This window comes from Ambystoma mexicanum, chromosome 10 (genome assembly GCF_040938575.1).
Source record: "Ambystoma mexicanum isolate Mex_15411 chromosome 10, UKY_AmexF1_1, whole genome shotgun sequence".
NCBI classification, from domain to species: domain Eukaryota; kingdom Metazoa; phylum Chordata; class Amphibia; order Caudata; family Ambystomatidae; genus Ambystoma; species Ambystoma mexicanum.
The window spans coordinates 806,317,386-806,461,564 of NC_090932.1; the positions used below are offsets into that span (position 1 = coordinate 806,317,386).

At 45.5% G+C, this 144,179-nt stretch overlaps 1 protein-coding gene across 1 annotated transcript; it reads right to left on the reverse strand.

The window, feature by feature from the left end:
• Positions 1 to 24,199: 24,199 nt before the first annotated feature.
• ARL14 (ARF like GTPase 14) lies at positions 24,200 to 24,832 on the reverse strand. Its single transcript, XM_069620226.1, has one exon. The coding sequence runs from the start codon at positions 24,830 to 24,832 to the stop codon at positions 24,200 to 24,202; it is 633 nt and encodes a 210-aa protein (XP_069476327.1).
• Between the last annotated feature and the right edge of the window lie 119,347 nt (positions 24,833 to 144,179).

Sequence of the window (144,179 nt, forward strand, 5' to 3'; positions counted from 1 at the left end):
GAACGTTTGTGTTGGAGTTACACCTTTCCTTTTTTAACTTGAACATTTATGCCAAAGACATTACCCTTTTCACCTTAGAGTTACCTTTAGAATGTGGGGGCCAGAATAGTATTTCAGACACAGGACCTTTTTGCTTTGGACATCTTGACAACAAATAGACCCTTACTTTTGGTTGAGGTAGGGAAACACCTCCTAGAATAGGGACAGCAAGGCATTTTCCAAACCCCTTTTATTTTTAATAAAGGTTTATAGTCAAAACTATGAGCACCCCTCATCATCATCAGGCCTAAATGTTACAAGAGGATGGTACTAGAGATTGCTCACTATCATTTAACAGGTGGTCATTTTGGAACAGCCAAGACACAGGCACAAGCATTAAGCTGTTTCTATTGGCCCGGAATGTATGCCGATGTGAAAAACTTTGTGCTTTCTTGTGTCCTATGTCTAAAGACTGGCTCCCAAATACCCCCTCCAGCTCCACACTACAGCCTTTACCTATCATTGATGTGCCCTTTTCCTGCATAGGCATGGACATAGTTGGACTCCTTGAGACATCTAAATTGGGGAATTGTTATATATTGGTAATCGCTCTTTCAGGCTACCCTCGGCCTCTTCCTCCTCTTCGCTCATTCCTGACTGTCCGCAATTCATTCCTGGTGTGCTGCAGATGATCTCTGCCTTAATGCCAATAAGATAGAGATTGTCCTTATTGGGACCCCTGTTTCCGCTTTCCCACTTTCACTCTGGCCAGCCTTCCTTGGTCCTGCGCCCTCATCCACCAGTGAGGCAAAAAATCTGGGGGTCATCTTCGACTCTACTCTCTCCTTTTCTTCTCACATCTCGGACATTTCCACAAAGTCTCACTACCAGCTGCATCTCCTCAGAGGTATCCTACCCTTTCTCACATTCCCCAGGGGTTCATCCTCACCAGATCCCTGGTTCTCACCAGACTGGACTACTGTAACAGTCTTCCTACTTCTACTCTCCAATCTCCAACAAATCCAGAAGAGAACCACAAGACATATCCTTGGCCTCAAGCCCAGGGACCACATCTCTCCGGCGCTGAAATCCCTCCACTGGCTCCCCATGGCTGCATGGTTCAAGTTCAAGTCCCTCTGCATAGTCCACAAGGCTTTCTGGGGCCAGGGCCCTTACTATCTACAACACTCTCTTCCTAAATACTCTCCTGCTAGAGCCCTCTGCTCGGCCTCCTCCTACTCTCTGTGGGTGAGCCGTTTTTGCAAACACAGATTTGGGGGTAGATCATTATCCTCTATAGGTGCCTCCCTCTGGAACAGCCTCCCTGCCTGTCTCTGTCTTGAGTCGGACCTCCTTAAGTTATGGAAATTCCTCAAGACCTTCCTCTTCTCTTCCTCTTTCTCTCTCCCTCTCCCCTGTTAACCTCCTTTTTCCTCTCTCCTGCTTCCTTCCTTATTTCTCTTCACCAACTTGCACCTCCAGAGCCTTACAAGTCCCAGGCTCCCCCGCCAGTCCTGCACTTGCCTACGGGCCTTTGCACTCTGCTTGGAACTACTGCACTCGGAATACGTTCCATGAGGCGGGCAACCACTCTGTACTTAACCAGGGGCCCCTGCTGGACTGGGCGCACTTTTCCCCCACCCTCGCACTTCCTGTCTGTGCACTTGTATGACCTTGCATGTACCAGGCCTAGCAGGTCTGTGTGTCCTGTCCTCCCTCTGTCTATTCCCTCCACAGCTTTGCTGTGTGAGAAATACTCATGAATCAGACCACCAACCACCAATCAATCTGAAACTTCTCCAGGCCTAGTATGGTAGTTTATTGTTCTGTATGTCCCCACCCCCCCTCTCTCCCCACTCTCTGTCAAACACTTACACTAGTAGAAATGCCTCTGTCCTAGTATGCTAGTTATTGTTGTTAGATCATACAGAATCTTCAAGGCCTAAGAATGACTCTGTATTCCCTTGTTCACTTCCAGCCTTCAAGTGCTTTGAAGCACTTCACTTGTGTAAGCGCTTTGCAAATATACAATTACAATTACAATTGTGGATTATGCAACTCGATACTCAGAAGCCTTCCCATTACGCAAAAATAAGTCCCAAAAATGTTTTAAGCACCTGACCCCATTTTTTCACAAGTTGCTTTCCCAAAGGAGATCCTAACGGATCAAGAAACTACCTTCAGGAGTCAGTTAATGGCAGAGATGAAGGTGATCCTACACATAAACACTCTCAGGACATGTGTTTATCACCCGCAAACCAATGGATTAGTGGAACTTTTCAATAAAACCCTTAAACATGTAATTCGTAAATTGGTCTAAGCTGACGGCAAAAATTGGAATAGTATGACAACCGGGGCCCTTTTTGCCATCCAAAAAACACCACAATCCTCAATTGGGTTTTCACCATTTGAGTTACTGCATGGTAGGGAGCCACAGGATGTCTTGGCATGTTAAGGGAGACCTGGGAGGAAAGGGAGGAAGCCCTCTTGCCATTCTCACAAACAGCCCAGCGCTTAAAAGAACACATGGCTACTGTGAGAGCAATAATTCAGGTTGACATGATTAAAGCACAAGAAAATCAAAAGACCTCTCATGACAAGAAGGCTTTACTTAGATCTTTTTCTATTGGACAGAAGGTTCTTGTTCTCCTGCCAAAATCTGAGAACAAGGTGTTGTCCAAATGGCATGGTCCCTATGAGGTGATTGAACAAACAGGGCCATACCACTATTGAGTGTTACAACCCGATAGGCAAATTAAGACCCATATCTATCACATAAACCTACTTAAGGAGTGGAGATAGCATCCCGCAGAAGCCACAACAATGGTACTAACAAGCCTCTTAACAGAATAATCAGAAACAAAATACCTTGATTCCTTCCCACCTATCACAGACTTCGAAAAACGATCTACTAGACCTATTGGAACAGTTTTCAGATGTATTTACAAGTGAATCAGAAAAGTTAAAGGGGTTTTTCATTACATCCTTACACCCCCAGGGAAGGTGGTACATTTAAAACCATACTGGATCCCTGAAGCAAGAAAAGCAATAGTCATAGAGGAAGTGGCGAAGATGTTAGACTCTGATATTTTTTAATCCTTCCAGAGTCCTTGGTCCTCTCCAATAATGCTTGTTGCCAAGCCAGATCGATTGTGGAGGTTCTGTATTGACTTCAGAAAGGTAAACGCAGTATCCCAATTTAGCAGTTATTCTGTGCCATGGATAGACAATTTGATTGATCGATTGGGAGCTGCCGTTTCCTCTCCACGATTGATCTGACAAAATGATACTGGCAAGTGCCCGTTAATACAGAGGACAATGAGAAAACAGCTTTCTCTACCCCTATTGGACTATTCCAGTTCAATGTATTACCTTTTGGACTTAACGAGGCTCCATATACATTTCAAAAGTTAATGGACCAAGTCCTTCAGCCATGCTCATCTTTCTGTGGTGCTTATAATGATGATGTGCCAAAATACTGTGAGGATTAGCTGCAAAAGCAGCTCTTAATACCGAATTGTCACCATATTAAGTAAGAAAGAATTTCAGTGCACCAACAAATTCGAGTGCCATATTAACTGCATAATCAAGGACAGGATTACACAAATTATTTCCACAATACCTTGAGCGTCTTTTAGGAACAATCCTAAAGCTAAAAGTTCATAGCAAAACAATTATCAATTGCAACCCTCCTGGTGAACCGTCATGAACAAATAGACCAGGAAACATGTGTCGAGGGACATTAAGAGTAATTCACCTCTATATTTGGATGAGGGACATAATGATCAACTTACTTTTATTGCCAACACAAGATTATCTCTTTGCCAAAATATTCCACAAGTTAAGCTAAATAAATGTACTTTGGTGCAACACAATTGGATCCAACTCTTTATTCTTATAATGGTGATTTAATCATTCATAGTTTAGGTTGCATAGGGTATAACTGTTGATTGGTGCGCTATGGTCGTTCAATTCATTCCGTTGGCTAGCTGCGTCCCCGGCACTGAGAGGTATTACCCTAACCTCTCATAGCAACAGTTGAGCTAAAGGTGTTCTTCTGGTAATTCACGATTTGCTAATAATATATATATTCTCTCCTTGATACAATACAATGGTTTCAAATGCTCATTAAGTTGTGCTCACAATGTATATTTCCTTATAGTCAGTTGGCACAAGTTTCGACACTTGGTCATTCTCAAGGCTGTACATTTCTATCGGTATTCCAAAAGAATTATAATATGTGATTCCAAAAATCAGTAACAAAAGAATTTTTCATCAAATCAAAATAGTAAAGCAAATGTTACATACCAATGGGGGCAGGTGGTTGGCACATAGGAGAAAATACACAAACATGAATATGGTTTCATTTGAAAACCACAGTAAGTACTGATATTCATTCCATCATTCACATTATCCAGAGTGCTTGGTTCTTAATGTTCAGTATTTATGTCATCATCATCCTTATAATTGATGTTTTCTGTTCCTATACTGGTGATTCGGTTGCGTGCGGCACCCTATAGCCCATGCCAGGTAGGTGAATACATGGATTACCAGCCATATTTGGGGATTAGTGTGGTAACCTAGCCATTGTTCATTTAGCAGATAATTCAAACAAGCAGCAATTAGGATCAGGCTCCAAGAAGCATCTAGGGAAATGATAAGTAACAATCTGGTAGTAAACCTATCAGATAGGCCGTTCACAAAGGAAGTGGAGAAAGTATTGAATGAAGGACTATCATTTGCTCCCACTACAGGGACTGGCTACACCAATTTCCAGATAGTCATTTTCAAGTGTGTTAGGAAATTAAAGCTGAAATAGGTTTTGCTTCTCAGGTTAAAACATATGTGCCGAAACCAAAACAAGATCCTTTAAGCTCACTATCAATAGCGGACATAGAAAATGCACATTTACTGACGTCTCTAGAATCATAGACAGACATTTTGCACAAAGACATCTGGACAGACTTAGAGGTATACACAAGAAACTTGAAAGTGCAAGAAGCCAAACCAAAATCCTAATTTACTCCACAGCTGTTAACTGAGAGTATGATTGAGACATTTCAGCAAGCTCTCACCAATGATATATACCTACACCTCAACAAACGTCACACAAAAGAACAGAGAACTACGGGCAATCTTAGTAAAGAAGAACAAATAGCACTAGCAAGTCTTGCAGGAGATAAAGATCTAGTGATCAAGGAAGCGGACAAGGGTGGAAATGTTGTAGTGATGAACACACAAGACTATATTAGTATGGGTATGACACACCTGGGCACTACAGGATGCTATAGTAAGCTGACCAAGACGCCGATGCAAGCCATTTTCCAGAACCTTCACTCATTGACTTCCTTTCCTGTTTCCCAATAGATGCTGAGAGAACCAGCAGCATTAGGAGAAGGGTATGTGATGAATCTGAGGGTGTCATCACTCCTTTCCCGGCATAACCTCTCCCCTTGTGGCTAGGGGACGGCAGCTGCTACCTGATCCTGACCCTATGGGGGGTGGGGTGGCTATATTTATTTATTTTTTATTTTCTTTTGTTAGGTGCTTATAAAGCAAGTACATTCTGTTTCAAAGTACCCACAGGGCAATCGGGTGGGTGGAGGGGGGGGGGGCAAACATGGTAGTGAAACACATTAATAAACATAAAGATATTAAATACAGTGGAGGGGAAAATAAATGACAAACCTATTATGCCTTGTGAATATTTAGAACGTGCAAGTGCAGAAGGGGCAGGTGCTGGGGTGCCCATGCTCGTGGCTGAGCAACAAATGAAGTGCATGGTAAAATAAGTGCGAGCCTCCAGGACGGTGGGTGTGCCGAGGCAAGTGCTGAGGATAGACAAAAGCTGGGGGCGACTGAGTGTGGGAGGTCAGGCCCCCGAAGATGCATACAGGCCCTGGTAGCCAATCAAAGCAACTGTGAGATTAGCAAAGGAGAGAAGGGGGAGGTAAAGAGGAAAATCTTGCAGAGTTTACAGAATTTAAGGATGTCCTGCTCAAGACACAGAGTGAGCAGGAGGCTGTTCCATAAAAGGAAGCCAGCTGAGGAAAGCGACCGACCCACCTGCCCTCTGTTTAGCGAAACTCTTTACATGCAAAGAGTTGGTGCCAGAGGAGCACAGAGGTCTAGAAGGGGAATATTTAGTAACAGAGAGTTGCAGATAGTGTGGTCCCAGGCCGCAAAAAGCCTTGTGGATGATACAGGGGATTTGAATTTCATCTGTGAAGCATCCAGGAGCCAGTGAAAACATTTTAGGGCAGGAGAGATGCAGTCCCTGGGCTTGAGGCCTAGGATAAATCTTGTTGCCCTATGCTGGATTGGCTGGAGGGGTCGCAGAGTGGAAGAAGGTACATTAAGGAGGAGGCTATTGCAATAGTCAAGCCTGGAGAGAACCACGGCTTGGGTAACATAGAGTTTCTGAGGGAAAGTGAAAAAAGGTAGAATTCCTTTGAGAAAGAAGAGCTGAAAGTGGGACTTCTTGGCAATGTCCTTAGTGTAAGGGAGGAAGGAAAGAGGGAAGGCGAAGATGACTCCAGGTTTTCTGGCTTCAGAAGAAGGAGCAGAGGGAGAGCCCCTGGAGGAAGGCCAGAGTAATGGGAAGAATGCAGGGGCACAGGTCCCAATGGGAAGGATCTCAGTTTTGCTGGCATTGAGGCAGATATCATTGGAAGTGCATCAGGCCTGGATGGCAGATAGGCAGTCAGGGATGATGGAAGATGCAAGAGGGTCAGCAGGAAGTTTGAAAAAGAGTTGTGTGTCATCTGCGTAACACTGGAAGTTGGGGGAGAAGGAGGAAACGAGGAGTGCCTTCTGTGTGACATAGATGTTAAAGAGCCAAGGGTACAGGATAGAACCCTGGGGGACACCACAGGTGGAGAAGGAAGTAGGAGAGGAGAAGGTGTCCAAGGTGACTTCAGAAGAGCAGTCGGATATGAAAGAGGTCAGCCGGTCCAGTGCCCCTTCCGAGATACCAAGGGTTTGTGGAGCCTTTGTATGATGGAGGGTGTTGAAGGCATAGGAGAGACCAAGCATGATGAGGACAGCTGGGGAGTTGGAATCCAGAGATGCAAACAGTTCTTCACGGGTGTTCAGAAGAACAGTTTCCGTGCCTCTGGATGCTCAGAATCCAGATTGATGGACATGGAGACCACTAACAAGTTCAGTGTGACAGTTGAGTTGGGGCAAGGCCAACTTCTCCAGAGGTTTCCTCAGGAAGGGGGTGATGGAAATAGGGTGGTATTGTCTGAAGTTGGCTGGGCAGGTAGGGTCTGCTGATGGTTTTTTAAGGAGAGGGCGCACAAGGGATTGCTTTAGGGAGGAGGGGAAAGATCTGGTTGCAAAAGAGTGGTTGCAGAGATCAGAGAGTGCAGGGGAAAGAGAGCCAATGTTGTCCTTGATGGCTCTGGATGAGCAAGAGGATACCTGTTAGGAAGAGGCCTTCATGGAGCAAACAACTCCGGTGACTTCTTCAGGTGTGACAAGGACGAAGGAGGAAAAGGGTGAAGGAGGCGGGTGACGGGCGAAGGGAAGCAAGGAGTTGTGGGATGGGTTGGGAGGGTGAGTAATAAGGCTGTTCGGGATGTCCTGAGCTCTGGTGGCAAAGTGAGTGGCCAGTGCATTGCAGAAGCCTTGATTAGGTAGAGGGGAGGATGAGACTGTGGTAGGGTTGGCTAGTTCCTGGCAGATTTTGAAAACTTCAGCCGTGTTGCTGGATGCACCAGATACCGATGTGGGCCCTTTTCTTGGCACAGATGGAGAGTCTGTATTGCCTTTGGAGCAGGTGGCAGGCCAGTTTGTCAGACGGTGCGCCTGAAGTTTGTCACTTCCGTTCTGCCGCTTTGCACTTTCGTTTCAGGGCTGCAAGTTTGGAGTCGTTTCCAATGGCCATTTCCACCCACTACTTGCCCCTCCACACCCAAAGCAGTTGCCACTGGGAAGCATTGAGCTAGCTTCCTCTATCAAGCAGCAATAGCAGACTTGTTCTGTGAAGGGTCAGCCAGTGTTATGTGGTTAGTTTTTGCATGCCTGAGGCCTGGCAGTCTTGGTTTGACATAGCTATATAAAAAACACCACTGCCCTATAAGACGAGCACAATTCACTTTCATATGAAACAATGGTACTAAGTGGAAAAATCGAATTTTAAAAATGAATTAATAAAAGACCAGTCTTTCTAAATCCAACTGTCACGCCTTGTGGTGCACATGAGTGCGCGCAGGGGCTGACAGGCATGGCAGGGTCGGAAGAGGGAAGTCTATGTGGTGTGTGTGTCTATGTGTCTGTGAGCAATGTTTGTGGCGGGGAAGGGAGGGAGCGAGTAAATGTGAGTGTGTGTGTTTGTGTGACTGTTAGTGTGTCTGTGGTGGGGTGGGTAGAAGAGGAGGGCTCTCGGCGAGGAAGGGAGGGAGTGGGGGAGGAAAATTGGCTTGTGGGTGAAACACCCGATTTTCAAGAAATCCTGCCAGTGCGGGAGGGGGTGGCGGTGGGCCGGTGATAGGATTTAGGAGCGGGTTGAGGGGTCATGGAAGTGTCATATGTCCGCATATTGATGACCGCTCGAAATCAATATGTGCAAATATCACATAGAACCAAACAATACACACGTTTTTAAACTTATTTGCATACCTATAGTGCTTTGATATGTGTCTCTCACCTGGAGATGAAAGTCCAGTGGTGGCTTCTAGGGGGCACTGTGCATGTGTGGCATTTTAGCTGAAATTGCCTATTCTACTATCACTTTGTATATACAAGGGTTTTTTCAAGCCCCCATAATATTGACAGTGAGGCCCACACTCTAGGCTTTCCAATGCTTGTTCCACATTATTATTAGTGTATGTCTCACTTTGTGATCGCCTCTGACAATACGCCACCAGTGCCCTCTATAGTAGGCCTCGGAGGCGGGAGACAAAAGACAGAATTGAGGTTTGATAATGTAAAATGTACTTTTTGCTTATAAATGTTCATACCACGCCTAACGTAAGTATGATTTCCGTGCAGTACGGTGCAGTAATTCTTCATTCAGGCACTCATTTGAAAACATGTTTTCATCCAGCAGTTCTGATACACTGTACATCAATGATTTATTGTTGTGTTTCTCTTCCATTAACATGTTGACCCTTTCACTGCCCATAGGACATACATATACATCCTAACCCCCGTAGGAAATCCTTGAGGTTCAGGCTGTGAAAGCTTTAATATTCAGGAATGGCAGAGACTGAAAGCAACTCCTCATGAAGATACTCATTGGGCCTCATTACGAGTCCGCCGGTCTGGAATCCGGTGATTCCGTGACGACGGTGACATTATTTCTGCGACTACAAGGTTGCGGAATGAACGGCCGATTGCGGCTTGAGGGTCGCACGCAACACAACAAGGTGGAAGTGGTGTCACTGTCGCCACGTAAACACCCATGCATACGGACATACTGCCACAAAAAGCGGTGCAAAACCTGTGTCTGCCACTGCCGTCACGGACACAGAAACACTGGAAGCGGAAATACCGTGACCGCGAAAAAAACAGAAACAGAGAGGCAGCCAGTATTTAAAGCACAATCCACTGCCATGCTCAGACACCACAGGTCAGATCACCTCCCTGAGACTGAGAATACATCTACCACCATGACATCCAGGATTCCAGCACGTAGACAGCGAAAGCAGAGCTTCAATGAGGCCGAGCTGACAGTACTGGTCGATCACATTGTGGAGCATGCATAAATGCTCTTCAGCGCAGACTAGCGGCCCTCTACCCAGCAACGCTGCAAGGAGGTGTGGGCCAAAGCAGCTCGCAAGTGCACAGCGGTCGGGTGACAACACACACTGTGAAGGACTGCCATAAGAGGTGGGATGATCTCAGGCTCAGGGTTCGCAACCCCTTCGCTGCTCACCATCAGCACTGGCACCGGTGGAGGCCCTGCATCCCCTTTCAAGTTTCAGTCGTGGGTGGGGCGCTGCAGCAGTGTCCTGCACCTCGAGGGCATACACGGCATCGGAGAAGCAGAGGCAGGAGTGAGCCCACGTGTAGATGCCGGTAAGTGCACAAAGTACAAAGCCATAAGTGTGAATGCACCCCAGGAGTAACCCAATTGTCCCACTGACAACCCCCCCCCAACCAGGGCAGGAGTAGCCCAATGGACCCACTGAACCCCCACCCCTCGCAGACAGGGCAGGAGTAACCCAATGGATCCACTGACAACCCCCCACCCAGCCAGCGCAGGATTAACCCAATGGACCCACTGACAACCCCCCCCAGCCAGGGCAGGAGTAACCCAATGGACCCACTGACAACCCAGTAACACACCCCCATTGCACACAGTGCGTGCCTGAGTAAAAGCAGAGATACACACACCTGAGTGCATCATCAGTCATGTGTGTGTACATGCAAGTGGTCACGGATCGTTCAGTTTGATGCATGTGATGGACACATCAAGTAACACCACACAACTAACAGCATGCCCCTTGTATCCCCACTGCCATGTGAAGTGATAGCGACGACGGCCAACAGGCAACGCAGCGTCCACCTGCACATGCCCAACACAGCACTCCTGCCCAGGAGGATGATGCTAGCTGCTCTGGCACACAAGCACCAGCTGCATCGGGCACAGATACACCAGCGGATTCCACCATTCCCATGCAGGCACCCACCATGGCCCCGGATGCCATCCTGCAGCCCATCTGCACTGCTGAGGACGCTGCATCCAGTGATGACAGTGCCCCGGCCATGCAGGCCGAAGTTGTACAACAGGGTGAGGGGGACAACACGGCTGAGCTGTCATCCATCCAGTTCAGCCCCCAAACAATGCACAGCCCCATGTGCTCACCAACGCCCTCCATGGCTGAGCTCAGTACCCGCATGCAGCGGATTGAGGAACAACAGGCCACCCTGATGCAGCTTGTGGAAAGGCAACTGGAGGAGGCCAGGCTGCAGCGTGAAGAGGCCATGCGGCAGCGGGAGGAGGCGAGGCTGCAGCGTGAGAGCAATGCAACGTCGGTGCATCGGCTCTCCAGGGCCATTGGACGTTTTGCCAGGACCATCGTCACCCTGGCACGCTATGTCAGGGAAGGCAACAGTATGCAATCCAGCATAGCGGAGTCAATGTTGGTTGCCTAGCAGGCGATTCATGGACGTGTGCCCTCAGTCACACCAGCAGTCCCCTCAACCAGCACCACCCCATCAAGCTCTGCCACTGCCAGCCCATGGAGGTGCTCTAGTCGGCTGAGTGGACCTGCTGGCAAGGACACTCCTGCGCATAAGCGCCCCCGGGAATAGTGCCATGTGGGGATGGCGACAGACATGACATTCCGGGACACGATGGGTGTATGGGGTTGGGTATGTTTGGGTGGTGGGGGAGGTCCATTAGGGGGTTAGTAGTTTGGGGCCTGGTTGGGGGTGGGTACGTTTGGGTGGTGGGGGAGGTCCATTAGGGGGTTATTAGTTTGGGGCCTGGTTGGGGGTGGGTATGTTTGGGTGGTGGGTGGGCACGGGTGTACAGCTTCCCTACCCAATGCACATTCTTTCCTGTTTTGTTTACAATATATCACCTTTGAAAAAGTCTATAATGAGTGGACATCCGTCATTTCATTTGCAGTCAATCCATTTATTACCGGCATCGTCATATCCATGCAATGCTGTCAATTTGCAGTCTCTCAAAAGTAAATGCAAATGAGTGTATCCCGTGTTTGTTGGCCATCTTGTGCAACCTTGGGCGGGAGTGGAGCCATCCCATCCCCATCCCTGTCACCATCTTCATCATCCACTCCATCATCATCCTCTGTGTCTGGGGGCAGCGGAATGTTCCTGTGTATGCACAGATTGTGCAGCATGGCACACACAAGCACAATTTTACCTGTCTTCACTGGGTTGTAGAGCAGTGATCCGCCAGATCTGCTCAAGCAGCAGAACCTGGCCTTCAGTAGGCCAAATGTCCTCCCAATCATGCCACGCGTGCGGACGTGTGCCCCGTTGTTCGCCTCCTCATGCCTGTTCCTTGGCTCCCGTACAGGCGTCATCAGCCATGGTGTGAGTGCATACCCTGCATCACCTACATGGGATGTAAATGTGGGGGACATGTCAGTATGTCAGTGTGTGTGGTATCATGTCTTGATCAGATGCAGTGCAATCTTGTGTCATCATTCATTCATCCATATGGGCCAAGCAGTGGTCGGACCGGTGGGTGATTACCATTCCTGGGTCATTGTTGTCGACGTTGGCATTTGGACATTGCCCAACGACTTGCTGCGCATATGTAGTTGCCCTTGCTGACAATAGTGGTTGGTAAGCATGGCATTGTGCAGTGATGTACACACATGGAGGAGTCAATCAATAGACTGTGATGATGTGGTCGATGCAGGATGTCGCATGTGCAGGTATTATGTGCAATGGGGGGCAGTGGAACATAGTGTAGGTGGCTATATTGAGTGGCTCAAGTTGTATGGGCTTGTGGTAGTATTGGTTGTGTGTCTCATTTGGCAGGGTGCGTACGGGCACACTGTGGCAACCTGTAATGTGTAGCTTTGTGATGTGTGGGTTGTGTTGACTGTCCATTACATGGGCCGGGGGTGATGCATGTGCAGTTATAGCAGCCCACTCACACAGGTCATTTCCCTGGACACACACCCCCCTTCCACAGGGCCTGTGCATTGGCAGTTGTACTCACCCAATAGCCATGTGCTTTGTCCAGCGTAGTGTTCCATGTACCGTGGCAATGTCGAATTCCGCAGGACCAATGAGTCATGTTTTGACCCTGGGAAACATGCGCAGCAATGTGTTACCACTTGCCCGGCGTCACATACCATCTGTACATTCAATGAGTGGTACTGTTTCCTATTGCGGTACACCATCTCCATTGCACGTGGTACTGTCAGCTCTATGTGGGTGCAGTCTACTGCACCTATGCAATTTGCCATGGCCGCAATGGCATGGAAGGCCAACTTGGTGGCAATGACCTGGGCAAGGGTACACGGTAGGGCGATGTGTTCCGACACATGGCGCAGCAGGGCATCCAGTACCTGTTCCAATATTTTTGAAAAACAGAGTTGTGAGAGCATGTGCAGCTCACCAACAGTGTGCTGATAAGTTCCGGTGCCAAGAAAATGCAGTACCGACACCACCTTCAGGAGGGGGGATTGCAGTCGAAATGCCAATGTGGCTGCTGATGTCGTCCTCAATCATGGTGGTGATGTACATGATTGTTGGACGGTCCAGCCAGTATAATGTGTGGATCTGTCCTGGGGTCAGGTTCCAGGGTGAGGCCCTGATGCGGGGTATTGCAGGCTGCCTGCGGGGTCATGCCAGCTGCACAATTGGCTTTGGCATGGGTTCAGGGCTGGCTAACTGCCACCTGCACCTCCTCCGCCTCATCCTCCTCTGCACCATTACTGCCACCATGTGCAGTGCTGCCTGTAGGTTCAATAGCCCCAGTCCCAATGCTGCTACAGCGGCTGCCTGCATAGTTGTGTTTGGAGTTGGCCTGGGTGTGGGCCTTTTGTAGGCTTCCAGTGGCCTGATGGGTCCAGCTGGGCTCATTTGGTGCACCTGTGGCTTGATTCAGCTCACCAGGAACTGTTTAACATCATGTTCGTGGTGGCGGTGATACCGCCACCATGTACACGGTGTTTCTGCCATTTTTGTGGCGGTTTTTCCATGTCCGTGATACTCGTAATTCGCACTGTGTTACGTAATGCCGGTAACTGGGGGGTTTTCATGCTGATGCAGTTTACGGGTGCATTAACTGTGCGGTGGCGGTTTATGGTGGTGGTATTTCCGGGACCGTAGGTTGGAATTTGCCGATCACGGAACGGTGCCGGTATGGTTATACCGGCAATGTTAAGTCCGGACCGGCAGACTCGTAATGAGGCCCATTGTCAAGTTGAAGCAAGGAGCAGTGGAAGATCAGCTACAAATTGTCCTTAGAAATTACAGATGGGCAGTTCTAGAGCAGAATGTACTTGACAATGAGTATCTTCTGGAGGTTATTTAGAGTAGGGAGCAAGATCATCTTGTTAGGAAGATGAGTAAAAGAGAGAGAGAAGACGTTTTTAAGTGATATGTAGTTTCACAGGCACCCCTAGGTTCAATGCATTCCATGCTACATCAACAACCAGAGCACAGTAAGGATGTCATAGCTAATGAAAAAGGGGACCCTTGGCCCATTTTGTATCCCAAGCCAGGAGCATGGGAAGACCCATCAGTACCGTATCTGAAATGTTGGCTAGCAAGATTGGAAGACTAATGCTTTTTGTGTGGGGAGATTCCAAAAAGCTCACCAGGAGTGTCATTGCTTTCCTGCATGTTTTGCTATAAGACAGTTTTTCCAAGTTTGTCTGTCTTTCAACTCCATGAACCCAGGAAATGATGTATCCATTGATCTTCACTATATAAGTCCAAATAGACCACATGATTTTCTCCATTGCATGGTTGACAGTGATCAGGGGCGTCTACCTCAGAAGAAAGGCTGCGTGGGAGCAGACTAGTCTTGTCACTGTGCTGCAATGGATCAGTAGACAAAGAACAGGCAGATGAAATGTATACATTGAATAATAAGAGCAATACTTCTTGGGGGACCAATAGCCAATGACTCTCGGTTTACGGGGCATCACCAGAAAATTAAGAGGATTGAAAGATTATCACTGGAAATACTGCCACTAAATATATAGTATAAATACCTCCTCAATTGAGATTGATGGAGCATCAATTTACAATGGGGAGGAAGGTGGATTGGGGCCTCTAGACATGGGCTATAGGCAACATGACGGCAAAAACATGCCACCCATCAATATCTGGTGCTCCATTCACAGATCCACCCTGGCATGCAATAAAATATTGCTACTGTTCCTTCTTCATCTCTCTTTTTCATAGCGCCATGATACCTTGGTGAACGTGTGCTCAATAAGTTACATTAACATACCATTGACATGCAAAGAGGTGTGTTGGACTGGCAAGGGGATAAACTAAACTTTGCAAGAGCTGGGCACAGTATGCTCTTCCTCTCAGATATCATGTGTGCATACACAAAAACTTGGGGGCGCGGGGGATTGGGGGGTTGGTACAAATGAAGTAACTTTAAATGCTGTTGCTTCCCACCATCTTTGAGGAACGATGGACAGACGTAGTAGATACAATTCTTCACTCATGGTTATGTGCTTTGAACAATCACATGAGGATATCAGTCAGAGATTCTTAAGTTATCTTGTCACAGAGTCAATTCTGAAATATATGGCTGTTTTGGCAAATCTCCTTTGTGCGTTCAGGTAGTAGAAACAGCTCCGACTAGATGCAACCAATATCCTGGACACGCTAAGGATGTCAGTGGCGGTCAGATATAAGATCAGTGCTCCCTCAGATAAACCTATTCTGATGGGAAGAAGTATGAAATGGAAAAGAAAAAACACTGAAAGGAATTACCCTAATTATGATGATGCCACAGAGGTGTCAATGATACCAGATATGTAAAAGGAACTTGTGAGGAGGTGTGTGAGTCTCTCGGCAACTTTCCTGAATAAAGGCTCTGCATTGACAAACATCCCCTTAGTGTTGTCAAACAATGCTCTACCCTCTGCCCAGACATAGATCTGATCTCAGAAACGTGTTTAACACGTTGGTTACAAACCTTAATCTCACTGACTTTGGTATGGATTATGGCGAGATATTGGGAGTCAAGCATATTGATGGAGTGCATGCTGTGACATTAAAGAACAACATTTCTTAATATGCTCAACAAATTAAAAGAAATGTGCTTCATTCCTTAACCGCATATCCCTTCCTGACCCGCATACTCGCTGCGAAACCCCATAGTGCCGATGTTGTGAGACTCAACTTCTACACATTGATTCCTAGGACCTGTGACCAGCTGGCTTTCAATGTCTTCAGAGGAATGCAAATAGGTTGCTAGATACCCTAAGGCAAAGAACATGGGTAGTCTACGGTACATACAATGATGCAAAAACGTGTTATCTGCCTAATGTGAAGGTGAAGATTAGGTTATGGGCAAAACAAATAAGTTGTTTAAATATAGTTTTGGCAAATTTCTTCAAGTATGGTGACTGAATAGATTCTAGCCTTAGCAAATTTGTGTTACATGTATTTCTAAAAGAGACATGTGGAAATAGAGATAGATGTACCATTACCCACATCCATTAAAAATAAATCCAAATGTACTCACGATTGGAAAATTTAGCCATATTGACACTTTTTCATTGATCTGTTACGCTTGATCTAAGAGATTTGGGGAATAGCTCCAGAAAGGCCATGCACAACTTTTCCCCACACACAGTGAGGCATTCACAACTCTTCATCAAGAACTTCCCATAGTCATTAAAGATACCGCCAACGGGAAGGGTTTGTGGGGATAGTCACGTTCGATTATGAGCTTAAGGTTGAGCGTCAACTGAACGTCGGACGTTGTTATCTGAACCTTTCTTCCAAGCATATTTGTGACATTGCCGAGAGATTCAGAACAGTTTTCCTACAGGTTTATGTAAAATGTATATCCTCAGAAACCATTTCTGTACCCATTGCCCAAGGTTCACAAGCGGGCGGTACTCCACCAGCGGGAAGAGAACTTTCAGCAAGTGTAAACAAGCATCGGCATATCCCGATTTTTCCTCATGCCCCTTTGTGATTAGGTTGGGTACTCATTTCTGTGACACTAAACATGTGCCCAATGTATGGTCATCAGAATGGCATTGGACTATTAGACATTTCCTCAGCCAATATTCTGTTTCCAGTTACCAGCATTAATTGTTGGCATAGTTCACATTATATTAAAATAATAACATATTTTTATATAAGAGGCCCGTATAGCAACAAATGCAGAGGTAGGCATTGTACCTAAGTCTTTGCACACCCCATGCTGAAGAAAACCTTCACCATGAATGACTTTGTGACATTCATGTCTGCCTGTGCAGTTTACGTGATTGTGTCCCTATAATAGACAATGGGCCTCATTCCGAGTATGGCGGTAAGGGATAGTGGCCACCGCTAACGAGACCGGTGGCGGTAATCCCTTACCGCCATACTCCGAAGTTCCCTTTGCGCCCTCGCCCTTAACGCCTGCTTTGAGCAGGTGTTAAAGTCGAGGGCGCAAAGGGGCCTCCAAGCCAATAACGGTGACCGTAATGAACGGTCACCGTTATTTGCATCTTCCCCATTCCCATTGAGCCCTATGGGGGCTCATTTGGGAATGGGGAAGAGCCTTGGTGAATGGGGAATTACCGCCCCGCCAACCTTGGAATGGGGCGGTAATTCCGCCATCCACCAAGGCGCTGCCGGTCCAGGTACGGCGTCAACCAAGGCGTTAATAGCGCCATTGGTTAGCGCCGTACTCGAAATGAGGCCCAATATGTGTGCTCTATGATTGGGTAGTTCAAACCCCACATTTTGGACAAACCTGAGTGATTAAAAATAAGTACACAAAATAGCCACTAATCACCCATTTTGGGGATTTCCATGGAGGGTCCATTGCAGGTTTTCCATTTCATGATATTGACAGAATTAAAGCAGATATCCGGGAAGCAACAAGGAGCTGAAACTGAGACAGGCAGACAGCAGTTGTATTATTGGACTTCATAGTGAATGTCCTATAGGATTAAATATTGGTGAAGCAATGCAAGACCTTCTGCAGCAATAGTGTCGACTTTTTGTGTCTGGTGTCTTTGGCCAACATTGTATTCTAAACTAGACTTGAACTGTGTCTCTGTTGCTTGCATTCTTTGTGTTTCACCTGATTCTATGTCTCTGTTGCTTGCAATCTTTGTGTTTGACCTGATTCTATGTCTTTGTTGCTTGCAATCTATGTGTTTGCCAATCCTGGACATTATGATGTAGCGTTTCCACGGCATCAGCGCCATAACACAGTTATATATAATTGGAATTCTTTCGCCAACATATTATCGTTCTAAAATGATGATTTGGGCCCTCTCATGGGTGAAACAATAGAATTGATTGTATAAGACTAATAAATGACAGGGAACACATAATATATGTTTTGAACTCGTGTATTCCTTTATGAGCCGGAGGCCAAATTGTGGTTTTAATGGGAGGGCAACAATCATTAACGGTATTATCTTGCAATTTCTTTTTCTATTAAAGAAATGTACATTTGTTATAACAAGTTTTAAGGGATTATCCTAAAAAACGACCAAATGTTGCATGATGGACTATTGCAACGAACTAGAGGATCAAAGGGAGTACTCAGTGAGGCAGCTGCATCTGCTGTCTTTTCCCAGCCTTGACAAAGCATGGCTACTGTCGGACACCATTTGGTTTAGTGTTGGCTGAGCCGATTTGAATGTTTTTCATTCAGGATTAAGGACCTAATTCACAGAAGTGTTTTATAATGGTGCAATCCCATAGGAAAACGCTCTGTGAAACCAGCCCTGAGTCATTCTCAGCCTTGGGGTATCAGGATCACGTGTGCCATCCATCAGGAGATTCTGTGCAGCATTGGGTTTGGCTGTGGAAATATGCCAAAATATGTCTATATGAACTATATATTCTGGTGTTGTGTTTGCATACTCTACACCCACATTCAGAATTTCTGTATTACGCATCTTAGTCCCTCATGGATACTGTCTGCCTCGCAACTAGGTAATGTTTGCCTGCAACCCCTACCAAAACATTTGAGGGATGTGCCTTACAAGTCAATTTATCATTAAAAAAAAGGACTTTGAGGGTGGTGGGACTGACCCCCATTGTATAAGGATAATGGCCTGAGGCTGTCGGGCGAGTTGGTGCGTTATTAAAATATTAAAATAAATAAATAATGATACCTACACCTCCATGCAAAAAGGATATGTAAGTCACGTGAACATTTTAAGACGCCAACCTATTCCTCTTTATGGTCACAGGTTTCTGCTGCGACTTGCAACAGCCGAACATCTTAGGGTATGTGGACGCCCACAATACTCACAGAAATGCCCGAAGAGACTCTTCTCGTTACAGTCTATTTGCGCCATCACCACTCAGCTGTAATGAAAAAAATGACATTGCTAACCTACTGTAATAACTTTGATACCAGAATATTGGCTGCCAGCAGACTGTGTGGAAGGCAATTCCCTGAACAGAGGAACAGATGTCTGTCACTGACATAATTATTTAAAAGAGGTACCATCTTTGCTAATTCCTTTACAGCCACTATTTGATAAGATGAATGCACAGCTGCATAGCCGCATATTAGTGAATGGAGTCCTATGAGTGCGATTCTATATGCATTCTAATTTTCAACTGGAAGATGCATTGAATCAGAGGGAGTAGGGGCCCAAATATTAAAGGGGTGATGCTATGAGCTTGTATTTCAAAGACTAAAATACCCCAAACTGTTTGACAATAGGAATCCGGAAAGTCACTTTGGAGTTCGGTTATCTCATAAAAGCACTCAAACTGCGGCCTTGTGGACAAGGAACTCCTCAGCGATTTGCAGTATGCTTGTAATGCACAGTTGGGGGCACTCTATACTGTGTACTGCATTCTCACGGGCAGAGGGGCAAAGCAGAATCTCAAATCACGTGCAGTCCAATGTGCCCACATTACAAACATTAGATATAAACATGCTTTTGCTAACAACCAGGGGCGCAACAAAACCTTTATTTCAGAAGGCGGTGGGGGCTAACCCTTCAAATGTTCAGAGAGGCACTAACTTCAGGGACGGAGGGGAGGTGCAAGCCTATTTGTGTGGGTGCCCCTAACTTCTTTATACATTCTAATGAGACTATTCCAGTGCAGCTTCAATGTTACAAGCAGTTAACTCTCTCCTTTAAGTCGGAAAGCACCCACTTAAGGACTGCTATGAGAGAATGAGTGCTCTCCTATCCCCTTCTACCCTTCTAATCACTCCCCTAGCATGCAAGTACTAGCCCCACATCACAATTTCAATTGCCTAAAAATGTATGCCTATGAAAGCAGGTTCAAACAGGGAACTGCTTTACGTTAGTAATCGCAGGGGTGACACCCAGACGCCTTTAACATATGTGTCCTGTTCTGTCCGCCCACGGCTCTGTAGGTCAGCCAAGTCGAGTCAACATAGCCCAGAATTTCGTGGGAGTGGGGGGCTGAAGCCCGATCAGCTGAGTGGTGGTGGCCACTGCTAACAACCCGCTTTGCATTCTATACACAAGTCAAGTTTCTTCACAAATCGCACAATTCAGACATACCTTGAATCTCAAAATGTGGCTTTGCTCAATTCCGCTCATATCAATTGTCTCAACTTTCTAGGGACGAGTTTGAACAGTACAAAGAGGGTACTTTAAAAAAAAAACAGGGAGAAAACAATCCCTAGCAACAAAGAAATGCACTTTTTGGATTGTTTTGGGATTGCTTCAGGCTTGTTTTAAAGCTGCAGATTTGTTTTGCATTTATTTTGGATTTTGTGTGGATTTCTCCAAGCAAGGATTTATTTGTCTAGGGTTGGAGGATTTATTTTGGATTTTTACTGACTTGTTTCTCAGTAGAAACAATCCACTAACACTAATTGGCAGGCACACATTTTTACAGGATTTATTTTGGATTTTTTGACAAGCAGGGATTGTTTGGTCTTAAAGTGGAGGATTTATTTTGGATTTATTTCAACTTGTTTCTCAATAAAAGCAATCCAGCAACACTACACATTTTTACTGCATTTACTTTGGATTCTGTTACAAGCAAGGATACATTGGAAGATTTATTTTGGTTTTTCCCAACTTTTATCTCTGTAAAAACAATCCAGCAACATATGCAAACATTTGTACTGCATTTAAGTGTTGGAAAAATAATGTCAAACTAGTTTCAATGTTGGTTGCAGGTATTTAGTTTTTTAATCTGATTAAACATTTCGCAGAATTTAGGTTTTTATTTATTTTGCATTTTATTGGTGCAAATTATAGTCCAACTGCACTTAACTAATTTCTCCAGTAAATAATGACTAGTCGCTAACATTCAAGGTATACTAATTTTCAGCAATGGGTAGAAGAAATGGCTAACACCTCGGCCATCCCATCTCCCATCACGCCTCCTGTCGTTGGACAGTGGCTGCCTGTCTCCTGCCTGCCACCCGGTACAGCTGTACCCCTCCTCTGTGCCCCTCTGTAACCACCCCCGGCTGTATATCTGTTCTGTTGTTACCTCTGAAAAGTGCTCTGTTATACATCTGTATTGTTGTATACCTCTGTAAAGCGCTCTGCTGTTTCTAGAAGCTCAGTCAGCGCTTAATAAATGTAATCATAATGAAATCGGCTGTAGTCAGACTGCATACTGTTCAATCGAAAATTGGTATGCATTAAATTTGAAAGGATGTTTTGATTTAAAAAAATAAGACTATACGAATCTCGTATAACACAGTTACAGTTCTTTTAATTTAATAACACATATTTGGCAGAAGTTAGCATTTCTTTTACTTAACATCCTGGGTACTTTAGATACATTAATATCACCGTTTTGTGGGGTGCATACATTATAATCGAGAGAAAGAAATACAGCCAGGCGTTAATAGCCACTGCACGTTCCAAATGCAACGTGCCTGAAGATCCTCTGTTCTCCCTTGTCTTCTCCCCTTAATTGCACTGGTAAAACTGCAGAATCGCTGCTGTGTCTCAACTGTTAAATGTATCTTACGAACTTACTCTGCCTGTGCAGACTATTATCGTCTCAGAATTTCAAGGGCTCTGAGCGACTGTTGTTTTTTTTCCTATGTTCTCACCCTCCTTGAGTATTTTGAAACTGTTTCCTCTGTATAGGGACTATATAAATAAACAATACAATACAGATGGGGAGCAGGTGCAAGTGGGTGTTGGTCGCCTGGCCCGGGCCCCGCCCACCTGGTGCCTTCCTGGTTGCTGCTCTTTTTCACCACTTGGCACATCCCACCCACTTGGTGCCTTCCTTCCTGGTTGCCACTCCTTTTCCCCACTTATAAAGCCCCGCCCACCTGGTGCCTTACTGGTTGCCGCTCTTTTTCCCTACTCAAGGAGCCATCCAGCCTCTTTTCCTTTGCAGATGGGAATCAGGTGCAAGTGGGTGTCTAGGTCACCAGACCTAAGCCCTGCCCACCTTCTTAGCTCTGCTTCTTCCTTTTTGCTCTTAACTCTTAGATCAAGGTCGTCTCTCACCCGGGCGCCTGAAGCGAAGGGGATATGAAGAAAAGGGCAATTCATGTTCGGACCAGGAGGACAGAGGGCCCAAACCCCTTCTCAGACAGCAGGTAAGCATGCACCAACATGTGTTTACTCCCTCTGTCCCCACAGGCCGTCCCCACTCCTTCTGGTCCCCCTGTGATGATCCCTTGTGCCCCCCCTTCTCTCACACAGGTGTTGCCTGTGTTGCTTGATTCTTCTATCCTGCCCTCCCTCCCGCATCTCCAGCCTACTTCTGCAGGAGTCTTTCATGAAACAGTCTGCTTTCACCATCACCTTCTTGTGGCCAATGCTGGATTTGACTTTTCCAATGAAATACACACACTGCCCACAAATTCACTTTATTGAGGGAGCTCCCCCCAAATTAAGGCAGGGGCCTGGGCACAGTCACTCTCACCAAGAAGCACCCAATTTGTGGGTTTTCAAAGACCAAGCAAAAGCTCCGAATCTCGCCGCAGGCAGAGCCGGTAATACATTGGAACACATTCAACAATTTTGAAATGGAAACAAATGGCATAGGAACATCATGGAAGTAACATTAGGACATATGTTTCACATTGAAGGCGATAGATCCACAGAACAACTTCCCAGCACATATGATGGAAACAACACTGGTAAATTAATTACATAAAAGACCCCAGAGCCGGGTGGTATTACAGAACTCTAGCCCCTGGTACAACCTATAAGAATGCATGTACTTCCGCTGTGCCAGATGCTACAGGTGCTGCTTATGCGCGCATGCGCAAACGAAGGTGCAGCAATCCCACCACCGGTTAATGGCGGCCATGCCTGTATCTCAGTGTAGCGGACACACGTCCATAGGAGATTCTTACGATATCGTTGAGTCAGCCACAATCATTATACAATACGTTCCCAGGTGCAGCCACAGGGGAGCAATCCTACTGGGTATTGCACAGTAAAGCTGAAGTGCAAAGAAGGTGCTCGTGGGCCTCATCTGGTGTCAGATGCAGTGATTCTATGAAGTTATGAATAAAGAAAAAGGGAAATGACATTGACACTAGCGGAGGATAAAACAAGGTGCAGCAGAGACACAAAAGAGCTAAGGAGAATCGAAAGCAAAGGATGGAATTTTCTTTTTCACAGATATATTTTCCAGTAGAAATAACGTCATGCTCTTTTTCCAAGGCTAGGAATCATATATTGCACTTTCGGAAAAAACAAGCAGGAAATGTATGGCTATAAAGAATGCATGACGCATCCACAGCTGCAGCTGGAGTAGAAGGCTTGAGAAGGAAAGAGGCCCAACGGTGCAGGTGCTGCTGGGGAATATGCAACAGAAGTAAAACGCACTTCCGGTCCTGACATGCTATGGCTTGCAAGCCCGTGCGTAAAACGGGGAAAAACAACACTATACATCCCAAAATACAAAGTGCTGTTGGATGAAAAACCAGGGCTCCCTGAAGGAAAAAAAACCTGACAAGGAGGGTACAGTTTCCCTGATTTGCCATACGTAGTGGAGCGGCTGTAATAAGCACAGGGGCTGTTTTAAAGTGCAGGAACAGTGCAAGCGTGGACACTAGAGCAGTTGTGCGAAGAGTATGCCTGCCCTGGACAAGTGCTGGAGAGACTAGCGTGCTGACATACTAGCAGTCTAAAAATACACATCAACTAACCAGTCAAAGCTTCTGCCAGAGGCAACCGCCTTTCCGCACAACACGACGTATCCTAAATACGTGGGAAGGCAGAAGCAGCTTTTTTGAATATGGATAGCACGACATTTTATACAATATCCAAGTCTGCACAGTTAACAGCAGCTCTGCTACAACATGGCGGCATTTCCAAGCATTTCGTTTCCTCTTCCTATCGAAACCGTTTGGATAATAGTTTTGTCAAAAAGAGGCTGTTGTCCGAGGACTAGTAAATAATGCATGGGTTTATGTGGCTACAAGGTCATGATACACAACAGCTGCACATTTCTTTGCATTCACAGTGCCTTAATATTTACCTCTAATATCGTTAGCATGAATTGCCTCTGATGAAACTGTTCATTCTCACATTCAAAGCATGCCACATTTTAAAAGTGCAATGCAGGTATTGTTGGTCTATTGGTTAAATAACCCAGTGCTATTTCAGCCGAGTGCGCTTTGCTCTCACTGGTCAGATCAATGCCAATGTTCCTTCTTTTGGTGATGAACCGCAGCTGATTTCTGCAACTTTTGACTGCGTTTCAAAGACACCATTGCAGATTCTTCTGACTTCATGCAGTTTTTCACGAACTCTGTCACTTTGGCGATTCCTTCTGCCAAGCCTTGTCCGGTGACAGCACAGCAGGGCTGCACGAACCAGTCCCGGTCGCTGCAATGCTTCTTCATATTGAAGGTCCGAGTAAGTTCCTCGGCATTCAGTGCTCCTGGAAGGTCCTGCTTGTTGGCCATCACAACCACTGGAACCTTTTTGACAAGTTCGTTTTTTAGGACAAGCTCAAATTCCCTCTTCGATTCATCCAAGTGTACCTTATTTGCACTGTCGACGACGTAAACCAACCCATCAGTGTTTTCAAAGTAATAGTACCAAAGCTTCCTCATGTTCTGCTGCCCTCCAACATCCCACATGGTCAAAGCAAAGCCTTTGTCAGCTTGGATCATCTCAACGTTGAATCCTATGGTTGGGATTGTCGTGAAGGGCTCATTAAACTTCAATTTGTATAGCAGCGTGGATTTCCCCGCTGCGTCAAGCCCAAGCATCAGAATCCGTGCCTGCTTGACTTTGGAGTGTTTTGAGCCTGCCAAGCCCATTTAAGCTTCCCAAGCCTACGCCGTGGTGAAGACGCGCTCCTGTATCCCTTGGGATATCCCTGCTTCTGCAGCAAAGATAGGAGAAGCGGAGGAAGAGGAGAGAATGTGGACTGTACCCGCCCCCGCTGTGTACTTACATGCAGCCTTATCAGCTTTTATGAGGTGTAACGTTCACTGTCAGTCCACAGGGTGGAACTGATATGAGTCATAAAAAATCAATCATAAAGTCCAAAGGTTGCAGCAGCAGCTCTGAAAAATATCAATAGCAAATTCCAATTGAATAGAGTATCAGAGAACTTCAAACTTGAGTGTACATGGCCACATGTGCAAATGTATGCCAGGCCTCCAGAATATAAGGAATACTATCATATGTTACGGATTAAATATTCACCATAAACATCCAACAACAATGATTCTATGCATCTTTACCGATTCATGTTGTAAGTTGATCATTTTGGTCATGCCCTTTAGTTCGACTAGAATTCAAGCAGTGTTTTCTTTAGTATAGGAGAAGCCCCCCACCCCGTCCCCCCGTATTCCCATCTCACTACATGCCCCCAGATCCCCTTAACATTGCCCCACTTTTCTACTTCTCTAGCCCTATATACATACCCATAAATAAACACGAGTCAAATTGTGGTCGTACAAAAGTGGTACGTAAAAGTGAACACTTTAGAAAAGGAGTTGGCAAAAACACGAGATACCCACATGAATATGATATAGTTGGCATGATCATGATGGAGCAACGAGTGATTATTTCCGTGGACGGACCCCTAATCTGGATGCGCATGTTCTTTGATGAAGACGACTGCCGCTTGGTAATGGGGTGGCAGTTGTGAACACTAGAGCGGAAATCAGAAGATGGAAGCATTGGCCATGCCATGGCACCATTCGCTTGTTCATAAGAATGGTCACTTATGGCGGATTTACGTAGCTACGCAGTGGACCTTGAGCAGAAGTCAAAAGTAAACCCTGAAGACGATCAATTATCAGAGTATTCAGGAGATGCGGGAAAAGAACAGTGGCAAACGCAGGCACACATGTACATTACGCACTCATAGAGGGAAGAGGGGGCACACGGAGAACCACGTCTGTCGAGAGAACAGTTTTTGGGCAATTTGGCTTTGAAGCATACGAAATACATGCCACTGATACACTGTTGTTGAAAATCCACCTTACTGCATAGTCTGTCTGCGCATGCAGAGCCACTGACCAGTAAGACAATGGACGATAAGACACAGGCGGCCATTTGACGCCATTTCGACGGTGGGCCCCAGAAGAGCAAATTCACCAATTTTTGCTACCTTTTCAGTTTCCACTGCAAACCATTATTTCAGATATGTACACGTTTTGTAATATTACTAGACATACTTTGCTGATCCATTGCAAGGGGGTATTCACAGATTTGCATAGGGGTTCGCTATGAATATTAGTCAATTTCCATTGGATGAGCTCATGCTCTTAAAAAGGAACCTGCATTGGTCCAGCCGATTTCTCCCGAGGCGATGCCACGTTTGTTGACGCTTGTAAAGTGCTAGCACCCGAAATGTTATTAGAAGGTCATTTGCATCTTTTCTTGCATCCATTGCAGCTGGTCCACCAAACAGGCTCAATCATAACTACATTAGATCTTTATTTGCAGTATTACAGGCAAGCAATCCCTTTGCAAACTCTTGCTTTTTCAAGCACAGGTGGGCCCACTGATGAAGCAGCAATTGATACCTCTCAGAGAAACTGTCGTGCTTTGAGGATTTTAAGGATTTTATGCAAAAAGGGAGCAATATAGTGCATTCTTAAAGGATCATACATATTTTTTTGGAACACACCAAAAACCAACATTTCAGAATAAAATTACCCTTGTAGCAGAGTTACAATGCACATAAACTAAACGCAAACTATCCCCTAAAATTTCGAACATTCAATATATTTTCATGCAATGTGCTAAAATACAGGCATCACATTTCCCCAGAAATGCACTGATTCTCACAGCACAGACACCACACACATTTGCTGTTTGGGACTTAAATAGTATGCACTACTATTACCCAATGCAAATGGTACACATGTATCGACCTCGAATCTAGGAAAGTTTGAGGTTGAGATGTAGGGCCCCTTAACAGACCACAACTCACAGTACTGCGCTACTGTTACAAGATGTCAGCCCACACGCTGGCTACTCACACCCTGTTCCACACTCCGCTGCTCTTGAGCTAGGTCTGTGCTTTCAACAAGAACATTAAAATAAAATATCTCCAGCAGGTGCACTAACCCACTGACTTACTTTACAAAAATGCCAGCAGAAGGTGGGGGTAATAGGCCTCCAAGGCCACTTTCAGATCTCTGCTGACAGGCAAGTTCTCTGATGCTGAAAAGGTGAAGTCATGCACCCGTTGGTTTCACAAACGTGCAGAAACACACATAACCTAGGCCCCTAATTTAGAAATGGCCATTCTGACACGGACCCCTGTTCATCTTCTGTTCACGTTCCTGCATCTCATTATTCCTCCTAAACACAAAATCCTGTTTTGCAGGCACTGTCTTTGAAGGAGGAGGCGCTAGTGAAAAGCTCAGCAGCCCACGCTCCCTGCTACTACGTCACTTCCTCCTGGCTGAGGGCTGCCCAGGAGGAAAAGCTATTTCCAAGCATATGCAACACATATCAGGGCTGTAAAATGTATTCAGGAGGGTTCCATGTGTTAATATCCCTGCAAACATATTGCCATACAAAGATATCGCCATTTTTTTTGCGGCGATATTAAGGCATGGAACCTGCGGGGGACACCCCAGCAACCCCCATATTGTTTTAAAGGGGGCAGGGGAGACCCCGGCAACCCCTGCTCCAAATAACCCCAAATATTATCCCCACTAAAAATATCGCCTATGGCTGCTCCTGACGTCCATATATATGGCGATATTTTTGGTGGAGGTAATATTACCTGATACCTTCAGGAGCCGAGATGCAGACATCACACCACCCACAAGATCTAAATGTGGGCTTCCCATTGTGGGGGACGTTAGGAATAGGCACCAATGGACAAGGGGTGTGGCTCATTCCCAGAGGCAGGGCAGCAGTTCCCTAGCACACAGCCAGACAATGCAGACAGAGCAGCCTACCTCATGCCCAACCCATGGACATAGAAAGCAGCCTTGGATGAGGTCAAAGTGACATTAGATCTACCACTTTTAGTAGAAACACATTGGCCAGTTGTCTGTCTTGTGAGATCTTGAAAGGGCCGAGTTGTTGAGTTGTTGCTTGACTAGAATTGATGCATAGTCTTTCCATGTTCATAATGAGGAGTCTTGCTCTTTTTACAGCACCATGGGAGAGGGGTAGTTGTGACAGCACTAACATGCTGTTAGAATGCTTTCGACTGTTTTAGATGTTTTTTGTTTCATAGGTGAAAAACAACACCTTTTACGGATGGCGACTGGCCTTACACGTATCAGCCCTATCCATAAAATGCCAGCATTGAGCCTTACCATGGGTGCAAGAAGTTACCAGCGTGAGATGCCGAGAGCCAGCGCCATCCCTTATCAATGACACGTCTCTGATGAGGGACGCAGTAGTGGACGTAACCGCCCCTTCTGTACAAGGGGGTAGTTGGATCAGGGTGAGCTCGCTGCCCTCACAGGCCATACCATGGTGAAATCAGTTACAGTGGCAGAAGGAGGGCGGCAAGCAACATCTTTGGGCCCTCATGACCCAAACTAGATAGTTATCCTTTTATTTATTTATTATTTTTTTTCTTTTTATATCGTGCCCAATACCGTACTTGAGTTCGGTTTCTAAGCGCCAATCCGGGATTCGAACCTCTGTTCCTTCCAAGACAAGCGTGTTGCCCCTGTGCTATCCTCTGTTCACATTGTATTAGTTCAAATTAATAAAAACGTGTTCCTTAAATATCAAAGAAATGTCAGTGGAAATACACAGCACTTACCCCTCGACGGCGATGTGTCAAATAAGTACATTCGAAACTCAATCTAAATCAATAAAAATACTTTTGTTGCATCTCTGATTTCTATCTATTATTCAAAATTCGAAACCAAATCACTAACATCCACAGAAGACAAAGAAAAACAACAGTAACATGAAGGTTCCCACTGAATTAGAGGGTCACAGGTACACAGTCAACCCAAGGCCAACCTTATTGGCAGAATGGGGCCCTATAAGACCACTTACTTTACCATTCAATGCCATTAAGAATCTCACATGGTCATGCATGCAAACACAAGTACTCTGTGCAGATATTATTCAAGTAGTCATCTTTTGCCCTGGCTCTTTTGGTTATGGCAAGTTAGAGGAGTTCTTCAATCAAGCCTTCAACTTTTATTCTTTAGCTGTCCTTCCAGTTCCTCAAAATGATTGTCTTACCAAATGTGAATGCGTTCTTTACCCACAGCGCATCATTTAAAGCAAAAGTGTAAATTACACTGGAGGAGACCGTGATCGTTTGTACTAAGGTGCAATTTTTTACATTTTCAAAATGAAGTGGAAATGTAACAAACTGCTTTTACGCTTCACTTTTTCACTCCGTTTTGGAAAAAGTGTAAATGCCTCCTGAAATTCACGATTGTGAGAGGTATTTACAATGGATTCCTATGGACTCTGCCTGCTTTCACCAGGTGGTAAATTCAGACGGATTCTATGAAAACGTAAGAATCCATTGCATTACCGCCAGGATTAAAGTTACATGCTGCTGGCAATGCTGCCAGATTTGCAAGGTGGATCGGTAAAGGTGAAGGCCATGCTAAATCCGCTCTGTCTTGACAATCCACCTTAAAACCCTGAATCAGTAAGAGTGGCACTTACTGCCACTCACTACAGATCTTGGGAATTAAAAATAACCCATTTAGTTTCGCAATTGTGGATTCCATCTCCTTCAATGGCGATCAGTGGGACGAGTTGAACAGAAACGTTTAGGCTAGTTCTCAATATAGACTAGTTTTGACATGCCTTGCTCGCAATGTAGCACACTATTAAATTCCAATACAACAAACGAACTAAATAAGTAAATAAATAAATAAATAAACACAATGGGAAATTCATTCTCTCTAAAAACAGATAATTACAAACGGATGATCCTTTCATGGCTTCTGCTTTTACATTCGGAGCAGTCTCAACCCAGAGGCATATGTCTGGCTGGCATAGGTTTGGGGGCTGGAGGATTAATTGAAGTGCTGCGAGGGGCAAGCATTGGCTCACAGGGATGAGGTGCCCAGAGAAACCACTGCTTTGCTTCTAAATGTAGAAGCTGATGGTGCCAACTGCATTCACTTACCTATGGATACATACCTTTAAAGTTATGTTTTAGACGGTATGGTCTTCGGGCAACAAAGCATTACGTCTTCTTTATCCATATCATCAAAATGAGTGTACATTCAACTGTAATCTCTCGCTAAAATTCTGCAGTTTGTTTTCTTATTAGACGTTGTGATGTCAAAAGTCATTTGAAATAAGAAAACCAATGACTAATTCAGTAATAGGTTATTGCAGTCACATAGTGACATAACAAGACCCATTGCCATCTCCAACAGCAGCACTTGGCATCTCTCACTGATTGATTGCGAGAGAAAGTGCTACTGAGAGTTGTGCATTTTAAAAGGATAACATTCTCCTTCAAGCATCGTGATTACATGACTACGGGTCTGCAGGAGTAAACAGAGTAAACAGATGACCAGTGGTTTTTAAACTCCTACTCACACCCACACTACTACTAAACCACCAGTGATCTCAATCCTACAAGTGAAACAGGCACAGCATGAATGGTACTCCTTCTCCGCCTCTTCAGGCTCGCATGGACCAAGGGCAGGCTACATTCCTTAAGAGTCCAAAGATGATTCAACTAAGGCAGGGTCTCACCACAGTGGACGGGTCCATTTCAAGCCATCTCTAAGGGGCCAATCTCAGCTTTTGCAACAGGAGTTTTTGCCTTCTGATGTCAGCGCCTCGACTGCTTTGTCTGCAGGAAGCTGGGAGGGAGCACAGAAAGGAGTGGGAATGAAACGTTCCCAGGATGACAGGACCCCTTCTCTGGGGACAGCTCCTCTTCTAAACTATTCTATTATATTCTAAACTACACTACTTCCACTGTCTCATGTCTGCCTAAATTCAGAGACTCCACCTATTATCTCCCTGGTTTGACATCCCCATTTTGCTGGCAAGGCTGATTTTGAAGCACTGGCCCCTCTCTGCCCTCTGGGAGTATGTCTTGATCTTCTGGGAAGGTGACAAGCTGTTAGGGAGAATGTTCAGTTTCTGTACTAATTCCCTTTAACCTTAGAGACCCCCAGCTCGTTTGCTGGAATCTGGGATCTTTTGAATTTGAAGCTCCTGCGTGAATGGTGCTTTTTGACACTCACTCATGTGTTTTTCTCTGCGTTGGATTTATAACTGTTTAATGGAGTCTGGTAAACTCCATAGGCATCTGTTTTTTTATAGTGACACACAGCAACCTCTGTGCAGTGCCACTGAGAAGTCCCTTGGAATTCTCTTATTGTTTAAATACATTTTCTTGTGTGAAATACAGTTCCCAAGAATAGTGAGATAACTTTTACCATACTTTTTTTTGTGGGTCCAGCACACACTGCCTTATGTGGAGTGCTGGGGGTTACATAGTAGCTCCTTATCCTACTTCTCATGTAATGTTTTCTTGCACTTACTTGAATGGCTGGTGGCAATGGTTACTTTTTGCTCCCTTTTGTGCAGGGTACTTGCAGACTGATTTCTCAGCTACAGTACAGCACCCATGGGTGACCATTTTTCCCAAAATGGCTGTCTTCTTTTTTTGCCATTTCTTGTTCGGAAGTTCCTTCTGGGATTTTACTCTGTTGTTTAAACTAGGGCTGAGTCCTTTGTGTGTTTGGCCTTTGGCGGGCTTCAGCCCTGAAGCCCGCCCAGACTCCAGTGTGTCCGGAAAGGCAGGGAGAGAGGGAGGGTCACAGAACTTTGCTGTCCTTTGTCACTAGGTGTGCCTGACTGAAATCATTTCTGAATGACTTGCTAGCAGCCAACCCCCAGGTGATTGATAGCCACAGGGCTGTGAATGAATGGGATTTCACATAAAAGGCAGGGCCTTTGGGATTACAGGCAGAGTCGACCACTGGAACAAGACATCTGACAAAGAGGATGAGCAGGGACGCCAGCATCACCTTCCAGGACCGCAGAAGCGCTGGTGGAGTCTTGCAGCTGTCCTGACCCCGTTTATGTTTCGACAGGGAAGATCCGTGCAGGATGACTTTCTCCCTTGGGCTGTTGGGGCCAAATAGACTCGAGACCTGCTTCATTTTGGCGCAGCCCCCAACATGCTGTTGCAACTTTCCTAGGCTGCAGAATCCTAATGCCCAGGGACCCCTGACCATCATGGAGTGTAACGTCTTCCAGAGAACAAATCTGGACAAAACTTCTTGGGCATCCTTGGGGATCTACAAAAACAGGAAATGTTTTCCGGAGTCCCCTCACCAGAGTCCAGGACTGAGGGACAGAGGAAAATCTAACCAGAGCTTTTTTTTCTTTCTTGGTGCTGAGAAAAAGGCGCCAAAACCAAAAAGAGCCATTGAATTGCATAGAATGCATTGTTGCTGAGTCCCTCTCCAGAGTGCTGCTGCAGAAGCCCGCCAGATGTCCTCCCTTTCGTCACCACGACCAAGGACCAGGAACAAGAGTCTGCATCACTGCATCAGGAAGGAATCCAGCTGTAACATCTTCTTCAATTCTAAGGTACTGTGGGGCTTGGTGTATAACTGCCATTGGCCATTTGTGATGCTTCCTGGCTTGGAAAGTACTATTTTCACCCATCTAGAGTTGACCTCAACTCACCTGTGCAGGCCCCCCAGCTTATACTCCAACAGTTAGTGTCCTCATGAGCTCCTGTGATTTTTCAAAGAACTCTTGACTGTTTGATTAACATTTTCTAACAAAAGCTTCTGAACGCTGCTGGCATTGGCAGTGCTTGTTCACTTACAGGTTTTAATTGTTGACACTATTATTGCTGGGATAAAAGACTGCCTACATCCCTCTTGGAGAGTCCATCTTTTGAACCAGTTGCTAACGTGTGCTCTACTTTGACTCTGACCATTTTCCCTCCCCATCTCAATTTTGTAATGGTGAACAAAAATAAGTGCTAATACTGAACATGATTGATGACAGTGTGCTGGAACATGTTTAGCATAGAAAGAAATGATTCACCTGCATTATAGGTTCTTGTTTAAAATAATTCTATCTTCCATTGAATGTTACTAGTAATTGCTACGTTCTTAAAGAAGGCTTAATTTGCCTTGTGCATATACAAATACATAATTTAATATAACTTTGTGTTTGCTTGGTGCTTTGTATTTACTGATTTCCTTGTGCTACTCTGTGAAAACAAGGAAATAATATGAGGCAGGGTAACCAAAAAGGAAACACACCAAACACAGGTTACAAAGGAACATACAAGTACTTTATTTTATACTGAATCCAGTTACAAAAGAACAGAACAAAATTCAGATAGCTATCGACCCTCAGTACAACACAGCAAACTCCGGCGTGGTTCGGTGTGCTCAGTGAGTGCAAATATTCATTGAAACAGTCAGGCTTTTATACATTTCAAGCCTGCTGTTCAGCCCTCCTTTGGGTTAACCATTCCATAAATAAGTTACTGCTCTAGGGTCCCTTGCCAGGTCAAATCTAGTTCATCTGCTCATCTATATGTATATTAGTGTATGATCTAGGCCTAACATTACAATGCGGGACTTAATTTATACAATATAGTTAAGCAGGTGTTTTCATTCAATTATAGATCAGTTTCGGTGATACAGGTAATCCATTGCACACAGGTCAGCAGAAGGACAAGGTCTCAGCTCATAACCCTAACAAGTGGCCTGCAGGCAAGTTATACATTAGCTGTACAGAGGTCATGACAATCAAGTTCTGTTCTGAATAACATAGGCTACCATTTTAGCTCACATGGTGACTTTATAGAGCAAGAAAACCTAAAATGGCGGCTTGACCCAAAATGACAGTTTACATGGTTTCTAAGGTCAGGACCTTGCAATGCAAGTTTATTCACATGTAGTTTATAAGCAGCTTGTTAGCAGCTTGGCATAGGCCAATATACATATATTCATAGCAATAGGAGGCACAATATAATTTCTAGTTTGACAAACCCTCCTTTTGGCCTATGCAAAGTGCTAAACTACTTCTGATCTCCCTGCAAATAACTCCATGTGTCATCGTCCATACACCCTGAATAGCTGTCAGAAATATCTATCGCCATTAGATCTTTTACTAAGATCTCTTTCAGTACATACTCCTTAGAGGTTTTATCCGGGGCATACACTTTATGTCCTATTGTACCTATCGCCTGAGCGCAATATCCCCCTAGCATTGAACATATACTTGGTAGACATTGAATACAACAACAAAGAAATAGCAGAATTCCCAAAATAATCAGCAAGACTGAAAGCACTTTCCAACCCCAAGACCGCAAGAAGTCCCAGAACCAAGCGCTAAGATCCCAATTTCCCTCGGGAACATGCACTTCTGAACTAAGAATGTGCAGATTCTGTATTGCCTTAAAAATAGTTGGGGAGGAATCCGGTACAAAAACACAGCAAGCGGACCCCACTAGTTTACATACTCCACCACGTTCAGCCAGAATGACATCTAATGCCATCCGGTTCTGAAGTGCTACCAATCTGATCGCTTTCTGCTCTAAAGTCATATTATAGAGTATATCTGTGGTCCGGTTGATGGTTCTCTCCAGTACTCTCGCTAGTTTCCTGATATCCTCGGAATTCGCTATCTGCCCAAAGAATGGAAGGAATGATTTCGCTACATCTCCTAAAACCTGTGCTGGAGTGTCGCCATTCTCGTCCCGCCGTGGACGAGCCTTCGAAACCTCTACAGTAATTGCTATAAACACCCCAGGTAACAGGATTCCTAGATAACAAGTTCCCTGCCAATCCCTAGGCAACCATGGAAATGCTACATTACCGCAAACAAAATAGATAGGTTCACCTACATACAAAGGTCTGTCTTCCCCAGTCAAATTTGCAACGTTGGCACAACCTTTAAAATCTCCCATTGACCGGGTGCCATTCCTCTGTATGCAGAAAGAAACTGAATCGGGGCTATGGTTAACAGTATAAGAAGGAGGCACGGCATCCTTATTGCCTATCGAAGCCATTTTAAAGGAAATCAAAGATTGGAAAGGACGAGACAGTCTATCAGAAGGCCTAATAAAAGCAATATTGAGCTTACTCCTATTTGCGAAAAGCGAGCATCCCAGGGGAGTCAGAACACGTTTCTCAAAACTATTCAAATTAGTGCCATCAAAGTTCCCCGAGATGCTATCGTTCCATCGGCCAAAGAACAGTGCTCTAAGTGAAGCATAACAAGCAGTTGTCAAAGGTAAAGGGTGAATATACCAACCTAGCCCCTTAACCCCATGTTGCGGTAAATGCGAGCAGATCCAACAATTGGTTCTGTTAAAGATTGCATGGGTAGCATTCATAATTAGAAGTAGAGTGTTATTTTGATAATTCCGTCTATGCAAAAGATCTCTAGGTGACAAGGTATGTAGTTGCACAGAAGGAGTGGGAACAACAGTTATATTTTCAGCAGGTAGGAAATCATTCAAAGGGTACATTCTCTCCAAATACCAAAACCCACAACCAAAAGTTACTAAAAGTCCCGTGATTATCACCAGTAGACAACAAAACGTTTTCGGGGCCCCCATACATATCTGCTCATTGTCTCTCCTAGTCACATTTTTGTCCAAAAGTTCAGTACGAACGGTAGCGGATGCGGGCATTGTCGTCTTCAATCGAGAAACACCAATTGTTCGTTTGCTGGCGACTCCGGTCGCGCGTCTTCTTAATGTCTTTTCCCACAACCCTTAGCCAGCAGAACCCTTTATGCAATTGGGCCAAAAAAAAAAGGCAAGCCCTCAAATTCTTTCAATTGTACAGCAAGAGCCGTATTGCAAACCTATCTCCTTGGGCGGAGATTATACTTCACAGTTTCCGGTGCAAAAGAATCAGCAGACAGGATGTCGTCACTTCCCACAGGAGGTGGCGAGTGAACGGAAGTTGGATCAGAAGATGGATGATCCACAAACGATGCAGTGGGAGAGCAAGGAGGCAAGATGGCCATTTCGTCGGGCCTTACAACTTCCGGAACGGCCTCCGATACTCTCTCTCCACCGTCTGCCGTTTCGGGTACTTTGGTTTCGATGTTGGAAAGGGGTTCTGCGTCTTCTGTATCGTATGGCACTGGGTGTGGGATCCGTTTGGTGTGGCTGCCGTGGATCCAGTGGCGACGTCCTCCTACCCGCACCAGTCTGAGTGACCAGGAGCACCTGGTAGGGGCCTCTCCAACGTGGTGCGAGGCAAGACGCTCTATCGAAGGATTTAACGAGGATCCAATCCCCTGGTCGTAGACTGTAACCGGGGCCCTCGTACCTCACCGGCAATGCCTCTCGCACCTGGTGATAAATTGAAAACAGGTTTTTAGTCAATTGGTTACAATAGTCAGAGAGAAGTACATTTTCTACATCGCGCAATGCGCAGCTTTTAGACAAACCCCAAATATTAGCAGGTCTCCCCATTACCACCTCAAAGGGAGAGAGCCCAGTCTTAGTTTGAGGGGTTGTCCGCATTGAAAGTAACACGATCGGTAAGGCGTCCGGCCGTTTAAGTTTGGTGCCGGCACACGTCTTAGCGAGCTTGTTGTTTATGATACCATTGTGTCTTTCCACTAATCCGGCGCTCTGAGCATGTCTGGCCGAATGGAATCATTTGTCAATTTGCAATGCCGTACATATCTGTAAAATTACAGCAGCGATAAAATGCGAACCATTATCCGACCAGATAACACTTGGCAAACCGAACCGTGGGAAGAATTCCTTTAACATGGTCTTTGCAGTGGTCATGGCTGTAGCGTCTTTAACAGGGAAAGCCTCGACCCACTTACTAAAGGCGCAAATTACCACAAGGACATATTTAAGATTGTTACATCGCTCCATTTCAATAAAGTCAAAGTGGATCACTTCAAATGGGACAGAAGGAGGCCCAAAGCTACCTCTTGGAGTTGCTGTCCCCTTTCCCACATTGTGTTGTAGGCAAATCATGCAATTTTGGACATAATGCTGGGCAATTTTTGAAATCTTATCATTTACCCAGACTTTCTCTAACATTCTAGTGATCTGTTGAGCGCACACATGTGTGGGACCGTGTGCCATGGTAACCATCATTACTATATAGGCATTAGGAAGCAACCATTTCCCTTCAACCATGTCCACCCAACACCCATCATCTTCGAGTTTCACCAAGCCCTCAGCCCACCTCTTGGATTCTTCTAATGTGGCATCGGCTTGGATATCCCGTACAGACCCGACACCCTCATCCATTGCATAGGCATCTACAGTCTCCCTTGAAACATACATCTCCGTGAAGAGATCAGAGGCAGTTTGTCTAGCTATTTGATCAGCGAAAGCATTCCCTTTCCCTACATCATCTGTAATCTTGTGATGTGCTGCGCACTTAATGATTGCTAACTGACTAGGAAGCGCAAGCGCTGAAAGCAATTGTACTATCAGGGAGCCATGTTGGATCTTGGTGCCATGCGAAGTTAAAAACCCTCTCTCTGACCAAAGTCTCCCAAAGTTGTGAGCCACCCCAAAGGCATACTGGCTATCAGTATATATGTTTACTGTTAGCCCTTCGGAAAGCTCACAAGCTCGAGTCAATGCTATAATCTCTGCGGCCTGCGCAGAGTTATGCGTAATTCTCTTGGTCTCCACAACCATACTCAATGTAGTGACTGCATAAGCAGCTGTGGATGTACCATCCAGTAGTTTGAAGCAGGAGCCATCACAAAACAGCTCCCCTTGTGGGTTATCCAAAGGAGTGTCCCTCAAATCAGCTCTGCCTTTTGTATCTTGTTCAGTAGTATACAGGCAGTCATGTGACTCTTCGTCACCGCAAACAGTATTTTGCGGGAAAGGTAGGAGTTCAGCCGGATTAAGAACGCAGCACCTCCTAATTTGAATGTGAGGAGAAAACAAGATTAATTCATATCTTGTCAGTTGTGCGGAAGTGAGGTGTTGCGTTTGGGTTTTGTTCAATAGAATATCTACAGAGTGAGGCACCATCAGGGTTAAATCATGGCCTAGGACCATTCCCTCACTCTGTTTTACAGACGCAGCAGCAGCAGCGACATCGCGCAAACATCTTGGCAAAGCGTTTGCAACAGGATCAAGGGCGGAAGAGTAGTAACCGCATGGCCTTTTCTTCCCTCCATGTTCCTGCGTTAATACAGCCAAAGCACATCCATCACATTCATGCACAAACAACACAAAGGCCTTCTCATAGTTCGGTGTGCCCAAAACTGGCGCCGAACATAATGCAGTCTTGAGCAACTCAAATGAATGTTGATGCTCCGTATTCCAATGCAACGGCGAAGAAATACCCTTCTTCGTCAAGGCCAACATCGGTTTTATCACTAGTGAGAAGTTTGGGATCCATGACCTACAGTAAGAAGCCATACCTATCAAGGCTCTAACTTCCTTTTGTGTATTTGGGACAGACATGCCAGAAATGTGTTTTATTCTTTCAGGTGTCAATCTTCTTCCCTCCTTTGACAGGAGATAGCCTAAATAGGCGACCTCCTGGCAACAATATTGAAACTTTTTAAGCGAAGCTTTGTGACCATGCTTAGCTAGATGGATGAGCAACAACACAGTGCCCTCTTTACAAGAGCTCTCAGAGTCAGCGGCTAAAAGCAAATCATCAACATATTGAAGCAACGTACAAGTAGGGGGCAATCCAAGGGTATCAAGCTGCTCTTTCAAAGCCCTACTATAAATACTAGGACTCTCAGTATAACCTTGAGGTGCACGGGTAAATGTGAATGAGCGTCCCCCTAAGGTGAACGCGAACAAGTATCTACTATTCTCATGTATAGGAATACTGAAGAAAGCATTCTTTAGGTCCACAACACTGAAGTGAGTAGCCGTAGCTGGAATCATGGTTAATATTGTCGTCACATCAGGCACAATTGGAAATTGCGGAGCGACGACTTTATTAATGGCACGTAAATCAATTATAAAACAAAATGGAATTGCATTATCACCTTTTTTGTACACGGGTAAAATCGGACTATTGCACAAACTTCCTGCAATCTCCTCAATCACCCCACGATGCACAAAATCTGAAGCAATGCTCTTCAAAGCTCGCTCGACTTCAACTGAGATCTTATACTGTGGAATACGGGGCAGCTTAATTCCATGTTTCAAAACTATTTTAACAGCTCAATCTGCAAAACACCGATATCATTGTCATCAACTGCCCACAAACACTCTGGTACATTACTGAATTCTGGCGGCAAAGGTCTAGTCAAGAATTGCGAAACAGAACATTGCTGTGGTGAAATCGTAAAAAAACGCACTCCATCAGAAGAACAATGAATTACCGCATTTAATTCCTTCAACAGATTCAACCCCAGCAAATTCTCTCCACAATTCGAAGTCAAGAGAAATGGACAGTGGTCCGTAAAGGGACCCAAAGAAATAGGTACCGGTGAAGAAACCGGACACACAACTGGTGTGGCAGAAAACCCTACAGAAACATTGGTTTGCCCTGACAGTGGAATGTTTGTAACCCGAGAATGATCAATGGAGCACTTCTGTGCTCCAGTGCCTATCAAAAATTGATGTTTCCTATTTCCCACTACAATTTCAACGTAGGGACCTTTCTGATTAACGGGAATAGGTGTAGGTTCCAAACCCTGCTTCGAGCAATCCTAATGAAACAAAATATCATCAAAAGGAAGCTCTTCAGATAGATATGCAGCAGAAGGATGATCAAATATGTTTCTAGTATCCACACTCGAAGTCTGATTATCCTGTGAAAAAGGTTGTTGGGGATCCTGCGAAAACTGGCCTCTACCAGGGCCCCCTACACCCAGGTGACCTCTGGATCGTCTACCCATATTTCCAAATGTGTTATTCGACCTCTGTCGAAGGACGGGGCATTGTGCACGCCAATGACCCTCCAGGCGACAATAGGCACACTGGTTAATATTCATAGGACCCAAGGGCACATTCCCTTGTGGAACATACTGACCTCTAATCTGCGAACTACCCCCTCTGGGGCCTCTAACAATTTGCTGTAACAATACTTTAGTCTTCAAATCACCTTTTCTCTTCTCGACTCTATCTTTTTCATTATTGACACGGTTCTCGTAGTACTGAGCCATGTGCAGTACTTCTGATTGGGATTTCGCCTGCCAAGCGCTGTCAGAAGACATAATTTGTGACTGGATGTCAGGCAGCAATCCACGTACAAATTCGTCCACAAATAATCTTTTCCCAGACTCTGTGCCTAAGTCTTGTCCACTGAAATCCGAGAATACCTGTTCGAACCTATTAAAGAACTCGGTAGCACCCTCAGATTTTCCTTGGACACAGGCCGTAAGCTTGTCCCAAATAATTCTCTTTTCGGGGATTATAGTTTTCAGTTTTGCAATGATTCTGTCAGGCAAAGTTAGTATCACCTGAGGTGGTCTCTCACCAGCTGGCCTTTCCCCATCAAGCCTAACTATGTTAGCCCATGTATCTCCCAACCCTGGTACATCGTCGAGTTCTAACTTGTTTCCACAAATCTACAGGCAGGAGTACAGGGAATAGCAAATCAATGTCACCTAGGGTAAACACTGAGGACTGCAAAACGGACTCTATCTCTTTATAGAACCCTGTCGGATTTTTCCTAATGTCAGGAATAGTTTGTCTAATAGTATTCACTTCCTGTCGTGAAAACGGGACGTGAACAAACTGCGATACATAATGTGCAGGAATGTCCACAGCAGGTGTACCTGCTGCAGCATTAGCAGGAATCTCAACCTTTGGGACAAATGTCGGAGGAACCTCTCTCATAGGCAACTGAGATGTAGGCAACTCCGAACGCTTACTAAGCAACAGAGCTAAGTCGAGCACTAAAGCAGTTGAAGAAGTGTCAAGTGAAAAAGCTCTCTTATAAATGCTCAATAACTCTGTGGGACAACTAACCTTTCTCTTTAAACATTCATCCTGCAGGTACTCTACCATTACCTGTATCACTTTCCTCTGCATTTCTAGCGTATATTGACTGTATGTGTCATATACCTCAACTGGAGTTATCGATATGTCTGAAATCCATCTAATCGCATCTTTTGTACAAATTCGCGCCTCCTCAGATGTCGATTTACGACACGGAAGAAATAGTTTCTGTACATACATACTTTCTTCTTCGTCATCCTCATTCCGTAACCTTTCCAACTCCTTTCTATACTCAAATATCCTCTCAACATGCTCATGTACCTTCTCCACAGTGTCTCATGAAAACGCTAAAGTATTCAGGTCCCTCAACCCTTGTGGGAGGTCTGCATTATTTAATTTACCCCACATTACACATAAATGAATCCCTAAACCTTCAATGAAAACATTTTTCTCAGGAAAATTATCCATATTAGAAAGTGTGGCAAGAACATTAGCTCGATCATCTCTCTCCATACAATGCTTAGCCCATGCAAACAAATCCTGTTTCTTTTCTGTAGGAACATTATTACGAGTAACAATCCTCGACCCCGCACCCTGATTAACTACAAGCGGTACAGAACTACTTGGGAGTGAGGGTGCAGGCAAATTCAATGGAGGTACTATTACTGGTGCAATGGGAAGAGGCAGAGGAGCAGGTGGAGGAACAACAACCAGAGGAATAGGAGCAACACGTTTAGCAGGAAGAGCAGGAATAACAGCAGGAAGAGGTACAGCAGGAGGAAGAGGAACATACGGAGGTGGTGCAGAGGCACCAGGCCTTTGGTCATTTAACAATTTGTCGATAAACTCATCAGAAACATGAAGATCTTTATAAGGATAGATTTTCTGAATACCGAGTGAGAATGCCCTGTCCATATTCCTAACCGACTCAGACTGTTTGTCCTGATCATATAACAACGCCTTTTCAGCATTTGTTTTATGACGGCGCACATGTTTTTCCCTACTTTTAAGCTACTGCAACGCTTCTCTTTTCCAATTTTGCAAAACATCAAATGCTGCAGGTCTGGCCTTCTTTCTTAACAAGACTGACTCTAAATATTCAATACGAGGGATCTCAAAACTACCATTGACTAGCCACTGAAGTTCGGAGGCATGCCTGGTTTGTCTGTGCCAAATTTTATTAAATACTACACTTCCAATGCCATGCTTACAGTACAAAGTACATGCCGGTGACCCCTCCTGTGGTGCTGGACGGCTAAATTCCAAAGATTGTCTATCGCTGCGGAATAATGCCCTAAAGCAGCTAGACAATTTCCCAGGCATTTCTCAAATACTCGGTGTTACCTGGTCAATAATTGTGTCTGCAGATACAATGCGCCAAATTCAAATTGTCAGGGTTGAATTAAGAGTCGGGTAACAACTCACCTGACCAAACCTAAGGAGGACCGATCGGTTTACAAAGGACTTACCTAACGAATTTTACCTTGTGTATGGTGATTTCGGCAAATCTGCCCACCTCAAAAAATGGACCCTTGCCAAGATGCCGTCTCAGACCACACGGCTATCCTCCAGGGAACGGATCGTGCAGCGCTGTTGAGGTGTCGCGTCTCGTTCAGTCGGGCCCGTTATGTCACACCGTCCGATCCCGTTCCGATAGCATGCGTCAACCTTCAATAATCCGGCATCAATCTTGAGGGTCCCTATTCCGGGCGCCATCTGTGAAAACAAGGAAATAATATGAGGCAGGGTAACCAAAAAGGAAACACACCAAACACAGGTTACAAAGGAACATACAAAGTACTTTATTTTATACTGAATCCAGTTACAAAAGAACAGAACAAAATTCAGATAGCTATCGACCCTCAGTACAACACAGCGAACTCCGGCGTGGTTCGGTGTGCTCAGTGAGTGCAAATATTCATTGAAACAGTCAGGTTTTTATACATTTCAAGCCTGCTGTTCAGCCCTCCTTTGGGTTAACCATTCCATAAATAAGTTACTGCTCTAGGGTCCCTTGCCAGGTCAAATCTAGTTCATCTGCTCATCTATATGTATATTAGTGTATGATCTAGGCCTAACATTACAATGCAGGACTTAATTTATACAATATAGTTAAGCAGGTGTTCTCATTCAATTATAGATCAGTTTCGGTGATACAGGTAATCCATTGCACACAGGTCAGCAGAAGGACAAGGTCTCAGCTCATGACCCTAACAAGTGGCCTGCAGGCAAGTTATACATTAGCTGTACAGAGGTCATGACAATCAAGTTCTGTTCTGAATAACATAGGCTACCATTTTAGCTCACATGGTGACTTTATAGAGCAAGAAAAACTAAAATGGTGGCTGGACCCAAAATGACAGTTTACATGGTTTCTAAGGTCAGGACCTTGCAATGCGAGTTTATTCACATGTAGTTTATAAGCAGCTTGTTAGCAGCTGGGCGTAGACCAATATACATATATTCATAGCAATAGGAGGCACAATATAATTTCTAGTTTGACAACTCTACAGCTCACATTACCCCTCCTGAGAAAGGCCTGGCTGTTCAGCCACTCTACCGACTTGACTTGTGTTGTGCAGGCCTATATTAAGAGTTGGGTCCCTAATACCAAGAGATGAGGCTTGTGAAGTCCCACACCAGTTGGACGTTTATCAAATCTTACCTAGCACAAGCCTTGCCAGGCAGAGACCAAAGGGAAGCTTCAGGGCTTGGCATTGTACCTTGTTGTGGGTGAACCCCAACTCCCAGACGGTAATACACAAAGGTTCTGAGAACTGTAGGATGTCACAAAGGTCACATAAACCAGTGGATAATAAAACAACATCAGATGGTTTTGCAATAAAAACATACAACATAGGGATTATACAAGATATTACACAGAGCTCAACTCCTACAACCTGGTTTGGACTTATTTATTTAACACCCATGCGGGGGTGGGAGGCGTGGCCTCCCTGCCAGTCAGGAGGCTCAGAACAGGGGTTTTACCACATGGGGAAAACGCCACCACTGAGCCTCCTCAGAAGTGGGAAGCCAACATCTTCCCCCCGGGGTGAAAGGAAGTTCACCTGCATGCTCCCCCATGTCCCCTTCCACCCGACAACTCCCCCCCCAATTTCCACATCTCTAACCCTAACTCACCCTGCTCACTTACCTGACGCTTCCCTGTCCGTTGCCGGCGAGTGTTTTGAGTGTTCCCGGCGCATCCCTGTCGTGGCAATGGTCACCATGGAAAGGGAGAAGGGACACAGTGTAGTTCCCTTACAGTATCACCCCATTATTTAGCAGCTGAAAATCCCACGTCCGAAAATAGTGAATTTCAAACTGCGCAATTTAACGCATTTATATGTTGGGGGTGGGCTAGTATAATACATTTTGTAAGGGGTCTATAGGGAACTGCGGGGGGTCTCTCTCTCCCTGCAAATACGTGCATGGAAATGTGCAAAAACAAAACAAGACAAATTCAGTTTTTTCAGCCGCAGGATTTTATTTATGAAAAAAACACATAAAGCTATTCCCTTCTTCCATGTCCTTGGCAGCCATCATGGTTTGTAGGTTGTGGTTTTCAAGTTCAGAAACAGCAAACACACTGTTTTTCAACAAAAACGATTGGCATCCCTGAAAAAAGCATTCCAGGGGGCAAATAGCACAAAGCCCTCCAGGTTTGGTAATGCCCCAGGGCTAATGTTAAGACCCTTGATTGTCTCTTGCCTGTAACTCCGCCTCAGGACATTACCTGACTCAGTAATTCCCCCAACCATCAGGGTTTATTGCTTGAATATAGTACATATTATTTTCGTTTGAAATCTTTTTCCATAAACATTCCTTCAAAAATTCATGATTTATTGCAATTCAAGTACAAAGCTTTAAACATTTTTTTTTTTTTTTTATTGTAATTTAATCTCTTCAGATTTTTTACAAATTGAAGAAAAAGTTGAAGAAAAAGTCTACTGATCCGTTAACGTAGTAACGAGGGGCACAAGGCCCACAAAAGAGGCAGGAGTGAAGCTTGAATTAGATCAGATCTTTAGCGACGAAGGCGACAAAAGAACAGCGGTCGTCTATGCATCTAAGGGACGCTTCAAGTTTATAATGTATTGCATAATGTTTACCGTGGCTAGGGCCCAGCCTGGCTTGTCGCCTGCAATCAGCTTGTTCCAACAGTTTTCCTCGTCCAGTGATGCAAAGTCTGAGATGTTGTTCTTCAAGTAAGTACTGCAGATTTCTCGTGTCTTGGGGCAGTTCAGCAAAAGATGGCGAATCGTTTCTTTTTCTGTGGTGGATTTGCAATGACGACAACGATTAGTATCCGATAATCCTCTGATTGCCAGAATTTCGTTTGTCTCTAAAAGATTTAGTCGAATTTTCAAAAAGAAGAGACGGGCTGCTCTGCTTGGGAAAAGTTTAAGGTAGGTTTGTAGTGTGTCCTGTTTCTTGAAGAAAGGAGGAAGGTGGCTGGTGAGTTTGTATTTATTTGCTGTTTCTACGGTTTGGATCCAGTCCCACTCTTTGATTTTTTTAGAAGCTTTTACTGGGTTGGATTTCAGCTCTTCCATGCTGCTATCTGCTGAGTGTAGAAGGGTAAGCATGTTTGATTCCCATTTTGAAAGGAAGTTACAAGATTTCGATTCGAGTTCTTGGTTTATCAAACAATAAGCGTATGGCGCTCCTGGCATAATGCATTTTCTATAGAGTAGGATGCTGTTCAACGCGACCAGAGTTCCCAGTGATAGGAGGCCGAGTTCTCTCCTGAGGGGTGCCATTGGTGTGGATTTCGGGAGGCACAGAATTTTCCTCCAGAATTTTGCTTCCAGTTTTGGCCACAGCTCGGCGGGAAGGTTGGGCATGGCATCAGATCCGTAAGTGATCAATGGGATCACCTTCTTTTTATAGAAGTCTCTAACTGGAATTATGGAGTAACGACCAAATTTGAGGTCGATTGCCTTACCCTGGTTGGATAAGTTTTTAACTTTATCGAAGAGAGATTCTTGCATTGCTTTATCTTTCGCAGAGCTGTCTAGCATGACTCCCAGGTATTTGAAGCTGTTAACCGTTTCGATTTGAGTTTTGCCGAGACAAAGGTTGATCTTTTGCACTCTCTTAGATGGTTTTTGGAGGCTCATCATTTTAGTTTTGGACTCGTTAATTTCTAAGTTGTTTTCCGCCATATACCTTTGGAGGTTGCTTAGTTGTCGTTGGAGTCCTATGGGAGTATGGTCAAGCAGGATCAAGTCATCGGCGTACAGGACCCAGCTTTGGAGGGAAAGAGCGAATTTGTTTTTCGGAGACTTGAAAGTCCCCTAGATAAGTCCAAAACAGCGCCGGAGCAAGAGGGCAACCTTGCTTGACACCTCTAAGTGTTTTTATCTCGCCCGAGAGGGACCCTTGCTGGTTTAACCTCACTCTCATTGACGTGCCTGAATATAGGGCTTTAATCGGGTTCAAGATCTCAGCTGGACATTTCCAGTTTGTTAGTTTCTGCCATAGTCTGGAGCGATCCACTTTGTCGAAGGCCTGTGTTAGGTCGACGAACACAATATATAGATTGGGTTTACCTTCGAGGATCTTGTTTTTCAAAGTGTTCAGTATCAGGATATTTGCGTTGGTTCCTAAGTTCTTCTTGAATCCAGTTTGGAGGTGATCTTGACAGGGGGCATTAGTTGCCCACCTAAGGAAGTGTTGCAAGAGGAGGGATCCGAACAGTTTGCCTATTGAGTCCAGAAGGGCTATCGGGCGAAAATTTGTGGGGTCAGCTCTATTGCCCTTTTTGTAGATAGGAACTATGTTCGCCCGGGTCCATGACGGAGGTATTGATCTGGAAACTGTGCAGCGAGCAAAGATAGTGCTCAGGAGTTGGGACCACGCCTCCGGGTAAGTTTTCAGATCGACGTTTGTAATCCCGTCCGGTCCTGGTGCACGGGACGGTTTTAGTTTTCTTATCTGGTTTTGAATTTCGTCCTGATCACTGATGTTGATCCACTCTGAGGTGGATTCGGATGGTTTAACCTCGATGGACTTCGGTTCTTTGAATAAGGCTTCGAAGTGTGTCTCCCATGTAGCGGCCGCGATTCCATTTAGTTGGTCGGGTGGGGCTCCTGGGGTGGCAGAATGGATAAGCGTCCAGAAGTCTCTGGCGTGATTGCCATTTATTGCCCTGAGGATGTTTTCCGCGTCTTGTTGGAGAAGATTATATCGATGGCTTCTCAGCCAGTTTTTGTAGGTTTTAACAGCTGTTCGGGTGGCGGCTGCTACAAAGGGTTGTTCGAGTGTCAAAGCGAGTCTTTTGGATCTTCTTAGCTCTCTCTTTTTTTCTTGGACTAGTTTGTCAAATGTGTGCGTCCGCTGAGGACGATTTTCTCTGTTCTTTCCACGTGGAATTCTAAAAGCTGTCAACAGAGGAGTGTAATCAGTCGGCGGCAGCTGGTTTTGCGAAGTTAGGTCTTTATATGCTGTTGTTAACGAGTTAACAGCCTTTTCAGTCATTTTCAGTCTTGTGCCTTGCGATGCAAGATCGATGTTGTTGAGCATCGTGATTTTGGTTGGCGCTACTGAATTCCAGGTGGTTTCTAGGAGGTTATGGTCACTCTCTTCTGTTCTTATCACATTAAATGTAGTTACCAGGTTTAGTAGTGGCCGAGAGACAAATATGTGGTCTATTGAAGATTTGGAGTTAGCTCTTTCCCATGTAGGGAGCCTCGTAGGGTCGAGGAAAGTGTGATCGAGATTGTAGAATGCTCTCGATTCCATCGACTTTAACCATTTGGAAGCCCTTTGGTCGGTGGAGAGATCTTTCAGTTTAGCTGGAGGAGGATTATCATAGTTGCGACATCTGATGTTGAGGTCCCCACATATAAGAATGTGATCGACTTGATGGTTTAAATGGATCCAGTCGATGTCTCGTTCCATTTCCTTGATAAATTTTGAGGTACTTGTCGTGGTCGGGTTCCAATATGTGGTAATGATGATCATCGGCTTTATATGTACTAAGGTGTTCTCTGAGGGTAATGACCAATTTAGTTTTATCATCAGCATGTCCTGGGACTCTTTCAGCTTTTCTATATTGGTTAGGCCGCGGCCACTTCGAATCGCAACAAGCAGGCCAGCAGTCGGCCTACCTGTTAGACCTTTTTTGGCTGAGACTATATTAGTCTCAAACCCGTCGATGATCGGTGGTTGGAGAAGCCAGGTCTCTTGTAAGCAGATGATGTCATATTCGTTCCAATCAATAGAGCTCTGGATAGTTAAGTGGTGAAAGCCTCTAGTGTTCCATGAGCATCATTTTATTCTGTTGAAAGTCGGACTGTGTAAGTTGTTGGACGTGTCACAGTTATTATCGCACATTAGTGGCTATTTTTGGCGCTGGGACTTCAAGGCTTTAGGAAGCCATGACCACATTTTCTCCAGAGTGGAAGCTGGCCTGATTTTGACCACGTTTGAATAGGTCTCGTTTTGGATCTTCCTTTGGATTTTCCTTTGGTCTGTCGTTTGTCGATGTTCCTGGTTGTCTCTTTCAAGTGCTGAGAACGACGACGCTTCCTGGAAGTGGTCGCCTGATGGGCGCGAATAGCCAGTTGGTTTGGTGAGTGATGTCGGAAACTCTTTTCGGACAGTTCGAATTGTATAATCGTTCGGTTTTCCTATGTCTCTTGCGGTTTTCGTGGAGCGATGTTGGTATTTGAGGGCCTATTTTAGGTCGGTTTTACTCTTTGAGCTGTTCGTGGTAGGTTTAGTAGCCATGTTTTTAAGTGCTTTTATTTCCCTTGTCGATTCCGTTAGGTCGTAACCCATGGTTTGCAGATCTTCAACTGCTGCTCTTAAAATTGTATTCGTGGTTGAGGATGAAATGTAAAGATGGGTAGTCGCCTTGTGGTGACGATGACTTGGGTCAACTATCCGGATGTCCGCGGATTGTAGCATACACAAATTGGGTATGTAACTGAAGAGGTCCAGGACTGCTCTTCTATTTAGAGTGACTCTGTCATGGTTTTCTTGCACTTGCTCCAGCTTCAGGATCCATCTAATCTGAGGGTCTTTTTGCAGTGGGGCTCTAGTTGTTTTATTATTTGTAGGAGATGTGTTAGGAGCCCCTTGTAGACGAGGTCGTAGTCTTCTGACGTCTCGAGAGAGGTGTTTAGTTTCTTCATGATAATCATTACGGTTCCGCCGATGATAAGAGCGAGGTCGTTCTTCACGCTTTTGGGGCGCAGCTCTTTTCTTTGTGCTGTAGTTAGTATGATGGAGGTGATGTTTGCTCTCTTCATCTTGTTTCCTGGTGAAGGACCTACTTCGGTTCTTTGGGGTTAAAGATGAGGACTCCGATCCGGAGGCTTCTGGGTTGGATCTGGTTTGTTGCTGAACCTGGGTCGTGGTTCTATCAGACGTGAGCTTTTCTTTCATTGAAAGAGGTGTAGATTCCTCTGTTAGGTGCTGTGTTATGTTCATCAGCTCCTCTTGGTTTAGGAACTCCTGAACCCCTCTGGGTGAGGGGTTACCAGGATCGTTTACGTCGAGAGGCGGTCCTTGTTTAGCCTTCGGTGTTATCGAGGAGGTCGGATGGGCTGCTAGGGCTTTTATCAGCGGTGGAAGTTTCGCCCTGCTGAGTGCTTGATTTTGAAATATTGGTTCTAGGACCAGAGAACTCATCGGTTTTATAGTACTCTCAGGAGGATTTTTTGCGTTTTTTTCTGTCATTGTTTGTGAGTTTAAGGTCGTTGTTAACTCAATAAATACAGCGGTTTGAGTTGCTTTCGCTTCTCGTAGAATGTGGGGTACCCGCGTGATCATTTCTGTTTCTATGGCGTTTCCTGCGTCATTAGGTGTTATTGAATGTTGTGGTTTTTGAAGCTCCTCCTGTCTTTTTTTCAGTTCAAGGGCCATTATGTACCCTTCAAGGAAGGACAATTTAGTTGACATGGTTGACTGTATTGAAATTTGATCTTTCAGGGTGTCTCCGATGGTCTCATAAAGTTTGGTAAAAGGGGCGAGGGCGATTGTCAAGGCCGACATCAGAGTACACATATCAAGTTTTTTTGGTGGGGGATCTTTTGAGGATATTGAACCTTGAGAGAAAGGGATGTTACCCAGAGGGGTTGATGGGTGTGTGAACGTGATTCCTGTATTTGATGTTCTGGAGGGGTGATCTAATGAGTGTCTTCTTTGGTTATTGTAGGTATTGAGATTGGAATAGAAAGAGTCCGAGGGTATCTCGTTTCGAAGGTTTGGTTTGAGTGTTTGAGGAAACTTTGTTCTCTGGGAAAAACCTGGGGGGGAGTTGGTTGTTTTGGTGAGATCCTCCCTCCCCAGGGGCGAGGGCTTTTTCATTAAGACTTTTCCCGATGTTTGGTCCTCGACATGGGGGATCAAGTCGTACTTTTCTGGGCCTTCCTCTGGTAAGGTTCGATGAACCAATAGGGTTTTACCGATAATGGTTGGACTTAGGGTGGTCGTAGGATGGTTTGGAAGAGTCTCGTAGGGCTCACCTTCTGGCTGCATAAAGTCTTGTAATGTTAGGTTACTCTCTATAGGGAATGAGGGGCCAGAGTTGCCCTCAATTGACGCTGGTAATTCTGAGGTAATGTCAGTGCTGTTTAGCAGCCGGGGTGAGAGCTGTGTTGTAGTCGCGGCTCCTTCCATTGTGATGGGTCCTAAGTGTTGAGGGTCAGGTTTTAGAGTGACAAGTGTTACTGGTGGTGATGCCACGTGTAGCCCATTTTCTTTAGATGGAGGTGGCCTAGAATGTTCAACCACTATTGGTTTAGGCGAGGTAGAGATGTTAGATGAAAGGTTCAGTCTACGTTGTTTGTTTGGGGGGGTGATTTCTATGGTCGCTTCCAGTATTTCCTCGTCGGTCAAGTCTTGGCGTAGACCTTGAAAGGCCTTTGAATGCTTACGGAAAAAATCCGTCAAAAGTTTCAGTGGTTGTTGAAATTGGTTTGATCCCTTTTTCAAGTTTTTGCTTGAATTCAAGTTGGGGGTCTTGTTTACTTTCCCAAGGTTGGCGTTAGCACCATGCTTTGCTGGTGGGTTAGGTATCTTCTTTTTCTGTTTCTTTCCCTGTGTTTTTGTGTTTTTTTTAGAAGGGACGTCCGTGGGTCGTGGTCTTTTTTTCTGATTTGTTGAAGTGAGGATTTCATCAGCAGCGACGGATGGTAAAGGTGTGGGTTCGACGACGGATAGAAGTAGTGGGTCTTTGTTTACAACGTGGTTTGTAGATTGATGAATCTGGGCTAGTACCGTTAATACGGTAACAGGCGGAAGTTGTTGTGAGAAGACCTCCCTGGTGACCGGGATGCTCACCGGTTCGGGCGTCGTTGGGTTGGTTTGTTGGCCCCCTTCAGGGCCCCTCTCCTGGGCCCCTCTCCTCGATTGATTGTCGGCGGTCTTGATCGGGACAGCACCTCCACTCCGATGTCCGGCCTCCACTGCGTCAACGGACGGCCCGTCCAGAGATCTCGACGCCGTCCCCCCTCCGGGGGGCGGCGGGGCTTCGGGCGTAGCCGATACGGGGTGCAGGAGAGTGGAGGCCCCTGGGATTTCCAAGGGACGTCGCGGACTTGTTAGGCTGTCGACAAGCTTACCAGCTTCCGGTACTCCTTGACGGGGGGAGGCCCCTAACGAGGGTGTTCGCGAAATGCTGGATAGGGCTGGTGAGTCTGGTGTACATTTTCCATGGGATTGAGGAGGTTGGGGATTTAACGATGCGGAGGTTGTGTCACTTACTCTCATCGATAGGTTTTCCAGCCTGGAATCTGAAGTGAAGTAAGCCTGGGCCTGAGGCTGAGGCTGAGGCTGAACAATGTCAAATGGGAAGTTTGAAATGGGTTGCACTGTGTTTTTCCTGGCACTGGCACTAGAGTTAGTGCTTCTTAAGCGACGGCCCACGTCTTCTTGAGGCTCCGTTTGTGTCAGCGGGAGAGTGGGCGTCTTTGCAGGCTTGCCAGGCATGACTGCACGACTGCCACTCGCCGCCACTCCGCGTCCGCTCCGCGGAGGTAGTGAGTTTTTGTAGAAGAGGCTGGGAAACACGCCTCACAGTATGGTAGCCACTGAAAAAAGACTGCTGTACAATAGGGATAGCAGACTGCACGACTGCCACTCGCCGCCACTCCGCGTCCGCTCCGCGGAGGTAGTGAGTTTTTGTAGAAGAGGCTGGGAAACACGCCTCACAGTATGGCAGCCACTGAAAAAAGACTGCTGTACAATAGGGATAGCAGACTGCACGACTGCCACTCGCCGCCACTCTGAATAAATACGCTTAAATGAAAACAGAAAAGTGAAAAACAACAGTAACATTTCTTAAATTGTCAGTTTAGTACAATGGGTAATGTAGTTGCTCTAAAGGCACAAGAAGTAGTTCTACAGGATGTACTACCTTCACTGTCTACTCCAGTCTCCACAGCAAATCTGTGGGAAAGAAGGCACATTATCGCTTCGCCCAAAGCTAATTTTCCTCTTTAGGTGCTTCACTGAAGCACGAAGACTGTAGTATATGAGGCTGACAACTGTGCCTGCTGGGGCACGGTTTCCACTTTCTGGGAATCTGTAAATGGTAAATACACTGCTTCCTTCAAAGCCCTGTCCACGGCATCATTTCCAAATGCTATTGAATTAGTATGGTTAGTGTGTATAGTGCATTTCACAATACCTACTACTGCAGACAAAGCTATCACTTTGATTAGTTGGGATAGCAGTGCAGCATCCTGCACTGAGGTCCTGTCAGATTTCCTAAACCATCTTCTCTGTCTCCTTGATAATTCTGAATGCACAGTGGAGGTGACATACGCAGAGTCAGAATAAATGGTGACTGCCTTCCTGTTACTCATTTGTAGCGCCTCTATAAGTACTGACCTGGTTCCCCATCCACAAAGCCCACAACGGCTGCTCCTGTATGCCTCCCACCAGTGTCCTGATTAATCGTTGAGGGCCCATCAACAAAAGTACCTCCCCTCCCTCCAAGGCATCCTCTTTAACGTTCATCCTCTCTTCCTCTTCTCCCTCATAGGTTGCACAATAATTGACAATGTCATCTGGTTTCACTGGCTCAGCTACAAATGTTGCAGGAGTGACTAGGTGACACCGCACAGGCTATATCAATGCATTTGATAAAATAACTTCATACCCCAAAACTCTTTGAGTCGTCAATGTTCACTTGGACTTTTCCAAAATCGTAAAGACTGCATGCTCCACATACAATGTCACCGGGCAACCCATGGTAATGGTTGAAGACTTTTGAGTTGCAAGAGTTGCTGCTGCTAAAGCTTGCTCACAAGGGAACTGTCCCTGCATCACTGGGTCTAGGAGTCCACTATAATATGCAAAACGTTTGTGGCCTGGCAATGTCTGCTAGGTCAGGACTCTGTCATCACCTGTCCATTTGAGTGAGAAAACAAATAAAATGGTTTCTTGTAATTCAGGGTCGCCAAGACCGGGACATTGCTGATCACAGCTTTGAGTTCCCAAAAGCAAGTCACCATTTCGTCAGACCATTCTATCGGAACCTTCACCTTCTGTGCTTCCTTAAATCCTTGCAGTAAGGGCCTCACTTAACTAGAGTAGTCAAAGTTCCATGATCTAAAATAGTTACAGAGCCCCAAAAACGGCGGCATTTTTTTCACGTGACTGGCTGAGGCGTCTTCTGAACTGTAGTGGCTCCCTCTGGCATTACCTTCCTTCCAGCGGGCAATATCACTTTTCCCCAATATACTAACTCTGTCTGGCAGTACTTATATTTGTCTTTGTCCGCCGTGCTTTCTCTGCAAGCAGGGCGAGGAGGGTTAGTGAATCTCCTTTACACTGCTCCTCCGAAGTGCTACAGACTAGCCAATCGTCCACGTACTGGATTACTGAACTGGACACATGTACATTTCCCAAATCCATTTGAACCACCCTGCTAAAAATACTCAGAGTTTCGCAGTACCTCTGGGCCAACCACGTGTGCTCAAATCTCTGACCATGATATGTAAACGCTGTGAAGTACTGAGAATCAGGGTGTAAGGGGACCAAGAAAAAGGCATTTTTTTTAAATCAATCACTGTGTAGTGGGTCGACCCAGCAGGGTTATTACAGAGACTGGTGGCAGGATTCGGTACCACTGAAAAGTTTGCCTCAACAATATTATTGAGGGGGCACAAATCCTGGACAATCCTTCAACTGGACCCCTTTGCCTTCTTCAATGGGTAGATGCCCGTGTTACATGGGGAGACAGAAGGTTGTGTTATGCCTTCCTTCAACAACGGCATAATGGTCTTATAAATTCCCTCATCCACCTCTCTAGACATAGGGTACTGCTTAACACGTTTTAAATATCGCACTAGATTTAATTTTTATCCTCACTGCTCTAACACAATTTAGCAGTTCCACATCGTGAGGATTGCTGGTCCATAAATGGTCCAGCACCTTTTCCAAATCCTCCTTCCAGTAATAATAATACTAATAATTTAGCATTTATATAATGCTGAGAACCCTCAGGCATCTGAATGCTGCTTATTATTACCCACGGTGTGTGGTGCGCCTTTATAAACCTCGGAAGGATGAAAGGCTGAGTTTGGCCCTACCGGGTTTCGAACCTGTGTCAGCAGGATCTGCACAGATGTCAAAGCGAGCACTCTACTCGCAGTGCTATCAGACCGGCTTTATAGTGATGTATTTCTAATGATGAGCATGGTCTGTGGTACTTCCCGTTGCTCTATCGCTATCTGTCAAGGCAATGTCAAAAACCATCTCTCCTGTGTCTTCGAACAATTGCTCGTCGGACACGTCCCTTAGCGATAAGGTCAGATCGATGCACAGAACTGTGCACCACTCTCTACCTTCGTCATCATTGCTTGAGAGAACCTCCCTGTTCTTCTTGATCCCTAGTGCCTCTAGGAGATTCATAAAAATGGTGTCTGGTATTACCTCCTGTGGCACAACAGGCCGAAACAAAAACTCAGTCGGTACCAGCCATGTCTGATCTTTAATTCCTGGGACCCAACTCAACAAAACCATTACCCGATAAAGATAAAAGATAAATGTACAAGCACCCCCCTTACCATGAAGTCCCTACAATCTGCATGCAAATGAGCTGCTTCTCTTACCAGATACAAACTTTGAGCATACTATGCATACATCTGTGAAAGCAATCAACATTCAAAGTTTGCTCTGGATATCTCAGCCCAAAGGATTCAAGAGGGTATCTGTACAATACAACAAAGGAACAAATACATTTTATTTACCTACCTTGATAAGTACATCTTCAGTATAAGGAACCGACAGGATAGCCCCAGAGAATCCCTGTTTGTCCATCGTTTTGCCTGACAAGGGGAACTCTCCTTCCTTAATGCAAGATATTCTGGCCACCATATTAAAAATGAATGAGAACGTTTGATCACCTTCCCTTACACCTATCCAGGGTTCCTCTTATGGATCAGTGGTAACTGACAGGACTTGACACATCAGAGATCTGTGTGGGCTGTCCTACTCTTGGTACATATTAGCACCAGGGAGGGAAAAGGGTCAGGGATTGCATTTGCTGAGCTCCCACGTTAAAGTACTGTTATCTATCTCGACAATCTCATGACACGTGTCCCATTCTTCCACACGACCAACACTGAATCCCATAAAAAAAATTATTTCCCATTGGCCCATTAAACTGGGGCCCCATTCCTCTGAACCTGCCAAAATGACCCACTTCCTTGTGGAAATCCCCCCTAGCCCTCAGAAACCCTCTCATTTGCCTTGAACCGGGAGCATACCCGTCCATCCATCCTTGTGTCATACCTGATTCACCATATCCCTGTTGTCTCAATTGCCCCTGCTGTCCCTCCATGGAACTAGTAATTACTGCCCCTTCCAAACAAATCTTTGCTAGTGTTTTGTGAAGAAGCTTGGTCTCTGCCTTTTGGGCCTGCTCCACACTATAATTTTCCTTCTCTTGCCTCCTTTTACAAATATGTACGTGTGCCTGAATTTCTGGCCAACTCTTGGCTTCCATCCCTACTACCTTATCTAAATCATGCAGAACTTCCTTGGGGTGTTCCTCCTTTAGCATGTGGTAAAAATTCACCACATTCCTCTCTCACGTTTCTCCCACCTCTGCCCTCCACATCTCCTCTAATTAACTAGATGTTTGTGGCAGGATCATCATCCAACTTCGTGGTTTTGGCTAGAATCAAATTTATATAAGGTGTATCAGGATATATAATCCGCAGGGCCCCCCATACCTGCACCCTCCAACTGAACTCCTGGATACCCCACTCTCATCAAAAGCTCATCTGACCGCTCCATCATTAGAGCCGTGAATACACTTTTCAGGTCCCCCATGGCGAACATGACATCAGCGATATGTTTCTCTAATACATAAATCCACTTCCCCACCCCTGCAGTGAGCATAGGGAGTGTCTTCATCAAATGATCCAGGTCCATGTGTGACACGGGCCATAATACGCCTTTCTCAGACCCTTCTGGAGCAACAGAAACTGAGTTGCACCTGCTCTTACTGGGGCTTCCAGGATCTCTTCCCTGATATATGATATGATATGGCATTTATAACATGCCTATACACGTGTTTCAAGGCGTGATGAGGCAAGGGAGGGGGAACAGAGGGAAGACAGAAACAATGATCCTACTAGGCCAGGTGCCGTTCAGATCGTTCATAGGAAGGGGGAAGGGGAAAAGTGTGGGGGGGGAGAGGGAAGGGACAGTGCAGTACATGGGATAATAGAATAAATAACAGTAGGTAACAGTACGGCCAGCTGGTGGCAAGTGCAAGGGTAAGTGCAGACATCAGGTGTCCACAGGTGTCAAGTGCTGGTAGTGGGACTGTAGGGATACAGAAAACAGTCTCCAAGTGTGGGGGTTGCCAGGATGCAGTGCAGGTGTGCGACCGGCAGGGGAGGAGACCTGGTTCCTAGATCAGATGGTGGCCAGGTAACCAGTGCAGTTTCAGTTCCAGCCAGGAAATTCATCAGGGAAGAGGAGGAGAGAAAGCGAAGCAAAGAGAAAGGTTCCGAGGTGCTTCCAGAACCAGAGATGATCCTCCTCATGTTTCAGGGAGGCAGGGAGGCTGTTCCAGATGGAGGCACCAGCCGAAGAGATCTACCACCAACTTGTTGCTTGGAGAAGTGACTGACCCTGAGGGAGTTGGAGGCGGATGAGCGAAGAGTTTGAGAAGGAAGATATTTAGGAAGAGAGAGTTGAAGGTATAGAGGTCCCAGGCCCCAGGGGGCCTTGTGGCCAATGCAGAGGGTTTTGAACTTAATCCTCACAGCCACTGGGAGCCAGTGCAGAGATTTCAGTCCTGGAGAAATACGATCCCTGGACTTGAGGCCAAGGACAAGTCTTGCAGTCCTGTTCTGGATGAGTTGCAGAGGGCGGAGAGTAGTAGTAGGCAGATTTAGAAAAAGGCTGTTGCAATAGTCCAGCCTAGAGAGAACCAGAGCTCTGAAGACTGTGAGCTTCTGGGGGAAGGAGAGGAAAGGAAGAATAACTCTAAGGAGGTTTAGCTGGTAGTGTGACCTCTTAGAGACGTCAGAGATGTGAGGAGAGAAGGAGAGTGTGGAGTTGAAGATGACCCCAAGGTTTTTAGTCTCGCAGGTGGGAGTAGGAAGAGGGCCAAGAGAGGCCGGCCAGAGAGTGACAGGAAAGGAGGGAACGGGTGAGCCAATGAGGGGAATCTCAGTCTTACTGCCATTAAGGCAGAGATTATTGGCGCCAAACCCTGCTACCTACTATGGCCATGAGTACCCTGCACATCATAATACTCCATGGTGTACTCTATGTCGCTGCTACTGAAGCGGGAGGTAGTGCTGCTACACCCTGCACTCCCTGCTCGACATCTGATTCCCATTCCTCTTGGTCTCTTACTCCTGTTTTTCCTTCCCCTGACACTTCTACAGGCACAGACTCATACTCAGCACTACCATAGGGTGCCTGCTCCTGTTCTCCCTGATTGAATATTGTAGCCATGACAACATTCCTGTTCTTCATGTCCATATTGATTGACCTCTTCGATAATGGATTTATCCAACCTAACAAGAACTTGTCCATGCCTCCACCTCCCTTTCTCTACATCCATTGCATGTCTATTCACGTCTTCCTGCTCTTCATTTCTGTCATGAACTCATTTCCCAAGCACCAGTTGCACACAACAAGTGGGAACCGTTAAATACATGGACAAATCTTGTACACAAAAAACATATACGCAAAAAACATACTTAGATGGCCACCAGGTTTGCAGCAGGAAGGTTACCAAGATGGAGCTGTGGTAAGCCATTTAAGGAAAGACACTAGGGGCGGCGAAGCTCTTTCTGTGCCTATAAAAACCCCTCCCAACCTGTAGCCCATGATTAGCTTTAGTTGCAAGTTCTCCTGCTTGCCACAACGCTTACCATTCTCCATCTTCTTTTGTTTGACCGCTGGATTTCCTCTGTGCAATCTGTGAGAGAAAACAACAAAAGAATCCCTTAGCTCCTCCTGAACAATTTAGGGCCGATCCCACCAAGGATGCCATTTTTATGAATCAATGTAACTTACACTGCCTTTGTATACCCGGGTTGTTTCCCACTGACCAAACCAAGGTGGCTTTTGTTTTATCATATTGGGGGGGTCACGCAGCAAACTAGTCAATACCCTTTGTAGAACGAGATGATCCCCAACTCAGCAATTTCCAGGGATTTCAAGGGGAATTGGAGAAACTGTTTGCGAGAAAAGCACAAGCACAGACGCTAGATAATGAACTTCTATCACTAAGACAAGGCTCACAGGATCTTTTAGTATAGGTTACCACATTCAACAGATTGGTGGCTGAGACGAATTGGCCCGGAGAGAAACGAACATCATTGTTTCACAGGGGTCTTTGTGGAAAATTGAAAAACGTTCTGATCAGCTTGTAAACCCCCCAACACTTGTTTCAGAATTCACCGAACATGTGGTGCAACTAGACCACCGCCTGCAGGAAAGAAAGGCAGACCAATCCCAAGCTGAGTTTAGACCAGTATAGGTATGCCCCAAAGTCGTCCCCAGACATGTTGAAAATGCTCCTGAACTAATGCAATTGGGAAGTGTTAGGGGTCCTCTAACAAAGGAGGAAAGAAATCGATGACAATTGCAATTGTGTTTTTATTGCAGTAAGGCAGACCATTTCTGCGGGACTGCCCAGTCAAACCTGCTCACAAACTGGTAGGAACAGTAGAGTTCCCCAGCAAGACCTCAACTCTGTCAGAAAACTAGTAAGCCCAGCAGGTGTTGAGACCCAGGTGCTCGAGGACTGAGAGAATCCAACAGGTCTCACATTTCATTACTTCGAGCATCCTGGATATTTCACTTGAGCCCCAGAAGCTACACGTCTTATAAGCCTACTTAGACTGTGGAGCTATAAGCAACTATATGGACCAGACTCTGGCAACTTGTAGATGTGATCCAGCAGGAAGGTGGTCATTATTATTATTATTATTATTATTATTATTATTATTATTATTATTATTATTATTATTATTATTATGATCTTTTTTGTACTTCCACCTAGTTTAAAGCCCTGTTTATGATAGTCAAAGAGATAATTTGATTTTAAAAAATGTGTGGGTCGTCAATTTACTATACTCTCAAGCTGTTAATCTGCAAAGGCCAGTTGGGAGATGGGTTGGTAATTACCAGGTTCCAATGGGTTTAACAACTGCAGTGTTCCAAGCATTAGGAGAGGTAGCAATAGATAATGAGGCATTAAATAATTTATAGATCATGACTGAGTGTGAGATAAAAAGCTCTTTGGCAAACTTAGATTGTAAAATGTCTCAGGGTGATCCCGAGCAATGCACTGAATTCAGCAGTGAGATCACCTCTGCAGGTGCAATCATTTCATAATTCTTAAAAGCAGTCACATGTTTATAAGATATTGGGATGGTACTGAGGAGATAATCATAGGTAACTCTAATCAAATCTTCTCTATTGTGTTGACAAACATGGTAGGTTGATCATAAATTTGCATTTATGAAGGGATTGCCTGTGTGGTATATTGGGCAGAATTTTGTGTGTTGTTAATCTTGTTACCGAAGAATGTCTTTTTAGCCTTTAAGATGGTTAGTTTATAAAGATGTAGATTTCTTTTATAATTAAGGTGGTGCTCAGTCAAATGAGTACACCATCTTATTCTCTCTGCATTTCTTGTCATCTTATGCTATGAATTTACCTCCTGGATGAAGCATTCATTTGTCTAAGGTCTTATATAGTGCTGTTTCAGTAATCCAATGTGTGAGATGGTTATCTAGGTTTTTAAGATATCATGAGGTTGTTATCTTTTTTATCCTTTGCTACAATCTTAGACGAGTAAAATGAAAAAGAGTTTTTGGTGAGCGATTTCCAATCTCATGTGTTGATTGTTGTTAAGTTCGTACTATTTACTGGTGGAGCTAAGTCTTTTATTATAGTAAAGGAGATCCCGAAATTACCAGGACAAATTAATGAGCCATTAATCGCCAGAGAAAATCTGGGTGACATGTCCTGCACGGTTTGTGAGGTTGGTAATCTCGGGTTCTAGGCATAAATGGTTTAGGTCTCCCAGTATTACTAATCTTGGCTTTTCAAATAGAAAATCAGTTTCACATTCAGGATTAAGAGAAGTGACCTTTAGATGGGGGGATATTTAGATCAACTGGAGGTTTAGGGCCTCATCACAAACCGGGGGATAATCCAATGCAATTACCGGCAGGCGCTAATAGCGTTAGTGATGGGTCATACAGCGAAATTAGCGCTGCATCACAACCAGGATGTGAACACGCCACGACTCCAGCGGTAATGCTATTCGCGCCCGGCGGTAACTGCACCGAAATAAGTGCTACCATTGAGAAAGTGGTGCTAATAATGCTACTGCCACCGATCCCGGCGCTACTGGCACAGGCGGAAATTGCATCACCGTGGGAACGGGAAGCATTGCAGTGGCATTTTGAAAAACACAACCCATTAAATATCTCCACTTCCTGCAGCCGTCCGGTCCTGGAAAGCAGCAAAAACGACTCAGGAGATGATAAGGTGGCCGAAAATCACATTTCAAAACCCAAATTCACTGAGGGGGTGGTGGTGGTCCTTACAGATGAGGTAATCTCACACTGTGAGGAACTCTATGGCAGTCGCCAACGCAAGACCACTGGGCAGCTCAGGACAGCCATCTGGACTTCCCTCTCCCAGAAGGTGACAGTAGTATCCAGCGTTTCCCCATGACGGAGAGGATTACTGCAAGTGTGGAAGGACCTGAGGGTCAGGGTGCAGAGACTGCTGTCCCAACACTGCCAGGAGTCCCTGGCCACTGGAGGAGTCACTGTAGAGCCACTGGTCCTCACCGCCTGGAAGGAGAAATATAGCACAGTGCTGGAACTTGAAGGGATAGAGGGAGTCGGCAGTGTGGAGGCGGGTGCCAGCAGTCAGGACGCAGGAGGTGAGTCAAACCCCCCCAAACCCAACACAAATGGCATCCCAACATAAGATGCCCAAGTCGACAGGTACACAAGTCAGCAGACTCAGAAGCTGGTCAAGGCAACAAGGCAGAGTGACGGGGTGGCACATGAGTCACCCACCAAATCAGCCTTGGGGCAGGTCACCAAGGGCCCCCCTGAGAGTGCAGCAGCGGGAAGGTAGGGCAAGTGAACCAAACTAATGCCATGGGCACCATACCCGTCCTGGTGCAGCCCCTGCCCGCGGGATTGAGATGCGTGAGTGACTACAACACCATGCAGCATTCACACATGTTGTGGCCCCATGAAGCCTGCCCTATGTCAGCATGGCCGACAAGACACAGGGAAGTACATGTCCCATACACTGACACATGCCCAGCCTGCCAATCACTGTGCACCACAGTGCAGCCCTGCTTGCTGCACAGCAGTGCCCCATAGAGCCATGAAAGTATCATGGACAAAGCCACCCCCCACCCCCATGTGAGTGCCACCAGGGGAGGAGATGTGGGGCCATGAAGGAACACAAGCATGCATGCCAGACATATGCTTCCCCAGCATGGACACACTGGTCTACCCACACACAGGCCAAAGACCAACAGGCCATGGGTCACAAACCCATCGTTATAAGCAACCCCATGACTCTGGGCCCATATGCATCCTCCCATAATGAACCGTGCCCATTTGCCCATATGTGTGGTGTCACACTCTGTACCAGAGCAATTGTGCCTTGCATTCCAACACACGTGGTGGACCCATGCCTGACAACATTTCCTATGTCCCCTACAGGCACTTACGCATTGCCAGAAGCATCAGAGGAGGAGGAGGAGGATGCATGCCCATCAGGGAGCACTGCTTCCAGTCCATCAAGGTCTGCCACCACCACCCTGCAAAGGCCAACACAGGCTCCACCAAGGCAGATGTCTTGGCACGTAACGCCTCAGCAGAGCAGGGCCAAGGCAATGTCCACTCCACAGGCCACCAGGAGCAATGCTGGGCACGCTGCACCCACACCCACACCTGTACGCACAGACACTGAGGCCACACCTGATGGCAGGGTGACTGTGGAGCCACAGGGGGGACATCAGCCCTGTGTCACCACTTGTCGTAGGGCCATGCTGGGGTGTTGGTGGGGAGAGGGGTGAAGGGGGAGGAGGGATAGTGTAATGGGGAGTTGATGGGGGGTAGGGGGATAGTGTGATGGGAAGTTGGTGGGGGAGGGAGGATAGTGTGATGGTGTGTTGGTAGGGGGATAGTGTGATGGGCAGTTGGTGGGGGAGGTGGTAGTCTGATGGGGTGTTCGTGGTGGGGCGGCAAAGGGGGGATAGTTGGGGCACTTCAGCTCATAAAAACTATTAAAATGCATCAATGCAAGGACATTCCTGATTGTGTCATTGTCATGTTTATTCATTGGGGTGGTGTTACACAGTGGCGCATGGCTTGTGCCATGTGAAACTGTCAAAAGAAATCGTCTATCAGTCCCTGGTGTGCCATTCTCCCACCATTCACATCATCTCTGGCAATTCCTGCATTTGTCTCTGGCACAGCAACTGCATCCTCACTCTCTGTGGGTGGCAGGTCCACGCCAGGGAGTAGCAGAACATTTCTGTTCAGGGAGATATTGTGCAAAATTGCACACGCAAGCAAAATTTTGGCAACTCTTTCTAGAGTCTACATCAGCGATCCATTGGTACGGTTGAGGCAGCAGAAACATGCCTTCAGGAGGCCGAAGGTACGCTCACTGCACACACGGTCCTGCTGTGAGCGTGGCTGTAGTTATTCTCTTGTGGTGTTTGTGGATCGCGCAGAGGGGTCATTAGCCAGGGAAGCTGTGGGTATCCGGAGTCACCTGCATGGGTTGAGGCACAGGCATTAGTCACGGTGTAAGGGGTGGGGGTGGACTTAGACAATATTAGGTCAATGGACTAGTTGTGCATGCAGATGGGCCTTCATTTCATGACATGTGTCTATTCTATGTCTGTGCATGCAGTGTCACTCATGCCATGCATTGTTTGCACTTCACATGCACCCTGTTCCCTTGCAGCATCTGTTATCTAAGGTTCCTGTCGGTGAATTGTGCAGCGGGCATGGTGGCTGTCATGTGGCTGTGCATTTACACCGTACATGTGGCATTCTGGGTTACCCTTGGACCCTCCCTGGGTATCTGGTTACAGCGAGCGGGCATTGTGGGCTGGCCGCACATGGGTGTGTGACTGTGGCACTGGCAGGGATGTTGTTCTGTGTCGCAATTTGGCCATTTGTCTGCATTGCTTTGGTAGGTGCATGTTGCACTGTGGTACCTGTAGTCATGTTGGTGTGTTTGGTTGACACTGAATGTGTACTACTGCTTCTCCATGCGGGTAAGTCGGACATGTGTATGCTCCCTGGTCTGTACTGTGACGCTATTGCGGGAGGTGGTCAAGTGTGGAGTTTGCATTAGCTTGTCATGGCATCCTTTGTGTGGTCATTTGCAGCCCACCCCATTTGGACATGTGACCTGCAGGGCATGTGTGCTAGATTTTCTACTCACCCACTATCCAGCTCTGTTGTCCTCTGTGCCTCTCCATGTATCCTGGCATTCTGCTGTTCTGTGGGACTGTGGCATCGTGGGTGGAACCAGGGTAGCAGGCACAGCAGTGGGTGATGATGAGGTTTGGGTTGCAGGACACCTGCACATTCATGGCGTGGTAATGCTTGTGGTTTCAGTACACTGCTTCATGGGCCTGGGGGGCCACTAGCACACATGGGTACAGTCCAGGGTAGCTATCACATTTGGCATATGGGCAATGGCATAGAACTGAGCCTTCATTGCATTGACCTGGGCTGGCGTGGTAGGCAGTGAGGCATAGCTCCCAACCTTTTTTGTCAGCATGGCGGGTGAAAATACCCGATTTTCTTTTTGGCGGGTGAGAGGCCCATAGAAGTGAATGGGCGTATGAAGGACTTGGCGGGTGGTTCATCTGCTTTCAAGGCGGGTGACACCCGCCAAAAGCGGGTGAGTTGAGAGCTATGGTGAGGTGTGGTGCTGCACTTGCCGCAGGAGGGCTTCAAGCACCTGGGCCAGCACTGCACAGAATGTGGGCTGTGCCATGCCGTGCATCATGGCCAGAGAGTGTTGGAAGGTGCCAGTTCCAAGGAATTGTAGGATGGGCACTAGTTTCAGCAGTGGGGGCACAACTGTGCGGATATTGATCCTGCTCCCTATGTTGTCCTGTATTGTGGTGAGCAGCTCTGTTATGGTCTCCCTGTTGAGGTGGTACAGGGTGCCCAACTGGCTGTTAGTGAGGGCCCAAGGTGAGGGTCTGACCCTGCGGATCAGGGCACGCTTGCTTGGGCTCTCCTCCTCCACCTCTTCTGCCCACCCCCCTGTACTCCCTATGCCCTGGCCTGGTTGTTCAGCCTCTCTACTTCCAAGCACAGCATGAGTAGCTGCCTGTCCCAGCTCACAGTGGCTAGTGGCAGCATGGTGTTGGGAACAGTGTTTGGGGTAGAGGTGGGCCTTATTTAGCCCTCTGGGGATTGCGAATCACCCGTGGCTTCATTTCAGGCACCTTTGTTAATTTACCCACAGCTGGAGGCTGCTAATACGGCCGAACATGGACTTGTGATGCGGCTGTGTTTGCGCCTCATGTGGCCGGCTGTAATAGCACCAGCTGGGACTGCACTGCCTGTAATGTGCCGGCTGCAATAGCACCGGCTAATTTTACAGTCAACAGTATTTGCGCTGGCTCATGATTCGGTGGAGCGGTATTGGCACTGCTAATTGCATTACCGCCACTTTTAAGGCTTACCTTCAGACTTGTGATGAGGCCCTTAGTGTCTTGTTATTTTGGATTGAAATTGTGCCAAAAGAGATTCTGGCCCTCATCATAAGTATGGCAGTCCAGAAATAAGGATGCCGGTAGCAACGTACGGCATCCTTTCTGTACCGCCATGCTACAACAATGCCGGTAGGGACAACAGAACCACAGGCAATCCAACTTTCAAGGCAATAACATTTTTTTAAAAATGATTGCTTAAATAGTAATTGTGGGTCACTACAATATTACTTAACTTCAGTACAATCTGAGATTGGCAGCATGAGGACTGGCAGCAGTTCTTTATATGATTAGGACATTGCCGCTAGCAGTTTCAGACAGGTGGGGTAGAGTAGTGTGGTGGGGGTTTAGTGGGTGTAAGTAAAGGAGGTAGCATAGTGGGGTGGGGTAGGTAGAGTGATGGTTGTACAATAGCAGGATGGGGTAGTCCAACATGGTGGGGTAGAGTAGTGGGGTGAGATACTGGTGTACTGGTGTAGAGTAATGGGGTGGGGGATGTGGGGTAGGAAAGAGTGGTGGGTTACTGTTGTGGGGAAGAGTGGTGGGGTAGACTGGTGGGATGTAGAGCAGTGGTGATATAGAGGGTGAGGGTTGAGTAGGTGGGAGTAGAGTCGTTAGAGATAGGTGGGGTAGAGCAGTGTGAGGTGAGAGAGTGGGTGGTATAGGAAGGGGTGAGGTGGGTGTAGAGCCTAGTGGGGGTGGAATAGGTGGGTATATGGGATGGGGTAGAGTGGTGGGGCAGGGTGGGGTGGTGGGGTAGAGAAGTGGGTGGGTGTGGTAGAGTTGTGTCTAGGGTAGTAGGGTGGAGAAGAGTAGTGGGGTTGGAGAGGTTGGCGGGAGAATGAGTGGGTTAAAGTAGGGTGAGGTTGGAGTGCAGTGGTTAGGGTAGATGGGGTTTCTGTGGAGTTGGATGAGGTGGTGTGGGCGGGACTAGAGTGGGGTGAGGTAGAATGGGTGGCAGTAGAGTGGGATAGAAATGGGGGTAAAGGGTTGTTGGTGTAGAGCTGGGTGGGTTAGAGTAGATGAAGTTAGAAAGTGCAGGGTAGGTTACAGTAGTAGTGTGAGTAGTAGTGTGATGAAGGTAAGGCGGGGGTAGAGTGGGGTGGATGGTGGTGGAGTGGGTTAGGTGATGTAGAGTAGAGTGAAGTGCAGGGTGAAGGTGGAGTCAGGTGAGGGGGCTGTATGGAGGTAAAATAGGATGAGGTAGAGTGTGTGGCAGTAGAGCAAGGTGAGATGAGGGTAGAGTGGTTGGTATGGAGTCGTGGAGTGTAGTAGACTAGCTGGGGATGTGGGACTAGTGGGATGCAGATGAAGAGTAGTGTGGTGGGACAGAGAAGTGTGATAGATTAGCGGGTGTTGTAATTGTGCAAGTTAGAGTCATTGGGCTACTGTGGGGTGAGGTGGGTAGAGTGAGATGGGGTGTGGTAGTGTTGGTGGGGAAGAGTAGTAGAGTGGGGTAAGGTGCTGTGGTTGGGCATTGGGGTGAGGTAGACTGTGGGGTAGATTTGGGCAGGGATAGAGTTACATGGGGACAGGATGCAGTGGGTGGGGTGGATCTGGGTTGAGTGTGGTAAGGTAGCATGGGTCGGTGTGGGGAGGCATGGTGGGACAGTTGACAGCGAGACAGTGGGGGAAAAAAGCAGAGCAGGTTTTGTGTCTCTGCCTGCATCAGACCACGCTGCAGTGTTCCTAGAGTGAGTGGTAGTGTAGGCTTGAGGTGTTGTCAGGACTTAGAGAGACAGCATACAAAAAGAAAGAATGTAGCAGATCCTGCTTTGCACTACAGTGCTTCTGTGGGGCGGGTTAAGGGACGTTTAGCCTATGTTTTTGTTTCATCTGTAACTTTGTACCATATCACAGAGCTTCTGCTTTGGGGTAAGGACGGGGTGGGAAGAGGGAAATAGTTGAGAGGCCACGCCTCCATTGGGTCTGCAGCCAGGATGCTCCTTGCAATGGCAGACAAAGTCAAAAAAGTAAGATCACTCTGTGCCTGGTCACTCCCAGGGCCGGTCTTACAACAGATTGCACCCCAGGCGGAAAGCATTGTTGGTGCCCCCCTCCCCCGACCTGTGATCTCATGCATGTGTCATGGGCTGAGCAGCGGGAGTGGGGACTATGAGTTAACAAAATTGTCAATGCTGGCATCTGCTGAATTTCATGACCTCAGAAAACAGAAATAAGAGGGTCAAACCCGAACAGGCTTAGTTATGTTAGTCTGCTTTTGCTCTTCTTTTTTAGTAACAATGACCAGTTTGCTGCTGTGACTCAGGTCAGAGAATCGACAATTTCAGATCTACACTAATGTCATTCGTATGACCTCAAACATTTAGCCACTCTTAAAAGGTGATGAACTGGTCTTGAACAGTGTTACTCAAACCTCCAAGAACAAGCACCAGCAACATACCCAGCGATAGCTGTACAAGCCCGTCTATCTCAGCATTAAAACACATGCATTTATGCAATATGTATTGCATCAAATATTTCACGGGAAGTTAAATATATTTAGGAGGGACACACGTAAACAATATGCACTATATGCAGAGAGTTAACATGCATGTACAATTCAACATAGCTCCCAATGTTAATGTTGGAGAGGTGGCGTTCTAAAGTTGTGACATTACAATGTGGACTTTACATTGAAACACACTGCAGTGCATTACCGCAGAAGAGAAATGGCAGTTTGAGTATTGGGGTTTGTTTCGCTCATGCTTGTGAACTCTCCAAATTCTTAAATGTTTCCTTCGTGATTACTCATTTTAGCTCCCGACAGCACCATGAAACTGTAAGATCGCAAAGAAAAACGGCGTCTACCATCCCAACATAAAAACAAAAACAATCAAATTCTTAAAAGGTGGAAGATGACCTTTTCTTGGGACTCGTTAAGTTTACTTTTTGCAAATTACTAGTTGCGTGCTGCTTGAACACCAGTGGCCCTTGCACATTGTGCAGTGTATAGAGGAATTTAATTTCAAGGGACTTGGAGTACTGCGGATATCAGGGAAAGCATCTCCAGTGTACCCCAAGCGTAGTGCGCTTTGCCCTCTACCCTCACATCCCAGCTTTGCAGCCCTGCGCTTTTTCACATTCTCCATTATGGTAAAGAACATTGTCCCGAGTACAAAAGTACTAGGTGACATTACAGAAATCAGAGGCTCCCTCTGACCACTTTTGCCCCACTTAGGGTGGGGGCATAAGCACACCAATAAAAACACTTTAGGTCCCACTGCAGCTAAGACCAGCCCCTTTCATCACAATGCCGGCAGGAAACTGCTAATGGTGGCTCATTAGTCACTAAATGGTTTCGCTGGCATTGAGATGGGAGGGGAGGTGCAGTGTGCTGTGGGGAATGTGCCTGCCTTGCAGGGACTCACCGTGGGCCCCGACCCGTTTGGGCCCATGGGCCCGTGGTGCGTCCCTGCAAGCCCAGAAAATGGCCAAAATAATAGTTTAAAGCAGCACTATTTCTTTCATGCTGCTTCTTTTCCAAACTATATATCAATTACACTTTAAACCACTTCCATGGCACTGGTGATGAGTTACTTCACTATGCGGATTAGTTTTGACCAGTGTTGCTGAGTAAATATTCTTTAAGCTACGAACTGGTTTATTTATTTATTCATGCAATGTTTGTCGGGTACATGGAGACGGATAATTTATTTATTTATGTAATGCTTATCGGATACCTGTATCCGACACACATTGCATAAATAAATATGCAGGTACCCGACAAACATTGCATGAATAAATAAATAATCCTGGTCCATGTATCCTTACAACAGTCAAGACATTACTGTATCAAAGCATAACCCTTGATTCCCATTAAAAGAATGTTAAAGTGATTGTTTATTGGGTTCAGGGGTCTCACTGTCATTGCCCTTTTGGCTTAGGTTGCCTCCAAACCCCCTTCAGCATCCTGTGTTCTTTGTTGGTTGTATATATTGCATCCTGTGCTATATTCATGGTCTCTTGGTCGGTGTGCACAGTCCTCATTATCTGCAGCCTAAGTGGGACTGGGGTATAAAATGGTCTTGGACACCAGTGAAAAAGTGCCCACCGTTGCAAATGGCAATTCATTCCTTGTGTGACAGACTGTTTGACTTTGGGTAGGAGTTCCTTAACGGTGTAGTTTGGGAATGGCGCGCAGGGTGAAATGGTAGTGGTGCGTGGGGTGAGGTGGGAGTGGTGCGCGGGGTGCGGTGGGAGTGGAGTGCGGGGTGCGGTGGGAGTGGCGCATGGCATCGGGTGTGGGGGGCGCATTCCTAGTGTTTCGCCCTGGGCACCAAATGGACTAGAAACTGCCCTGGCAGAGGCCACAGCCTGCAGCAGTTCTAGTGGTAGAATACACGTGTAACACGTTTGTTTCCTAACATTATAAAAATGAACAGGAACATTCACTTTTATAATGTTAGGAAATGAACGTGTTACACGTGTATTCTAGCACTGCCCTGTCTGAGAGCCGAGGCCACAGCTTGCAGCAGTGCCAGTGGTAGAATACATGTGTAACACGTTAGTTTCCTAACATTATAAAAATGAACAGGCACATTCATTTTTATAATGTTAGGAAACTAACGTGTTACACGTGTATTCTAGCACTGTGGACTGCTGGTGCAGCGCCCCCTAGAGGCTGACTGATATCAGGCAGCCGCCTGGGCTGCCTGATGCAAAGACCGGCCCTGGTCACTCCTCACATGAAAGGCCATACATGAAGCTTCACATTTTGGAACTTGTGATTGTGAGAAATAGAGTCAACCAAGCCCTCATTGGATAACCTGGCAGAATGTTGCAGGTAATAACATTTAGTGGTTGAGTTAATTCAGTTGCCCTTCCAGCCAGATAGTTTGTTTCTCAAACCCCCTTTCCTCTCTCCGTTCGCCAAAACTAAAATGGTGCTTGCTGTAACAGTTTCACTGGGGAAGATAAAATGCAAGAAATGTACCTCATTGCAATGTAAGCGGTCTAGTATAGCTCCGGTTTGCCAATATTGGTGGCCTCGCTGCACTTGGCTCTGTAAAAGAAAAGGGGAGTGGGGCTCATCAGTAGGGCAGTGGGAAAGGCAGATGTGAAACATGCGGTGTGGATGGCTGCACCTTGGAAGTACACTGTCCCTGAGTGTCACTCTGCTTTCTATTGGTTTGGCGGCCATACTTGTGAATATATTATCCATAGGGAAGAGCCCAAGATCTGATACGCTACAGTCCTTTTGGTCTGATTAGCCGCTGATGTGGGAGAGTGTGACAGGGCTAAAGATGAGAGAGTAGTCACTGTACACTATAAAAGCTATAGGCATCAATGCATGGCCATTACAACAAGTGTCCATCATGCTGACATGGGTGCTTGGGGCGCACATCAGCATGTTGGACTTTAAAGGTCTTGTCATGCTGAATTGTGAGAAAGAAATGTACCCCGAGAAGGTTTGTGGACAGTCGTAGTTCATGCCGAGTCAAAACTAACAAACAGAAGAGTCAGACATTTTCAAAAAGGGCTCAAGGAAGCGCATGGCTTTAACGTATTTAAAAACAAAGGACTTGAAATATAGTTTTTGGTTATGTTGAGTTATTGTGCTGACATGATGCTGATACCAAGTGATTGAGAGTATTTTCATGCTGGCACTGGCCGGTACAAGGAGGCTGTAAAGTTGTGCATGCGATAATGAACACAGATAGGAAGGCCTGAATTGCTTTCATGACCTGTGTACTTGTGCGTGTTTGAGCCAGTATTCCAAACGAGAGTATATTATTTACGACACTCGAACCTACTTATTAAATGCAATTGTTGTTCCAGTATGAAACTCAGTGCTCTGCCTTTGTGTTTTTTACGTTTCCGCAAGGATGGACTGCACACCTCCTTGGCTGGATTTTGCCTATTGCTTTTCAGTTTAAAATTACACTGCTAGCCTGCTTAAAATGCTGGAATTTCTCGTTAAAACCATTACCTTTTTACAGCCAGTGATCACCTTAAATAACTATCCCCTTCTGGTTATTTGCAATAGTATAAACTTTTAGAATTTTTTAAAAAAACAGTTGATTCAGGATTAATGAAGGCCAATATATAGCGCATTGTATGTGCTCATATATAGTGCATTATCACTTCCTAGTAGACCAAGGCCTGGTGGATGACCAGGGAAGGCTTCCTATGACAATGCAAAGTGTTCAAGTACAAGTCCCAGTGGCCAATGAATTACACTGCTGAGCTGTTTGATTTTGATTGGTGGCAGAGCTTTAGAGGTGGGACTGTGGAAATGTTTTGTTTGTTTGACGGGAGAATCAGGTTCTCCAAATGTGTGGCCAAAGAAATGACTGAGACCAAACCAACTATCTTCTTGAACTTTCATACCCCACTTCAACAACACCCCTAGAGTCTGGAGAAGTGGTAGCTGGCCAATATGTAAAGTTGTAACAGTTTATTTAGAGGCCACCCTCAACCCAGGGAGTTCTTGTCACGACCCTCGCCCAAAACCATGAAGCATTAAATCCATGTAAATTTGGTCCTATGGGAAATTCAATGGCAAAATACATGATACATAGTCTCGTTAATTCCACAGAGAGTTTCACTTTGGCTCTGAGGAGTTCCATTTCTTGGAACCCATGTGATACAGAGACTGTTGGGCAGCAATGTTGACACTGTCTGCCATAAATCCTCAAGCCTTTTGTGCTTTGAAAGTTAATGGGCTGCTGGTCGTAAATAGCTGGTATGCATTGGCCATACAGAGATCTCTCATTTATTTATTTAATTAATTTGCTTTTTATAACATACCTAATACCGTACCTGAGTTCAGTTTCTAAGCATGGATCCAGGATTTGTGCCTCTGTTGCTCTGCATGGTCTTGCTTCCAAGACCAGGGCGTTGCCCCTGTGCTATCCTCCATTCATTGCAGATAAGGAGCCAGGCCGGCCACGTGATGTCATGAGCCCATGATGACATCTGGTATTCTGTCCTGGTAATCTTGAGTTTATCACAATTTTGATCTAATACTGTATATTTCCAAGCATTTTCACCCACCCAGGTCTGGGTCTGTGTTGATGTGGCCTAGTCATAAACTCGGTATACATGTGCTTCACAGAGATTTCCCTTCCAGATAAGGAGTCAGGCAGGCACTTTAGAATCTGCCCAAAAACAAGAAGTACATTTGTCTCTGTTTAGGGATATTCACATATTGGGCATCCGTATGAGTTTTGAGGTATTTTGGAGGTAAATCCTCCGAGATACCACCAAACGGATTTACAGTTACCATCACTTGGTCCAGTGGATTTACCATGGGATTATGAGTGGTGGTAGGTAGTGTAAATCCCCCTTTTCTGTAATCCGTAGGACTCCATTGGGGATTTTTGGTGGAATTACCACCAGTGGAATTACAAGTAGTAATTAGGCTGATTTTCTGAAAGATTCACCTCCATTATCATGTTTGAGGTACAGCCTCCACTTTTTCTCCAAAAATTGGTGGAATTCATTCCACCAGTGGTAATTCCACCAAACCTTGCAATTTGGTGATGCAGGAAAAATGAGGTAACAAAATTACCTCCACTTTTTCCCCACACTGCGGAACTCATAATGAGGCACGTTGTATGTGAAACAAAATAGCCTTTTCAATTGAGGACTTCTTTTCGCAATGATGCATCTTACCTATTTAAGCAGTTTTCATCTTTCTGTTATGGTGAAATGTATTTTTGAATTAAGGTATTTTCTTTGTGTTGCACTTCTAGTATTTTTCTGACTTTGGCAAAACTGAAAGTGAAGGGCTTTTGTATTGGAAGGTGGGCCTTATTCGCTTTAAATGAAAATGTGACTTGGCTTTAACTGTCACACACAAGGCCAGTTCCCTTACTTTTCAGTGTACACAGCATTTCAATGTGTGGCAGTTTCAGTGAAAATGATGCCTTTATCTCTCAGCCAACAATGTGATGTGCCTTTCCAATCTGCTCTCTGATTATACTTTTCAACATTCTCTTGGTTTCAACTGCGGAAAGACACACACTTTCCTTTATCCACTGTTCCTTGTGTCATCTTCAGCAAGAGACATAAGTTCATTCACCAGTACATTTCACTATATTACATTGTTTAGGCCTGCCATTTTTTTAGGGTGCCTTGCCAGTAGATGCAATGCCCCTAGCAGGACAGGCCTACTTGACCTTTCAGTTAATGTCATTTGAGTCTGTCATTTAACCCCACCTATTGGAAGGGTATACAAGTTAACCCTAAAATGGCCTGAGTGAGTGTGCCCAAACTAATCCAGTAAGGTTTTGGGCATTTCTTCTCCTCGTAGATTTTTTTAAATATTGGGTTGAAATCATGAATTTTGCTGCTCACATTTTAGAAAAATTAGTTAACAATCCACGGATTGTACACTTGTTTCTGCAGGTCAACACATGAAACACTCCAATAGATGCCAGGTCACTAACAGTGAGCATTTTGCAACACGTGTTAATGCTGGATGTCCCCAAAGAAAATCCACGAGGCCTGCCTCAACAATATATGCCCCCTTTCATGCATCTAGTGCCCCAATCAAATGCTGCAGTTTGTCTTAATATATGCTTGTGCTATCCCCAGTTCAGCATTCTGTCGCTCTAGGTGCCACAAACTGTGCCTTTGCCCAGACACAAACACATACACATAGACACACACACACACATTCGGGCGAACACCCATGAAAATACATTTTGAAACCTACCTTTCTTCATTTTAATTATCCTAGAAACCAAGAATAGCTGATTATTTCACACCTGAAATTGGAAAAACTGTGAACCCATTAAACTGTCCTATAGGTCTTACTGAGTTCAAGAATTCAATACATCCAGAAGAGCCTTTGCAATTAACACCTCTGCTTGTCATCAACAGCCATCATACTTACTAGAGCTGAGACTTTTGATAGGAAAGGGCAACCCCTATTTTGTTTGCCAACTTTTCTCTGACAGAGCCCTTAATTAAACTACTTTCCCATAGAGGAGCATTGCTGGAAACAAAAGGAAGTGTACAGAAAAGGATTTGCCACCAAGGTTGCCTGCTGGAGGAGCTGCTGGGACGCTTTCTACTACCTGAAGGGCCCTCCTATGCCACTTGCAGAGTCAACAGCTAGGGAAAAGGCCTCAGACAGCTACACATGTCCCTATTCTCTTCACTCAGTATGCCATGGTGTCCCCATAATGCAGAGTGCCTCTTTAAAGGGAATGGCTCTTCAAGTTCAACTTTGCAGACCTGACATTTTCTGGCTGGGAGAAAAACTAAGAAGGAATATGCCTCCTGTATAAGGTTTGTATTTATATAACAAAAGGGTGCCCTAACAGTCAAATTCTTTGTGCACAGTGTGTGCATTCATTTGATCACAGTTCACAGTGAATGTCTCTTAATTCCCAACTCAGTAACAAAAAAGCGTGATCATTTTAACTTTTGTAAAAGCAAATTTGAAGGGGGTTTTCGTTATTGGCCCACCTCTTGCATTCTCTTTATTCAACCTTTTTTCATAAGTTCTCAAATGTGAGAGTCATTATTTTCCTTCAATATTTTCATACATGTAGTGACAACAAACATACATATTAAAGTAGACAGCAGAGAAATCTCTTGCTCCTCTATGCAATCATACATTTGACAAACCAAAACCATTGAGCTTGTGAAATGATCCTGATCTTTGCAAAGCACATATAGCAAACGATCACACAGATAGCCATTTACATACAAACGTTTTCAGTGTGTGCAAAACAACATGAACAAAAATGATAATACATCACATATGTACATTAGTAACCCTTATTATGTAATGTGGTCCACGTGTCCATACTGTGAATGTCACCAGCTATTTCTACTCATTCATATGGATCTATGCTCCTAATATTTTACTTCTAGGAGAAATTACAGGTTTGTATTTAACCAAGTGCACAATAAAAATAAAAAAAATAAAAAGAATGAATATGCAGCAAATATTTTCTTACTACGTGAGTGCATCTAATATAAGAGGATGATTGCATTGACGGTTGCTTTCAGCAGGAGGGTGGCAGTGTGCTGGCATAGGGTGTTGCAGGTTTGTTCTGATTAGTTTTCCAGGTAGCTGACCCACGAGCTACTGTCCATTAGTGTCAATCAGCCTCCAGAAAGATCCAATTGTTATGTGGCGAAGTGGCAGGAACATAAATGTGGGAACCCGTTAGGGTACATTTGAGAAAATATATTCTGCAGGGAAGCTGGAATAGCAATGAGACATGTCTAGCGCTGTCAAAGCCCTTTCCCTCTGGGACACTGAAGGTGTGACCGGTATAGGGGTTTGGGCGCCTACCGTATGGCCTGACTACTAGATAGTGAACCGGATGAGCTAAATAAAAACAGGAATTTACAGGAAAAAAGCCAGACCAAAGTGTATGGTAAATATGCTAAGGCAACTATCAGAAGTGGTTTGAGTGAGTACTCACTTTGAGTGAGGTTGTTTGAATCTTTTTGTAGGGTATGGTCCATCAGGTTCAGACAGGAAGGGGCCCAAGTGGCAGGATCCCAACTCCACAAAGGCATCACCCAACCAGAAGACCATGAACAGCTGATCAACACACATACATTGGCACAAGCGATCAGCAGGGCGACGGGTAGTGTATAGATAGAAACACAAAACAAAAACTGCTTTAAAATCCAAGTCCAAAGAATCCCCAGATATGTTCTGCATTCTAATGACAAAGAAAGATAATACAATCTAAGTACAAACGTACTTGAGAACAAAAAGAATTTGAAGAATTTGAATTTGAAACCTTCTACTGACTGGCTTTTAGAGTTCTGTTGGAGAATCTACTGCAGATACTGCCAAGGGGTCACATGATGTTAGTTGTACAACATACAGAGGGGCCATGCACATGTGCTCCAGAATGTTTGGTGGCTATGGCAGAAGTTGCCTTGATACCCTGTGTGCTCACTATGTTCCACCATGTCTTTTGTAGAAACAAAGCCTATGGTGAGTACCATGGCCACCATTCACAACATCTATGGCTGATTCCCCGAAATCAATGGACGGACGTATCATTCATGTCATATGATCATTCATTTCACATGGGGAACCAAGATACAAGGCTTGCCTATGTCACAAAGTGAAATGAAGTGGGCAGGCAGGATCAAATGTCGAGTGTTGCAGAAGCTATGGTGGTCTAGGGGAGACAAGGGAAGACAAGGTCAAGTGCTGAAGCAGGTGCAGGATTCATGTGGGTTAGGTCTTGGGTAGACTTAAGTAGACGAGGCTAAGTACCAAGACCATTGCAGGCACTATGCCAAATTCTCTAAATCAACCGTTGCAAGTCAACCAAGCTAGGCACTTCGCCCAATTGTATCAACAATCTAAGATGTCTTTTTCCTTACACTCTGGCCTTTAATTAAAATACCAAGCAAAGGGTTTGGTAGCCAATATGTTTCAGAGGGTAGGGTTTCAACATGTGTATGGAAGCCTGGTTCTTTATATAACAAATGATCAGATATAGCAAACCCGGTCCAGCCACAAGGACCCAAAAACAATTTAATAAAGATTTTGACAATACATGTCACATTTCATACAAATAAATAATTAATAACCACAGGTAAATGAGCCCAAACCCATTCCCAACATTTACCATACACTGTAATTCATAATAATAGTGACACATAGTACATGTAGAGAGTATCAGGTAACTCTTTTAGTACAACCTGAGTAGCTGAGACGTGGGGGAGGGTGGGGGAGATTGTATAGGTTTAGACAATAAAATTATGAGTGCTCGGCATGTGCAACAGGCACTGTGCAGTATAAAAAGTCGACACAACTGTGTTTCGGACTGTAGCCTATTCTGTTGGCTGTAAATTAGATGGCCTTTATCAGGACGAGGAATTGCAGTCTGGACTCAGAGGGACTCTCTTGTGGTTGTGTTCATGCCTCAATTCTTCGAGCACGTTGGTTCAATCATTAAAGTTACGCCTGTGGCGTTTGCAATGCCAATCCAGTGGGTGACTCCCACTATTGAGTGATCTTGAGCACGAGAAATCGTGTGCAGGCACCTGGCAGGGTACCATGTGGAGCAGGGTCCTTTCGTGATCCAATTCTCCCAAGCAGGTCAGTGTATCTACCTATGTGCCTGCTGTTCAGTGCTCGCTACGGGCTGCACGGCTCTGGTCGATATGAAATCTGCGGTCCATTCCTGGTTCTTCATTCTATGTGGAATTTCTAAATGAGCAGGTAGTGATTGGAAAATTGTCCTACACTCTAAATCCTAGTAAAGTTAGACTGTAGTTTTCTTTTTCTAGGAATGTGCATCTACCTAGTAGCACGCCACACTGTATCACTAACATGTTATATGGCCGCCTTGCATCTCTGTCATTCTGCATATTGCCTATACACTGCTTTGGCCCATTCAAGAGGAATATGGTTCTTTTATGAACTGTTTGTAATAAATTCTGATGTTTCCAGAAAGTTCGCAGGTGTGAATCATTGGGAATGATGACTCCAGGTAGACAGTGGAAGAGAAGACGTAAGTAGCAAGAAAGAGAGATATTCACTATATGCATGCAACAGAGTGTTGTATGAATAGTCTGCTGAAGACAGCAACTCTAGCTTCGTTATTGAATTTTGCAATATTCTCCTTGAAAGTTAAATATTCATTTTATCTGGGAATTTTGTGTGATGGCTAAATGAAATATTAAGTTCTGTAACCACCTATTTCAGAATCTGTTAAAAACTCAAAAGCTCACACTTCTTGAGTTCTTAGTAAATGTGATTGTCTGCGGGTGTTGTAGAAATGCCTCCATGTGAAACATGTGTTGGATCAGAGGGTTTCAGTACATCAACAGGGTATTCAAGTATTCAGTACCACTACCAAGTCTTAATGGCATTACATGATGTGATAATCTCAAATAATATTCTTCAAAGATACCGATAAGATGATATTCTCTGGGCATGTTGTTTTGCGTGGATATACGCTAGCTGCTGAATATATTTCATACAAAAACAACACTGTGTCAGGAGGGAGAAGAACATACGACTTGAAACCCATTTAAATTATAAACAAAACGATTTGTATTCAGTTCAAAACGAAAGGGTTGGTTAAAAGATGTAGATCAAAACAAAAAACGGTTGCATCTATGTGTAAGAGTGTGAGGTTTAAGGAGAGCAAAACAGGTGATAGGGATATTCGAAAACCCAAATCCCATATCTAATGTACGTCCATGGTACATAGCCTAAGGGCCCTAGTCTACTATAATTCACAGTCAGGGTTAGATTGCACTGAAGGAATGGTACAAAGTAACTCACAGTTCTGTCAGGATCCCATTGGTCCTGGACCCTCATGTAGAAGTTGCTAACATCCATTGGTCCTCCTGAGATTTGGCCGTTTGACATCCAGATGATAGCCGATTTCTTCACTGTATGTCCCAGGTGAATCTCCAAGCTGCAGTCATTGCTTCCATGTCTCCCCTGCCAAGGGTTGCTTGCTAGGTTCTGAGCTAGTCCCCAGATCAGGTCGTTCAAGAGCCCACTATAGGCTCCTGTTTCACCCAAGCCACTCACAGCCTCACGTTTCTTACAAGTGCATCCCATGATCAGTCTTCTCTGGAAGCCACCACATGCTCAGGATCTTTACAAGCCCCCCTGGCTTCTGGTTTCCACAAGAAAATATTATATATTCATTGGTATGCTTGTCAGTCCCAGGAAAAGGAAATAGACAGGCATAAACTAGCCAGGAACCATAGTCCAGAATCTTTATTTTTGCTTCCCTTGGGGTCATTACAATTTTAGCTCCACCAGTCTCTGTGCACTAGTTAACAAGGCTTTCCATTTCTGTAGCCCTTGTGCCCCGGACACAAACCACCTCAGGGCCCATTGGTTTTGCCTTCTTTCTCTCAGCATCCCTTGTAGTGCTTGGTCTCCTTGACGTGTCCAATGTTGGCTCTACTCTGGACGTCTCTCTCCACTTCCTCTTCTCTGATGAACTTCCACCATCTCTAACATCTCCTTGCATTCAATGACCTACTGCGTCCTCTCTTCTCATCTTTCTTTTAACCAAAGCTCAGGGGCAATGCGTTTGTCTTGGAAGCAAGACAACGCGGCGTAAACCGATCTCACGCTTACAAACTACTTACTGGTATTAAGCGTGTTATGAATGAACAATAAATAAATACAATTCTGTTTAACCTTGCCTTTTCCTCCTCTGTCCATTCTTCAACTATTTACTCTCGCTGGAATTTCCTCCTCCCTTCTCAGTGCTACTGTACTCCTCCAACTTCATCCTCTCCCTGGTCCTTCCTCCTTCTGACTCTTCTCTGATCTTGGTCTCCTCCATCTCCCTTCTCCCCCGGGTCATTCCTTGTTCTCTCTCCCACGTTATGTCACACACCCCTTTGCTATTGACCCCCCATCATACTTCCTCAGTTTGTACCTGTTACAACCCCCTTTTATTGATGGGCTAAATTGGGTCATTGAGGTTCTTATTGGTTATACCTGGGCCCCGTGGCAGTTGAGACACATGGCTGAATGGTAGAGGGAGAGCCTTCCTCTTGCCTAGGTGTGCCTAATGCTAACTTTATTCATGGGCTGTCGAGGTCCTGTGGTTCTGCGGGCGAAGACTTTAAATCAGAGACATGCCTTCTTGGGATCCAACTTCCTTGTGTTGGTGGCCACTGGATGTGTCATAATTTATTTGGGCTGGTGTGCATGTAGCTCAACTTCCCTGAACCGCTGCTTCCTCATCCTGCGTCTACTCGTGACTTCAGCTGTCTTTCATGTTTTAGCAAATACTGGCTATGATGGTGATCATTCCAGTGGTCCAACCCACAGATTGCGCTCACTTGAAACCTAGCCTTGAATGTTTTGTTTTATACTTGTGATCAGGGTTTCAGTGTGTGATCTAAGTCTTTGTTTTCCTGTGCCTGAGTCCCTTACTCTAAAGGTGACTAGAGGGCATGTTTGAGCGCTAAATTATGAGGTCTGAGTCTTTTATTCAGATGCAAGGGGGGTGGACCGAGTTATGAGGTTTGCATCTCAGCTTTTGACAGTATATGGGGGATGATGAGTGGACCTAGATATCAGGTGTGGTCTCTAATTTTAACAGGGTCTGGAGGGATTTGCGTGGCCAGGCTCATGATGCAGGGAATAGATGTAAGGCCCAGGAGAACCTTCAGATAGCGCAAAAGCACGGACGTCATTTCACCAAAATGCCAGGGGTAGCGGAAGTGACATCACACAACCTTTGACCCCTGTTGACATCCCGGGAAGTGATGCCATTTGACCCCACTCGAAGTGATATCGTGGGTAGCGATGGAACATTACCTTTCACCCATTGACAAAACAGGAAGTGGCATCACAGCATTGTAGACAACGAAAAATATGGTTACAATATCACTATAATGTGATGTACATTTCATACAAGAATGGATCGCCATATGTATTGTTAAGATCCGTGTGTATAGGCCCATATTACCAAATTACTGTGAATGCAAGCAGATGTCCATGACCAAATGATAATGATGTGTTATTATATAGCACTTCTGCTTAAGTGCTTTATATAGAAAAAATATACACCCAATATCACCCAACCTGTGTTGATACTCATTTATCAACCTCAGAAGGATGAAAGGCTGAGTTGAGGCGTTTAAGAACAGACGGATTCACCCCCTGAAGTGTGCCTGAAATAAACCTTTAATGAGTCTAGCAATTATTGTATAGAATTCCGGAAAGACACATTATTTGGTATTCCTAATCTTTCTCATTTAGAGTCAGTGCTGAAAGTTAGACTTGTGGAAACCCTGTTTTTATTTTTCTTCTTTTTTTAAGGCGCCTGAACAAGAAAGCCAGCCACTCCAGGACTAAAGAGCCACATGGTGCTGGCCTCAGCCCAGGAGCTTGCATTCCAAAAAAAAATTGTTTTCTTCTTTTTATTTTTTTAGAGGTCGCAAGGGAGACCTCAGAGGTCGCAGTTGCGACCTCTGGAGACACCTAAATGACGTCCCTGCGCAAAAGGTATCAGGATTGCCGAAAGGACAGCTTCCTCTGGCACTCAGGGGTCCACGCACCCCAGTTCTCGCCCCTGATATGCAACTTGGTCTCAAATCACGGACATCAAGATCAGTGGGCTAGTGGCATATCTTCTTTTATGAAGTGCAGGCTTCAGAACAAATTCATAAAATGGTGTGCAGCTAGAGTAAGGTTTAGTCCAAAGATCAGAAAAACTTTGCAGTCCATTAATCTGCATCATATTTCTATTCCAACATCACCTGCCAGACAAAATCCAGATTTCAGACAGCCAGCAGGCACGCATTCCTCAATCTACCATTAAAGCACTCTGGGCAGTGATCTTCTCAAATAATTGCCTTGCTAGTGGTCCCCCACACTAACATGGATAGTAGAAGGGATTTGTGTAGGAGCTACATTACCCAACTCCTGGAAAGAGGCTACTATTGTCTTGATTTATGAAAAGGGGGATCTGAACGAACCACCTTCCTTCAAACCAATCACCCTGCTGTATATAGACGGCATCTCGTAATGCTGCCGGTGTTTCCTCGTCCGCCTGCAGGTGGGCGGTGTTAAACCCACCAGGTCAAACCTGGCGGGAACATCACCTCCCGCCTGCAGGAGTCGGGATCAGGCGGTCCGGAAACAATGGTGGCGGCGGGTTTAACGCCACCGTTATTTCCGGACCCCCTGATTTGTAATGAGGCCCAATGTCTTCAGCGAGTGGGTGCTTCTCCATCATGAAGAATGGATAGAAGCAGAAAAGGTGATTCTGAAATCATAAGCAGGGTTACAAAAATGGCGCTCCACGACAAACCAAGCTTTTAAACATTTAATATTGGGGACCTACATGCAAACCGCAAGGAAGACAAATGAAACACATGCTATTTAGACCTAGGACAAGCAATTGATTTATTGAATGGGGCAAAGTTGTGATCTAAACTGAGGACATTTGGCCTCCCAGAGGACCTCTTGACTATTACTGAAGCCCTGTATAGTGACTCCCATGGAAGAGTTAGGTATGGAGCGAACGGGCAAGTAACTTATTGATGGAGAAGTTAGAGACGGTAGTATTCAAGTTACCTTATAATTCCTCCCAAACTTGGGAGACATGGAGCAAATTTCAACGTTTTCACTGCAACATGAGCACATTTTCAAGTCAGAGCGGTTAGTAATAACAAATATTTCTTTCTCTGCCTAAAAGGTCTGAATAATCCAATATGACGTAGCTTCTTTTGCATTCAAAAGCCATCAACCAGTCGATGGCAATGTCTTCGTGGACGTTGGGAGCAAGTCCAGTCCGGTTCTTTCACTTCAATAATAGGGACGTTATTTGTAATCCAATAGAAAATATTGTGTGTCCTACGAGTTGAGGTAATCTCCTTATACTGACACTTTTGTGTAACATACCCTATTTGCTCTCATGGTCAGGGTTGGCCTACACTTTCTACACATGTTTAAAAAGTTGAGGCATAAACCAATCTGCATTCTGGTTTTCAGTCTTGTGTCCTCATGTGAGATCACATTATACTTCTCAGCTGCAGGACGTTTAATGAAAAGTTAACTGCCTATTATTTCACTTTATTTTTGACATATTTTGACATCACAAAGGCACATTACATTCATAGGAACTGTGAAAGATATTTTCAACCAAGCTGAAACACGCTTTTCAAATGTTGCATCTCCCTTTCTTGCACATGTGATCTGCTGTACCAGTCATGCCACTCATGATCCCATAAGCGATGTCATATGTGATATCATCAGTGATGCCATTTGTGATGTTATTTGTGTGCTTAGGGACTTCACATTGGGGGCATTATAGTTAAGTTGGCGCAGCTTCAGCTCCTGCTGAATTTCAGGAATTTTGAGGCTTTCAATCAGCACCTTGACATCATTTCAACTAAAGTTTATTCACTGAATTTCAAGGGCTTCCTAGAATCATATTGTTTCACCTTAACATCGCCTCAACTAACTTTTTTCACTGAATGTCAAAGGTTTTGTAGCACTGAAGTTGTGCACCTTAACTGTCCCTTACATAACGTTTTAACATTGAATTTCAAGGGTTTTCTTATGCTATTCTGTCCACCGCTTGTAATTATGTCTTTTTTTCTGATAACCTACCTGATGTCATCTCATTTGTTACCAATATCTGTTCTTGAGCTATGCAGCATCGGGTTTATGAAGTATTTTATGTTTTTTGTGTCCACTAGATAAGATGGGATTAGTAATGGTGTACTGTGACGATGAACAGTGAGGTGGCTAGTTAGGAACTGTGACAAGGTAGAGTGAAGTGGGGTAGTTGGGCACTGTGATGAGGAATAGCAAGGCGTGATTAGAGAGGTACTGTCACGAGGAAGACTGAGTTAGTACACAAATATACTTTACATATTATAAACACAGAACTCCTTTTAAGGACTACCAAACTTTAAAAAATATATAATCGAGAACTACAAATGTACTGGAATGAGGAAGAGGGACGTACTGATATGACACATAGATTCATGAACAATATCTATGTCTGACATTTGCGAATTAACAAAAAAGAAAACATATGGTGAATCGAGAAGTCCTCATGTAACCAATTGTTGAGATGATACTGGGACAAGGAACAGTACATTGAACAACAATACAGATCGAGAACCACGTATACACCCAGTGAAATAATAACTGCAAGAGAGCCAGAATTCCCCGGTACATTATGGTCCGGAAAGTTAACGATGGGGGTTTTGGATACCCGATATAAAAAAATTATGGTAGTGGTTTTTATTGAAAAAAGTGTGTGATTACACTGGTGGAGATCTGAGTCAGGTGCCGTGGTGGGTGCAAATTGAGATGCAGCGGTTTTTGCCGTATGATATTAGATGTTTGTTTTCTTTTGCAAAGTTACCTAAGAAGGTGCAGTGTTTGAAATCAATATTGGCTACCAAAGATGCATTGTCATCATTGATAGTGGGAACTGGACAAGGTCTTTATATTTATGAGGAGGCATCCCTTTGGCATAATCCTGGTCCGCAGTTCAATAATACGGTACTGAATTTGAGTAGTTGGGTTCAGAGAGGCATTTTACCTATTGGTGATGTCTGCAGTGATGAAGGAGTGGTACCATTTGGAAGTTTGGTTGAGAAGTTTGGACTGCGGAATAAGGAATTAAGAAGTTATGATATTTTGGTAACTACTCTCAGAAAGGAGACAAATGATGGATGCTCCATTTTTGAAAAAAACTGACATTTTTTATATATTGATTATTGAATCTCAGAAAGTGTCTAATTTTATGTAGGTTATGCAATCTGATGGGTTGGTTGGATTCATGGGAAAAGTTACGGTTATCATGGTCAGAGGAGTTAGGCAGGGAATTTACACCAAAAGAATGGGAAAAGATTTTGAGAGTCCCAACGAATGCTAAAGTGGATTTACAATTACATTGCATACATCAAAGGATATTGGGCGGAATATATTGGACCCCAGTGCATATGTGCAGATTGGGGTTGGTTGATGATGATCGATGTTGGGGTTGTAGGAAAGAAAAGGGTAATCTACTACATATGTTGTGGAATTGTGAAAGGTTGGTGAGTTTTTGGAGGGACGTTATTGACAGGATGGACCAAATCTGGAACATTATTTATCCACGCAATCCGTTGGCAGTCATCGTACTATTGTCCAGTGGTGGGCAGGATATAAGCTGGGTGGTATCGTGTGGGGTGAACAAAGTTTTGTTGGTGGCGGCTAAACAGATTTTGAATGTCTGGAAGGCGAGGAAGAAACCGACAGTGGAGGAGTGGATTTTGGATGTTAAAGTTTTGTCAAGATTTGAAAAAACTATTTATAGTAAACAAAACAAGGAAACCCTTTATGAAGATCTGTGGGGACGCTTTATTGATCTTTATGGATGATGCTGGGTTGGGTTATGAAGTGGAGTGAAATGGTTTACTTTCAGGTAACGTAAATATTGGGGGGGTTGTGTTGTTTGTGTGGTTGTTTTGTTTTGTGTAGTCTTACTTGTCTGTTGACATTTGTTTAGTGCATCTAGTTTTGCTTTACGTTAGTCTTAGTTTAATATTGTACAATATAGAGTTACGATTTGCAGTTCTATTATAATAATTGTCTTCAGCTACTGTGTATTTTGTGACTCAGTGACCCATGATGTAGATACTGTTGTTTTTGTTGTACCTTGTTGAAAATAAGAAATAAAGAGTTTAAAAAAAATGCATCTTAATGTTCCAATAACTTTATTTGATGTGAAGGGAGAATGTAAATACAACAAAAAATATTGATAATTGCACTCTCTTTTGGAAAAAGTTAAATGTAAATGCAGTAAAAAACAGACTATTTTCTTTCCGATTCGTGCTTCACCGATACAAACATTGTGAAAACGCATTGGCCTAAGGGTACATGCATGAAATGAAATACGAGAGCCAATTGGTTCATAGACACGCAGATTGTGAATCACATATACATACTGCAGACATCCTTACATTTCCTCATTGTCTGGCAGACAAATTCAGGTAGACACAGTGAACCTGGCTTTCTGTTTTTTTTAATTCCCTTTTCAATATTTGTTGATCCTTTTTCATTTTTTTCTTTTTCTTTTTGATTATTTTCTGAAGATGCTGACACAACATCCTGAGGCACCCTCCAGCGATGAAAAGATCCACCTCATCACTATTGCTGAAGACACGGAAAACATTGAATGGGTAGAGCAGCCAGCTCCACCCAAGAAGTACTGGTGCAGGAGCATCACACCTTCCCTGTGTTGGCAGTACTTTAAGGTGCCTAAATATATTCTATTGTCAGATATTAAGAAGGGACAGTGCACATTTTGCAGCGAGAGCCAAAGGAGAGGATTCTCCATGGTTTCTGCACAGAGCCTGGGCACCACTGCGTTCTTGAACCAGCTGATCCCCAATGGTGGCAAGTGGCTAAACGTTTCAGGAGCAGGTTACGGCACCAGGCAATCCACCTTGGTTGCAAAGCTCTGAAATCCACCGCTGGACCTACAATGCCACAGGAAGAAGCTGGACCATCATCACCAGCTGTGTCATCTGCTGGACCTCTCCCATCTACTTCATCTGGCACCATTGATGGGTGTGTGGCCTCTACCGTCCCAGCTTTGGACCCTCTGGCCCAATACAGGTCTCCAATCAGTGGCGTTTTCACCTGCAGAAAGTGCAACTTTTAAGATAATTGAGGATGTTTGGGTGGGTACTCCGTTTTTCAGGTTTGTTTTGACCTGGCAGTTAAAAAAACAACCCCCCGCAAAAATATAAAACCTATGTTTTCTACATCCAATCCCTCGCCTTTCCATCCTCACCTTAACCCCACAACGGTTCTTTTCAGAACCACCATGAAAGTTCAAAGAAATATCTCAGCTGGGGGAGGTGGGTTTCATATTAAGAATCATGGCAATGGGTTAGCCTACTGGTAACCGCCCGCCACTCAAGTTGAAGGCCCAAATGAAACAAGAGTCCCTTAACACAGGTAACAGTAACATTACCAGCAGTCTCGGCCCGCCACCGCATATTTTCTAATTGAACATCCTTAGTGCTAAGGGTGTTTAATTGGAAAAAAAACACAGTTGCCTTGCGGCACACTTTGGCACCACACCCAACTTCTTCAAATCCATTTTCTCTGTTGATGACCGTGACATAATTAACAGGGAAACAGACTTCAGAAAGTACAGCACGGCAAAACACAACACCGCAAGTTAATTTAAAAAAAATGTAACATTCTTAGCACCATGCAGTTCCTAAGGGGGTTTAATTCGGAAAAGAAACGCATTTACCTTATTGGTGCTTTTCTGCACTACGCCATACTTCCTCAAATCCATTTTCTCTGGAAATTACTGTTGCATCATCAACCACGAAACCGATTTAGGAAAGTACGGCAGGACACATCAACACACTGCAAGGTAATTTTTTTAAGACTTGTTTAATTAAACACCCTTACCTCCATTCAGATGCTAAGGGTGTGTATTTGGAGAAAAAAAAACACAATTGCCTTGTGGCATACTTTAGCACCACACCCTACTTCCTCCAAATCATTTTCTCTGTGGATGAGCATTCCATCATCAACAGAGAAATGGACTTTGGAAGGTATGGCACATCCTTAGCACCATGCAGGTGCTAAGGGTGTTTAATTGGAAAAAAATCACAGTTTCCTTGTGGCACACTTTGGCCCCACACCCTACTTCCTCAAATCCATTTTCTCTGTTGATGACCGTGACATCATCAACATGGAAACCTTCTTCAGAAAGTATAGCACAGCAAAACACCACACTGCAAGTACATTTTTAAAAATTGAACACCCTTAGCACCATGCAGTTGCTAAGAGGGTTTAATTTGGAAAAAAACACACTTACCTTATTATTGGTGCTTTTCTGCACCACGCCCTACTTCCTCAAATCCATTCTCCATGGGAATTACTGTTGCATCATCAACAGAGAAACCGATTTAGGAAAGTACGACAGGACACATCCACACACTGTAAGGTAATTTTTTAAAGACTTGTTTAATTAAATACCCTTACCTCCATTCAGGTGCTAAGGGTGTTTATTTGGACAAACAAAAACACAATTGCCTTGTGGCACATTTTGGCACCACACCCTACTTCCTCCAAATCATTTTCTCTGTGGATGACCATTCCATCATCAACAGAGAAATGAACTTTGGAAAGTACGGCACAACTTGACACAGCAAGGCAATTGTATTTTTAAATTAAACACCCGTAGTACCATGCAGGTGCTAAGGTTGTTTAAATGGAAGAAAATCACAATTGCCTTGTGGTACACTGTGGCACCACGCCCTACTTACTCAAATCCTTTTTCTCTGTTGATGACTGACAGCATCAACAGTGAAATAGACTTCAGAAAATATGGCATGGCACAGCGCCAAAACTAAGAGGAAAAAGGGAACCACACTCTCCGCGGGCCAGATGGAAAGGCAATATCAGTAAAATTAGCACAGCTCACAACAAAGTATTTGTCAAAATTTAATGTATAATAAAAAAAAACATAGGTAAAAGACACGGCCAGGAAGGCAGCAGCAACAACAGAGACAGGACGCCCATAAGCACGACCCGCACACACCGCGTTTCACGCTCAACTGAGCGCTTGGTCACAGTAGTGGCCGTGTAGTTATGGTTAAGTTAAGTTGCTGTTTCCATAGGAAGAGCACTTTTTGGGCAGCTTATAACTTCGCTCCCCCTGGACGAATCCTCACTAAACTTTCCCAAAAAAGTATGTGGGCCACTCTGAAATTTTTTGCAAAGTTTGGAGATGTTTGGTCCAGGGTGGCAAAAGTTATAGGGGGGTCCCAAAACGTTTTTTTCCCATAGACTGAAGGGGGGAAAAACTTTGCGCACGGCTACAGTTCAAACCGCTGGACGGATTTTCACGAAATCTGCGGCAGGTACAGGGGCTTGGTCCAGAAAGCATGCTTTTGTAAATTTGGTGACCTGCCGTGCAGTACTTTTCTTTAAAATTATTAAAAAGTGGGTCTGAAAAAATTAGTGATATCTATGTCCGCTTCGCAGTCACACTTCCCTGTTCGGTCCACGGACAAGATACCGATTTGCTAAGGGGCTGGCGTCATGACGGTGGATACGCAACGTCTCTGCCCATTGGCTGCTGCGAGACGTGTTCTGTGTCAGATTGTTTGGATGCGGCCGACATCTTGGATCCGCCGAAAGCGGAGCAAGAACCAGCGTACATATGCTCTATTTATAAAACTGTTTTGCTGTGTCACAGACCATTGGGAAAGGTTCAGACAGTAAGACATGGGTGATCAATGCATTTGTTCTGGGGGGTCGGTCTTCATGGTGTACTTTCCATGGACAGCTTGTACGCACAGAAAATGAGGGGTGTAATAACGATAGCATTTCAGTCCATGCAGTGGACAGGAAACTTCTAATTGTTGAAAGCACACGCATAGTGGTAGCCAACATTGAAATTGACAACATGCCATGATTGTATTACTTTTCACGATGCCTATTATTATATTCAGTAGTGCGCCGCCACGGGTGTCACATGCGACAGTGGTTGTAGCCAGGGCCTAGAGTCTTGGATGCATGGGCGTCGGCCGGAGGCCGAAGGCCTTACTTCCAAGACTGTAGGCCCTGGCCACAACCACCGCAGCATGTCACACCCATGGATACACCCGTAGTATTGCGTTTCCATTGGCAAGTTGTGGGGAGTGCGTGCAGTCTCGGGTGCATGGCCTAAGGCCATGCACGCAAGAACAAAGTTATAAGTACTAGACGTGGAAGCCACTGCACACCCATCTCATGTAAGATCTATGGACATACAGCTAGGAGTGAAGCCTCTGGCCAGAAGCACTGAAGGATACCACACCTATAGAAAAAACCCCACTCCCACACATCACTGAGGTGGTTGTGGAGATACCCTGCACCCAATAACATAGCTATAATCTCTTCATGATGTATTTCCTATGCCCACCTTGTACGAACAGAATATTAGGGGTCCAATAAGGGCAGTATTTCAGTCCAAGGCCGAAGGCCTTACTTCCAAAACTCTAGGCCCTGGCCTCCAATACTTCAGCATGTCACACCCATGGATACCCCCTTACTAATGCGTATCGATTGCCTGGTTGTGGGGAGTGTGTGTACTCTTGGGTGCAAGGCTGAAGGCCATGCCCCCAACAACAAAGCTATAACATCTTCACTTACAAGTCCACATGGGTTCCATGTAGTGCGGTGGTTGGGGACAAGATGTGTACTTTTGGGTGCATGGTTGCAGGCTGTCTGCCATACACCCAAGCATGCACCCAACAGGAAACTTGTAAGCACTGCAGTTATAAGACACTTCACAACCATATATTGAAATGTATGGCCATACATCTACAATTCTAGGCCCTGCGCACAAACAGTGCAGCATTTCAGAGCTACAGAGACACCCCTAGTATTGAACATCAGTCAGGTGGCTGTGGGGAGAGTCTGCAGTCATGAGTGCATGGGCGTAGGCCATGCACCCAACAGCACAGTTATATGTAGTGTACTTACAAGGCACAATGGGTACGATATGGTGTGGTAGTGCATCACTCTGGCGGATGTGGGGAGGGGATGCAATCATGGGTGCATGGCCAAAAGCCATGTCCCCAAAAGTACATTTGTTCGTAGTGTACTTATATGCCGCAATGGATGTCAGATGGTGTGGTAGTAGTGGCCAGGATGCAGGGTATTTGAACAAAGTAATAAGCACTGCAGTTGTAAGTAACTATGCATTTTAAATACTGTAGACCCATACATTCATAATGCTATGGCCTCAAACTCACCTCTGTAGCCTGTGGCTACAAACTACTGCATCATATCACAGCTCTTCGTACACTTGTACTATGCAACATCATTAAGATGGTTGTGGGGAGGGCGTAGCGTTTTGGGAGCATGGTCAAAGGCCATGCTCCCAAAACCAAGTTTGTACATAGTACAATGACAAGACACAATGGTTCCGATATGCTGTGGTGTTTCTAGCCAGGACCCAGACTCTTGATTGCTTGCCCAAAGGCCATGCACCCAAGACTGAAGTCATAAGCAGTGGAGTTACAAGTGAATATGCGTGCGGTGTAATGCACTTGTTTTGTGGATGCTCTAGTGTCTTGCCTGCATGGTTACAGACGATGGTCCGAAAAGTAAATGTATAAGTAGCTAATTTACAAGGACCAGGGTTTTGATATGCAGAGATGGTTGTGGCTATGACCTATACTCCTTGTACCTTGGTCGTAAGGCGTACATGGTGAGTTACACATCGAAGATGCAAGGGCCAGCCTACAGGCACTGCAGCATATTAGTACCATATATTACACGTGTAGATTTGCATGTGTAGAAAATGACTGCCAATATACTTACTCCTTACTTTGTTCAGAATCCGCATAGAATTTTTAAATGGTTATTGTACTTGGTGGAAGTATCCCTTTTTCCATTTCTGTGATAAAAGAAACAGTCAGTCTTTGCATTTTTTGAAAATTTACTACATTGCATAATAGACAGTTTACCTTTTTTTTATCCTCATATTTAGTTCACAAACCAGTGTACTGTGCATTGCACTCAGTTTCTGTGTTTGCTTTTCTAATCCTTGGGTCTGGGGAAAAAAATCCTTGTCGGATTAAAAAAACACTTAATTTACTATGGTACTAACTACTTCCTTGTTTCCTTTGAGCGTTTCCTTCATCTTTCTGATTATTGTTATGTTTGTTGCCTTCCTGCCGATTTTTACCAACAGTTAGATACCTGTAGGCATATTCTAACTGTGCATTTGTTCCTACAGCTCATTTGTGTCATTGATATATCCTGTTTCCTTCATCTTTTCCATTAATGTAATGTTTGTTGCCTTCCTGATGATTTTTAACAACAGTTAAATACCTGTAGGCGTATTCTACCTGTGCATTTGTTCCCAACGATCTGTGATATTCATTTCTTTGTGTCATTCTTACATCCTCTTGGATAGTTAGATACCTGTTGGCGTATTCTAACTGTTTGTAGTCTTTCACATAATTTTTTTTTTTAAATCTTGAAGTACACATTATTTCGTAAGTTTTGGCTTTAAGAACATTAAATACGGATTTGTAAAATTAGCTGGCAATCTCTGCTTTAGAGTAATGGTGCTACCATTACATTCAAACCATCAACAATTCTTTTTAATGTATGCAGTGTAGTGACCTGCATTGGTTGGAGCTCCTGCATGGTAGATTATACCTACTGTTGTAAAGGTTTTCTTTCCAAGTGACACTTGACCGTGTGTGAATCCAGTCAGTTTGCAGTTGTTTTTGGTGCCATCTGCATTATAACGTAGAAGCATAAGTATTATGTAGACACTATGTGATTGTATCAGTAAGGTGGAGCGATTGTCTGAATTGCAAATAGTACATAATCTGCCATGGTTTGCATTTTGTACAAGTTGCTAAAATGGAATGCTCACACAATTTGGTATGGAAACATACACAAATCGCTCATTTGGGATTTCTTCCTGTATCACTTTGCTACATAGAGTGCATGTATGTTTCCACATGTACGAAATCTGGAAGATGTATTTCATTTACAGGTATGCTTTTGTTTTCCAATACTAATAGTATGTACATTAGAAATTCTTGTGGATCTTCTTGTGAGTTCATAGTGAATCTCACCATTCCAGCACAGTTGTCCAATTGTTGCCTTACTCCATGAACACTGTATGTGTTGTCAGGATTGCTTGTTGCATTTCTATGCAGCACTAACATTTGCAAACACAATTGGTCTATACTGTGGCACTAAATATTGTTAACAATTGGTGGCAATTGAAATAGAATATTCATTGCTGCATTTGCATAGCAACTTACCCCACTTTCATTTGCAAATTTGAATGGTCCAGCAAGTTCTGTATCTGAGTGCATTTTTCAGAATTTCTGTTGCTTCTTTGCCGACGTCCCTGGTTTACATTCCCTAGTAGGTTCTTCAATGTTTGCAGTAATTGTTGAAACTTTAGCTTCTTTTCTTTTCTTTCCGGAATTTGCTGTTGGATTCTGTTGCATTTCTGTTTCATTTAGTTTTCTTTTACCACATTTTACTTTATCTGGAACAGGGTATTGTTTCAGATGAGGGGTGAACAGTGAACACAATCTATTGTATTCTAGAATGCAAGGAATATCAGCTTTGACTTTACTTGCATCAAAGTTCATTAGCAATAGACCTTCAAATGTACGTAAGCGTGATAATGCTACGTAGCTCATGCCTTCCTTAAAGACTGTGTTTCCTATATCTATCAATGCTTTGTCTAGGGTAAGACCTTGGGATTTATGAATGGTAACTGCATATGCAAGAGTTAGAGAAAATTGCTCACTACGTACATACATGTCTTTGAAGAGAAGGAATCGAGCAATTGAGCGCCCTATCCTTTTCACTTCTGAAAGTTTATCAAAGCGAATATTGACAAACTGAATGTTGCTATCACGTTGGTATGATTGAAAGCCAACAACTGTGCCCAGTGCTCCATTGACTAGCCCTTGCTCTACGTCAAGGTTACGTTTAAGCATTACTCTACAATTTAAGGTTAATTTCAATATTTTTTCCAACCCAGCTGTGTTGGAGATTGAATTTTCTAAACTATTTAGTCTTGTTGTGGCTTGCTCACACATGGGTACTGTCATACCATGTACGTCTAGTTTGTCTGTGGTGCTAATTTTAAGTATTGGCTGCATTTCTTTACTTAACATTGTTTCATTGAATTTGAAACAGCTTGCAAGAGTTGGCATTAAGGCCATACAATTGACATTTTTGTGCACTATTTGTTCCATAACATCAGTTGCACATGCATTGTCGCCATAAAGTGCATGTATGTGCCGGTATTTCAATATAACTTGTGCTTCTTGCGATAATACACCAACTCTAATACTTTTTAAGATGTTGGCATAAGTGAGATCTGCAGATTGCCGCATGTTCTCAGTTAATTCTCTATATTGGAAATGTTGCCAAAGGTTAACATTGCCTATGCTACCAACAGTTTTCTGGCAGAGTTTGTAGCCTAAGGTTTTAAAAATCAGTTTGATTGATTGATTGATATTTTATTTCTATCGCACTCGTACACAAGGATTTCAGAGCGCGACAAGGCAAGGGAGGGGAACAGGGCAGAACAAACAGCGATCTTACTAGGCCCAGTGACATTGAGAACGCACAAGTGTATGGGAGAGGGGGAGGGGAAAAGTGCATGGAAGTGGGGAGAGGTGGAAAGTGTGAAGCAGAGGAGAAACAGATAAATAACAATAAGTAAATAATAAAGGCAACAAACAGTGGTAATGCAGCCAGCAATTTGCAAGTGCTAGGTTCACCTTTCACTGGTGTCAATTGTAGAAGATCTCCAAAAACGATAATGTGTTTCCCTGCAAAGAGTTCTTTGTTGTTACTTTTAAGTACTTCTTGCAATCTGAGATGAATCAAAGCCAACATTAGGTTGGAGACCATGCTCACCTCATCTATTAGTAGCATTTTCATTTGTTTCAATACTCTGCGTAATTCCATTGCAGCTTCTGTAGAAAGTTTGTAGTAGTCTAATTTATTTTGATGCTCTACTGGAAGCAGTAGTAATCGGTGTAAAGTGACACCGCCTTTGTTGTAGACAGCTAGACCTGTGGGGGCCGTAACAACAGCTGACAGTTTGTTGTTTGTCAATTGTTGAAGGAACTTGCTGATGATTTCGATTAAGAATGGTTTCCCTGATCTAGCTTCACCACTGACGTACAGCAGTATCGATTTGTAATTTTGGCAGGTACATTCTTTATTTTCGTGTTGTACACCATGTACAATTTGGTTTGTTACATCTTCAAAAATGGTGTGCTGATCGTTGTTAAGTTTTGCTTGTTGTACAGTTAAGTCTTCTGTATCTTCTTGATACTGATACATGGTGTTTTCTACTCCTGCCATAGCTACTCCAGCCTCATTTGATATTAGTGGTTGTCCTAGTGGTTCTTAACTTCCTGTTACAGAAGGTTGACTACTGACGGAAGAGTCCTCCTCTAGTTGGGCCTGACGTTCTTCTTCCTGTTGCTGTTCATTGTGTAACATTGTTTTGTACTATGTAAAATTCATATCGGTGATAGCGCTTTCATTTGCTTTGAAAGCATCTTCATAGCAGTCATAGTTATCTAGTATGTCTTCCTCTTTTCTCCATGGTTTGAAAAGTTGTAACAGAGACATGTAATATAGTTCTTTCTGTTGAGGATTTTTGAATGAAAATTTTACATGATTAATTAAGCTTCGTTTGGTTAGTTTTACTAAGCTCCCTTCACAATTGGTCACTCTATATCTACGTTTATTTTCATTGGATTTTACATTCTTTTTGTATGCAAAGTTTTGAGCTATATGTTATAGACACATGCTTTCCAGAGTGCTATTCCTGTTTGGATAGTATGTGTCCAGTAAATTGTTTTTCAGAATGTCTTGGCTTCTTGGGATCATTTCTGGCAATTGTTTCTATGTCCTCGTATGATTTTAGCACTCTTTTTCTAGATTTTGCAGGACCAAGACTGAGCCATACTATGCTGTCTGATTTTCCATACAAAGCAGTACCAGTTAAACGATCTGCTGCTTCATAGGCACCACATTCTCTATGAGAGGGCATTTTTATGCCTAGGCTGTACAATTTCTGTGATAATGTTTTGTCTGATGCTAGGTCATCCTAGAGGTCGTGAAGTTCTGTTTTTTCTGCTTTTGTTAAGTAGGCTGTAACATATCGTGCAACAGCAGTGGAATTGTCTGCAATGTACTGCACATCTATGTTTGCATTCCATAAGAGGGCAATGAATGCATTGTAATCATTGATATATTTTGATTCTTCCCTTCTTTTTATGTAATACGTGTTCTTAGGTGATTTACCTTTAACACTATGTCGAACTGAAGACATGAAGTTGTTTACTTCACCTGTTTCTGTAACTGGTCTATGGAAACCAAAGCGGCATTTGGTGTAGTATTTACCTTTGTTTTTGTATTTGCGGCGACAATATTTGTCACATTTGTGTCTTTGAAATTGTAAAATCTGCCCATGCAGCTCACTATGTGCCTGTTCAGAAGGGATTTCACAAGTGACATATTTTTGGATAAAGTGCAAAACAGTGCTGTCACTGTTGTGACCAAATTTCGGTGCACCTTTGATCCATAACAGCATGTGAATATGTGGTGCTCCTATCGCTTGATATTCTTTTCTCCGAAAGAAGTGCTGCACTTCTCCACGGGGAGGAACAGTTTTATTGCAAATAAAGTGTAGCATGACAATGAAATGATGATGGAAATATCTTGACACATTAACTGGATATAGAGAGCAAAGTTCTCCAGGTATTAATATATCTATGTTGTTTTTGTTGCTGTTTGCTATGTTTAGGAACTCATGTAAATCTTCACATTCATATTCGGCACAACTTAGCGTAACAAACCAAGTCGGTGGTCCTAGGTTTCTGATCATACAACGCACGTCTCCGTGCCGTCAAAACCAGTATTCCTTTGTACCATGCATGTTTGCAAACAAATGTGTTATACTTGATTGTAAAACCTCATCTTTTTCCTGTACCTTTTGTATTAACTGCATAGCTGACATATTTTGAAAGTGGGTACCAGATTTAAGATTGTGCGCAACTCTGTAACATAGTGTTGCTAATTCACTTTCATAGAGTAGGTGGAATATGTATTCCACATTTTGTCTAAATCTGGGATCTTGCGAATACATTCGTAATGAACGGTATTCCGATGGCCCAATCTGAGTGGGTCTATCATAGTATCTTCCACCTTTGCCAGTAGGAAATAGCAGTGGAAAAGCACGTGCTTCTATACTTTTTTCCCATATACGCATTGGTGACCCTTTGGTTTGTCTCATTTGGTAAGTTTCTAGTGCATCATCTATGCTTTCATTGGAATGCAATGGATGAATTGTTTAATGGTCCGAAAGAGTGGATACTGTAGCAGGATCCAGAAGTTCGAATTGTCCAGTTTCTGATGGCTCTTGTTTCCCTTAAGCTTTCATCATTATTTATTTCCTTGTAGTACTCATTATTGTCTTTTAGATATTTCAATTTGTCTAACTTTGTGTAAGTCCACTACTTGTTGCCAAATAATTTTGTCCTTTGTTAGTACTCCATTTAACAAGACTATTAAAGAATGCTCTATAGAACGTTCCACTCCTAGAGTGTGTACATTTTCCGCTAGATCTAATGGCAAATAAACTACTTTGCCACGAATGCCTTTCACCAACTCTGAGGAAGGTAATTTTGCTGTTTTTGGATGAAGGTGTATAATTGCTTGAAATGGGTGAACTGTTTATTATGCTCTCATACAAATTGAGCTGCTGCAGGATTTTTGGTAACGGAAACAATTCCAAATTATTTGTAATAGCACGTGAAGGAGTGTGGTTGTCTAATTTTGTAGTACAGTAACTGCAACATATTAGGCGTTCAGTTAATTCATATTTGTTTTCTGCTAAAAGGTAGAGAGCTAATTCAAACCATTTAGAATCTTCATTGTCTTCTATTTTGTATGTCCACATTTTTTGTGTTCTTTTTGTAAAACGTTCTGCGGCAACACACACACACACACACACACACACATGGTTCTGTACTTCAGCCGATGACCTTTTACATTTTACTATTTATTTTCTGTATGTGTGTAGTAGAAGGTTGTTATATGCAGAATTGTTGCTACTATGTTGTAAAACTGTTGCATTTTGTAAGTGGCTCTCACTTCTAAAATACTTTCTCTGAATACAGTCAATTTCTTCTTGTAATTATTTGGGTGTACCATGCAGAAGAGTGGTATTTAAGTTGCCTAATTCTGAAGCTGGACTTTTTGCATAGTATATTTTATACACTAGATTTCTTCCATTGGCATGATGTATTGATATCCTTTTGATATCCTGGAAGGTGCTTTTGCAAATTGGCCCAGAAATGCAGGCTAATGAATGTCCTTTTCGTCCTGTGTATTTCCACACTGGACAAATATCCATATTTTGCAGCACTTAAATTTTACTTTTCTCTTTATCTTTTACATATTGATTAAGGAACTGACATAAAGATTTGAACGCTTTGTTTGGATTGGTACACATTGATGTGCACGGCCATTTGTATACTGCACAGTGTGGGTCTGCTGAATCGAGAGGTAATTGTGAGTTTTCAGGGAATACATTTGTAAGCAGTGTTTCTTGGTCCATGATGGTAGTATTGATTTTCTGATACCCTCGTCCACTGCTATGGATGGCAATTGTGTTTGTTAGATTATGTTTGTATGCTTCGTCATTAAAATATGGTTCTGTGTTTGTTGTGTGACTCCATTTACCACCACAAACATGTAAGAAATTATTTTTGTTCACATTCCGTTTATTGCTCAGTTTCTTTTGTAGTTTAGTACTTAGTTTTGTTAGTGCTTTCATCCTATTTAACACTAATATAAACAACTTCCTTTTGAGAAGGATTGCACTGTCCATGAGACCTTGTAGGATTAACTTTCTACGGTAGGTTTTAAGGGGTGAGGATGATTTTGGTCCTCTTCTTAATAGATTCTGAAGGACTCTGTGATGAAACATTTTTGATAAAATACTTTTTTTACTATGCGTTCTTGTTACACTATCAGGATTATTAGGAGCATTGTTAGCTGTACTGGTAGTCATTTGTTTGACAACATTTTTGTGTTTTGTGACACATTTTGATGGAGGAGGTAAAGTTTTGGTAGCTGAGACTTCCTTTGTTTTGCTAACCAACTGCATTAGCTGGTTTGTTCTAACATTCTCTACAAACTCTACAACAGGTGGATGCTTACATTCGGCCCTTTTATTTTTATTTGCTCTACTTTTGCGTTCCTTTCTACAGAGTTGCTTTTTGGTAGGCATTCTTTGGTGTCTGTTGAAAGAAAAGGTATACTTTGGTCTGTTGTCCAGTGTCTGTGTGCTGTGTGCATGTGTGCATGAGTCTGATGGGGAAGGTCTTTGTCATGGTGTGTCGATGTGCATTGGACTCGTGCAATGATTTGCTAAGGCTACTTTATTGTTTCTATACTACTACAATGTGCTTCAGATGAGAGTACAAAGACTACTACTACTACTACAAAGTACTACTTGTGACGAAAACCATTATTAATGAACGAAATGCCATAAACTTGCAACAGCAACTTCTTTTCTAAATCTAACCTTCTAAGGATTACGTATGTTATTTGAGTTCCAAACACCCAGGGATTTGTGAGCCATTCTGCCTTTTATTCTTTGTTCAATAAATGGATATTTGTAGGTAGAATGGTTTAGAAATCAATGTTTGCTTTGGCGCCCAAAATAAACAAATAACCCACACAGCCTCTTTGAGGAGTAGTTACAATATAAAGGTAGTACTGTACTTACTTTTTTCGCAAAATAACCAGGTTTCTTCGGGTATGTCGTCTGCAGTGTAGATGCTGTTGATTCTCAGGAGAGGAGTCTTCACTGCGGTGCAAAAAAACAAAATCAATGACTTACAAGCCGATTCATGGAATTAATGTGCGCCAAAAATTCTGGCGCAGAGGTGCCAAAACGTGCGATTCGCAGTAAAAGTGCGAAATTCGCAGTGCAACTGCGAAAATCGCAGGGAAACCAGAGCACATTGATTCATGGAAGTCCGTGCGCGAGAAAAAAGGTCATCCAACGGCGTGTGCCACGGCCACTGCGAAATCGTACACAGCGCGGCGCACATCACAAAAGTAGGCGGAACATGTGGCGTAACACTCAGAATGGGGAACAATGCGTGAAAATATGGGCGTCACGGGTGAAGTACAGGAGGCAAGTGCGCGGAACGCCCACACGCTCGCCTACAACTCGTATGCATGGAATCGAATAGGGCAAACCAGCGCACGCTGAGGGACGCGCACAGGGCCAAACAAGTATGCCACAAGAAAGCAGGCGGTAGCGCCCCTGCGCCTGAAATAAATGTGTGCCAAAATGTGCGCTAACAAAAAGCACCCATATACAGCTATGATGAATGGTCCATACAGTGGCCCTCTAGGACAAATGAGGTGCAAAGGGGTACCGACAAACACGGACACCCGCTGTGTGAAAAATAGCGTGTGCGTGTATTATGGGGTTCGCGGGAAGTTCCACATGCGATTGGCCTGGGCACGTGTATTCCGGGGTGCGCATGAAGTTTCCCACGCAAATTAGCAGGGTATGTGTATTTCGGTGTGCGCGTGAAGTTCCACACGCAATTTCAGCAGAGTATGTGTACTCCGGGTGCGCGGCAAATTCCACACGCGAATCCAGCAGCCTACGTGTATTTCGGGGGTGCCAGGGAGTCCCACACGTGAATTGGCCGTGTGGGTCCTCCCAGCTGTTCCCTCTATATCCTCCATGGCCCCTGCAGGCGGCCCACACCACAGGGGACTACCCTGCACCCCTGCAGATGTCCCGCAGGCAGCCCATCCTCCATGGCCATGCCCCGCAGCCAAACCACATGTCACCTTGCACTACTGCCCACCAACGCATGTCTCCCAGCACCCCCACCCCCCAGCATCCAGGGGCACCCTCCACCAGGCCCCGACTCCTGTCCCCCTGCACCCACCCCCCTGCATCCAGGGGCACCCTCCACCAGGCCCCCACTTCTGTCCCCCTGCGCCCCCCCTGCATCCAGGGGCACCCTCCACCAGGCCCCCACTCCTGTCCCCCTGCACCCCCAACCCCCACCAATCAGGGGCACCCTCCACCAGGCCCCCACTCCTGTGCCCCTGCACCCCCACCCCCCTGCATCCAGGGGCACCCTCCACCAGGCCCCCACTCCTGTCTCCCAGCACGCCCCCCCCAGCTGTGCGATTTGGCTGGGTACATGTATTCCAGGGGTGCGCGGGTAGTCTCACATGCAATACCATCAGGGTACGTGTATTATGGGTCCGCGTGAACATCCACACGCGATACCAGTAGGGTACGTGTATTACTGGGTTCGCGGGAAGTTCCACACGCGATTGCCCTGGGTCCGTGTATTTCAGGGTGCGGGGGAAGTTTCACACGCGAATTAGCAGGGTACGTGTATTTCGGTGTGCACGGGAAGTTTCACACGCGAATTAGCAGGGTACGTGTATTTCGGTGTGCGCGTGAAGTTCCACACGCAATTTCAGCAGGGTACGTGTACTCCGGGTGCTTGACAAATTCCACACGTGAATCCAGCAGCCTACGTGTATTTCGGGGGTGCCGGGGAGTCCCACACGTGAATTGGCCGTGTGGGTCCTCCCAGCTGTTCCCTCTACACCCTCCACGGCCCCTGCAGGCGGCCCACACCACAGGGGACTACCCTGCACCCCTGCACATGTCCCGCAGGCAGCCCATCCACCATGGCCATGCCCCCCAGCCAACCCACATGTCACCTTGCACTACTGCCCACCAACGCATGTCTCCCAGCACCCCCCCCCCCAGCATCCATGGACACCCTCCACCAGGCCCCCACTCCTGTCTCCCTGCACCCCCACCCCCCAGCACTGTGGTGCACCCTCCACCAGGCTCCCACTCATGTCCAACTCATGTCCCCCTGCACCCCCACCCCCCACCAGTCAGGGGCACCTGCCAGCAGGCCCCCACTCCTGTCTCCCTGCACCCCCACCCCCCAGCAGTACAGGGCACCCTCCACCAGGCCCCACTCATGTCCAACTCATGTTCCCCTGCACCCCCACCCCCCAGCAGTGCAGGGCACCCTCCACCAGGCCCCCACACATGTCTCCCAGCACGCACCCCGCTGCAGTGCAGGGCACCCTCCACCAGGCCCCCACTCATGTCCAACTCATGTCTCCCTGCACCCCCACCCCCCACCAGTCAGGGGCACCTGCCAGCAGGCCCCCACTCATCTCCAACTCATGTCTCCCTGCACCCCCACCCCAGCAGTGCAGGGCACCCTCCACCAGGCCCCACTCATGTCCAACTCATGTCTCCCTGCACCCCCACCCCCCAGCAGTGCAGGGGTACCCTCCACCAGGCCCCCACACATGTCTCCCAGCACCCCCACCCCCCAGCAGTGCAGGGCACCCTCCACCAGGGCCCCACACATGTCTCCCAGCACCCCCACCCCCCAGCAGTGCAGGGCACCCTCCACCAAGCCTCCACTCATGTCCAACTCATGTCCCCCTGCACCCCCACCACCCACCAGTCAGGGGCACCTGCCAGCAGGCCCCCACTCATGTCCAACTCATGTCTCCCTGCACCCCCAACCCCCAGCAGTGCAGGGCACCCTCCACCAGGCCCCCACTCCTGTCTCCCTGCACCCCCACCCCACCAGTCAGGGGTACCCTCCACCAGGCCCCACTCATGTCCAACCCATGTCCCCCTGCACCCCCACCACCCAGCAGTGCAAGGTACCCTCCACCAGGCCCCCACTCATGTCCAACTCATGTCTCCCTGCACCCCCACCCCCCAGCACTGTGGGGCACCCTCCACCAGGCCCCCACTCCTGTCCCCCTGTACCCCCACCCCCCTGCATCCAGGGGCACCCTCCACCAGGCCCCCACTCATGTCTACCAGCACCCCCACCCCCCAGCTGTGCAATTCGCCTGGGTACGTGTATTCCAGGGGTGCGCGGGTAGTCTCACACGCAATTCCATCAGGGTACGTGTATCATGGGTCCGCGTGAACTTCCACACGCGATACCAGTGGGGTACGTGTATATCGGTGTGTGCGCGTGAAGTTCCACACGCGACTGGGCCTGTGAGAGTGGGGTACGTGTATTCCAGGGGTGGGCGGGATTATTTCCTCGCGACTGGGCCTGGGAGAGCGCGTTACGTGTATTCCTGGGGTGGGCGGGAAGATTTACACGGTCACCTACAACGCGCCAAAAAATAAAAGGACCAATCCTGAAACACGTACGCCAGCATGAAGCAGGCGCACGTCCCGCGCAGCATAAAAGAGTGCGCAAACAACAAACAAGCTCAGACGCCAGGATGAATATACCGTTCCTAGCAGCAGTGGCCGTGGGATACCGCAGGAGGAGGAGAAGGATAGTCAGGGCCAGAATCTTCACACCCAGAACCAGCCTATTTGGTATGTCTGATGACCAGGTGTATGGGAGGTACAGGTTTCCACCACACGTAATACTCGGTCAGTGAGTGGGAGGATGACCTCACATCACCCACCCTGTGCTCCCAAGCACTCAGCCCCCTGGAGAAGGTCCTTAATGTACTGCACTTCTTGGCTACCGGATCATTTCAGCGGACAAGTGCCATAGTGGGGGGGGGTGTCACAGGCCACGCAGTCATGGTGCCTACACCAGGTTTTGGCCATCATCACTGCACGCCCATCAGTCCGCAGGCACATATACCTGCCCAGAACACCTGCAGAAAGGCAGGCTGTCAGCCAGGATTTCTACAGGGTGGCACAATTCCCCAAAGTGCTAGGTGCCATTGATTGCACCCATGTGGCTATACGTCTGAGCACATCTATAGAAACCACAAGCACTGGCATTCCATCAACGTCCAGGTAGTATGTGATGCCAAGGGAATCATCACCTCAGTATATGCCAACTATCCAGGGTCCACCCACGACAGCTTCATTTACAGGATGTCAACCCTAAACCGGGACATGGAAGCTGGGCGGCATGGCGATGCATGGCTGCTTGGTGAGTAGAAATGCCACAGCACACGCATGCATGACAGATACAGAGTAATGCCAATACCCCACTAATGATGCCCATCACCACCTCCCCAGGGGACAGTGCCTACCCTCTGAGCACACACATGATGACGCCAATTCGGAACCCCATCACGCCTCCCGAGGAAAGATACAACACAGCCCATATTGCAACACGGGGCATAGTGGAGCGCACATTCGGAGTGCTCAAGTCACGCTTTCGCTCCCTTGACCATTCTGGCGGGCAGCTGTTATATGCTCCCCCAGTAGTGTGCAGGATCATAGTGGCAGCATGTGTCCTGCACAATGTTGCAAAACGCCGGGGCCTGGCTGTGGACATGGTGGTGCCCCCACATCCCCAACCACATGCACACCCGCTGCGCATGGGAGGGGAAAGGGCACGGGGTGAGGCAGCCCGTACGCAGCTGGTGGCTAATTACTTCACATAGAAAGCACACCCCTGTGGAGTGCACACAGCCCTGGCACATACCATCTGACAATCAATGATGACTCAATCTGACAATTATGATGAACAAAGGGACAGTCAACTGTCAGAACCATAGCAGCCTGAGATTGTTCATCTGGAAGTGTCACAATGTGTGCATCCCTACCTACACAAACACCACCAATGCAGTGTCATCAAAAGACACACTTCCATGCAGCAAAAATGAATACCCACTTGCAAAATACAACATGAGAACAGTGGCATGTCACCCAACGCCTCCCCGGCACGGCCACACAACACACCATGGCATGTCATGCAATGTTAGAGCAAACAAATTAATCCCCACAACATGCCCCAAGTGTCACCAACTACAGTGTCCCTAATGGAAACTGGCCACACATGAAATGCTCACAGTAATGCAGGACCAACAACACACATTACCAAATACTTACCAAGAATACCAATCACCTACACAACCTCCAACCTACCATAAACATGACAGTACGGACTTGGAAAATTGGTAGCCTCACTACCTGTTAATGGCAGCACTTCAAACACTTCCAAGTACACAGTGTTAGCGCCACGCAAGAGTGTAGGTGCACTGCTAACAACATGGACTCCAGTCCCAAAGTAGACCGCCTTGTGAAGACATGAGAAATGGACCTCCAAATTAGGAGGATGAGATGGATGCAGAGCCACATATCAATACACCATGCAGTGTACAATACAACAACAATATGCACTAGGAATGTATACACAGTATTGACTACAGACTGCCCACACATCAAATGGGAGTCCAACGTCACCGTGTAAGTCAATGTCACTTGGGCACACCCTTTGCAAGCCCATGGGAACGGGAAGCAGGAGGGGTGTGTGTCACACAAACCCAAGCATCTGACCCAAATTCAGGACAAGCCTGCATGTGTCCAGCCACAATACAGCGTATGCCCACGGGAGCCACACAAGGCAACACACTGTCCAAAAAATCAAAAATTAAAAAATAAATAACATGAAATCAAAAATGGCCATTAATGGGCCCGGGGGGTTTGGGGGAGGCCACCCAGGATGTCCGAGGATAGGGTGCATACCAAAACCCACCCGTGTGGATCTTGCGAAAAAAAAAAACACCTCCATGGGCTCATGGCCTGCACGGCTACCCTATTGTGGGAGAATCGCTGCTGTCGCTCTCCTCACCCTCTGCAGCTGCATCAGGAGGTGGTGGCACTATGGGAGGCAGCCCACGCAAAACCCTAGTCTGGTCCTCCATGGCAGCAAGAATGCGGTTGTGGAAGGTCTGGTTCTGGAGGATAATTGTGCGTAGGTACCCCTGCAACAACTCACGGGATGCCCGGACCTCCGCCCTAGTTGCCTGCAACTCAGCTGAGAGCGTACGTGTGAGCCGCTCCAGCTGCTGTTCTGTCCTCGTGTTAGCTGAAGCCTCAAGCTCAACCAGAGTTGCCCTGAGGTGACGGAGTTCTACCCTCAGGGCTTCCCTGTGGCCCTGGGACTCAATGGAAATGGCTTCCCCCAGAGTCTCCAGTGCCGCCCGCCTGTCCCTGTTGGACGCCAACATGTCCTCCCTGTGTTACTGGCTAATGGAGTCTGTTGCCTGCTGTAGTTGTTCAATTAGCCTTTCTTGGGGGACAATGGAAGTGGCCACCCTATCCATGGCCTGAGCCATCATCTCAGTTGATGCTGCCTGTTGGTTTGCCATACCGTATATGGATTGCTCCCATGCGGTATTGCCAGGTGGCGTACGGCCACCGCGTCGGCGGGCTCCACACCTGTCTGGGGCAAGGCGAACTGCACCTTGCTGTGCCGGCACTGCCTGAGGCTGCAGGACTGCATTCCCCCTCTGATCTGCTGGCCCAGGAACAGGATCAGATGTAGCGGAGTGTGACTCTGCATCCGTAACCACCAAAGGCGGACCTACCAACAATGACATCCCCATTGAGGGTTCTACCCCTGGTGCAGGTGGGTTGGACAGTACAGAATTCCTCCCAGAAACACTTACCTGCGACGGCACATAGGTCTCATCATCCGAATCGACACCTGAATACAGCTCGGGGGAGGTGCACCCAGAGACACCCCTTGAGATGACGGTCTGCAGCAAGTGTGGGTTCTCACCCACCAACACACCACGTCCCTCACTGCTGCCCGGTCGGGCCTGAGACCCCTCCTGGGTCTGCACCATCTCCACAACCCCAGCAGTATCAAGTGCGTCATCCCCTACAAAGACATGAAAGAAAAGAAATGGGAACAGGCATTAGCAACATGGAACACAATTCGGGCTGAGAAGCAACAGAAACAGTACTTCATTGACACATGTACCACATGACTACAACCCTCCCATGCATGCACTGTCACTGCGTATGAAGGGGAGGCAAATGGCACACATTGATGACACCAAGATGGAAGACCAACAAATTTGCTGCATGCTGCCTAGCAGTGCCATCACACATTGGCCTGTGATTGGCATGTCCAATATACATACATGACACATGCCATCACACAGATGGCATGTACCCTAGCCATGTCACACATGTGACAATAGGATGAAGAAATGCCTAGTGAAAGTGGTGGAATGCAGACAATCAGCCTGAATGAACACAGAATAACATGCAACTATGTTGTGGCAAGATGACAATTCAAGGGCAACTGGCGTGAGGTTGGGCTGAATGCCTACTGTTGCCAGAAGGGATACTGCAACACCCAAATCCTGGTGCGCAGAATGTATTGCATGAAGCGCATGGGTGATCCAAACCACTCAGGCACACACCCCCTCACTTGGCACTCAATCAGAAGCACTCACACACACGCCATGCACATGGATGACACACACATGCATGTGCACTCACCGGACAATGCCTCGTAATCTGGCAGGTCTCCCACGCCTTGGATCTGTTCCTCCGTGACGTAGGTCCCAGAAACATACTCATGTGGAGTGAGTTCTATGTCCTCTGCCGGAGACCCACCTCCAGTCACTAGAGTTGCGGCATGACTTGAGGCCAGCTTTTTCTTTGCACTGCGCTTAAGGTCATTCCAGCGCTTGTAGCAATCATTAGCTGTGCGCCTCACGAATCCAAGGGCACTTATGAGTTCCGCAATGGTCTGCCAGTGTGCCTGATGTTGTGCAGGTGTGGTCTTGCATCCTGCAGTAATCACCATTTCTCTGTCATGTGCGGACACATACTCCAGAAGTGCATCAAGTTCGACCCGATTCAAGCTGGGCTTCCTTTGTGGGCCGGACTGTGTAGCCGTGTCTGGGGCATCAGCCTGTACTGGACAAGCACTCTTCCTCTTCCGCTTGAAAGGTGGTGGTGATACTGAGTGTCCTACGCCGCTCTGGACACTAGGGGCAGGAGCCCCGGTGGACTGTGGACTAGGAGTGTGGGAATGAACACTCACCATGGGACTTGGTGCAGGCATTAGCTGAAGTGTGATGTAGTCAGGGGGAACGTCAGCAGGATGGACTAGGACCGACACTGTCCTGGCTGGGACACTCAGAGCTGGGGTGGATGGAGCCGCAGCTGCCCCTGCAGCCTCCCCACCCTGCCTACTCGGGGCAGCAGATGACATAGCTGCCCCTGATCCACGGAGGCTGGTGACACCAACGTGCACCGCCACACGTGGCCTAGACCTGCTGACCTGGAAGTCAGCCATGGAGTCACCTAGTGCCAGGTCTGGTGCCACAATGGGCTGGTCCAACAAGGGCTGAGCAGGGATGGTGTCAGCCACGTTACCCTCAACCAGGGGGGGCATGGGTGTCCCTGACTGGTCACCCACACATGGGGGGCTAGGGGCACCCTGCAAGTCCTGGCCACGTCTCCTACCGTATCCACCACGGCCACCTCTTGTGGCTCGCCCACCTTTGCCACCCTTACCGCGTGCTCGCCACCCAACCATGGCACTGATCTAGTTGTGCGTATGGGAGTTGCAGTAAACTATTGTCCTGGGCAATTGGGGGTCAAAGGGGTAGGGTACTAGATGGAATTCGTACCCTAGTGCTCTAGCAAGGCTGTATGTGACCCCTGGGGGAAGATGATGGGTCACGCACTGCACAGGCACCCCGAAAAAGGGAGATAATGTGCATGCAACCCCTCCTAGACCACGTGCGTGGAAAAAAAAACCTGCACTACGCTGTGGCACCCAGAAACACAAAAATGAACGTATGCGTGTCACAGGCAGCCTAGACTGACCTCTGAGGGGGCAGGCAACACACGGGGCAAGCACAGATGTCAAATACGTGCGCGATTCACCGTCTGCCAGGAAAAACCACGTGTAAAATACGCGCGTGTGCGCGTTGGTAACACCCCCGCCAAAAGAAGAATTGTATGCTGTCTGAGGAGACAGGACAACAGGAAAAGTGAATGCTGTTTGAGGAAACAGGCCCAGGAAAAAGACAAGAAAAGAAAAAGCTGTCAGAGGTAACAGGGAGTACGAACCTGGAACGCCATGAAGTAAATCGCGTGTGAACCGACAAGAAGTACAGATTTCACCCACTCGCTCTCCACGAAAAGCATATACAAGGAAATGGCGTTCTACACATACCTTTTAAACATGCCCACACGTCCAGCGTCACTTCCGCTGGTACGCGCTAAGGCCCCATCCTCCAATTACACGCGCTGACACTCTGACGTGCAGTCATTGAACGTGTAACATGCACCCGTGTACAGGGAAACACACGCGCACGCACGTCACAGACGCGCATACGCGCTGTTTGCCTTTGGGCCAATGAATTCGCGTACGTGTGCTGATGCGCTTACGCGCTAAGGCCCTTTCCTCGAATTACACGTAGACGTGCTGGATTTTCACGTGCCAAATCACTCTGTATCAAGCTGGCCATGCGTAAGCACACGGAAGACCACGCTCCTGCCCAGAAGGCCAAATTACTGCCCCCCAGAGCCCCGAGCATGCTCCCACCTGCCATCTGCTGCTGCCTGATTGCCTGCTGCCCACGTGCCCTGCCATTTGCTGCCTGCACATCAGCCAGGGGTGCTGTTGCTGTGACCACCCCTGCTGGAACCGAAGACTCCCGACTGGGATTCCATCGTTCCACAGCCCAGCCCCAGGATCCAGTTGCCCACCCACTCCTGCCTCTGGGGTTGTCATGTCGGGCACTGCAACATCTGGCACCACTGACAACCCCCGGCCAGAGAGGCAGAGGGGCACCAGCTTCACTGACATTGAAGTGGGTGTCCTGGTGGAGCAAGTCCTGGGGCAGTATGATGCCCTCTTCGGAAGTTTGCGCGCCGACAAGGAAGGACGGACTTGGATCTGGACGGACATCGTGACTGCCATCAACGCGGAGGGGGTGGCAGTCCGCGACTTCCAACATGTCAAGAAGCGCTGGGAGGACTTCAGGTCCAGGACCCTCAATAAGGCCCGGCGCCTCTTGAAGGCAGCGGATGCTAAGGGGCACCGGGGCCACTTGTCGGACGATCAGATGAGAGTCCTGGAACGCATATCCCCAGCGCTCCACGTCCAGGTCCTTGAGAGGCAGACCCGTCTGGAGTTGAGCGGTAAGTGTACATGCATCATGGTTCTAAGCTGTGCGTGTGGTGATGTGCCAGTAGTTTGCAGGTTGCACATGTGTTTGTATGGGGCCGAGTATGGGTGGGGTGTACAGGGCCGTGAGGCTAACACATGCGAGGGCTGTCATGTGTGAGACATGGATGGTGCTTGTGTGTGTAGGCTTGCATGCCAAATGCAGTTGTGTGGGCACACATGTTTGGATGAATGTGTATGTAAGTAGGCATGTTCGTGATGTCACACGTGGATGTTTTATTCAGCTGCATCTATCAGCACTGTGTACATGTGCATGTGTGTGTATTTGACAAGGGTGCAACAGTGATGCAACATGGATGCATGTGACAGCGGGATGTGGAAGCCTGATTGGCAGATGTGACATGGATACCCATCTGAACACTGCGACAGTTGGCAGAGGTGTACACATGCATGCAAGTGTGGTGGTGTGTGTGCAAGTGTAGTGCACTCCCTGTGTTGCATGTGATGTCTGGCTCACTTTTGCCTGCTCATGCTGTTGTATGTGAATGGATGGTGCTGGCAGTTGCGATATGGCTGTGGTATGGCTCATGTGTGCAAGTTGAAATGACATGTGTGTTGACGATTGTGATGCCATGTCTGAGGTTTGCCAATGCCACTCATGTACAACTGTCATGTGTGTATGTGTCCATTGTACAGTGCCCTGATGCCTGTGTTTCATTTCTCCCTGTCTGCAGCGTCAACTGATGAAGAGGGCGGAGAAGGTGCTGTGGAGCACAGCGGCGGGGATCGCACCGCCAGCCGGAGACGCAAGGCCCGGCTCCCCTCCCAGGTTGTGATCTCGTCAGGGAGGGAGGAGTCCGCTGCCACGTCCCAGGCCGCAGCTACCGGGGGGAGGTCCAAGAGGCGGAGGTCGGAGTTGGACTCCTCGGCAGCAGATGGGGCAGCTGGGACCCCACAAGGCCCAACGGGGGAAGATGGCACAGAGTCATCCAGGTTGGTGGAGGGTTTGGTGGAGGAGGAGGCCGTGCAAGCAACAGAGACGGGGTCTGGAGGTGGGGATTCCACTGGTGCTAGTGGTGCAGTGCAGGACCAGGGACAGGAGGCAGCACAGGCCGCCGCGGAGGTGCCTGTGTGCAATCCTGTCCCTGATCCTGTCACTGCATCATCTTGCACCAGCAGAGATGCTTACGTCCAGACCCGTTTTCAGGCAGGGGATGAGCTCACAACAACTGGCCTTCCTCTGCCTGCAGACGTGGCTATCCGGGTCCGGGTTGAGCCTGTCCTGACTGGTGTGGCGTTGCGTCAACGGGCCATGCGAGGTGACCTGAAGTCTTTTCATGAGGAGACTGCACGTCATCTCGAATGGCTCGTTGACCGCGTTGGCCTAATGGGACAGGTCACCCAGGCTGGATTCCTCCGTTTGATGGGGCTTGCTCAGACCCCCTCCTCAACTGAACCCCCTATGCGCCAGTCGTCCTCCGTGCCATCTTCCCACCCATTAGTCACCTGGGTGCCCTGTGGAGCTGCCTCTGACGGTGCGGCCAGGCTGGTGGAAGAGGCATCTCTGACACAGTCGGGAGTCGGACGTCCAGCAGGGGTGGCCACATCAACGATTGCACCCCAGCCGGTGGAGGATGTGCAGGCAGCAGGAGCCAGGGCACAGGCAGAGGTACAGCAGCAGCAGCAACGAGGTGGGAGCCATGATGGCTCGTGGCCTTCGACATCGGAGGGGCAGACATCGGCCGGTGGGCTGGAGGACCCAGGACAGGAAGGGTCTTCCGTGTGGCAGCGGTTGGGCCACGCCATAGATGCGGAGCGGCAGCGGGCGGAAGAGGCACGGCTCACGATGGTCAGGGCGGAGAACTCCCTGCGGAGGGCCCTGAGGCGGGCCGAGTGCCTCGAGGCAATCCGCAGGGAGTTGGAGGTGAACATGTCGACTGCCCTGCGGACCCTCAGGGCCATGGAGGAGGACCGCCTCCGGGACATTGAGCAGGAGTTCGATGATGCCCTGGCCCGGAACATCCCGAAGTGAGCCGTCGGACTGGCCCGCTGCCCTTGTAAATAGTTCTGTAGTTAGTGTTAGGTTTCCTTTGGTTTTGCATTTTTTTTTTACCTTTTGGACAATGGGCCACATTTTTGTATATATTTTTTTTTAGTAGGTAGTGTTATTAGATAGGTTTAATTTCTTCCGTTGGGATCATGGACCCTGGATTGTTTATCTGTATATAGTTAACTGTTGGATTTTCTATTTTTTTTTATGATTTACCCATGGAGCAATGGTTTTCGATTTTAATTTTCCACTGGATTTACTTTTGTGAACTGTGACTTTGGACACCTTTCCTTTGGATTATGATTTGTGGTTTTACATTATTTTACGGACATGCTGCTTTCTTTTTTTTAATTCCCATTTTCGTTTGTTTATTTTTGATTCAATTTATGTTGCTCTTAATACATATTTTTTCTTCAAACTTCAATGTGTAGTATCATCTCATTGGTTTCATGCATATCATGATATGGGTTTTGACATTCACTGACACCCATTGTGTGTATGTGAGGGACATGTGCTCATTTACAAACTTGCCATTGGGGTTGTATCATGTAATTGCCATTTCTAAGTGGGTGGATGCAATACTCGGGTGGGTGTTTGACATTTGGAGGCTGCCCATTAGGCCCAGGGATCTAGATTGTGATGACATGTTGGCTGGGGGACATGTGTGGGGGCCTGCTGGCAGGTGGCCCTGACTGCTGGGGGGTGAGGGTGCTGGGAGACATGAGTGTGGGCCTGGTGGAGGGTGCCCCTGGATGCTGTGGGGTGGGGGTGCTGGGAGACATGAGTGTGGGCCTGGTGGAGGGTGCCCCTGCACTGCTGGGGGTGGGGGTGCTGGGAGACATGTGTGGGGGCCTGGTGGAGGGTGCCCTGCACTGCTGGGGGTGGGGGTGCTGGGAGACATGTGTGGGGGCCTGGTGGAGGGTGCCCTGTACTGCTGGGGGGTGGGGGTGCTGGGAGACAGGAGTGGGGGCCTGGTGGAGGGTGCCCTGCACTGCTGGGGGTGGAGGTGCAGGGGGACATGAGTTGGACATGAGCGGGGGCCTGGTGGAGGGTGCCCTGCACTGCTGGGGGGTGGGGATGCTGGGAGACATGTGTGGGGGCCTGGTGGAGGGTGCCCTGCACTGCTGGGGGGTGGGGGTGCTGGGAGACAGGAGTGGGGGCCTGGTGGACGGGTGCCCTGCACTGCTGGGGGGTGGGGGTGCTGGGAGACATGTGTGGGGGCCTAGTGGAGGGTGCCCTGTACTGCTGGGGGATGGGGGTGCTGGGAGACATGTGTGGGGGCCTGGTGGAGGGTGCCCCTGACTGGTGGGAGGTGGGGGTGCAGGGAGACAGGAGTGGGGGCCTGGTGGATGGGTGCCCTGCACTGCTGGGGGGTGGGGGTGCTGGGAGACATGTGTGGGGGCCTAGTGGAGGGTGCCCTGTACTGCTGGGGGATGGGGGTGCTGGGAGACATGTGTGGGGGCCTGGTGGAGGGTGCCCCTGACTGGTGGGGGGTGGGGGTGCAGGGAGACAGGAGTGGGGGCCTGGTGGAGGGTGCCCCTGACTGGTGGGGGTGCAGGGAGACATGAGTTGGACATGAGTGGGGGCCTGGTGGAGGGTGCCCCTGGATGCTGGGGGGTGGGGGTGCTGGGAGACATGAGTGTGGGCCTGGTGGAGGGTGCCCATGACTGCTGGGGGGTGGGGGTGCAGCGGGATATGAGTTGGACATGAGTGGGGGCCTGGTGCAGGGTGCCCTGCACTGCTGGGGGTGGGGGCGCAGGGAGACAGGAGTTGGACATGTGTGGGGGCCTGGTGGAGGGTGCCCCTGCACTGATGGGGGGTGGGGGTGCAGGGAGACATAAGTTGGACATGAGTGGGGCCTGGTGGAGGGTGCCCTGCACTGCTGGGGGTGGGGGTGCAGGGAGACAGGAGTTGGACATGTGTGGGGGCCTGGTGGAGGGTGCCCCTGCACTGCTGGGCGGTGGGGGTGCAGGGAGACATGAGTTGGACATGAGTGGGCCTGGTGGAGGGTGCCCTGTACTGCTGGGGGGTGGGGGCGCAGGGAGACATGAGTTGGACATGAGTGGGGGCCTGCTGGCAGGTGCCCCTGACTGGTGGGGGGTGGGGGTGCAGGGGGACATGAGTTGGACATGAGTGGGGGCCTGGTGGAGGGTGCCATGCACTGCTGGGGGATGGGGGTGCTGGGAGGCATGTGTGGGGGCCTGGTGGAGGGTGCCCTGCACTGCTGGGGGTGGGGGTGCTGGGAGACATGTGTGGGGGCCTGGTGGAGGGTGCCCCTGGATGCAGGGGTGTGGGGGTGCAGGGGGACATGAGTTGGACATGAGTGGGGGCCTTGTGGAGGGTGTCCCTGGATGCTGGGGGGTGGGGGTGCTGGGAGACATGTGTGGGGGCCTGGTGGAGGGTGCCCTGCACTGCTGAGGGGTGGGGGTGCAGGGAGACAGGAGTTGGACATCTGTGGGGGCCTGGTGGAGGGTGCCCCTGCAGTGATGGGGGGTGGGGGTGCCGGGAGACATGGGTTGGACATGAGTGGGGTCTGGTGGAGGGTGCCCCTGGATGCTGGGGGGTGGGGGTGCTGGGAGACAGGAGTGGGGGCCTGGTGGAGGGTGCCCTGCACTGCTGCGGGGTGGGGGTGTAGGGAGACAGTAGTGGGGGCCTGCTGGCAGGTGCCCCTGACTGGTGGGGGCTGGGGGTGCAGGGAGACAGGAGTGGGGGCCTGCTGGCAGGTGCCCCTGACTGGTGGGGGGTGGGGGTGCAGGGAGACAGGAGTGGGGGCCTGGTGGAGGGTGCCCATGACTGCTGGGGGGTGGGGGTGCAGGGGGACATGAGTTGGACATGAGTGGGGTCCTGGTGGAGGGTGCCCCTGGATGCTGGGGGGTGGGGGTGCTGGGAGACATGTGTGGGGGCCTAGTGGAGGGTGCCCTGCACTGCTGAGGGGTGGGGGTGCTGGGAGACATGTGTGGGGGCCTGGTGGAGGGTGCCCCTGACTGGTGTGGGGTGGGGGTGCTGGGAGACATGAGTGTGGGCTTGGTGGAGGGTGCCCTTGGATGCTGGGGGGTGGGGTGCTGGGAGACATCCGTTGTTGATCAGTAGTGCAATGTGACATGTGGCTTGGCTGGGGGGCATGCCCATGGTGGATGGGCTGCCTGCGGGACATGAGCAGGGGTGCAGGGTAGTCCCCCGTGGTGTGGGCTGCCTGCAGGGGCCGTGGAGGTTGTAGAGCCAACACCTGGGAGGACCCACACGGCCAATTCACATGTAGTACTCCCCAGAACCCCTGAAATACATGTACCCTGCTGAAATCGCATGTGAGACTTCCCGCGCACCACGAAATACACGTACCCAGGACATTCGCGTGTGGAACTTCCCGCGCACCCCTGAAATACACGTACCCTGCAGAATTCGCTTGTGAAACTTCCCGCACACCCCAGGAATACACGTACCCAGGACATTCGTGTGTGGAACTTCCAGCGCACCCCTGAAATACACGTACCCTGCTGAATTTGCGTGTGAAACTTCCCACGCATCCCTGAAATACATGTACCCTGTTGAATTTGCATGTGAAATTTCCCGCACACCCCAGGAATACACGTACCCAGGACAATCGCATGTGGAACTTCCCGCGCACCCCTGAAATACACGTACCCTGCTGAATTCGTGTGTGAAACTTCCCGCACACCCCAGGAATACACGTACCCAGGACAATTGCGTGTGGAACTTCCTGCGCACCCCTGAAATACACGTACCCTGATGGAATCGCGTGTGGAACTTCCCGCGCACCCCTGAAATACATGTACACAGGACATTCGCATTTGAAATGTCCCTGGCACCCCGAAATACATGTACACAGGACATTCGCTTGTGGAACTTCCCGCGCACCCCTATAATACACGTACCCTGATGGAATCGCGTGTGGAACTTCCCGCGCACCCCTGAAATACACGTACCCTGCTGAATTCGCATGTGAAACTTCCCACGCACCCCTGAAATACACGTACCCTGCTGAATTCGCGTGTGAAACTTCCCGCACACACCAGGAATACAGGTACCCAGGACAATTGCGTGTGGAACTTCCCGCGTACCCCTGAAATACACATACCCTGCTGAATTTGCATGTGAAACTTCCCGCACACCCCAGGAATACACATACCCAGGACAATCGTGTCTGGAACTTCCTGCGCACCCCTGAAATACACGTACCCTGATGGAATCACGTGTGAAACTTCCCGCACACCCCAGGAATACACGTACCCAGGACAATCGCATGTGGAACTTCCCGCGCACCCCTGAAATACAAGTACCCTGCTGAATTTGCGTGTGAAACTTCCCGCACACCCCAGGAATACACATACCCAGGACAATCGCGTGTGGAACTTCCTGCGCACCCCTGAAATACACGTACCCTGATGGAATCGCGTGTGGAACTTCCTGCGCACCCCTGAAATACATGTACACAGGACATTCGCATGTGAAACTTCCCGTGCACCCCGAAATACATGTACACAGGACATTCGCGTGTGGAACTTCCCGCGCACCCCTATAATACACGTACCCTGATGGAATCGCGTGTGGAACTTCCCGCGCACCCCTGAAATACACGTACCCTGCTGAATTCGCGTGTGAAACTTCCCACGCACCCCTGAAATACACGTACCCTGCTGAATTCGCGTGTGAAACTTCCCGCACACACCAGGAATACACATACCCAGGACAATTGCGTGTGGAACTTCCCGCGCACCCCTGAAATACACATACCCTAATGGAATCGCGTGTGAAACTTCCCGCGCACCCCTGAAATACACGTACCCTGTTGAATTTGTGTGTGAAACTTCCCGTACACCACACGAATACACGTAACCAGGACAATCGCATGTGGAATTTCCCACGCACCCCTGAAATACACGTACCCTGCTGAATTTGCGTGTGAAACTTCCCGCACACCCCAGGAATACACGTACCCAGGACAATCGTGTGTAGAACTTCCTGCGCACCCCTGAAATACACATACCCTGATGGAATCGCGTGTGGAACTTCCTGCGCACCCCTGAAATACACGTACCCTGCTGAATTTGCATGTGAAACTTCCAGTGCACCCCGAAATACACGTAAACATGACATTCGCGTGTGGAACTTCCCACGCACCCCTGAAATATACGTACCCTGATGGAATTGCGTGTGGAACTTCCCGCGCACCCCTGAAATACACGTACGCTGCTGAATTCGCATGTGAAACTTCCCACGCTCCCCTGAAATACACGTACCCTGCTGAATTCGCGTGTGAAACTTCCCGCACACACCAGGATAACACGTACCCAGGACAATCGCGTGTGGAACTTCCCGCGCACCCCTGAAATACACATACCCTGCTGAATTCACGTGTGAAACTTCCCGCACAACCCAGGAATACACGTACCCAGGACAATCGTGTGTGGAACTTCCTGCGCACCCCTGAAATACACATACCTTGATGGAATTGCATGTGAAACTTCCCGCGCACCCCTGAAATACACGTACACTGCTGAATTCGCGTGTGAAACTTCCCGCACACCCCAGGAATACACGCACCCAGGACATTTTCGTGTGGAACTTCCCGCGCACCCCTGAAATACACGTACCCTGGTGAATTTGCATGTGAAACTTCCCGGGCACCCTGAAATACACGTACACAGGACATTTGCGTGTGGAACTTCCCGCGCACCCCTGAAATACACATACCCTGATGGAATCGCGTGTGAAACTTCCCGCGCACCACTGAAATACATGTATCCTGATGGAATCGCGTGTGAAACTTCCCACGCATCCCTGAAATACACGTACCCTGCTGAATTTGCGTGTGAAACTTCCCGCGCACCCCTGAAATACACATACCCTGATGGAATCGCGTGTGAAACTTCCCGCGCACCACTGAAATACATGTATCCTGATGGAATCGCGTTTGAAACTTCCCGTGCACCCCTGAAATACACGTTCCCCGCTTGGCGTTTGCTGTTTGGCAGCCTTGTGAACTGGACCAGGGTTAGTGCAGACATTTGCGATGAATTGGGGATTTTGATGGCTTTTCCTTGCGCGAGGGCGTTCTTGGGGGCGTAACTGGCGCTGCTGCAGGTTTGCTGCGCCACTCTGTGCCACGGCTGGTTTTGGAGGCTAAAATCCATGAATACGCTGTGCGATGAAATGGATTTTATCGCACGCAGCTGGCACAGTGTATCGCACGGGGACACTGTGCGCCAGCCGCGTGCGCCACTTTTGTGCGAAATTCTATGAATTACCCTGTTAGTGTGTTCACAGCAGTGATGATACTGCACACATTAATTGTGCTTCTTTCATCACAGCATTCTACTTTCATATTTCAACCCAGTGCATGTGTGCATTTCACTTCACTCTGTGCAGTATTTCCATGGCATTTTTCTAATATGGTACTTGAAAGTCCTTCAAAATTGCTAGCAATTTTAAGTTTATGGAAAAGCCTTGTTTTTCACACGGTGTACTATGTATAGGCGAGAGGTTTGTAAGCGATAGGGCACAGTAGTAGATGGGGAAAAATGTTCTACTTGCAAATTAAAAGCACAATGCTGAAAAATCGGGAGACCCTCAGAGGGAGATGTCACCACAGCAATCAGGAGCGCTTACTTTTCTCATACGATTACATTGCAAGTAGCATTACTGTAGCCCGTACACAGTACACTACTCCGACATTTTCACATACAAAATTGAGTTCCGCCCTAAATAGGCATGCTTGCAACGTATGTATAGGTTATGCGGAAGACAGTAAGCAGTCGTGCGGTTTGTCAATCATAAATCGGACATCTTGCACTTAAAAGGGGGAACGTTGGTATGTATTGCCTGTGCATATTTAGCGCCATTAATTTGTCTAAATTAAATCATAAGGGTTGCACATGTTCTCTGATTACAATATACATACCTGTATTATATACTCATGCATGTGCGCGTGCATGGAGCTGCATGTAGAAATTTGCAATACTTGCACAGTAGCTTATGAAGTAGGTGCTTTGCAATGATATGCGACTTCCATTCACAATCATCGACAGTAATTTTGAAGTGCGCAATGTTGATGACAGAGTTAGAATTAGCGATGTTCAATGTGATCGGTGGATGGTTGTGCCTAATGAGGGACTCGACTTGCTACAGCTGTGGAAAGGGTGGGAGGACTGGGTAAGAGTTACGTGCCGCACATAAGCAACGCTTGTCCGCAGGTAGGGCGTGTCACATATGGGTTTCTACAGCAAATCTTGCATGGAAAGGGGACTGTAGGCACCAGGCAATGATTTTCACATTACTTTTTTGTGTCGAAAGACGGTGCGTACAGTGAAGATGGCAGAGGTGCAAAGGGTCAGGGTTTTGGTGATTGGACACATTTTTGTGCATGGATTACAACACTATGCCGAGAGTAGGCATGTGGCACACCATTTCGATGTCAGAGGAGTAGAGGTGGTGTGGAGTGCTGACACTGATGGAAATGCTGCGGCAATTATGCAAGTTTGCAGAGACATGTGTACAATGACCACTCCTCATGTGGTAATTTTGCACTACAGTGCTTCCCATTTGGGATACGTGAGTTCACGTACTTTGTTGGCCGATTCGGCACATTTGGTTGAAGCACTCATAACCATCTTCCCAACAACAAAAGTAATTTGTTCTGCTTTGCTGCCTGGAATAAAATGGACAAAAGTATTGGGAGGTGTATCATCAATCGCGGCATGCGTGCATTCATGATACGAGCTGGTATGTTTTTCTGCAGCCACGATAACATTGCTTCAAGCAATGCAGATTATTTCGAAGCAGATGGTGTTGCGCTATCTTCTTTGGGAAATGCGATGTTCTTTTGGAACGTAAGGCTTGCTTTAGAGAAGGTTCTGTAATGGTTTAGGAGTAAAGCGAGGACAAAAAATACAAAAAGATAAATATAATAACCGATGTCTGTACGGTATCTGGCCAAACTGGCCAAAAATAAAAAAAAACAGCTCTTTTCAGAGCCCATCTTAAAGGGGAAAAAGGGGAATGACACTTTAATGTACCGTCGTCACGCTCTGATCCTATACATGTCCGTGAACATGGCGGTACTTCGCAGCCAGCGCGTATCACCAACGGGGATTCAGGGGTGGAGACGCATGCAAATGAGTATGAGCGGAGCTAGGGATTGGTCCATAAAGTTCAGTGGGTGTGTTCTGAACTGCGCACTTTAGTAAGACCGTCTTCTCCCTGACAGGACACCACACAGCCATGGCTTTTCATGCTCGAAAACAGATTATCTGGATTTTGGAAGACTCATGGATACATTGGTTGAAGGAGCATGCAGAAAGCTGCAGTTTATCTGCAGATCTCGGATTTCCTCATGTGGAAGTGCACTGGCATGGAGTGCGTGGCATGAGGTGGCTGGACTTGGTACCTCTCTGTGTTACTTTACTGACAGGGCGTCCTCCAGATATACTTATCATTCACTGCGGAAGAAACAGTTTGGGCCATGTCTCTGGAATTTTTTTGCAATTTGCAAGGAAGGAAGGACTTTCGAAGCTCATGGACATGTTTCCAAATTGTCACATACTTTTTTCCCGTATTGCACAAAGACAAATATGGCTGCGTTCTTCTGCTTTTGGTCCACAAATGGAGAAAGCGAGACGCATTGTGAATAAGGCAGTTTGTGCCTTTTTAAGGGATGTTGGTATGTCCTCCTTCCACAATGAAAACATTTTGTTTCGCAGCTCTTTCATTTTCTGCAGAGATGGAGTCCACCTGACATATGCTGGCAATCAGATTTTTCTTCGCAATGTACAAAATGCATTGCGACCTCTTCTGAATTCACACTAACCTATCTGACAATCCGTTTTCTCCAATCCACAGTTTTTGACCCACACAACACACCGCCGAAAGGCTCTTTTCAGAGCCACCAGTTACTCCCAGCGTCCACTTCATTGTGTTTGCTCCGCTTGCACCCTCCCTTTTTCCCCTACGACTGTCCGCAAACTTTTCCACCACTCTGCTGGGGTTTACGACTGTCACTTCATAGTTCTATCTTTAAACTGAGAAAGGCGGCTCTGAAAAGAGCCTTTGCGGTAATTTTTGTTGTTTTCACGTTTATTGCTTCACAGCACTTGACACACTAGGAGAAGAGGCCCAAGGAGGATAAGGAAGGGACACCAGCCATGGGGATAAGAAAGGGCAAGTGAACGGAGAAAGATATAGGGTGAGCTTTATTTAGGTCAGGAGCAGATCTTCTGGTGCCCTGCGACGGTAGCCTCAAAAGCACTTCGAAACTCTCCCCCCTGCAGAGTACTGCGTCACAATAATTACACACTATTGTCACCTTTGAAAGGTAAGGGTCAACAGCATTGCAAATGGCTTGTGAGGCAGCTGGAGGGAGGCACTCCCCCACAGGAGTGTCTCTTGTAGTGGGAGGATCGGACACAGAGGATGCTGTGGAGGAACTCAAGCGACTACGCTCTTCGCATGGCACCACCTTGTGAATGTCCGCAGTGTGGAACGAAGTGAGGTGTCGCTTCATGGTTGTCGTACCAAAGCTGTATGAACCAACTCTCCCGCGACTCAGCACCACCTCGCACTGGTTACACTTCACCAGGTTCGCACGTGCTTTTGGTACGTTTCCATAAACGGAAAACAACCGCCACACCCACGACTCCCCGCGAGTGCTCCTACTGCTGAGTTCCTCCACTTCATTCTGTTCCTCTTCTTCTTCCTCGCTCTCTGAATCCTCACCCATATATCTCTCTGCAGTCTCTTAGGGAGGTGGTGGTGGTGGTGGGTTTCGAGGTGGTGCAGAGGCTAATGAACCAACAGCAGCAATGGAAGCCATACCGATTAGTTTCCTTTTGGTCACTACAGCAGTAAAGGCACTACACCTCAATCTGCTATAGCTAGAAGGAGAATGAAGATGCGCTCTGGGGTGTGGCCATTTGTAGGGGTGGAGGGGTGTGCCTCGTGACCATCTTCATCACTGCAAAGCGGTACAAACATTTCACACATCAAGTCCTCATGTCAACTATTGTCTGGGATATGTGAAATTATATTTTTACACTCTACAATACTTTGCCTTGTGTCTACAATTTCTTTTGGACTGTTGCGGAAGCACAGAAACTGCACAAATTAGTCCACATGCTCAGCGTGGGTGCGGTCACATGATGACGTCCTGAACACATCCGCGCCAGATATCATAGTCCACGGGATAGAAAATGCAGAGTACCAAATGTGTGCATGCGCGCAAGTGTCCTACGGACAGTGTTCGGGTTCTCAAACAATTTCAAAGTGCGACACAAGTGAGATGGTCAGTTAGAGACAGGAGCGATGTTCGTTATACTAACGGTTGTACTGTGCATGTGCATACATGATATGTTCACTGTACTGACAGTTCCAGTGTCCTTAGGACAACTCCATTTTGTTTGCCTACGAACTTGCCGGCCACCGCGCCTGTTCTACGGACGGCACCATTTTGGCTGCGCCCGATAAGTACAGGTATACTGTCCTTCTCACACTCCTATTTTGCTTATTTAAAGCAATCCCGGACATCTGGTGTGTTCTACGAACATGTTTCATCTTGTTTACAAGCGGTACTGTGAGGTATAATGTTCTTAGGACGCCCCTTTCTGTTTATGTACACACAACTTCAACAGATGGTGCGGTCAAACTTCAAGTCCATCTTACTTGACATTAGTAAGGGTAGGTGTACTGCCTTTACAGCACCCACATTCCATTCCTTACGGATAGGTCGAACAGGCGCGCAGTTCGTGAACATTTTACCTCTTTTTAAAAAAAAAACTTCAGTCCAAAGAAATAGTGGGGGGAAGCGGACACTGACACAAATATGGGGAATTAGGATTCAACACAGGCTGGTTATGAGGAGAAGATTTGTGAGGGGAAGAAGGGATGGATATTTCCTCAAAACATCTATTTTCATCTTCAAGGTTTGGGGATGGTTCACTAGGGAATGGAGAAGCATGGCAGGTACAGGTGGGGCAATGGTAACAAACTTTTCCTCTCACACAGTCCTCCACAAATTACAGTAAACTTTTAAAATTCTTGTTCAATATGTCCATTTTCTGCTCAATCCTTTTTATCCTATCTTCTTCTATTTCGTTTGTTGCCCTTTCTTCTTTTCTTTCCTGGTCTGTTCAAAAAAAAATATACATATGTTAAATGCCTATAAAATACTGGTCATTTTTTTCTATATGCAGAGCAATGTGTACCATTATTGTCGCTGTCTTCAGACATTTCCCCATGCGGAAAATACTCCTCCAGCCACTCCAAAGTACTAGCCATTTCTGAGTTAAAAGAATAGAAAGAAATTATTATTTCTGTACCACATATCAAAAAACACACACCTACAAAAAAATGGCCTCCACTCACTCTTTTGATGTAATGTCCCTTCTTCCTACTGCGTCCGTCCACTGTCGTTCCAGGCTGCCGACTTTCTGTGAAGTGATTACGATGGAGGCATCCTTTTTTTTATGGTACCATCCATTTCATTCTACATGCTTATTAAATGTGTCCTTTTCTTTTCACATCTTCAGGTTTCCATATTTACTTATTACTACTTACAATATCTTGATGTCCTTTTTCTACGTTGTACACTTTTTGTGTAAGACAATAGTACATTTTCAGATGCCCCCGCCTCTTTGGGTAATGTTGCTCCTGTCCGCCCCCGTCCGCAAACAAGCGCTCAGTCCGTCCCTTTCAATTATCAATAGGGAGGGGGTTCTATATGCTCTATGTTAAATGTATATCAAGTACGTACATTATGCTACATACTTCCCAAAATCACATCATCACAGTGTACGTTCCACACAACACCTTCTTTGACACACTGTCATGATTAAGTTCCCATTGCAAAATCCTGTACAATTCACTACAAAAAAAACTTTGTTGAGGGGACGTTGTGGTTAAGTTGCCCTCCCAAAAACCTGTAAAATTCACTACAAAAAAAACTTTGTTGAGGGGATGTTATGGTTAAGTTGCCCTACCAAAAACCTGTGCAGTTCACTAACAAAATAATTTTGACCTCCCCTTTCTGGTTCAAATTAAAACCGAAACCCCCCTGAAATTTCGACAGTTATGGTAACCTAAGCCCCCAAGCCTGTCACCGCCCCTGTGCACTGCGACCACTAACACCCAGACCATGAAAGATGTCATCTTAAATGTCACTGATGACATCACTGACAACGTCACATGTTTAGTCCCTTTGTTTTCTTTCCCTGCCATATATATGTACATTCAGTAAAAAACTTTGTTAAAGGAATGTTATACTTCACAGCGAAACCAAAAAACACTGCTCATTCCCCCATTATGGTAAGCTAAGCAACCATAACTCGCACCATCTACGCACATTGCTAAGTAAGACTAACTCCCAGGACATCAAAGATGACATCACAAACATAGTTTGCATAAAAAAGTTTAGGTTTTTATTAGTGCAACTTAACCAAAGCATCCCTTTAACAAAGTTTTTTCACTGAATATATGTATATATTTTCAGTAAAAAAACGTTGTTAAAGGAACGTTATGGTTAAGTTGCGCTACTAAAAACCTATGCAATTCAGTAAAAAAACTTTGTTAAAGGGACTTTATGGTTCCAAGTAAAACCGAAAACCCCCTGAAATTCGGGGGTTATGGTAAGCTAAGCACCCATGACTCACACCACCACCGTGCACTGCTAAGACTAACACCCAGGACATCAAAGATGACATCACAAATGTCATTGATGACATCACTGATAACATCACATGTCTGACTCGCTGTCGTTTTCTTTAGTGATATATCTTAGACAGTAATAGTGAGGAACAAAAAAATCAAAAAGTACTATATTTGTAGACTTATACTTTAAATATGTTCTTACAATAATTCAATTAGGGTCCACTCACAATATATAAAACATATACATAGGAAAAATACACAATCAGTAAGGTTATCAACACTTTCTTATTGTTTTGCTGTTTTTCTTTTACTGTACTTTCTCTGGATGTGCTCATATTTGTATCTGCATTCGTTTCTTTAGGGTGCAGTCACATCATGTGATATTTGTACATAGGGAAGTAATAGGTTTGAAGCAGAGCAGCCCTTTCTGTGCATAAAGATAATCAGTTAGGTTTTGAACACTTTCTGCTTCTACTGCTGCTTTTTTGCATACTTCACTTTCTCTATATATACTCATATTTGTATGTGTTATTGTGTCTTTGCGTTTTGTATGTAATAATGAAATTATGTAGTATGTGGTTTTATTAGCTACTTATTACATGTTGCACAGTACACAAAACTCTATTAAGAAAGCATTTATCATTTCACTATTCAACATGGTAAGATTATGTAAATTGCACCTCAATGATGTATGCTGCACACAATGCTTATATTTATACTTGAGTAGCTTAGTATACTGTAAATAACTTTATAATAGCATGCTATTTATATCAATGCATTACCTAATGTACTACATAGCTCAAGATATCTATTCCAATTATCTTTCAGACTTTTTCTGTCAACATTATAATAAAAATCCCTTGTACAGAGTTTTCATGAAAAGCAAATGCACATGTGATGTTATCAATGATCAATGACATTTGTGATGTCATCTTTGATGTCCTTGGTGTTAGTCTTAGCAGTGCACGGTGGTGGCGCGAGTTATGGTTGCTTAGCTTACCATAACTGCCAAATTTCATTTTTTCGGTTTTACTTGGAACCATAACGTCCCTTTAACAAAGTTTTTTTTACTGAATTTCATAGTTTTTTAGTAGCGCAACTTAACCATAACAGCCCTTTAACAAAGTTTGTTTTACTGAATTTCATAGGTTTTTAGTAGTACAATTTAACCATAACCTCCCTTTATCAAGTTTTTTTTACTGAATATACATTTTCATAGTGTGAATTTGATAGATGTTTACTAGGATTCACTTACTTTATATACATGCAACATAGAACATACTGAACCGTCTGCTAATGATTTTGATGTCCGCGGACTGTGTGTATGTCCGCAAAAGGACGCGGACAACATCAACACTACCCAAACACTCAGGGGGTATCTTAAAATCTTCTATCATGCCATATAAACACTGCACAAATTCAAAAAGCAGCACATAAACACATTATATGTAATAATAAATAAGAAGTGGAACCTATATATCTAACACATCAACCATCCATTTAAATACCATATATACTAAAAATGGAATATAACAAAACAAAAAAGGTATGCCTCCAACATAATTACCTCACAGAAACTGCACAGCTAGGAGAAACAGTAGACCTACACAACAGTAAGAATACAATTTACCAGAAACTAGTAAGCAAACTTCATTTTTCTTATATATTTTTAAACTTTTTGTATTAGGTACACTAAAATTAATATAGTTTTGTTTTTTACACAGAAATGTGCAGTACTTTGGAATGGCTTGAGGAAAATTTCCCACGGGAGGAAATGTCTGAAGACAGTAATACTAATGGTAGACACTTCCCTTTATAAGCAAAATAAAAATCATTACTTTATGTGCACTAACCATATATATATATATATATATATATATATTTATTTTTTTAACAGATAATACAAACATTGAAAATACTACACCAAAAGTCACATTGGAAAATACGCTGCAGCGCATGGAACAAAAAATGTACATGCTCATGGAAAATTTCAATCTTTTGAAACATTTTGTGGAGGACCACATAAAAGAAAAAAATAAATACCATTGTCCCACATGTACCTGTTCCCTCTCTCCATGTCCCAGTCAACTATCCCCAAACCCCCAACACCAGAAAAACGTTTTGATGAGACTTCATCCCTTCATCCCCTCCCATCCATCCTCTCCAAACCCCTAATCCCCCTGTATTTGTATCAGTTACTGCTTCCCCCTTTCTTTCATAAATTGTGTATCTGTATATAATAAAAAAAATATTATGTGTCTTTTAATTCAATTCTTTGTGTCTTATATTTTTAAAAACTCCGTTGGGGTGTCTGTGGACAGCGTTCCTGTCCGGAATGTCCGTAATTAACAAAATGGGGGTGTCCTAAGGACACTATACCTGTCTGTACCCTTCGCAACCAAGATGGAACTGTTCTTAGAACACACCCGATGTCCGGGATGTCCGTAAATGAACAAAATGGGGGTGTCCTAAGGACACTATACCTGTCCGTACCGTTCGCAACCAAGATGGAACTGTTCTTAGAACACACCCGATGTCCGGGATCTCCGTAAGTGAACAAAATGGAGGTATCCTAAGGACACTATACCTGTCCGTACCGTCCACAGGCAAGTTGAAACTGTCCTAAGAACACGCGGTGTCCGGGATGCCCGTAGTCAAACAAAATGGAAGTGTCCTAGGGACACTATACATGTCCGTACAGTCTGCAGAACATCTACGCACATGCGCACCACACCCGTAAGTCCTGCGAACATTGCGCCTGTCCGTAACTGTCCGTCTCTCTTGTGTCGCACTTTTAATTTGTTTGAGGACCCGAACAATGTCCGTAGAACACCCGCGCGCATGCGCACGACTGTTCCGTGCATTTGGTGTCCTGCGGACACCAGTTCCCTTCGCGGACGTGTTCTCAACGTCATCATGTGACCGCACCCACGCTGAGCGTGTGTCCTAATTTGCGGACACTGTCCGGTTCCCCAACATTTTAAAATAACTTTTTCAGACAATCCAAATAATTTTACAGTAAAAATTCACCATTGCACATGTCCCAGACAATGACCTGGCTTTCCACATACTTTTTGGAACTTTTTGAACCTTTTTGGGGTGTTCGATCTGTCCACGAAGCGCACCACTCCACCCCTATAAAAGGCCACACCCAAGAGCTGATCTTCATTGTACTTCTGGCTATTGAAGATTGACTTTTGCTGCCTTTGCTGCTCTTGCTGAGATTATCTCATCAACCCTGATGGCATCCATGGCTGCTGTTGCTACATCTGCCTCAGCGCCACCCCCAAACCCTCCACCACCACCTCCCAAGGGCCTGCAGAGGGGAACAGGCGTGAGGATGTAGAGAACGAGGATGAAGAGGATGAGATAGAGGAACTCCCTACTACCAGCACTCGCCGGGAGTCTTGGGTGTGGTGGTTGTTTACCATTCATGGTAACGTACCAAAAGCATGTGCGAACAAGGTCACCTGCAAGCAGTGCAAAATGGTACTGAGTCGTGGGAGACGTGGTTCGTACAGCTTTGGTACGACATTAATGAAGCGACACCTAACGTCGTTCCACAGTGGGGCCATTCGCAAGGTTGTACCTTGTGATCAGCGTAGTAGGTGGAGTTCCTCTACCACATCCTCTGTTTCCATTCCTCTCACCACAAGAGACACTCCTGTGGGGGAGCGCATCCCTCCAGCTGCCTCACAGGCCATTCACGATGCTGTTGACCTTTACCTTTTGAGGGTCACAATATTGTGTATCTACTGCAATGCAGTACTCTGCAGGGGGGAGAGTCTTCGAAGTGCTTTCGAGACTACGGTCACAGATCACCAGAAGACCTGCTACCTTCCTAAGTAAAGCCCACCCTACATCTTCCTCTCTCCACCGGCCTTTTCTTATCCCCGTGGTTGGTGTCCCTTCATTATCCTCCTTTCCCCTCCTCTCCTAGTGTGTCGTGTGTAAAAAACCAAAACAAAGTATAAAAAAACAAAAATTTTAAAAAAATGGCTCTTTTCAGAGCCACCTTTCACAGTTTAAAAATAGAAGTGGCAAATAAACAGTGCAGGGTCCTGTTCCTTTTTTGTTAAAGTCTGCGTACAGTCCTAGGACATATAAAGTTTTAGGGTGCCGCCCTAGCAAAACCAATGCACTTTTCTCTGGGAGGAAGTGGTGGCTCTGAAAAGAGCCTTTTGGTGGTGGTTTTGTGTGTTTGAAAAACTTGAAATCATCAACATCTACTGCAAAATAGATGACTGTAATTCCAAAAAAGGTAGCAATGCATTTTGTACATTTCTCAGAAAAATCTGATTGCCAGCATAAGTAAGATGGACTCCATCTCTGCGAAAAATGTATGTGCTATGAAACATAATATTTTCATTGTAAAAAGAGGACATGCCAACATGTCTTAGAAAGGCAAAACATTCTTATTGACATTGTGCCTCGCTTTCTCCATTTGTGGACCAAATGAAGAAGAACGCAGCCACATTTGTCTTTGCGCAAAACAAGAAAAAATTACTTGGGAATTTGGAAACATTTCCATGACCTTCCCAAGTCCTTCTTTCATTGCAAATTGCAAAGAAATTCCAGACACATGTCCTAAACTGTTCCCTCCACAATGAATTATAATTATGTTTGGATGATGCTCTGTCTCCAAAGTAGCACAGAGAGGTACCAAGTCCAGCCACGTCATTCCACGCACTCCATGCCAGTGCACTTCCACATGAGGGAATCCAAGATCTGCAGCTACTCCACAGCGTTCTACATGCACCTCCAACCAATGTATCCATGAGTATCCCAGAATCCAGACAATCTGTTTTCGGAAACACACAGCCATAGCTATCTGTTCTTATTTCAGGAAAAAGACGTTCTGACAAACTCTCTCCTTACCCAACACACCCAGTAAACTTTACTGACCAATCCCTAGCTCTGCTCATTCTCATTTGCATGCCTCTCCACCCCAAAACCCATGTATGTAACACATGCTATCCGCGGACTACCGCCATGTCCGCAGACATATCGAAAATCTGAGCATCGTGAATGTAAATTTAAATACTGTGCCCCATTTCCCCTTTGAGGTTGGCTCTGAAAAGAGCCATTTTTTGGGGGGTTTTTTTTGCAGATGCTTGACAGACACCTGTTATTTTGTATTTTTATGGGTTTTTTCTTCTTGCTTTACTACTAAAATCTTCACATAGCCTTCTCCAAAGCAATCCTTATATTCCAGAACAGCATGGAAATGCCATCTTCTTCAAAATAAACAGCATTACTGGAATAAATATTCTCATTATTACAGAAAAAATATACCAGCTCTAAGCATGAAACCACGAATGCTTCAGTTGATTGTACACCTACCAATGTTTTACTTTGGCATTTGGAAGGATGTTCGTTACTGCTTCAACCAAGTGTTCCAAATCTGCCAACAAAGTAGCGGCATTGACGTACCCCAAATGGAAAGCACCATAGTGCAAAACTACCAGATGTGGACTGTTCATCCTGCCCATATCTTCACGAACGTGTACAATTGCCTTTACATTGCAATCAGGCACAGTGCTCCAAACCACCTGCGCTCCTTTAACATGGAAATTGTTTGCCACATGCCTGCATTGAGCATACTGATGTAAACTATGCACACACATATCTCCAAGCACCAACACCTTGACTTTCTCCACCTCTGCCATCTTCACTACACACAGTCTCTTTCAACACAAACCCACAACCTCAACATCTGATTGGCTGATCCCTACAGTGCCCTTTCCATGCTGGATTTGCTGGAAAACCCCTGGATGTGGCACGCCCTATCCGCAGACAGCCGCGGTGTACTCGAAGCGCGTAACTTTTAGCAAGCCCTTCTATCCTTTCCACATCACTCTCAGTGCCATACCCTCATTGGATACAGCTAAGCAGTCACACAACCATCCACCAATCACATCCAAGACTTCTACATCTAACTCCATCATCAGAGTTCCGCACTTCAAATGTACTGTTGATCACTCTAAGTACAAGTCTCATATCATTGGAAAGCACGTACTGCAAAAACTACTCTACAATTCTCCAAGATTTCTACTTACAGCTGCATGCATATCCACATGCATGAAAACAAACTACAGGTATGCATATTTTATTCACAGTACATGTACAACTGTTATGAATGCATATAAACAGAGTAATGCTACTAAGCCTGCATAACCTATAAAATGACCTTATTGCAATATTTCCCATCTACTATAATCAAATGTCACTTTGAAACCAGTCTGCTATCTACAACACAGCTTCAAAAAACTAAGTGAATTTCATACACTTAAAATTCTACTCATTAGCAAACCATGTTGAACTAACATACTGTAAATAAAATATAAAGGCTGCACGTAGTCAAATGAAATGCATGCATACACTATGTTCAGATATCAAACAAGAATACTACTGCAAAAGCATAAAAATCAATGTCTAAATTAACATCAGTGCTATAAACACACAAAATTACTAACTTCTTTCTTTTATAATTGCAGTGAAGACCACACTCCTGAAACTCAGCAGCATCTGAACTACAAATAACATATCCGAAGAAACCTGCTCATTCCACAAAAAAAAGAGTAAGTACAATACTACGTTAATATTCTTGCTGTTACTCAAACACACTGTGTAGTTCATTCATGTAATTTGCACACCAAAAAAACTGAGATTTCTGAACCATTCTGCCCAAAAATCCCCATTTATAAAACAGGGATTAGCAGGCAGATTGGCACACAAATCCCCGTTTTATGGAACACAAATAATATAACTCAACCCCTAGAATGTTACTACTACAAAACAAAGAACTGTTTTAATTGTATACCATTAGATTTACTATTAGTGCTTCTCCTCACCACAAGCTCAGTTTCTATTGTCATCTGAACTGCAGTATAGTAACACACAAATAGAAGAATAGCCTTCCCAACTAATTGTAGCTGCCCAATGCACAATCACACACCACCACATACATCTTTACCATCATACTCAGACACTCATGCACACAGCACACATACATTGCAGAACAGCCCAACCCATACCTTCTTTTCTTTCAAGAGACCCCAAAGAGTGCCTGCCAAAAAGCAAGTTCGTAGAAAGCAACGCAGAAATAGAGCAAATGAAAATAAAAGTGTCCAAAATAAGCATCCATCTCTAGCAGAGTTTGTACATAAAGTTCAAACAAAACAGCTAATACAGTCGTTTAGCGAAACAAAACAAGCTTCCAGTACAGAAACTTTGCCTCCTCCATCAAAATGTAAAACAAAACAGAAAAAGATTAACAAGAATTCAGCTACCACTACTGCTAAAACGGCACCTATAATTCTTGATTTACTAGCAAGTAACCATACAAAAAAAAGTATTTTAGCAAAAATGTTCCGCCACAGAGTCCTTCAGAATCTTATAAAAACAGGAGACAAATCATGCACAACCCTTAAAACCTACCGAAGAAAATTAATCTTAGAAATTTTGATAGACAGTGCAATCCTTCTCAAAAGAAAGTTATTTATTTTAGTGTTAATCAGAATGAAACCACTAACAAAACTAACTACTAAATTACAAAAAAGACTTCTCAATAAACGGAATGTGAACAAAAATAACTTCTCAAATATCTGTGGAGGTGAATGGAGTCACACCATGAGCACAGAACCATATTTTAATGAAGAAGCATACAAACAAAACCAAACAAACACAATTGCAATACATAGCAGTGGACAAGGTTATGAAAAACTTAATAATATAATACCACAATGCAACAAGAAATACTGCTTACAAAAATATCCCCAGAAAACTCAGAATTACCTCTCCATTCGACTGAACCAGAACGTCCAGTATACAAATGGCAATGCACGTCAATGTGTAACATTCCCAAAAAATCTTTCAAATCTTTACGCCAGTTCCCAATCAGTATATGAAAGGCAAAGACAAAATCAAAATGAAAGTGCTGCAAAATATGGATACCTGTCCAGTGCGCAAATACACAGCACTACAAGAACATTAATTTGCTTGCATTTCAGGACCTATTTGCAAAAGCACCTTCCATCATATCAAAATGATATCAACACATCATTCAACTATAATACATCTAGTCTATAAACTGTACTATGCTAAAAGTCCTGCTTTAGCACTAGCCAATTTAAATAACATGCTTCTACATGGTACAGCCAAAGACCTACTCGAAGAAATCAACCATATCCAGAAAAAATATTTTGGAAGTGAAAGCCACTCACAAAATGCAATAGCTTTACAATAGACTAGCAACAATTCTACACATGGCAACCTTCTACTACACACATACAAAAAAGAAATACTCAAATTTAAAAGTACATATGCTGAAGTACCAAACCATGTGTGTGTGTGTTGCCACAGAACTTTTTATAAAAGTAACACTAAAACTATAGACGCAACATACAAAATAGAAGACAATGAAGATTCCAAATGTTTTGAATTTGCTCTCTACCTTATATCAGAAAACAAATACGAAATAACTGACCCCTTAATACTTTGCAGTTACTGCACCACAAAACGTGACAACAACCAAACTCCTTCACGTGCTATCACAAATAACTTGGAATTATTCCCACTACCAAAACCCCTGCACCAACTCAATTTATATGGGAGCATCATAGTTCAAACAGTGCACCCATTTCAAGCAATAATACCCCTTCAACCAAAAACAGCAAAATTACCTCCCTCTGACTTGGTGAAAGGCATTTGTGGCAAAGTAATTTATTTACCATTAGATCTTAAAGAAAATGTGCACACTCTGGGAGTGCAAAGTCCAATAGAGCAATCTTTAGGTGTCTTAGTAAATGGTGTACCTACAATTTGGCAACAACTCGTAGACTTACATAAAGTTAGACAAGCCTTGCAATATCTAAAAGAAATAATGAATACTACAAAGAAATAAATATTGAAGAAAACTTAAGGAAAACAACTGAAATAATTCAAGAGTCACCAGAAACTGGCCAATTTGAACTTCTAGATCCTGCTATAGTATCCAATATTTTATAACATTATACAATTCATCCATTACACTCTAATGACACCATAGAGGATGCACTAGAAACGTACCAAATGCGACAAACCGAAGGATCACCAATCAGCATATGGGAAAAAAGTATAGAAGCACATGCTTTTCCTCTACTATTTCCTACTGGCAAAGGCGGAAGGTACGATGATAGACCTATTCAGATAACAGCATCAGAATACCACTCGTTATGAATGTATTCTGAAGATCCCAAATTTAGACAAAATGTGGAGTACATATTCCACCTACTCTTTGAAAGTGAACTAGCAACTCTATGTTACAGAGTTGCACACACATTGAAATCAGGAACCCACTTTCAAAATATGTCAGCTAAGCAATTAATACAAAAAGTGTAAGAAAAAGATGAGGTTTTACAATCAAGCATTACAAATCTGTTAGCAAACATGTGTGGTACGAAAGAGTACTGGTTCCGATGTCACAGAGATGTACGTTGTATGATAAGAAACCTTGGCCCACCCACTTGGTTTGTGACATTAGGTTGTGCAGAATATGCATGGGAAGATTTACATGATTTCTTATGCATATCAAACAAAAACAAAACAAACGTAAATATACTAACACCTGGAGAACTTTGCTGTCTAGATCCTGTTAATGTTTCAAGATATTGCCGTCATCGTTTCATTGCTATGCTACACTTTATTTGTAATAAAACTGTTCCTCCCCTCGGAGAAGTGCAACACTTCTTTTGGAGAAAGGAATACCAAGCCAGACGAGCACCACATATCCGCATGCTTTTATGGATTAAAAATGCTCCTAAATTTGGTCAAGACAGTGATGCCATTGTTTTATAGTTTATTGAAAAATATGTCACTTGTGAAATTCCATCGGAAGCAACAAATAGTGATCTTTATGCACAAATTGTACAATTTCAAAGACACAAATGTGGCAAATATTGTCATCGCAAATACAAAAATAAAGGGAAATACTACACTAAATGCCGCTTTGGTTTCCCTAGACCAGTTACAGAAACAGGTGAAGTGAACAACTTCATGTCTTCAGTTAGATAAAGTGTTAAACGTAAATCACCTAAGAACACATATTACATAAAAAGAACAGAAGAGGCAAAATATATCAATGCAATCATTGCCCTCTTATGGAATGCAAACACAGATGTGCAGTACATTGCAGACAATTCCACTGCAGTTGCACGATATGTTACAGCCTACTTAACAAAAGCAGAAAAAACAGAGCTTCAAGACTTCTGGAATGACCTATAATCGGACAAAACACTATCTCAGAAATTGTACAGCTTAGGCATAAAAATGCTCTCTCATAGAGAATGTGGCTCCTATGAAGCTGCAGATCGTTTAACCGGTACTGCTTTGTATGGAAAATCTGAAAATATAGTATGGATAAGTCTTGGTCCTGCTAAACCTAGAAAAAGAGTTCTCAAATCATACGACGACATAGAAACAATAGCCAAAAATGATCCGAACAGCCAAGACATATTGAAAAACAATTTACTAGACACATACTACCCAAACATGAGTACCACTTTGGAAACCGTGTGTCTATACCACATAGCCCAAAACTTCACATATAAAAATAATATAAAACCCGATGAAAAAAAAAAGTAGATATAGAGTGACAAATTGTGAAGGCAGTTTAGTGAAGCTTACCAAACGAAGCTTAATTAATCATATCAAATTGTCATTAAAAACTCCTCAACATAAAGAACTATATTACATGTCCCTGCTACAACTTTTTAAACCATGGGGAAAAGAAGAGATACTAGAAAACTATGGGCCTCATTACGATTTTGGCAGTAGCCATGCCGCTATTGGAGGCATGGCTGCTGCCAAAATCGGGTCCGGGTTCGGAGGGCCCAGTAATTCCTCCCTCTGGGAACCCGGACCCGGGCTTTCCCCATTCCCATTTCAGCTCCCATAGGGCTGAATGGGAATGGGAGAGGGAGCAAACAACGGGCCGATTATGAGCAGCCCATTGTTGGCTCCCTCTTCCCATCGCGGGACCCGCTCTGCACGTCTGGTATGGGTTTGGCGGCGCTAGTACCTTTTCCGGCGCCGTTAACCCCTTACCGTCTGACTTGTAATGAGGCCCTATGACTCCTATGAAGACGCTTTCAAAGCAAATGAAAGCATTATCACTGATGTAAACTTTACACAGTACAAAACAATGTTGCACAATGAACAGCAACACGAAGAAGAACTCCAGGCCCAACTAGATAAGGACACTCCTGACAGTAGTCAACCTTCTGTAACAGGAAGCCAAGAACCACTGGGACAGCCACTAATGGCAAATGAGGCAGAATTAGCTATGACAGAAGTAGAGAACACCATGGTTCACTATGAAGAAGATACAGAAGACTTAACTGTAGTACAATCAAAATTGAACAAAGAGCAGCGTACCATTTTTCAAGAAATAACAAAACAAATTGCACATGGTGTACAACATGAAAATAAAGAATGTACATTCCAAAATTACAAACCTATACTACCATAAGTCAGTGGTGAAGCTGGTTCAGGCAAAACATTCTTAATCAAAATCATCAGCATGCTCCTTCAACAGTTTACAAACAACAAACTGTCAGCTGTTGTAACTGCCCCCACAGGTTTAGCTGCCTACAACATAGGTGGTGTCACTTTACACCGATTACTACAAATTAGAATATTACAAACTTTCTACAGAAGCTGCAATGGAACTACGCAGAGTTTTAAAACAAATGAAAATGCTACTAATAGATGAAGTGAGCATGGTCTCCAACCTAATGTTAGTTAAGGTACCAAAATTGGTGCACTCCTAATTTGGTAGACTTTTTATGAAATTAGTCAAGAACAATTGTCAATATAATTAAAAGTGCGGGGGAGGAACTGAGATCCTGGCACAAGACCTCCACAAATAACAAAACAAAAGAAGGAGAAGGCTCAAGCTTTGAACCCTCCCGTCCCCTGCATACTATTATGTGTTGGCTAAACCAACTACTATAACCTTGGATTGGTTAGTTCTGTTTGTAAATATCAATAATAGACCAAAACAAATTTTATAGAACACATAAGTGTGTATATTTTGTTTTTAGGTTACAAGTATAATTTAAAGACAAAAAACAATCGCAATATTCTTGCAGAAAAGGAACAATTTTGAAGAAGTGTTGCTAGTAGTCTGTTTTTCATTTGGCGACGCGTTTCGACGATGAAAACCTCTTCTTCTTAGGCCTAAACAGACTATTAAACAAATTTATAAATAATAGAGAAAATGATGCATAACACAGTATATTCATACTTGAGTACTTGAAGAGTTCCAAAGCTAAATGGGACAATTCAGTTATGTCACTATTTCCACAATATAAGTATTTATAATGTTAGTGTATTTACATTCACATTGGTATATGTCACATGCGGCTCAAGTGACCACAATAACTTATAAATGATTTGATTCCTAAACAGCCAATAATGGCTCCTATGGAATGCCCAAAGCCTGTGTGGAGGGATATCCCAAGTTAACCACTAATCGTCAACCCGAGTAATAATTTAGAGAAAAAAGTTATCTAAATTACCTGATAGTATAGAAAAAGTAATGATGTAAGTGCAATGTCTATCACCCCGAGGAGAGGAGGTGGCAGTGCGTAAATCAAGATGCGGAAAGCTGCTTCCCAATACGCGTGGTGGCGGTCAACCAAATAAGCAACCTGGGCTGGCTCGATCTGAAAAATATGGAAATATAATGAAAAAGAGATGTCAAAGAATGGTGCGTGCACCCTAGTAATTGCATGAAGAAAAATATTATGTGATTTCAATCATTTATTAGTTATTGTGGTCACTTGAGCCTCATGTGACATATACCAATGTGAATGTAAATACACTAACATTATAAATACTTATATTGCGGAAATAGTGACATAACTGAATTGTCCGGTTTAGCTTTTGAACTCTTCAAGTATTCAAGTATGAATATACTGTGTTACGCATCATTTTCTCTATTATTTATACATTTGTTTAATAGTCTGTTTAGGCCGAAGAAGAAGAGGTTTTCATCCTCGAAACGCGTCGCCAAATGAAAAACAGACTACTAGCAACACTTCTTCAAAATTGTTCCTTTTCTGCAAGAATATTGTGATTGTTTTTGTCTTTAAATTGTACTTGTAACCTAAAAACAAAATATACACACTTACGTGTTCTATAAAATTTGTTTTGGTCTATTATTTATATTTACAAACAGAACTAACCATTCCAAGGTTATAGTAGTTGGTTTAGCCAACACATAATATTTGCAGGAGACGGGAGGGTTCAAAGCTTGAGCCTTCTCCTTCTTTTGCTCCAAACTAATGTTGGCTTTGATTCACCTTAGATTGCAAGAAGTACTTAAAACAAACTACGAGGAGCTCTTTGGAGGAAAACACATTATTGTTTTCGGAGATCTTCTTCAATTGACACCAGTGAAAGGTGAACCTATTTTTAAAACCGTAGGACACAAACTCTGCCGTAAAACTGTTGGCAGCATAGGAAATGTCAACCTTTGGCAACATTTCCAATGCAGAGAATTAACAGAAAACATGTGCCAATCTGCAGACCTCACTTATGCCAACATTTTGAAAAGTATCAGAGTTGGTGTACTATCTCAAGAAGCACAAGAAATATTAAAAACCTGGCACATCCATGCACTTTATGGCCATAACTCATATGCTACTGATGTCATGGAACAATTAGCACATAAAAATGTCAATTGTATGTCCTTAATGCCAACTCTTGCAAGCTGTTCCAAATTCAATGAAACAATGTTGAAAAAGGAAATGCAATCAATAATTGAAATTTGATCCACAGACAAACTGGGCGTACATGGTATGACACTACCCATGTGTCAACAAGCCACAACAAGACTAAATACCTTAGAAAATTCTATCTCCAACACAGCTGGTTTGGAGAAAATATTAAAATTATCCTTAAACTGTAGAGTAATGCTTCGACGTAACCTTGACGTGGAGCAAGGACTAGTTAATGGAGCACTGGCTACAGTTGTTGGCTTTCAAACATATCCACTTGACAACAACATTCAGTTTGTCAATATTCTCTTTGACAAACTTTCAGAAGTAAAAAAGATAGGGCGCTTAACAGCTCGATTCCATCTCTTCAAAGACATGTATGTACACAGAGAACAATTTTCTCTAACTCTAGCATACGCAGTCACCATTCACAAGGTCTTACCCTAGACAAAGCATTGATAGATATTGGGAACACAGTAAGCATAAGTAAGTAATAAGGCATGAGCTACGTAGCACTATCACGCTTACGTACACTTGACGGTCTATTTCTAATCAACTTTGATGCAAGTAAAGTAAATGCTGATATTCCTTGCATTTTAGAATACAATAGACTACGTTCACTATACACCCTCCATCTAAAAACATATCCTGTTCCACAAAAAGGAAAACGTTGTAAAAGAAAACTAATTCAAAAAGAAATGCAACAGGATCTCACTGAAAATGACTCCAAAGAGAGTAAAAGAATCTAATACTTCATCAATTAGCACAACCAAAGAAGAACCTATTACTCAAAGTAACTCAGGTACTTCTTCAAAGAAGCAACACACACTCCGAAAAAATGACTTGGACACAGAACTATCTGGTCCATTCACATTTTCAAATATAACTGGTGTAAGTTGCTTCAGCCATGCACCCAAGACTCTAGGCCCTGGCCACAACCACCGCAGCATATCACACCCATAGAATCAAACATTTTAACTGTGCCATATGGGCATTTTTTATGTCCACGGACAGAGCGCGTGTCCTTAGAACAGTTTCAGCTTGCCTGCAGACAGCATGGACGGGAATAGTGTCCTTAGGACACCCCTCAATTTGACTAATTATGGACATCCCGGACAGCGCGGTCATGGCAAATACATCAGAGGCACCTCCGACCTAAACAAATATAGTATTTGACCCATCTCTTACTCCCCAAACCTCCCCAAGCACTCTTGCACACCAAAACACTTCCCAAAACTGCATTTTGCCTCTGTTCGCCGCCACCCTGTCGGCGGATCCAAGATGGTGGGTGCATCGGAAAAATCCGACGCACTTCACACTCTTCACCATCCAATCAGCGAACACGTCGCATGTCCACAGACATGACGCGAGCCGATTAGCCAATCGGTGTCCGGTCCGCGGAGCGATCAGGGAAGTGTGTCCGCGGAGAGGACATAGATATCACTAATTTTTTTAGACCTACTTTTTGATCATTTTAAAAAAACTACCAGACTGATTTTCACCAAATTTACAAAAGCACACTTGCTTTCGGGACCAAGCCGCTGCTCCTGCCGCAAATTTGGTGAAAATCCGTCCACCGGTTTGGGCTGTAGGCCTGTGCAAAGTTTTCTCCCCATTCAGTCTATGGGAAACAAATACATTTTGGGACCCCTCCTATAACTTTGCCCCCTCCGACCTAAACAAATATAGTCCACCGGTTTGGGCTGTAGGCGTGTGCAAAGATTTCTCCCCATTCAGTCTATGGGAAAAAAATACATTTTTGGACCCCACCTATAACTTTGCCCCCTCTGACCTAAACAAATATAGTATTTGACCCATCTTTTACTCCCCAAACCTCCCCAAGCACTCTTGCACACCAAAACACTTCCCAAAACTGCATTTTGCCTCTGTTCGCCGCCATGCTGTCGGCGGATCCAAGATGGTGGGTGCATCGGAAAAATCTGACGCACTTCACGCTCTTCACCATCCAATCAGTGAACACGTCGCATGTCCACAGACATGACGCGAGCCGATTAGCCAATCGGTGTCCGGTCCGCGGAGGATCAGGGAAGTGTGTCCACGGAGAGGACATAGATATCACTAATTCTTTTAGACCTACTTTTTGATCATTTAAAAAAAAACTACCAGACTGATTTTCACCAAATTTACAAAAGCACACTTGCTTTCGGGACCAAGCCGCTGCTCCTGCCGCAAATTTGGTGAAAATCCGTCCACCGGTTTGGGCTGTAGGCGTGTGCAAAGTTTTCTCCCCATTCAGTCTATGGGAAAAAAATACATTTTGGGACCCCTCCTATAACTTTGCCCCCCCTGGACCAAACCTCACTAAACCTTGCAAAAGAATTCAGAGTGGGCCATATACTTATTTTACAAAGTTTGGTGAGGATTCGTTCAGGGAGAGCGAAGTTATAAGTCACCCAAAAAGTGCTCTTCCTATGGGATTAGCAATTTAACCAATTATTTAATTGAACACCCTTAGCACCTTCATAGTAAACTACACAGGTACTAATAAGGCAAGGGGGGAGTGCGCAGGGCAAGGAAACACAGGGAAAGGCGGCGCATGCCATCATCACCCAGGCTGCTCATAACTCATCCTTATACCAGAGACTACAGCCCACGTTCCAAGTATCCTGATTGGCTAGTGCCCTCTTCCACAAACGTAATGAAACCTAGTGAGTACACCACTGCCCAATCCTCCTGAACTCTTTATCATATAAATATAACCATATCAAAGTTAACTCAACACCATCAATTCCTAATATACAAATGTACAATCTGAATCAAGAATCACAGTTCTTGAACCAATACTCATGCATCTTTTACTTTCAGAAATTAAACGTCACCTTTTTTACATTGTATACTTTTCGTTAATTACATCTTACGAATTGAGAAATCATGCAAAACAGTACCATTTTATCTCTGTTCCCACTGCCTCTTTCCCCAAATGAACAACTCTACTCTACCTTCTTTATTTATTTGTATTTAACGTATTTATTTTTTTTTACATTTGTAAATCGCGCTAAGTCTGCGGGCATCAAGGCGCTGGGTCCAGGACAAGGATTGGTCAATTGAAACAGTAGTAAGTGGTAGTGATTCAAGGGGCCATGTCTCGAGGTGTTTTCGGAAGGTCCAGTACAACTGTTCAGATCTCAACTCCAGTGGTAAGGAGTTCCAGAGTGTAGCTGCAATGACTGGAAAGCTGGCCCCACCAGCTCTAGCTCCTCTAAATCTGGGAGTGATGAGATGGTGAGTGTAAGCGGAGCGTGTCGGTGTTGACAACTGAGCTTTTTAAAATTTTTGTGAGAGGTATGGAGGGGCAGAGTTGGAGGGGCAGAGTTGGAGAGGTATCTGTGAGTGATAGAGATTTGAAGGTGATGCGTTCATGTATAGGGAGCCAGTAAGCATTCCTTCTATTCAGCTGAGATGTGCTCTCATCTGGGCAGGTTAAAAAGCAGCTCAAAAGGCGTTGTTCTGGATGACTTGTAGTTTGTTGATATTTTGAGCGAAGGTACCTGCAAATAGCGTGTTGCAATAATCAAGGTTGGATTATATAACAGCTCAGGCAATGGTAAGGCAGCTGTTGGTGGATAGGAAAGGTCTGCTCGCATTGATGAGTTTCATTGTGTGGGCAGCTGAGGATGCAATAGCACTGACCTGACTTGTTAAGGCTATGGTGGCATCTATTATTATTATTATTATTATTATTATTAATTGTATTTATTGAGATCGGACCTGGCTTCAAGATCTAAGTGTGCACCAAGAGTCTTCACTGCTGGGGAAAGATGGATCGTGAAGCTGTCATTGGTGAAGGAGCGGTCTAATAGGTTTAGTTTATTGATCAGAATTTCTGTTTTGTCATCGTTGAGGCAGAGTAGATGAGAGGCCATCCAGGACTGGATAGTCTGGTAGACTGCGGGCATGGTTTAGTCTCCTGTAAGGGGATGGAGGATTTGGGTCTCATCTGCTTAGTTTGTGTAGGAGATGCCATGGGCGTCCAGCAGGTCGAATAGAGGTTTAGAGCAAATGTTGTAGAGAGTAGGGGAGACACAGGAACCATGGGGCATGCCACAGGTTACAGGCTATGGGGGGCGGTTGATGCTATTTCTGCAAAGGCTCTCATGGTGTTGTTGGACAGGAAGGATGTGATCAAGTTAGTTGCTTCAGGCGAGAAGTTGGCAATAGAGGTAAGGTGCTGGCAGAGGAATTTGTTGTCTACCAGGTTGAATGCTGCAGAGAGGTCTAAGAGTAATAAGAGGGCTGGTTTGCCTGCATCCTTGATCTTGTCAAGCTGTTTTTTTAGATCGAGCAGTGCTGATTCCGTGCTATGGCCAGGGCAGAAGCCCGATTGACAACTGCTGCGCATGCGTTTGGACTCGAAGTATTGTTGGATCTGGAGATAGGCAGCACATTCCAGGATCTTTAAGAGGAATGGGACAGTGCTGATGGAATGTAGTTGGTGGGAATGGAGTGGTCCAAAGTGGTTATTTTGAGAAGAGGATGGACCCAGGCTTCCTTGAGACTAGTGGGAACAGAACAAGCATTAAATGAGGCATTAATAATAGCTGTGATAAAGGGTGTGAGATCATCAGTGCAATACTTGATAACTGAGGCAGGGCATACATCAACTTTGCAGAGAGATGGTTTGAGGCCTTGAAAGATGAGTGTTATGTCTGCTTCGGATACAGGGTGAAAGTTAAAGGGTAGTGGGTCTCAAAGTGTGACTGAATGAGGGACGGTGAGGGTATGTTGTGAGTCGAAGTTCATAGTATCTTGTTTTAGTTGGATTTTCTTCTGAAGTGTGGTGATTTTGTCCAGAAGAGCATTTTGGATGTTAGTACACCTGGCAACATCTTTGATAAGGTTGGTTAGGGGAGAGGTGGGGAATTCCAGCTCTCGAAATATGGTGAAGAGCTCACGGGTGTTGGACTTGGTGTTGGAGATTCTAGTGTTGTATATGGTAGCTTTAGCCTCTAGTATAGCCTGTGTGTAATCTTTTGCTAAGGTGGAGAAGTAAGATTTGTTGGCATCAGAGGGTGTTTTCCTGCATTTTGTTTCAGCCTCGTGTTTCATGGATCAGAGGGCTTGAATGACGGGGAGGGAACCACGCGTTGTGGTGCGTGGAAGGTTTGGTGATAGTGTCAACTGCGTGTGTGATGGTTGTATTAAATTTGTCAACTAAGATGGCCGGTTTGATGTGTGGGAGTGGTGCTGGTTGAAGAGTGCCAAGACGTAGTAGATGCTTTCTTTGGTTAGGTTACGTGAGCTGCGGGCCAGAGCTGAAGGCAGGGATGGGGCATTGGGTGTGGGTGTTTTGATGATGAGAATGGAGAAGGAGATAACATGGCGGTCTGTCCAGGGACAGTGAAGGCTATAGAGAATAGAGGCATGGTAATGGAGGTCTACTAGCCAGAGCAAGGTGTAGCCTTTGGTGTGTCTAGGTGTCACTATACGTTGTGTGACCCCTGATGCATTAAGGGAGTTGGCCAAGGATGAAGCATTTGTGTATTCTTTGTCATTGAAGCCTAGGTTTAGGTCGCCAAGGAGTATAAGCCGAGCTAGTCTTGAGCGTCCTAGGCAGGGTAGGTGGGTGATCTCTGATGCAGGTGGGCATGGTTTCAAGTTGGTAGGGAATTGGGAAGAGGAAGAGGGTCATGGGGCGAGGTTATAGGTCTGTGGGGTACCCATGGAGGGAGAAATGATGTAGATGGGATTGTGCAGTAAGGAGGTAGCAGTTTGGGCTGAAACAGTTTGCTTTTTAGTAGGAGCCAGTCTTAGGCACATACCTTAGTTGATGGTCATGCGGATGGCCTTCCCGGCCCAGACAGGCTTCTCAATGCTTAGAAGTTGGCCCTATACACCTCACATCCACCCTTCAAACATATCAAACATTAAACAATCCTAAAAGCACCTTTTCAAACTTCTGTACAAATTCTGACTTCGAGAACTGCTCCTTAGAGAACACTGGATCGAAAAGCACATTTTCTACATTGTATACTCTTCTTTAGCTAAGTCTAAGGAATCACAAAATCATGCAAAATAGTGTAGATTTATCTCCATGCCCTCAGCCTCGGACTATCTTCCTCATTCTAGTACTTGGCAAGCAAGGCAGCCAAGAGGATATAAAGAGAGGGGAGAGAAACCGGGGTCGAGGACCCCACGCAAGAGAGTAATATGAATCATCTTCCTCATGGCAGTACTTGGCATGGAAGCGAAGCAAGTGGGCCAAGCCAAAGAAGAAGAGAAACAAGGATCGAGGACCCAACCCAAGAGAGTGGTACAAGTAATCTTCCTTGTGGCAGTACTCGGCAGGTAAGTGAATTAAGTGGGCCAAAGAATAAGGGAAATACAGGTGGAGGACGCAACCCAAGAGTGTGATACGAGTCATCTTCCTCATGGCAGTACTTGGCACGGAAGAAAACCAAGTTGGCGAAACCAAAGAAGAAGAGAAACAAAGTTAAAGGGTTAAAAAAAAGAGAGTTATACGAGTCATCTTCCTCGGCGCAGTACTTGGCAGGGAAGTGGACCATGTGGCCAAACCAAAGAAGAGAGAAACCAGCATACCGGTCCCTCACAACACTCAGAGTTGGGTGTTGTAAGTGACAAATCTGATGAGGAACAGACCGGGGTAAGGGAGTCATTCCCCCTGGTTATAAGAGATTGTGTCATAACTACCAGGAGA

Bases quoted from the DNA above. Each gene is read 5' to 3' on its own strand.
- ARL14 (XM_069620226.1), bottom strand. From the start codon at position 24,832: ATGGGCTTGGCAGGCTCAAAACACTCCAAAGTCAAGCAGGCACGGATT.